We start from the raw sequence: 144,179 nt of genomic DNA, 5'->3' as shown, positions 1-144,179 counted from the left end.
GAGAAACACAGAGAGAGAAACAAGAGAAACACAGAGAGAGAAACAAGAGAAACACAGAGAGAGAAACACAGAGAGAGAAACACAGAGAGAGAAAAAAGAGAAACACAGAGAGAGAAACAGAGAGAGAAACACAGAGAGAGAAACACAGAGAGAGAAACAAGAGAAACACAGAGAGAGAAACAGAGAGAGAAACACAGAGAGAGAAACACAGAGAGAGAAACAAGAGAAACACAGAGAGAGAAACACAGAGAGAGAAACACAGAGAGAGAAACAAGAGAAACACAGAGAGAGAAACAAGAGAAGCACAGAGAGAGAAACATGGAGAGAGAAACAAGAGAAACACAGAGAGAGAAACACAGAGAGAGAAACAAGAGAAACACAGAGAGAAACAAGAGAAACACAGAGAGAGAAACACAGAGAGAGAAACACAGAGAGAGAAACATGGAGAGAGAAACAAGAGAAACATAGAGAGAGAAACATGGAGAGAGAAACAAGAGAAACACAGAGAGAGAAACACAGAGACAGAAACAAGAGAAACACAGAGAGAGAAACACAGAGAGAGAAACAAGAGAAACACAGAGAGAGAAACAAGAGAAACACAGAGAGAGAAACACAAAGAGAGAAACACGGAGAGAGAAACACGGAGAGAGAAACACGGAGAGAGAAACACGGAGAGAGAAACAAGAGAAACACGGAGAGAGAAACACAGAGAGAGAAACACGGAGAGAGAAACACGGAGAGAAAAACACGGAGAGAGAAACACGGAGAGAGAAACACGGAGAGAAAAACACAGAGAGAAAAACACTAAGAGAGAAACAAGAGAAACACGGAGAGAAAAACACGGAGAGAGAAACACAGAGAGAGAAACACGGAGAGAGAAACACGGAGAGAGAAACACGGGAAACACGGAGAGAAAAACACGGAGAGAGAAACACAGAGAGAAACACAGAGAGAGAAACAAGAGAAACATGGAGAAAAAAACACGGGAAACACGGAGAGAAAAACACGGAGAGAGAAACACAGAGAGAAACACAGAGAGAGAAACACAGAGAGAGAAAAACGAGAAACACAGAGAGAGAAACAAGAGAAACACAGAGAGAGAAACACAGAGAGAGAAACACAGAGAGAGAAACACGAGAAACACAGAGAGAGAAACAAGAGAAACACAGTGAGAGAAACACAGAGAGAGAAACACAGAGAGAGAAACACAGAGAGAGAAACAAGAGAAACACAGAGAGAGAAACAGAGAGAGAAACACAGAGAGAGAAACACAGAGAGAGAAACAAGAGAAACACAGAGAGAGAAACAGAGAGAGAAACACAGATAGAGAAACACAGAGAGAGAAACAAGAGAAACACAGAGAGAGAAACACAGAGAGACAAACAAGAGAAACACAGAGAGAGAAACACGGAGAGAAACACAGAGAGAGAAACACAGAGAGAGAAACATGGAGAGAGAAACAAGAGAAACACAGAGAGAGAAACACAGAGAGAGAAACAAGAGAAACACAGAGAGAAACACAGAGAGAGAAACACAGAGAGAGAAACACAGAGAGAGAAACACAGAGAGAGAAACATGGAGAGAGAAACAAAAGAAACACAGAGAGAGAAACGTGGAGAGAGAAACAAGAGAAACACAGAGAGAGAAACACAGAGACAGAAACAAGAGAAACACAGAGAGAGAAACAAGAGAAACACAGAGAGAGAAACACAGAGAGAGAAACAAGAGAAACACAGAGAGAGAAACAAGAGAAACACAGAGAGAGAAACACAGAGAGAGAAACACGGAGAGAGAAACACGGAGAGACAAACACGGAGAGAGAAACAAGAGAAACACGGAGAGAAACACAGAGAGAGAAACACGGAGAGAGAAACACACAGAGAGAAACACGGAGAGAAACACGGAGAGAGAAACAAGAGAAACACGGAGAGAGAAACACAGAGAGAGAAACACGGAGAGAGAAAAACACAGAGAGAAAAACACAGAGAGAAAAACACAGAGAGAGAAACACAGAGATAGAAACACAGAGAGACAAACACGGAGAGAGAAACACAGTGAGAGAAACAAGAAAGAGAAACAAGAGAAACACGGAGAGAAAAACACAGAGAGAGAAACCAGAGAGAGAAACAAGAGAAACACGGAGAGAAAAACACGGAGAGAGAAACACAGAGAGAGAAACACGGAGAGAGAAACACGGGAAACACGGAGAGAAAAACACGGAGAGAGAAACACAGAGAGAAACACCGAGAAACACAGAGAGAGAAACACGGAGAGAGAAACACGAGAAACACAGAGAGAGAAACAAGAGAAACACAGAGAGAGAAACACGGGAAACATGGAGAGAAAAACACGGAGAGAGAAACACAGAGAGAAACACAGAGAGAGAAACACAGAGAGAGAAACACAAGAAACACAGAGAGAGAAACAAGAGAAACACAGAGAGAGAAACAAGAGAAACACAGAGAGAGAAACACAGAGAGAGAAATACGGAGAGAGAAACACGGAGAGAGAAACACGGAGAGAGAAACACGGAGAGAAAAACACGGAGAGAGAAACACGGAGAGAGAAACACGGAAAGAGAAACACGGAGGGAAACACGGAGAGAGAAACACGGAGAGAGAAACACAGAGAGAGAAACACGGAGAGAGAAACACGGAGAGAGAAACATGGGAAACACGGAGAGAAAAACACAGAGAGAGAAACACGGAGAGAGAAACACGGAGAGAAAAACACGGAGAGAGAAAAACGGAGAGAGAAACACGGAAAGAGAAACACGGAGAGAAACACGGAGAGAGAAACACGGAGAGAGTAACACGGAGAGAGAAACACGGAGAGAAAAACACGGAGAGAGAAACAAGAGAAACACGGAGAGAAAAACACGGAGAGAGAAACACAGAGAGAGAAACACGGAGAGAGAAAAACACAGAGAGAAAAACACGGGAAACACGGAGAGAAAAACACAGAGAGAGAAACACAGAGAGAGAAACACAGAGAGAGAAACACGGAGAGAAAAACACGGAGAGAGAAACACGGAGAGAGAAACACGGAGAGAAAAACACGGAGAGAGAAACACGGAGAGAAAAACACAGAGAGAAAAACACAGAGAGAAACAAGAGAAACACGGAGAGAAAAACACGGAGAGAGAAACACAGAGAGAGAAAGACGGAGAGAGAAACACTGAGAGAGAAACACGGGAAACACGGAGAGAAAAACACAGAGAGAGAAACACAGAGAGAAACACAGAGAGAGAAACACAGAGAGAGAAACAAGAGAAACACGGAGAGAAAAATACGGGAAACACGGAGAGAAAAACACGGAGTGAGAAACACAGAGAGAAACACAGAGAGAGAAACACAGAGAGAGAAAAACGAGAAACACAGAGAGAGAAACAAGAGAAACACAGAGAGAGAAACACAGAGAGAGAAACACAGAGAGAGAAACACGAGAAACACAGAGAGAGAAACAAGAGAAACACAGAGAGAGAAACAAGAGAAACACAGAGAGAGAAACAGAGAGAGAAACACAAGAGAGAAAAAAGAGAAACACAGAGAGAGAAACAGAGAGAGAAACACAGAGAGAGAAACACAGAGAGAGAAACAAGAGAAACACAGAGAGAGAAACAGAGAGAGAAACACAAATAGAGAAACACAGAGAGAGAAACAAGAGAAACACAGAGAGAGAAACACAGAGAGAGAAACACAGAGAGAGAAACAAGAGAAACACAGAGAGAGAAACAAGAGAAACACAGAGAGAGAAACATGGAGAGAGAAACAAGAGAAACACAGAGAGAGAAACACAGAGAGAGAAACAAGAGAAACACAGAGAGAAACAAGAGAAACACAGAGAGAGAAACACAGAGAGAGAAACACAGAGAGAGAAACATGGAGAGAGAAACAAGAGAAACACAGAGAGAGAAACATGGAGAGAGAAACAAGAGAAACACAGAGAGAGAAACACAGAGACAGAAACAAGAGAAACACAGAGAGAGAAACACAGAGAGAGAAACAAGAGAAACACAGAGAGAGAAACAAAAGAAACACAGAGAGAGAAACACAAAGAGAGAAACACGGAGAGAGAAACACACAGAGAGAAACACGGAGAGAGAAACACGGAGAGAGAAACAAGAGAAACACGGAGAGAGAAACACAGAGAGAGAAACACGGAGAGAGAAAAACACAGAGAGAGTAACACGGAGAGAGAAACACGGAGAGAGAAACACGGAGAGAGAAACAAGAGAAACACGGAGAGAAAAACACGGAGAGAGAAACACAGAGAGAGAAACACGGAGAGAGAAAAACACAGAGAGAAAAACACGGGAAACACGGAGAGAAAAACACAGAGAGAGAAACACAGAGAGAGAAACACAGAGAGAGAAACACGGAGAGAAAAACACAGAGAGAGAAACACGGAGAGAGAAACACGGAGAGAAAAACACGGAGAGAGAAACACGGAGAGAAAAACACAGAGAGAAAAACACAGAGAGAAACAAGAGAAACACGGAGAGAAAAACACGGAGAGAGAAACACAGAGAGAGAAACACGGAGAGAGAAACACTGAGAGAGAAACACGGGAAACACGGAGAGAAAAACACGGAGAGAGAAACACAGAGAGAAACACAGAGAGAGAAACACAGAGAGAGAAAAACGAGAAACACAGAGAGAGAAACAAGAGAAACACAGAGAGAGAAACACAGAGAGAGAAACACAGAGAGAGAAACACGAGAAACACAGAGAGAGAAACAAGAGAAACACAGAGAGAGAAACAAGAGAAACACAGAGAGAGAAACACAGAGAGAGAAACACAGAGAGAGAAAAAAGAGAAACACAGAGAGAGAAACAGAGAGAGAAACACAGAGAGAGAAACACAGAGAGAGAAACAAGAGAAACACAGAGAGAGAAACAGAGAGAGAAACACAGAGAGAGAAACACAGAGAGAGAAACAAGAGAAACACAGAGAGAGAAACACAGAGAGAGAAACACAGAGAGAGAAACAAGAGAAACACAGAGAGAGAAACAAGAGAAGCACAGAGAGAGAAACATGGAGATAGAAACAAGAGAAACACAGAGAGAGAAACACAGAGAGAGAAACAAGAGAAACACAGAGAGAAACAAGAGAAACACAGAGAGAGAAACACAGAGAGAGAAACACAGAGAGAGAAACATGGAGAGAGAAACAAGAGAAACATAGAGAGAGAAACATGGAGAGAGAAACAAGAGAAACACAGAGAGAGAAACACAGAGACAGAAACAAGAGAAACACAGAGAGAGAAACACAGAGAGAGAAACAAGAGAAACACAGAGAGAGAAACAAGAGAAACACAGAGAGAGAAACACAAAGAGAGAAACACGGAGAGAGAAACACGGAGAGAGAAACACGGAGAGAGAAACACGGAGAGAGAAACAAGAGAAACACGGAGAGAGAAACACAGAGAGAGAAACACGGAGAGAGAAACACGGAGAGAAAAACACGGAGAGAGAAACACGGAGAGAAAAACACAGAGAGAAAAACACTAAGAGAGAAACAAGAGAAACACGGAGAGAAAAACACGGAGAGAGAAACACAGAGAGAGAAACACGGAGAGAGAAACACGGAGAGAGAAACACGGGAAACACGGAGAGAAAAACACGGAGAGAGAAACACAGAGAGAAACACAGAGAGAGAAACAAGAGAAACATGGAGAAAAAAACACGGGAAACACGGAGAGAAAAACACGGAGAGAGAAACACAGAGAGAAACACAGAGAGAGAAACACAGAGAGAGAAAAACGAGAAACACAGAGAGAGAAACAAGAAAAACACAGAGAGAGAAACACAGAGAGAGAAACACAGAGAGAGAAACACGAGAAACACAGAGAGAGAAACAAGAGAAACACAGTGAGAGAAACACAGAGAGAGAAACACAGAGAGAGAAACACAGAGAGAGAAACAAGAGAAACACAGAGAGAGAAACAGAGAGAGAAACACAGAGAGAGAAACACAGAGAGAGAAACAAGAGAAACACAGAGAGAGAAACAGAGAGAGAAACACAGATAGAGAAACACAGAGAGAGAAACAAGAGAAACACAGAGAGAGAAACACAGAGAGACAAACAAGAGAAACACAGAGAGAGAAACACGGAGAGAAACACAGAGAGAGAAACACAGAGAGAGAAACATGGAGAGAGAAACAAGAGAAACACAGAGAGAGAAACACAGAGAGAGAAACAAGAGAAACACAGAGAGAAACACAGAGAGAGAAACACAGAGAGAGAAACACAGAGAGAGAAACACAGAGAGAGAAACATGGAGAGAGAAACAAAAGAAACACAGAGAGAGAAACGTGGAGAGAGAAACAAGAGAAACACAGAGAGAGAAACACAGAGACAGAAACAAGAGAAACACAGAGAGAGAAACAAGAGAAACACAGAGAGAGAAACACAGAGAGAGAAACAAGAGAAACACAGAGAGAGAAACAAGAGAAACACAGAGAGAGAAACACAGAGAGAGAAACACGGAGAGAGAAACACGGAGAGAGAAACACGGAGAGAGAAACAAGAGAAACACGGAGAGAGAAACACAGAGAGAGAAACACGGAGAGAGAAACACACAGAGAGAAACACGGAGAGAAACACGGAGAGAGAAACAAGAGAAACACGGAGAGAGAAACACAGAGAGAGAAACACGGAGAGAGAAAAACACAGAGAGAAAAACACAGAGAGAAAAACACAGAGAGAGAAACACAGAGATAGAAACACAGAGAGACAAACACGGAGAGAGAAACACAGTGAGAGAAACAAGAAAGAGAAACAAGAGAAACACGGAGAGAAAAACACAGAGAGAGAAACCAGAGAGAGAAACAAGAGAAACACGGAGAGAAAAACACGGAGAGAGAAACACAGAGAGAGAAACACGGAGAGAGAAACACGGAGAGAGAAACACGGAGAGAGAAACAAGAGAAACACGGAGAGAGAAACACAGAGAGAGAAACACGGAGAGAGAAACACACAGAGAGAAACACGGAGAGAAACACGGAGAGAGAAACAAGAGAAACACGGAGAGAGAAACACAGAGAGAGAAACACGGAGAGAGAAAAACACAGAGAGAAAAACACAGAGAGAAAAACACAGAGAGAGAAACACAGAGATAGAAACACAGAGAGACAAACACGGAGAGAGAAACACAGTGAGAGAAACAAGAAAGAGAAACAAGAGAAACACGGAGAGAAAAACACAGAGAGAGAAACCAGAGAGAGAAACAAGAGAAACACGGAGAGAAAAACACGGAGAGAGAAACACAGAGAGAGAAACACGGAGAGAGAAACACGGGAAACACGGAGAGAAAAACACGGAGAGAGAAACACAGAGAGAAACACCGAGAAACACAGAGAGAGAAACACGGAGAGAGAAACACGAGAAACACAGAGAGAGAAACAAGAGAAACACAGAGAGAGAAACACGGGAAACATGGAGAGAAAAACACGGAGAGAGAAACGCAGAGAGAAACACAGAGAGAGAAACACAGAGAGAGAAACACAAGAAACACAGAGAGAGAAACAAGATAAACAAAGAGAGAGAAACAAGAGAAACACAGAGAGAGAAACACAGAGAGAGAAACACGGAGAGAGAAACACGGAGAGAGAAACACGGAGAGAGAAACACGGAGAGAAAAACACGGAGAGAGAAACACGGAGAGAGAAACACGGAAAGAGAAACACGGAGGGAAACACGGAGAGAGAAACACGGAGAGAGAAACACAGAGAGAGAAACACGGAGAGAGAAACACGGAGAGAGAAACATGGGAAACACGGAGAGAAAAACACAGAGAGAGAAACACAGAGAGAGAAACACGGAGAGAAAAACACGGAGAGAGAAACACGGAGAGGGAAACACGGAGAGAAAAACACGGAGAGAGAAACACGGAGAGAAAAACACAGAGAGAAAAACACAGAGAGAAACAAGAGAAACACGGAGAGAAAAACACGGAGAGAGAAACACAGAGAGAGAAACACGGAGAGAGAAACACTGAGAGAGAAACACGGGAAACACGGAGAGAAAAACACGGAGAGAGAAACACTGAGAGAGAAACACGGGAAACACGGAGAGAAAAACACGGCCAGAGAAACACAGAGAGAAACACAGAGAGAGAAACACAGAGAGAGAAACAAGAGAAACACGGAGAGAAAAACACGGGAAACACGGAGAGAAAAACACGGAGTGAGATACACAGAGAGAAACACAGAGAGAGAAACACAGAGAGAGAAAAACGAGAAACACAGAGAGAGAAACAAGAGAAACACAGAGAGAGAAACACAGAGAGAGAAACACAGAGAGAGAAACACGAGAAACACAGAGAGAGAAACAAGAGAAACACAGAGAGAGAAACAAGAGAAACACAGAGAGAGAAACACAGAGAGAGAAACACAGAGAGAGAAAAAAGAGAAACACAGAGAGAGAAACAGAGAGAGAAACACAGAGAGAGAAACACAGAGAGAGAAACAAGAGAAACACAGAGAGAGAAACAGAGAGAGAAACACAGAGAGAGAAACACAGAGAGAGAAACAAGAGAAACACAGAGAGAGAAACACAGAGAGAGAAACACAGAGAGAGAAACAAGAGAAACACAGAGAGAGAAACAAGAGAAGCACAGAGAGAGAAACATGGAGAGAGAAACAAGAGAAACACAGAGAGAGAAACACAGAGAGAGAAACAAGAGAAACACAGAGAGAAACAAGAGAAACACAGAGAGAGAAACACAGAGAGAGAAACACAGAGAGAGAAACATGGAGAGAGAAACAAGAGAAACATAGAGAGAGAAACATGGAGAGAGAAACAAGAGAAACACAGAGAGAGAAACACAGAGACAGAAACAAGAGAAACACAGAGAGAGAAACACAGAGAGAGAAACAAGAGAAACACAGAGAGAGAAACAAGAGAAACACAGAGAGAGAAACACAAAGAGAGAAACACGGAGAGAGAAACACGGAGAGAGAAACACGGAGAGAGAAACACGGAGAGAGAAACAAGAGAAACACGGAGAGAGAAACACAGAGAGAGAAACACGGAGAGAGAAACACGGAGAGAAAAACACGGAGAGAGAAACACGGAGAGAAAAACACAGAGAGAAAAACACTAAGAGAGAAACAAGAGAAACACGGAGAGAAAAACACGGAGAGAGAAACACAGAGAGAGAAACACGGAGAGAGAAACACGGAGAGAGAAACACGGGAAACACGGAGAGAAAAACACGGAGAGAGAAACACAGAGAGAAACACAGAGAGAGAAACAAGAGAAACATGGAGAAAAAAACACGGGAAACACGGAGAGAAAAACACGGAGAGAGAAACACAGAGAGAAACACAGAGAGAGAAACACAGAGAGAGAAAAACGAGAAACACAGAGAGAGAAACAAGAGAAACACAGAGAGAGAAACACAGATAGAGAAACACAGAGAGAGAAACACGAGAAACACAGAGAGAGAAACAAGAGAAACACAGTGAGAGAAACACAGAGAGAGAAACACAGAGAGAGAAACACAGAGAGAGAAACAAGAGAAACACAGAGAGAGAAACAGAGAGAGAAACACAGAGAGAGAAACACAGAGAGAGAAACAAGAGAAACACAGAGAGAGAAACAGAGAGAGAAACACAGATAGAGAAACACAGAGAGAGAAACAAGAGAAACACAGAGAGAGAAACACAGAGAGACAAACAAGAGAAACACAGAGAGAGAAACACGGAGAGAAACACAGAGAGAGAAACACAGAGAGAGAAACATGGAGAGAGAAACAAGAGAAACACAGAGAGAGAAACACAGAGAGAGAAACAAGAGAAACACAGAGAGAAACACAGAGAGAGAAACACAGAGAGAGAAACACAGAGAGAGAAACATGGAGAGAGAAACAAAAGAAACACAGAGAGAGAAACGTGGAGAGAGAAACAAGAGAAACACAGAGAGAGAAACACAGAGACAGAAACAAGAGAAACACAGAGAGAGAAACAAGAGAAACACAGAGAGAGAAACACAGAGAGAGAAACAAGAGAAACACAGAGAGAGAAACAAGAGAAACACAGAGAGAGAAACACAGAGAGAGAAACACGGAGAGAGAAACACGGAGAGACAAACACGGAGAGAGAAACAAGAGAAACACGGAGAGAAACACAGAGAGAGAAACACGGAGAGAGAAACACACAGAGAGAAACACGGAGAGAAACACGGAGAGAGAAACAAGAGAAACACGGAGAGAGAAACACAGAGAGAGAAACACGGAGAGAGAAAAACACAGAGAGAAAAACACAGAGAGAAAAACACAGAGAGAGAAACACAGAGATAGAAACACAGAGAGACAAACACGGAGAGAGAAACACAGTGAGAGAAACAAGAAAGAGAAACAAGAGAAACACGGAGAGAAAAACACAGAGAGAGAAACCAGAGAGAGAAACAAGAGAAACACGGAGAGAAAAACACGGAGAGAGAAACACAGAGAGAGAAACACGGAGAGAGAAACACGGGAAACACGGAGAAAAAAACACGGAGAGAGAAACACAGAGAGAAACACCGAGAAACACAGAGAGAGAAACACGGAGAGAGAAACACGAGAAACACAGAGAGAGAAACAAGAGAAACACAGAGAGAGAAACACGGGAAACATGGAGAGAAAAACACGGAGAGAGAAACACAGAGAGAAACACAGAGAGAGAAACACAGAGAGAGAAACACAAGAAACACAGAGAGAGAAACAAGAGAAACACAGAGAGAGAAACAAGAGAAACACAGAGAGAGAAACACAGAGAGAGAAATACGGAGAGAGAAACACGGAGAGAGAAACAAGGAGAGAGAAACACGGAGAGAAAAACACGGAGAGAGAAACACGGAGAGAGAAACACGGAAAGAGAAACACGGAGGGAAACACAGAGAGAAACACGGAGAGAGAAACACAGAGAGAGAAACACGGAGAGAGAAACACGGAGAGAGAAACATGGGAAACACGGAGAGAAAAACACAGAGAGAGAAACACGGAGAGAGAAACACGGAGAGAAAAACACGGAGAGAGAAAAACGGAGAGAGAAACACGGAAAGAGAAACACGGAGAGAAACACGGAGAGAGAAACACGGAGAGAGTAACACGGAGAGAGAAACACGGAGAGAAAAACACGGAGAGAGAAACAAGAGAAACACGGAGAGAAAAACACGGAGAGAGAAACACAGAGAGAGAAACACGGAGAGAGAAAAACACAGAGAGAAAAACACGGGAAACACGGAGAGAAAAACACAGAGAGAGAAACACAGAGAGAGAAACACAGAGAGAGAAACACGGAGAGAAAAACACGGAGAGAGAAACACGGAGAGAGAAACACGGAGAGAAAAACACGGAGAGAGAAACACGGAGAGAAAAACACAGAGAGAAAAACACAGAGAGAAACAAGAGAAACACGGAGAGAAAAACACGGAGAGAGAAACACAGAGAGAGAAAGACGGAGAGAGAAACACTGAGAGAGAAACACGGGAAACACGGAGAGAAAAACACAGAGAGAGAAACACAGAGAGAAACACAGAGAGAGAAACACAGAGAGAGAAACAAGAGAAACACGGAGAGAAAAATACGGGAAACACGGAGAGAAAAACACGGAGTGAGAAACACAGAGAGAAACACAGAGAGAGAAACACAGAGAGAGAAAAACGAGAAACACAGAGAGAGAAACAAGAGAAACACAGAGAGAGAAACACAGAGAGAGAAACACAGAGAGAGAAACACGAGAAACACAGAGAGAGAAACAAGAGAAACACAGAGAGAGAAACAAGAGAAACACAGAGAGAGAAACACAGAGAGAGAAACACAAGAGAGAAAAAAGAGAAACACAGAGAGAGAAACAGAGAGAGAAACACAGAGAGAGAAACACAGAGAGAGAAACAAGAGAAACACAGAGAGAGAAACAGAGAGAGAAACACAAATAGAGAAACACAGAGAGAGAAACAAGAGAAACACAGAGAGAGAAACACAGAGAGAGAAACACAGAGAGAGAAACAAGAGAAACACAGAGAGAGAAACAAGAGAAACACAGAGAGAGAAACATGGAGAGAGAAACAAGAGAAACACAGAGAGAGAAACACAGAGAGAGAAACAAGAGAAACACAGAGAGAAACAAGAGAAACACAGAGAGAGAAACACAGAGAGAGAAACACAGAGAGAGAAACATGGAGAGAGAAACAAGAGAAACACAGAGAGAGAAACATGGAGAGAGAAACAAGAGAAACACAGAGAGAGAAACACAGAGACAGAAACAAGAGAAACACAGAGAGAGAAACACAGAGAGAGAAACAAGAGAAACACAGAGAGAGAAACAAAAGAAACACAGAGAGAGAAACACAAAGAGAGAAACACACAGAGAGAAACACGGAGAGAGAAACACGGAGAGAGAAACAAGAGAAACACGGAGAGAGAAACACAGAGAGAGAAACACGGAGAGAGAAAAACACAGAGAGAGTAACACGGAGAGAGAAACACGGAGAGAGAAACACGGAGAGAGAAACAAGAGAAACACGGAGAGAAAAACACGGAGAGAGAAACACAGAGAGAGAAACACGGAGAGAGAAAAACACAGAGAGAAAAACACGGGAAACACGGAGAGAAAAACACAGAGAGAGAAACACAGAGAGAGAAACACAGAGAGAGAAACACGGAGAGAAAAACACGGAGAGAGAAACACGGAGAGAGAAACACGGAGAGAAAAACACGGAGAGAGAAACACGGAGAGAAAAACACAGAGAGAAAAACACAGAGAGAAACAAGAGAAACACGGAGAGAAAAACACGGAGAGAGAAACACAGAGAGAGAAACACGGAGAGAGAAACACTGAGAGAGAAACACGGGAAACACGGAGAGAAAAACACGGAGAGAGAAACACAGAGAGAAACACAGAGAGAGAAACACAGAGAGAGAAACAAGAGAAACACGGAGAGAAAAATACGGGAAACACGGAGAGAAAAACACGGAGTGAGAAACACAGAGAGAAACACAGAGAGAGAAACACAGAGAGAGAAAAACGAGAAACACAGAGAGAGAAACAAGAGAAACACAGAGAGAGAAACACAGAGAGAGAAACACAGAGAGAGAAACACGAGAAACACAGAGAGAGAAACAAGAGAAACACAGAGAGAGAAACACAGAGAGAGAAACACAGAGAGAGAAAAAAGAGAAACACAGAGAGAGAAACAGAGAGAGAAACACAGAGAGAGAAACACAGAGAGAGAAACAAGAGAAACACAGAGAGAGAAACAGAGAGAGAAACACAAATAGAGAAACACAGAGAGAGAAACAAGAGAAACACAGAGAGAGAAACACAGAGAGAGAAACACAGAGAGAGAAACAAGAGAAACACAGAGAGAGAAACAAGAGAAACACAGAGAGAGAAACATGGAGAGAGAAACAAGAGAAACACAGAGAGAGAAACACAGAGAGAGAAACAAGAGAAACACAGAGAGAAACAAGAGAAACACAGAGAGAGAAACACAGAGAGAGAAACACAGAGAGAGAAACATGGAGAGAGAAACAAGAGAAACACAGAGAGAGAAACATGGAGAGAGAAACAAGAGAAACACAGAGAGAGAAACACAGAGACAGAAACAAGAGAAACACAGAGAGAGAAACACAGAGAGAGAAACAAGAGAAACACAGAGAGAGAAACAAAAGAAACACAGAGAGAGAAACACAAAGAGAGAAACACGGAGAGAGAAACACACAGAGAGAAACACGGAGAGAGAAACACGGAGAGAGAAACAAGAGTAACACGGAGAGAGAAACACAGAGAGAGAAACACGGAGAGAGAAAAACACAGAGAGAAAAACACAGAGAGAGAAACAAGAGAGTGAAACAAGAGAAACACGGAGTGAAAAACACAGAGAGAGAAACACAGAGAGAGAAACAAGAGAAACACGGAGAGAAAAACACGGAGAGAGAAACACAGAGAGAGAAACACAGAGAGACAAACACGGAGAGAGAAACACAGAGAGAGAAACAAGAGAGTGAAACAAGAGAAACACGGAGTGAAAAACACAGAGAGAGAAACACAGAGAGAGAAACAAGAGAAACACGGAGAGAAAAACACGGAGAGAGAAACACAGAGAGAGAAACACGGAGAGAGAAACACGGGAAACATGGAGAGAAAAACACGGAGAGAGAAACACGAGAAACACAGAGAGAGAAACACGGAGAGAGAAACACGGAGAGAGAAACACCGAGAAACACAGAGAGAGAAACACGGAGAGAGAAACACGAGAAACACAGAGAGAAACAAGAGAAACACAGAGAGAGAAACACGGGAAACACGGAGAGAAAAACACGGAGAGACAAACACAGAGAGAAACACAGAGAGAGAAACACAGAGAGAGAAACACAGAGAGAGAAACACAGAGAGAGAAACAAGAGAAACACAGAGAGAGAAACACAGAGAGAGAAACAAGAGAAACACAGAGAGAGAAACACAGAGAGAGAAACACGGAAAGAGAAACACGGAGAGAAAAACACACAGAGAGAAACACGGAGAGAGAAACACGTAGAGAGTAACACGGAGAGAGAAACACGGAGAGAAAAACACGGAGAGAGAAACACGGAGAGAGAAACACGGAGAGAGAAACACGGAGAGAAAAACACGGAGAGAGAAACACGGAGAGAGAAACACGGAGAGAGAAACACGGAAAGAGAAACACGGAGAGAAAAACACAGAGAGAGAAACACGGAGAGAGAAACACGTAGAGAGTAACACGGAGAGAGAAACACGGAGAGAGAAACACGGAGAGAGAAACACAGAGAGAGAAACACGGAGAGAGAAAAACACAGAGAGAAAAACACGGGAAACACGGAGAGAAAAACACAGAGAGAGAAACACGGAGAGAAAAACACATGGAAAAAAACACAGAGAGAGAAACACAGAGAGAGAAACACGGAGAGAAAAACACGGAGAGAGAAACTCGGAGAGAAAAACACAGAGAGAAACACAGAGAGAGAAACACAGAGAGAGAAACACAGAGAGAGAAACACAAGAAGCACAGAGAGAGAAACAAGAGAAACACAGAGAGAGAAACACAGAGAGAGAAACAAGAGAAACACAGAGAGAGAAACACGGAGAGAAACACAGAGAGAGAAACACAGAGAGAGAAACATGGAGATAGAAACAAGAGAAACATGGAGAGAGAAACACGGAGAGAGAAACATGGAGAGAGAAACACAGAGAGAGAAACAAGAGAAACACAGAGAGAAAAACACAGAGAGACAAACACGGAGAGAGAAACACGAGAAACACAGAGAGAGAAACAAGAGAAACACAGAGAGAGAAACACGGGAAACACGGAGAGAAAAACACGGAGAGAGAAACACAGAGAGAAACACAGAGAGAGAAACACAGAGAGAGAAACACAGAGAGAGAAACACAGAGAGAGAAACAAGAGAAACACAGAGAGAGAAACACAGAGAGAGAAACAAGAGAAACACAGAGAGAGAAACACAGAGAGAGAAACACGGAGAGAGAAACACGGAGAGAGAAACACGGAGAGAAAAACACGGAGAGAGAAACACGGAGAGAGAAACACGGAGAGAGAAACACGGAGAGAAAAACACGGAGAGATAAACACGGAGAGAGAAACACGGAGAGAGAAACACGGAAAGAGAAACACGGAGAGAAAAACACACAGAGAGAAACACGGAGAGAGAAACACGTAGAGAGTAACACGGAGAGAGAAACACGGAGAGAGAAACACGGAGAGAGAAACACAGAGAGAGAAACACGGAGAGAGAAAAACACAGAGAGAAAAACACGGGAAACACGGAGAGAAAAACACAGAGAGAGAAACACGGAGAGAAAAACACATGGAGAAAAACACAGAGAGAGAAACACAGAGAGAGAAACACGGAGAGAAAAACACGGAGAGAGAAACTCGGAGAGAAAAACACAGAGAGAAACACAGAGAGAGAAACACAGAGAGAGAAACACAGAGAGAGAAACACAAGAAGCACAGAGAGAGAAACAAGAGAAACACAGAGAGAGAAACACAGAGAGAGAAACAAGAGAAACACAGAGAGAGAAACACGGAGAGAAACACAGAGAGAGAAACACAGAGAGAGAAACATGGAGATAGAAACAAGAGAAACATGGAGAGAGAAACACGGAGAGAGAAACATGGAGAGAGAAACACAGAGAGAGAAACAAGAGAAACACAGAGAGAGAATCACAGAGAGACAAACACGGAGAGAGAAACACAGAGAGAGAAACAAGAGAAACACAGAGAGAGAAACAAGAGAAACACAGAGAGAGAAACACAGAGAGAGAAACAAGAGAAACACAGAGAGAAACAAGAGAAACACAGAGAGAGAAACACAGAGAGAGAAACAAGAGAAACACAGAGAGAGAAACACAGAGAGAGAAACAAGAGAAACACAGAGAGAGAAACACGGAGAGAAACACAGAGAGAGAAACACAGAGAGAGAAACATGGAGATAGAAACAAGAGAAACATGGAGAGAGAAACACGGAGAGAGAAACATGGAGAGAGAAACACAGAGAGAGAAACATGGAGAGAGAAACACAGAGAGAGAAACATGGAGAGAGAAACAGAGAGAGAAATATGGAGAGAGAAACAAGAAAAACACGGAGAGAGAAACAAAGAGAGAGAAACAAGAGAAACACAGAGAGAGAAACAAGAGAAACACAGAGAGAAAAACACGGAGAGAAACACAGAGAGAGAAACACGGAGAGAGAAACATGGAGAGAGAAACAAGAGAAACATGGAGAGAGAAACACGGAGAGAGAAACATGGAGAGAGAAACAAGAGAAACACAGAGAGAAACATGGAGAGAGAAACAGAGAGAGAAACATGGAGAGAGAAACAAGAAAAACACGGAGAGAGAAACACAGAGAGAGAAACAAGAGAAACACAGAGAGAGAAACAAGAGAAACACAGAGAGAAAAACACGGAGAGAAACACAGAGAGAGAAACACGGAGAGAGAAACATGGAGAGAGAAACAAGAGAAACATGGAGAGAGAAACACGGAGAGAGAAACATGGAGAGAGAAACACAGAGAGAGAAACACAGAGAGAGAAACATGGAGAGAGAAACAAGAGAAACAGAGAGAGCAACAGAGAGAGAAACATGGAGAGAGAAACAAGAAAAACACGGAGAGAGAAACATGGAGAGAGAAACACAGAGAGAGAAACAAGAGAAACACAGAGGGAGAAACACAGAGAGAGAAACAAGAGAAACACAGAGAGAGAAACACAGAGAGAGAAACACGGAGAGAGAAACACACAGAGAGAAACACGGAGAGAGAAACACGGAGAGAGAAACACGGAGAGAGAAACAAGAGAAACACGGAGAGAGAAACAGAGAGAGAAACACAGAGAGAGAAAAACACAGAGAGAAAAACACAGAGAGAAAAACACAGAGAGAGAAACACAGAGAGAGAAACACAGAGAGACAAACACGGAGAGAGAAAGACAGAGAGAGAAACAATAGAGAGAAACAAGAGAAACACGGAGAGAAAAACACAGAGAGAGAAACACAGAGAGAGAAACAAGAGAAACACGGAGAGAAAAACACGGAGAGAGAAACACAGAGAGAGAAACACGGAGAGAGAAACACGGAGAGAGAAACACGGAGAGAAAAACACGGAGAGAGAAACACGGAGAGAAAAACACAGAGAGAAAAACACAGAGAGAAACAAGAGAAACACGGAGAGAAAAACAAGGAGAGAGAAACAGAGAGAGAAATATGAAGAGAGAAACAAGAAAAACACGGAGAGAGAAACAAAGAGAGAGAAACAAGAGAAACACAGAGAGAGAAACAAGAGAAACACAGAGAGAAAAACACGGAGAGAAACACAGAGAGAGAAACACGGAGAGAGAAACATGGAGAGAGAAACAAGAGAAACATGGAGAGAGAAACACGGAGAGAGAAACATGGAGAGAGAAACAAGAGAAACACAGAGAGAAACATGGAGAGAGAAACAGAGAGAGAAACATGGAGAGAGAAACAAGAAAAACACGGAGAGAGAAACACAGAGAGAGAAACAAGAGAAACACAGAGAGAGAAACAAGAGAAACACAGAGAGAAAAACACGGAGAGAAACACAGAGAGAGAAACACGGAGAGAGAAACATGGAGAGAGAAACAAGAGAAACATGGAGAGAGAAACACGGAGAGAGAAACATGGAGAGAGAAACACAGAGAGAGAAACACAGAGAGAGAAACATGGAGAGAGAAACAAGAGAAACAGAGAGAGCAACAGAGAGAGAAACATGGAGAGAGAAACAAGAAAAACACGGAGAGAGAAACATGGAGAGAGAAACACAGAGAGAGAAACAAGAGAAACACAGAGAGAGAAACACAGAGAGAGAAACAAGAGAAACACAGAGAGAGAAACAAGAGAAACACAGAGAGAGAAACACAGAGAGAGAAACACGGAGAGAGAAACACACAGAGAGAAACACGGAGAGAGAAACACGGAGAGAGAAACACGGAGAGAGAAACAAGAGAAACACGGAGAGAGAAACAGAGAGAGAAACACGGAGAGAGAAAAACACAGAGAGAAAAACACAGAGAGAAAAACACAGAGAGAGAAACACAGAGAGAGAAACACAGAGAGACAAACACGGAGAGAGAAAGACAGAGAGAGAAACAAGAGAGAAACAAGAGAAACACGGAGAGAAAAACACAGAGAGAGAAACACAGAGAGAGAAACAAGAGAAACACGGAGAGAAAAACATGGAGAGAGAAACACAGAGAGAGAAACACGGAGAGAGAAACACGGAGAGAGAAACACGGAGAGAAAAACACGGAGAGAGAAACACGGAGAGAAAAACACAGAGAGAAAAACACAGAGAGAAACAAGAGAAACACGGAGAGAAAAACACGGAGAGAGAAACACAGAGAGAGAAACACGGAGAGAGAAACACTGAGAGAGAAACACAGGAAACACGGAGAGAAAAACACGGAGAGAGAAACACAGAGAGAAACACAGAGAGAGAAACACAGAGAGAGAAACAAGAGAAACACGGAGAGAAAAACACGGGAAACACGGAGAGAAAAACACGGAGTGAGAAACACAGAGAGAAACACAGAGAGAGAAACACAGAGAGAGAAAAACGAGAAACACAGAGAGAGAAACAAGAGAAACACAGAGAGAGAAACACAGAGAGAGAAACACAGAGAGAGAAACACGAGAAACACAGAGAGAGAAACAAGAGAAACGCAGAGAGAGAAACAAGAGAAACACAGAGAGAGAAACACAGAGAGAGAAACACAGAGAGAGAAAAAAGAGAAACACAGAGAGAGAAACAGAGAGAGAAACACAGAGAGAGAAACACAGAGAGAGAAACAAGAGAAACACAGAGAGAGAAACAAGAGAAACACAGAGAGAGAAACATGGAGAGAGAAACAAGAGAAACAGAGAGAGAGAAACACAGAGAGAGAAACAAGAGAAACACAGAGAGAAACAAGAGAAACACAGAGAGAGAAACACAGAGAGAGAAACACAGAGAGAGAAACATGGAGAGAGAAACAAGAGAAACACAGAGAGAGAAACATGGAGAGAGAAACAAGAGAAACACAGAGAGAGAAACACAGAGACAGAAACAAGAGAAACACAGAGAGAGAAACACAGAGAGAGAAACAAGAGAAACACAGAGAGAGAAACAAGAGAAACACAGAGAGAGAAACACAAAGAGAGAAACACGGAGAGAGAAACAAGAGAAACACGGAGAGAGAAACACAGAGAGAGAAACACGGAGAGAGAAAAACACAGAGAGAGAAAAACACAGAGGGAAAAACACAGAGAGAGAAACACAGAGAGAGAAACACGGAGAGAGAAACACAGAGAGAGAAACAAGAGAGAGAAACAAGAGAAACACGTAGAGAAAAACACAGAGAGAGAAACACAGAGAGAGAAACAAGAGAAACACGGAGAGAAAAACACGGAGAGAGAAACACAGAGAGAGAAACACGGAGAGAGAAACACGGGAAACATGGAGAGAAAAACACGGAGAGAGAAACACGAGAACACAGAGAGAGAAACACAGAGAGAGAAACACAGAGAGAGAAACACAGAGAGAGAAACAAGAGAAACACAGAGAGAGAAACACAGAGACAGAAACAAGAGAAACACAGAGAGAGAAACACAGAGACAGAAACAAGAGAAACACAGAGAGAGAAACACAGAGAGAGAAACAAGAGAAACACAGAGAGAAACACAGTGACAGAAACAAGAGAGAGAAACAAGAGAAACACAGAGAGAGAAACACGAGAAACACAGAGAGAGAAACAAGAGAAACACAGAGAGAGAAACACAGTGAGAGAAACAAGAGAAACACAGAGAGAGAAACACAGAGAGAGAAACAAGAGAAACACAGAGAGAGAAACAAGAGAAACACAGAGAGAGAAACACAGAGAGAGAAACAAGAGAAACACAGAGAGAGAAACACAGAGAGAGAAACAAGAGAAACACAGAGAGAGAAACACAGAGAGAGAATCAAGAGAAAGAAACACAGAGAGAGAAACAAGAGAAATATGGAGAGAGAAACATGGAGAGAGAAACACAGAGAGAGAAACAAGAGAAAGACGGAGAGAGAAACCCAGAGAGAAACAAGAGAAAGACAGAGAGAGAAACATGTAGAGAGAAACACAGAGAGAAAAACAAGAGAAAGACGGAGAGAGAAACATGGAGAGAGAAACATGGAGAGAAACAAGAGAAGCACGGAGAAAGAAACACAGAGAGGAAAACATGGAGAGAGAAAGACAGAGAGAGAAACATGGAGAGAGAAACACAGAGAGAAACAAGAGAAGCATGGAGAGAGAAACACAGAGAGGAAAACACGAAGAGAAACAAATATAAAAATCAGAGAGAGCAACACATAGGGGCCCATTTAGGAATGAGACATAATCCATTTAGCACTCACTCTACGGGGTATGTTCTTCTTGCAGAATTCAACAAATAACATTTTGTTATGTTTTATTGCATATCATATATTTATATACTACACTCCCTTCTTCTAACCCCAGCTCCTCTAAATACATGACAGGGTGTTTGTGTTTCTATGTTTTTATTACTATTATTTTCCTTGTAATGATAAAACTGGCAAACAATCTTTACTGTGTCTTACCTTTGCTTGTTGGCGTGTCCGCTGCCCACTTGCTGACCATCAGTGTCTTCTGAATCACCACACATAAGTGTTACTTGCAGGGGTGAGTTACCAGGAAAAGTTTCCGTAGAGATGGATCTACTGCTTCAATGTGGTAAAGTGTCATAATATGTTTGCGGATAATTTCCAGCACCCCGGCCGCATATGCCTCCTTCCGCCTCGTCGTCCTCATCCAAATACACAGTCCCGCCCCCCCCCCCCCGTTACTCTCCCAAGACACCTCCACTTCTCACCTTGGGACTGTGATGCTGCTCTTGCAGCTTGCTCTCTGTGTGCATCACATGAAGTATTCGCTCTATGTAGATGTTTGCAGACAGTTATTTGGGGTGAGCTTGTCCTTTTCTATGAAGTCTTTTAGTGCGCTAATATGCTTTGCAAGTGTCTCGGGATCTGCGAATGTGGCCATAGCTTTTGCTGCTTGGCATAGCATTGCCTTTAGAAGGTGTCTTATCAGCCAGGGTACTGTAAATGGCCTGTATGTATTCAGGCCCTGATTCAGAGCCGGACGCTATGACAGAGCACTCGCTCTGAATCAGGGCCGTCCCTCTGAATTTAAGAGCGCCCACAGCTATAGTGAGCCGCCAAAATGATGGTTGCGATGGTCAAGACCATCAGGCTTGCAACGAGACCCAAGCCCAAAAGCACTCCCACTGACATCACTTGTGATGTCAGTGGGAACGGCCCCAGACGGTAGGCGTTCCCATGGGAATGCCTCCGTCTGGGCAGCCACGCCCCCGGCACGCCCACCAAAGGGGGCGTGCTGTCACTCACCATCGACAGCACGCCCCCTTTGGTGTGAGACCCATAACGACGGCTTGGCCGTCGTTATTCGGGTCTCGCGTATGCGCACGACGGAGCCGCCTCCGTTGTGCGCATGCACACTTGGCCAACATCGACCCGCTTGCGAGCGCGTCTGAATTAGGCCCTCAGTGTCCCTACACTCACTGCCCTCTTCCAGCACGATGGCCTTGCAGCCAAGATGAGAAAAGCACTGGATGAGGCTGATACCATGTCTGAGTTAGTGCTGTGCAAATTTACCATTAATAACAGGCAATGCTCCTTAGCTAGTCTGGTGATGGAACTAAATAGAAACACTTTGCATCGCTGAACTGTATCCCCAAAACAGCTTAGTTGCATAGCGTTGGAGGACTTGGTTTGCATTATTTAGATATCTTGCAGTGTAGCTGAGGATATTATTATATTTGTACCAAGTTTTCTATTCATGCATTTAAACAATGGTTACTAAAGATCTGAGGATGACGGGAAGCAAGGTCAGATCTTCTTTCTTCATCTACCGAATAGGTGTCTTTATAAATACATTTCTGGGCCAAATGTAGGTAGTTGTTTTAGCGTTACCTTGGGTTCCTGGTCTGCGCTGTTCACATGACTTCTGAGTAGGGGTGTGCACCGGCCACTTTTCGTGTTTTGTGTTTTGGTTTTGGATCTGGATCTTTCTTCGTGTTTTGGATCTGGATTGGTTTTGCCAAAACCACCCTTCCATGTTTTGGGTTCTGGGTTTTGTGTTTTGGATCTGTATTTTTTTTAAAAAAAGCATAAAAACAGCTAAAATCACAGAATTTGTAGGTTTTTCTGCTCCTATGCTATTGTTAACCTCAATAACCTTAATTTCCACTCATTTCCAGTCTATTCTGAACACCTCACCTCACAATAGTGTTTTTATGTCCAAAAGGTTGCACCGAGGTAGCTGGATGACTATGCTAAGCGACACGAGTGGGCGGCACAAACACGTGACCCATCTAGGCGTGATCCTGCAGTGGCAGACAGGATGGCAGTTTGAAAAACTAGGCCCCAAACTGTACATAATGCAAAGAAAAAAAAGAGGTGCAAGATGGAATTGTCTTTGGGCCCTCCCACCCACCCTTATGTTGTATAAACAGGACATGCACACTTTAACAAACCAATCATTTCAGCGCCAGGGTCTGCCACACAACTGTGGCTGAAATGATTGGTTCGTTTGGGCCCCCACAAAACAAGCTGGCAATTAATGTGTCCCTGCACAAACTGGCTCTACGGAGGCAAGATGTCATCCTCATCCTCCTCATCCACCGATTCCTCACCCTCTTCAGTGTGTACATCCTCATCCTCACAAAGTATTAACTCGTCCCCACTTGAATCCACCACCACAGGTCCCTCTGTACGTTCTGGAGGCTGGTCTCCCTGGAAGAGCTGATAATTCATTTTGATGAACATCATCTTCTCCACATTCTGTGGAAGCAACCTCCTACGCCTTTCGCTGACAAGGTTCCCGGCTGCACTAAACACTCTTTCGGAGTACACACTGGAGGGGGGGCAACTCAGGTAAAATAGAGCCAGTTTGTACAGGGGCCTCCAAATTGCCTCTTTTTCCTGCCAGTACAGGTATGGACTGTCTGACATGCCTACTTGGATGCTGTCACCGATGTAATCCTCCACCATTCTGTCAATGGTGACAGTATCATATGCAGTGACAGTAGACATGTCAGAAATTGTTGCCAGGTCCTTCAGTCCGGACCAGATGTCCAAACTTGGTCCTGCCTGCCCTGCATCACCGCCAGCGGGTTGCTTAGGATACCTAAGTTTTTTCCTGGCAGCCCCAGTTGCGGGAGAAAATGAAGAAGGAGCTGTTGACGTGTCACGTTCCGCTTCAGCTGACAGTGTGTTCACCAGCAGGTCTTTGCACCTCTGCAGGCTTGTGTCGGCCGGAAAGAGAGACACCACATAGGCTTTAAACCTAGGATCGAGCACGGTGGCCAAAATGTAGTGGTCTGATTTCAACAGATTGACCACCCTGGAATCCTGGCAAAGCGAATGAAGGGCTTCATCCACAAGTCCCACATGCCGAGCGGAATCGCTCCGTCTTAGCTCCTCCTTCACTTTCTCCAGCTGCTTCTGCAAAAGCCTGATGAGGGGAATGACCTGACTCAAGCTGGCAGTGTCTGAACTGACTTCACGTGTGGCAAGTTCGAAGGGCTGGAGAACCTTGCACAACACGGAAATCATTCTCCACTGCGCTTGAGTCAGGTGCATACCCCCTCCTTTGCCTATGTCATAGGTGGATGTATAGGCTTGAATGGCCTTTTGCTGCTCCTCCATCCTCTGAAGCATATAGAGGGTTGAGTTCCACCGCGTCACAACCTCTTGCTTCAGGTGATGGCGGGGCAGGTTCAAGAGTGTTTGCTGGCACTCCAGTCTTCGGCACACAGTCGCTGAATGGCGAAAGTGGCCAGAAATTTTTCGGGCCACCCAAAGCGTCTCCTGCACGCCCCTGTCGCTTTTCAGAAAATTCTGCACCACCAAGTTTATTGTGTGAGCAAAACATGGGACGTGCTGGAATTTGCCCAGATGTAATGCCCGCACAATATTGGTGGCGTTGTCAGATATCACAAATCCCCAGGAGAGTCTAAGTGGGGTAAGCCACTGGGCGATGATTTCCCTCAGTTTTTCTAAGAGGTTGTCGGCGGTGTGCCTCTTACTGAAACCGGTGATACACAGCGTAGCCTGCCTTGGAAAGAGCTGGCGTTTCTGAGATGCTGCGACTGGTGACGCTGCTGCTGTTGCTGCGTAAGGTGATACATCTACCCAGTGGGCTGTCACAGTCATATAGTCCTTAGTCTGCCCTGTTCCACTTGTCCACATGTCCGTGGTTAAGTGGACATTGGGTACAACGGCATTTTTCAGGACACTGAGGACACTTTTTCTGACGTTTCTGTACAGTCTCGGTATCGCCTGCCTAGTGAAGTGGAATCTAGATGGGATTTGGAACCGGGGACACACTACCTCCATCAATTGTCTAAATCCCACTGCACTAATGGCGGATATCGGATGCACGTCTAATGCCAACATAGCAGTCAAGACCTCAGTTATACGTTTTGCTTCAGGATGACTGCTGTCGTACTTCATCCTCCTCGCTAAGGACTGTTGGAGGGTCAATTGTTTTGTAAAAGTAGTGGTGTTCCTACTTCCTCTCTGGGATGATGAACGACTCCCAGCAGCAGCAACAGCAGCAGCGGCTGCAGGAGGCGTAGCAATGCAGGATCCTCCGGAGGAATCCCCGATAGGAGAGTCAGTCATGCCAGTGACATGGCCTGCAGGACTACTTCCGATCCTGACTAAGGAGGAAATTGACAAGGAGGGAGTTGACGGTGTCTTTTGCAGGCGCTTGGATACAACAGGACAATGGGATTTAGGTGTCCCTGGACTGCTTACGGTCTTAGCCAAAGTTTCTGAACTTGACAGTAACTTATTATGAACGCGCTGCAGGTGCTGTATAAGGGAGGATGTTCCTAGGTGGTTAACGTCCCTACCCCTACTTATTCCACCTTTACATAAGGTACATATGGCAAGACAGTTGTTGTCCGGATTTGGATAGAAATATTGCCAGACCAAAGAGGTGGAATGTTTGGTCTTCTGCCCAGGCATGACCGTGATGGGCTTTTTCATCCCACGGACAACAACTGTCTCCCCCGGAGCCTGATTTAAACAAACCACATCACCATCAGAATCCTCCTCGCCAACTTCCTCAGCGCCAGCTACACCAGTATCCTCATCCTGTTGTACTTCAACAGTGACATCTTCAATTTGCATATCAGCAAGTGGACTGTGGGTGCTCCTTTCAGCACTTGCAGGGGGCGTGCAAATGGTGGAAAGAGCCACCTCTTCCCGTCCAGTGCTGGGAAGGTCAGGCATCGCAACCACCACCACACTTGGACTCTCCTTGGGGATTTGTGATATCTTCTTAGAAAGCACAGTTCTTCACTGTGCTTTTGCAAGCTTAACTCTTTTGATTTTTTTAGTGGGAGGAGGGCTTCCATCGTCATGTGAAGGTGAACCACTAGTCATGAACATACTAGGGATCGACCTTAGCCGTTCCTTGCCACTCCGTGTCGTAAATGGCATATTGGCAAGTTTACGTTTCTCTTCAGCTGATTTAAATGTTTTTTTCAAGGTCATTTTCCTGAACTTTGTCATTTGGGATTGTATGTGCCCTGTATTATTACATTGGGCATCGGCCTTGGCAGACGACGTTGATGGCATGTTATCGTCTATGTCATGACTAGTGGCAGCAGCTTCAGCACTAGGAGGAAGTGGTTCTTGATCTTTCTCTATTTTATTTTTATCGGAGAAAGTTTGGTCCTCCATTTATGTTATATCGATTTGATATATACGTGCGGCTAAACACAGAAAATATTTTTTTATTTTTGCTGGAGAGTAGTGCACTTTGTGGGTTACACCAGCCTTTAAGAAATGAGCCAGCCGGCTCTTTACTTATGGGACACAGGCGCACGCTTGGCGCTGCTCCTTTGTTGATGCACGTGCGGCTACTGCGCACACAATTCACAAACACAGAAAATAATTATTTTTTTGGTTTGGACTGGAGTGTACTTTGGGGGTTACAGCACCCTTTAACGGTCAAGCCAGCCGGCCCTTTACTTATGACACAGGCGCACGCTTGGCACTACTTTGTTGATGCACGTGCGGCTACAGCGCACACAATTCACAAACACAGAAAATAATTTTTTTGGTTTGGAGTGTACTTTGGGGGTTACAGCACCCTTTAACGGTCAAACCAGCCGGCCCTTTACTTATGACACAGGCGCACGCTTGGCACTACTTTGTTGATGCACGTGCGGCTACTGCGCACACAATTCACAAACACAGAAAATATTTTTTTTTTTGGTTTGGACTGGAGTGTACTTTGGGGGTTACAGCACCCTTTAACGGTCAAGCCAGCCGGCCCTTTACTTATGACACAGGCGCACGCTTGGCACTACTTTGTTGATGCACGTGCGGCTACTGCGCACACAATTCACAAACACAGAAAATAATTTTTTTTTTGGTTTGGACTGGAGTGTACTTTGGGGGTTATAGCACCCTTTAACGGTCAAGCCAGCCGGCCCTTTACTTATGGCACAGGCGCACGCTTGGCACTACTTTGTTGATGCACGTGCGGCTACTGTGCACACAATTCACAAACACACAAAAAATATAATTTTTTTAGCACTTGGGGGGAGCACCCCTGATGGACAGAGCACCCCCTGGACAACACTACAGCACCCCTTTAGGACTGGGACACTGCACAGGACTTTGGAGTGGACACAGCCCCTATGGAGAACTGACTGCACAACACAGTCCAGCCAGCCCCTATGGACTTTGAAGTAGTGGACACAGCCCCTATTAACAACAGCAGCACAGCACAACACAGCCAGCCCCTATGGACTTTGAAGTAGTGGACAACAGCAGCACAGCGCAGCACAGCACAGCACAACACTACTCTGCACTACACTACACTACACAGCCCAGCCAGCCCTAACTCCCACCCTCCCTCATCACTGTCCACAGCCGAGTGAGAAAATGGCGCCGACGCGGGTACCTTATATAGGATCCAAAACCTGCGAGACTCGGAAGGCGGGATGATGACGTTTTGCCTCGATTTCAGATCCGAGTCAGGCGGGAAAAGTCGACCCTGACTCGGATCTGCCTCGGATCGGGGGGGCTCGGATTTCAGAAATCCGAACCCGCTCACCCCTACTTCTGAGGGTGTTAAGCTGCTGCGATGGGCGGCCAGTAAGGAATTCACTTGGTATATGATGGTAATGATGATCCTTTTATCCTCAGCACAGTTCCCATTTTGTATTTCCAGCTGGTGAGTATAGTGCAGGCTTTTGTAAATAACAGCTTAATATTGGATCCTTGCATAGCAGGGCTTCCAAAGGCCACAGCAGCATTATTAATGAACATAGGGCCTGATTCAGAGGCGCTCGCAAAAAGCGAGCGTTCGCTCTGAATCAGGGCGGGGGCTTGGTTTTTAAGTTGCAGCCTCTTGGTCGCTCGCATAGCTGTGGGTTACCACCCACAGCTTATGTGAGCGGCCATGATGATGGTCGCGATGGTCAAGACCATCGCGACCATCGGGCTAGCGACGAGACCCTTGTGGTAGGGTCTCGTGGCCGCAAGCCCCAGAGAGCTTTTGGCTCTAACAGAGCCGGAAGCTCTCTCACTGACATCACTGGTGATGTCAGTGAGGCCGCCCACAAACGGCAGGCGTTCGCTTGGGAACGCCTCCATTTGTGAAGCCACCCCCCGGCCACACATACAAAAGGGGTTGAGCTGTCGATCAACATCGACAGCCGCCCCTTTTATAGTGAGTCCCGGAGCAAGCGCTTTTTGCGCTCGTTTCGGGGCTCGCGCACGCGCAGTGCGCACTCGCAGTGCGCATGCCGCACGTGCACACTGACCCACCTTCGACCCGTCTTCGAGTGCACAGCGCTTGCGACTGGGTCTGAATCAGGCCCATAGAAAGAACTCTCTGGGCCCAGGGATGAGTCTCCATATGTGGACATATCAGAGATAACAATTACACCTTCTGAGTGAAGGGCATGGTGGTATAATACATTACAACATCCAGCGTGGAAAATGCAGACAGTGGAGGGGAGTAGCCGTGTACTTGAATAATAGACACAAGCTCCACAATGCCCTGGGAAGGGAGTTCCCGGAGCTATTCAATTCAGCGCACTGTTAAGTCGGAGAATGCCAGTTCTCGTGACTTAACCTGGGTGTCTAGTCGTGAGAACTGGCCTTCTCCGACTACAGTGGCGGCCGCGAGGCTGTTAGCGCTGCGCTAAGCTGGCACTTTTGTCAGATTTCTCCTTGCATCCCGAGGAGGGTGCGAGAAGAAATCCTTTAGTCAGACCAAACATCGTGTTGAATTGAATAGCTCCGGGAGCTGCCTCCCAGGGCTATTCAACATTGCATTGAATCGCGGCCCTTGTCGTGTGAGTCTCAATAATGGCCGACCGCTCCTTTTCCTTTGTGAGGACATCATTGATCATGTTAATCCTACGCACAAGGTTTTCCAATGACATAGCGGCAATGATCTCAGGGTAACACCTTTTTATCACCGGAGAGTAGAGGAGTTTGATACCATGGAGGATCAACTTGGTGTTATCAGTAACCTCCCTAGAGGGCAGCATGGCTGGTAATTTCTTATTACCATCTCCTCCCTCATGCAGCGTTGCATCAGATGAATCATCGTCCATCATGTGTAAATGAAAAACTGCAGATACCAGGGAGGGAAGTGTCTGAAGGGGGTTAGTGTGACCGGCCAAAAGCTTTTATAGTATCCTTACATGAAGATGTTCTGCAGTCTTTACTTAATTTACTTCCATGGACTGAGGAAACTTCATGTTAAAGTGAGTTTTCTACTCCAACATTCTAGGACTCTTAGGGGTATATTTACTAAAGTGAGAGTTTTTAGAAATTAAGATGTTGCCCTTAGCAACCAATCAGATTCTACTTAACATTTAACTAGCACTTTCTAGAAGATAATAGCTAGAATCTGATTGGTTGCTATGGGCAATATCTCCACTTTTAAAATCTCTTAGTTTACTAAATGTACCCCTTAATGTCATTTATGATCAGGGTCGGCGTTTCCATGATTAGGCAGCTTTAGGCAGATGCCTAAGGGCGTCGGGACCTGACAGGTGGCCTGCTGAGGCTGCCTTGGAGAAGGGACATGGTCTTGCCTCTCCCCTGGAAGCCACTCCTGTCAGCTGAGAGACCTGAGAAAACCTGCCTACCCCGGCGGTGGGCGCCTCTCTACACCCGCTTCCAACCCCCAATGACTACACAACCTACTGGGATAAGAGCAGAGAAGACAGTGAGGAACATCAGTGTGTGGAGCCAATAGCTGAGTTCCGGCGCTTCGCTCCCTCCGCCCCACACATGACATCAACCATCAATGCGTCCGAATTTCAAAGCCATCCGGAGAGTTGCAGTTGCCCGTTATCATGGTGAGAGGACTGTGGTTTTGGCATGATTACGTCATACGCTGACTGTGCTCCACCTGTCCTGTCCTCCTGGTCATTTACATACCGCAGCTGGATGTGCACCTTACGCCCAGCCCTGCGCACCGCCCGCTGTCTGCTGATCTATACTTACCTACTCCCTGTCGCTGGTCGGTCCTCTTCTCTAGCAGAATCTTGTCTTCTGAAAATAACAAACCATTTTGCACGGAGCCCACGGACCACTATACTGTATGCACATTATAGCGCTATCCAACTGACAGGGAACCTACGTCGGTTGTTCCACCTTTGTCAAGAGTCTGGCTGCTCTTAGCCAATCAGCGGCCATTGTCATAGTAACATTGAAGTGCCTCATTTTTTAATGCTGAGTGGTTTGGGAGCTGTTGTTATAATTAATTGTGAGGCTGTTGAGGGTCATAAATAGGTCTGTTTATTAAATCTGATTACTACTTACAGTGTTAATTGTCAGGGCTGTTAGGAGGGGGGGAGTGTATTAATGTGAATACTATTATTGTAATGTTGGGGGCAAACAGGTCTATTTATGAAATGTGACTACTAATTTAAAGTTGTGGCTGGTTGAAGAACAATAGGAAGGAGGCCTAATTATAAATGTGGATGCTAATAGATATAACAAGTCGTGGTTGGAGAGCGGGAGGCCTAGTGGCCCTTTTATTAGTAATCGCATTTACACTGTGATTTGGGTGTGATATTAGTGCCCATGATCGCATTGCAGAATGCGATTACATCAACTGAATGTATCAAAGAGCACCCACAGGGACAGGGGTTCCCTGCGATATGCTCCGAGTGCTACTTGGTCACGTTGACGGCACATACACAGCGCCCATTTCCGGGGAGGGTTCCAGGGGAACCCTCTGCCGGCTGAATCCGCGATGTGTAGCTCATAGGCTACAATAGGCTACCACCATCATCAGATGGCGGTAGCTGCAGGGGCCAATCTCTGGAATGCTTCGCATTCCGGAAATTGGTAAATATGGAAGCATTGCATCCCCCATAGAAACTTATGGGGGATGCGGCTGCGTGTGGAAATAGAGGGATCGCAGCCGGATTCGGAGATACCTGCTGCGGTCTCTCCATCATACATCTGGGGGAGACTTAATATTTGCTGTTTTTCTACAGAGGCTGCTACAGATTTACCAAGCTCTGGAATACGAAGCCCTGGTAGCTAATGCATACTTGCCAACATTCCTGGGCAGCAGGAGGGGACCTGCTGCTCTCCTCTTCGGGGGGCGGGGCCAGGCGGTAGACTGCATTAGCCCCCGCCCATTTACATAGACCCCCCCATGATTTGCGGGTCCGTGAGGAGAGGGCGGGGCTAAATGACATGATTTGCTGCATTTAGCCCCACCCCTTCCATACGGACCCGGAAATTCCAGGTAAAATCTCCCCACTCTGCCCACTCCACTAGGAAGTGGGCAGGATGCGGGAGATATGCCTACTCTTCCGTGGGTGCGTGGGGTTACCCGAAAAATCGGGAGCCTCCCACGATTCCCGGGAGAGTAGGCATGTATGAGCTAATGACATATTCAAATGGCGTTAGCTGCTGTAGCTTATGGGTTACACTTCGCACAAGCACCGCCGGAGTCCTCCTAGCAGTGGTGTAAATTCATCCCAGATGCTCGGAGGCAAGTTATAATTTGTTGCCCACCCCCCGTCACAGCCAATGACACTGTAATGTAGAAATTCGCATGCAGACAGGCTATAACAGAAGGAGGCGGCAGATGATTGTTTGACATGGAGCTCTCCACTAGTGTATGGTGGCTTCTCAGGTGCCGGGAAGGGGTGCCATGTATTGGGTAGCCGTGTTGGTATATAATTACAGCCCTAAGTGGGGTGAATATGTTATGGACAATTGAGGAGATGCCCCTTCAGAGCAGGAGCCCAGCGGCAGGCGCCTCCATTGTCTCCCATAGTTCTGCCCCTGCCTCCTAGCCAATGGCCGCCGCACATGATTGGTCAGCAGACTGCACAGTAGCGCTGTGGGGTCCCAAAAGAAGAGAAAAATTATCACATTATACATCGCAGGGATGGGCTCCTGTCCCTGTGTATGTGTATTAGTACATTCAGGCAAAACGTACTTTCTTATTGCCACGAATAGCAACAATAAGAAATTACAATTATCGAGCAGAAAACCTGATAATTGATAAATTGATTGATATATATGTCCCTAAGTATTGATGTGAACTGCAGCAATACCAAACAGTACATATTGCCGGTAACTATTTCTATTGATAAATAGACCCCAACGTTTGGCTAGAGATCATCTGTACGGAAATAGGACTTAACCTTAATATTCAAAATCTGTTTATGCATTCTGCAGATATGTCTTAGATCATTATCAAAAAGTAACTGGCGATGTATTAACTAATATAATTCATATTCCGGCGCATAAGATGACAGTAAAAAGTATTACTTCAACTAAACCAGTTTATAATGATAAAAATCAGTATAGGTAAAAGAAACCAATAGCATGTATCTTGGACATACTGTATTATAGCCACATGTAGGATCATAGACTAAAGAAGTTGTAAATTTAGGACTTAGGGTGTGATTTAGTTGTGAATGTAATTGCAAAGCTGCAAGCAAGCTTGTGAGGCCAGCAAACTGCGACCCTGGCCTCAAGGCTGCCGACAGCTCTGCTGGACTCAGGTACTAGGAGGAGGCGTGGCCAAATGGGGAGGTGTGGCCAGGCGACACTCCCGATGTCTAAATAATGACAACAATACACTCATCTGATAGTTATATCGACGTTTCAGAACTTTGATATGTTCTTTCCTCAGGATATAAAAGTTCTGAAACGTCGACATAACTATCAGATGAGTGTATTGTTGTCATTATTTAGACACCGGGAGTGCCGCCTATTGTGCAACATATCTATTTCCTTTCCCTGCACGGAAAGATAAAAATGATGGCACGGGGTGCAAGTCTCACGAACAGCCATTGGAGTGCCGGCCTATTGCTATATATAGCTCTCTCTCTCTATATATACACACACACACACGGAACATTTAGCTATAATACTAGTACAAAGCTCTAGTATGTGCATATAGATATAATATTAATACACAGCATTAGTACATGTATCTATAATACTAATACACAGTCATAGAAATTGTAATTATTAAATAGTCATAGTACTTGCGGTTTATTTAATATTACAAAGCTGTGTAATACATATATCTACAATAGCAGACAGTGCTTGCCAGGGGAAGCCCCTCCCTTGCTATCACGGCAGCCTGAACCAGCTTAGAGGCCCTATGTGGGGCCTGATTCTGAGTTGCAAGCAATCCACATGCAATGCCGATGTTCCCATAGCTTGAATGATAATTTGCAGCTGCTCATGCACATGCAATATACAGAGTGTATGCTCAAAGGTGTGTTCTGGTCAGACAGTATCAGTAATACAGCAGAAACGGGAATGGCCTTCCTCTGCGGCGTCTGGCAGGTGGCTAGCAGTGCACGGAAAAATGGTCCGTTCAGTGGGCGTGTCAATGCAGGTGGCTGCGTTCACAGCCGCACAGCCGCAAGCATAGGAGGACATGATCAGAAGGAGAAACTGCACCTGTCATAGGGCTGGGGCAAGTTTCAACGGTGCGACCGATGGTGGAGTATAAGGACGCACCAACGGTAATTGTGGCCATCTCGGTCCGTACACATTCGGCAGCACGGACATACATAAGAAGCTTGTAGCAGCATTTGCATAAAGTTGCAGATGGACGACTGCCAATAGGCACTGCTGCCACCGCTTTTGCATGCGACTCAGAATCAAGCCCATAATTCCAAGAATATATACTCACAAGCACATACACTATGCATACCTCCCAACATGACCCTCTCCAGGAGGGACACAATGCTCTGGTCCTGGACTTCCCTGGTAAGAGGCGGGGCTGCAGCGCAGTTCAAAAGTCAAATAGGGGAGTCACACCAACTGTCATTTCACACACTGCCAAACATCACTGGCTGGGACTCACTGGCAGTTGGTGTGACTCCCCTATTTGAATTTTGGACTGTACTCCAGCCCCACCTCTGGAGCCGCCACCAATCATAAATTATCAGGGAATCCCAGGACCAGAGCATTGTGTCCCTCCTGGAGAGGGTCTTGTTGGGAGGTATGCATATTGGCTGTGTTACATGAGCTAAAAGGGCGAGGGATGAAACAAAGGGAGGAAAGGCCCTGCTCGGGAGAGCTTCCGCTCTAAGGGGCTCATTTATCATTCTATATTTGTGGTATATATCCCCGAAAACACCCGTTTTGGGGGGTTAGCCACAATTATTAAGTTTCCCCCGGATGTATGAAGGTATCTCTGATACCTGCTGCAATCCCTCCATTCCAGCTGGCAGCCGCATCCACCATAGGTTTCTATAGGGGATGCAATGCTGCCAGATTTACCAACATCCAGAATGCGATGAAGATGGCGTTAGCAGCTGTAGCCTATGGGCTACACTGCGCATAGTTAGCTGGTGGAGGCAATGGCGGCCGTGCATGTGTAGTCAGCGGGCCTTCCGCATGGTAGGGATTATACATCCAGGCGCTATGATCGCATATTGCAGTGCACTCATGGGCGGTAATGTCATGCACAGATCGCATTGCAAGTGGTTGCATAAAGGAGTGAGGGAGTAGTGGTGATAAGGGGTGGGGGTTGGGCTGAAGCAGTGGTTTGGAACTCTTGAGTGCCTAGGTCAGTGTTGCAGATGCGTTTAAATTATGCGGATAGGCCAGTGTTGGCTAACCTTGACACTCCAGCTGTTGTGGAACTATATATCCCAGCATGCCCTGCCACAGTTTTAGCATGCCCTAATAGCAAAACTGTAGCAGTGCATGCTGGGTTATGTAGTTCCATAACAGCTGAAGTGTCAAGGTTAGCCAACACTGGGATAGGCAGACATGGCAATGCAGAAACAGAATATATTACTCAACATGCACCACCCATCGTAAATCTGGGGAGATACTAAGCCTTGGAGAGAGAGAAAGTGGAGAGTGATAAAGGACCAACCAATCAGCTCCTGCTATTTTTAAAACACACCCTCTACCATGACAGGAGCTGACTGGTTGGTACTTTATCACTCCCCAAGGCTAAAAGTGCCCACACACATACCGACTTTTCATCCAATTTGGCCGATTTTGACGAATCGTGACGACATCATGTAAAAAATGGCCAAATCGTGAGTTTCTACTCTTGATCACGATGCCGATGCGCGTCCCCGCTCGTCGTACCTCGCATCTTCAGATCTGCCGTGCTGTAGGGCAGATTAGCCAATCTGGGATACAATGCACTGGCTGCAAGCAGTGGCGTAACTAGGGCAGGGCGAGCGGGGTGCGTGCCCTGGGCGCCGCCGGCCACGGTACCGGCCCGCCCGCCATAGTTAGCCAGTGTAGCGCCGACCGCAATGAGTGCGGTCAGCGCTACACATTTACACAGGACCGGCGCTAGGCTTCCAGCGCCGGTCCTGTGCTTCACACCTGAGCCCGTTCCCTCCCCCTGAGCGCTTGCCCAATAGCGCTAGGAGGCGGGCTCAGGCTGTGCATAACACACGCATCGCCACCAGCGCTGGCGGCGATGCGTGTGTTAAACAGCAGCCAATAAGAGTCAGATAGACTCTCATTGACTGCTGCAGCACCCACTGCAAGAGCCGGACTTCCGTCCGGCTCCTGCAATGGGTAATGGGACTGACGTCATGATGTCTGTCCCATAATGCTGAGCACGTCAGCCCGGGCGGGAGCGGCGTCGTGAGCAGGAGCAGGGATTCAGGTAAGTATATTTTTATATATATATATATATATATTTTTTTTTTTAACCTATCTGCACAACGGGGGAGGGGGGTGGCTACTACTGGGGGGACTTCTACTGGGGGAGGGGTGGCTACTACTGGGGGCGCCATTGGGAGGACCTCTACTGGGGGCTGCTCTACTGGGGACTACTACTTGGGGGGGAACTACCACTGGGGGCATTATAAAAGGGGCCTACTACTAGAGGCACTGCACTCGGGGGACCACTACAGGGGGCACTGGATAGGGGGGATCACTACAGGGTGCCTGCATAAGGGGACCACTACTGGGAAAACTGCATGGGGGGGGACTACTGCTGGGGGCACTATATAAAGGGCACTGCTTAGGGGGGGGGGACTACTACTGGGGGCACCATATAAAGGACACTGCATAAGGGGATACTGCTACTGGGCGCACTGCATTGTGGGGACTGCTACTGGGGGCACTGCATAAGGGGGAACCACTACTGGGGGTACTGAGTAAGGGAACTAATTGGGGGCTGTATAAGGGGGACCACTACTGGGGATACTGTATAAGGGGCACTACTATGGGCCTGCATAAGAGGGACCACAACTGCATACTGGAGGTACTGTATAAGGGGTACTACTGGGGTTAAGGTGCATATGGATAGGAATGTTCAGTTTGAAAATAAAGGTGTGTCATGTTGACACGCCCCACTTTTGAGTGACCACGCCCATTTTTTTGCCGCGCGCCTTAGACGCACGCACTTCGGGGGGGGGGGGGGGGGGAATTGCTCCCTTTTCAAATTTGCCCTGGGCTCCAAATACCCTAGTTACACCATTGGCTGCAAGATAGATCTTAAGTCAGATTGGACATTTTTAACTCCAAATCGTGACCAAGACTGCCTGGGGAGAGTTCAGGGGAAATCGTGTACATCGACTGATTGGGAGCACCTTAATACTCCATAATATCTTATTTAAAACTGCGATCTACTGTATTATTTCCTTTTTTTAACTACTCCTACAGCTGCTCTCTAGGCCCCTCTTTATGTACATTGAGCACTCCTCCTCCCTGAGCAGCTGCCAAGGTACCGCCATCTTCTCTAGGTACCAGTCACTCACATCCCCATAACCAGAGGAGAGAAGCGTGGGTAGGGCGGGGCTGTCGCCATGGCAACGCTGCAGCACGGCGCGCACCACTGTCACTGGGGCGGAAGTGACGTAGGCAACGCGGAAGTTTTGGAGTGTTTGGTCATGGAGTCAGATGCTTACAAGGTGAGCTCCGGGGCCGGGACACCGGCAGCAGCGGGACCCGGGGGCGTGGGAGCGGTAGCCTGCTGTGCTTTCTACGGGACTCGGTATATAGATTAGCAGTACTTAATCACCTTCTCCATAGAAGGGGCAATGCTTGTAACTGCCGCTAGGTGGGGCTGCCATTATTCATCAGGTGACCTGGTGTCTTGTGATTGCTGCTGGCTTGTGCTGTGTGTGTGTACTGGGGTATAGGGTTGGTAGGTGCCCATATAGCATAGAGTCTGCTGATGACAGCTGCTGCTTTGTATCCATTCCTGGGGGTCCCCTCTTCTGGGCTGCTGCTTCTCAATTCCATGAAATACATTGGGAGTTCCAAAATTGTTTGACCGATCATATGGGATTACTTAATCAGAGGTAGTTTCCCCACAAAACACCCTCAAGATGTTTTTTATTGGAGACTCCACTTAGGCCGGAGATGCTTCTATTAAGGCACCGCCTGCTGCTGTATTTACTGTGAGATCAGATAAGCATTTACATTGTAGGTCTGCTATGGTTTTTTTGTGTTGATGAGACTTTAGTGTTAAACACAAAAATATTTTTTTAATTTTTTTTTAATCTAATTTTGTATCTGTTATTGATAAATATATGCATTAAACCTAATATAACCTCAAAACAATGAATGGATAATTGTTTGACATTCTATCTAGGAATATATGCAAAGTGTTAAGGTGCCCACACACATAGCGACGTGCTCATGATCCGACATCGTGCACTATTTCCCTTGAAAACTCTCCTCGGCAGCTCTGCACATGATTTGGTGTTTGCAGTGTCCAATCTTCATACGGTCTATCCTGCAGCCAGACTTTTCTCAAGTGCATTTGTATCCCAGATTGGCAGATGTGCCCTACGGCACGGCAGATCTGACGATGCGATGTGCGACCAGCGGGGACTCTCATCGTGAGTGGGGACTCACGATTTGGGAATATTTTACATGATCTGTCGTTCCGATGCGCCTTAATCGGCCAGATCAGGTAAAATAATGCTATGTGTGTAGGCACCATTAGTCCATATTGTTTTATTGGCCTAATGAAGCTGGTGATTTATTGATATCCAGCCCTGATTGTAATTCATCCATAATGTCAATGCTGGAAAAAATCTAGATTAAACATAGTATGCTAACTGTGTGTATGTATATGTATATGTGTATATATTTTCCTAAATGAGTATAATGCAGTGTTGGGTATATGCACTCTTCTGAATGTTTAAGGATTGCTACAGGATTCATTTTGTAATAAAATTTGTAATTATTAGATCTATGTAGGGCAATGTGCTCACTCGTTAAAGCACTGGTGACCCATGGGGTGTATATCCCCTATCTGCTATTAGGGAAGAGGGTGTTACAAGAGTATTAGAAAAGGGGGGAATGTGTTTTATCTTCTCCTCTCTGCTTCTGCCTGCCGAAATGGGGGGTGGATTTTGGGTTTAGCGGAGGGGATAAGACGCCTATAAGAGCGCAGTAGTGGGCAAAATGTCGGATGAGTACTTTATAACAGACTGTGACCTTCTAAGGCGATGATGAACTCCACATATACTGGAAGTGAAAGGGGAACACCGAGTTCTTATTTTAGAGCACAGTGCTTTCCATCCAATTCCAGTTAATACTGTTTACGTTGAGGAAGGAGTGGTAGTGTCAGCACTGCACCTCTCTGCTGTGGATGTTTAATGGGAACTAAAGGCAAGATGTGACATGGGAATAAGTAATCATTATATAATCTAACAATATTGGGTGTAGTCCTTCAGGGAGCAGCCTTTATATGTATAGCTGTACTAGACTGCTATACTCCCTCTTATTGTTGTGTTATGGCTTGTAGAGATTTTAGGTACCTCTTGCAGGGAACACCTTTAATTCGTATAGTACTTTATGCTATACATCACTCTCGCTATGCCTAGGAGGCGGTTAGATGTCTTATGGTCCAGTCGGACTTTGTAAAGGTAGTTTATGCACAATGAAAAGAACAGTGGCATCATCATGTCCTGTGGGGTAGATGTATCAAACCCTCGAGGGATAAAATAGAGAAGTTGTCCATGGCAACCAATCAGCTTCTATAGACTGCTAGATCACAGGTAGCTAGCCGCTGATTGGTTGTTAAGGGCAACTTCTCTTTATTTCTCTTGAGGTTTGATACATCTCCCCTTAAGTGTTAAGATCTTACCGGTAAGTCTCAGTGTTGTTTCTCACAGAATACCGGGCCTGGTTCAGCAAGGAACGCAGTTGCTTATAAACACGCAATCGGCCATTGTTGCATACTGTGCATGCATCTCAATGCGCGTGTGCAAACTAACCACTGCGATCGGGACTGTGATCGCAGGCGCTGCGCAGAACCATGGCAGAGTGATTGACAGGAAGTTCCGTTTGTGGGTTGTGATGGGGGGTGGTGCAGTGCGTTGGGATGGTGTTGCAGGGGGCGTGCATAAATTAGCCACTGTGATACCATACGCAGCCTGAGGCCTCATAACGTGCGCTGAAGTAAGCGATTTCTGAGTGAGGTCTGACCTGCCTTAGCTGTGCGTATGGGTGCGATATTACCGATTGTTTCACTATGTTGCCAAAGTATATGGATGCGAGTAAGGGGAAGTGGGTGTCCTTATGTTAGGCTCCGGCGGCAATGCAAACATTAACATATCCCTGCTGATATTAGCAGCTGCGTGCGTATAAGCAGAATAGCGATCCGTAGTGAATCAGGCCCACTGTCGGCTGTGCTGTCCTCTGTGCTAATGTGCCCTCAGACGCCGTGAATGGGCTCCTCCCACAGAGGCGTTCTAGTCTCTGTAAACATCCTGCAGACTGACAGGAGTCAGGGCGAGTAACGTCTGTCTCACAGGCAGTAAGTCCTGCCTAGAACGCCGATAGAACCGGGGAGAGAACAAAAACGGGTGGGGTGAGCACTGATGCCTTTAGTGGACATTACTGCTGGCATGCTATTGGGAAATACTGAATATTGCTGATGTTTTATTGCTTAATCTCTCTCCCTTTTTTTTTTTTCTTCTCTTCAGGTGGTATTTGAAAAACGTGGTGTCTTTTTACATACCAGCGCGAAAAGGCAGAATGATCAGGACTCTATGATCCCGGGAGTTATTCATCTGATTGAAAAGGTAAACACTGTGATGCCTTCTGCCACGTGCAGCCCTCTCATCAGCAACATAATCACACCAGCAGGCACAAGTAGTGCGCACCTGTCTCCTGACATATTCTGTGCTGCAGGCATTCATTGTTAAACAATAAGATGCTTAGATCCCTGTCAATGCCACCTTAAAAATGGTGGGTTATGTCTTAAGTGATTACAGATGAAAAATGGACAATCAGGACTTGGTAAGGCACTAATACCTCCAGCCTTAAATTTGATGGTATTAGGCTTATAAAAAATGCAGTGTCTGGCAGCACCACACGTGTGCGAGCTTATCACACAGGGGCGGAGCTTGGCCCTCATTCCGACACCAGAGGTATAGAGGAAAGAGAAGACGTAGGAGAAATACATTCTTTCTTCAACGGAAAAGTCAGTGCTAGATATAAGAAAGTTTGTCTCCTTCGCTTCTAGGCGTTACATATGCACCCAGTACAGGTTTCAGGTCTAAAGCATCATTAGAACATTTTCTGGATCAACAAGTACCAGAACGGGAGACGGACTGGTGTCAATCATCAGTCTGTTCAAAATGTTGCTGATCCAGACCACCAAGTGTACCCTGAAGAGAGACTTTGAGATAAAATTATATTGGAAGGAGGTATATCATATGTACAGTATGTGCCCCTGCAACGTAGCAGTCACATGGGTTGGGTATGGGATGCCGGCTGTCAGAATCCCGACACTGGCATCACGACAGGTTAGCATACCCACACTTGTTGTTCGGTATGCTAACCCTCCCTCTGTTTGGTGCCAAACCTCCCTCCCTAGTGCCTGAACCTAACCTCCCCCTCCCTGCACCCTAAACCTAACCCTCCTCCTAGTGCCTAACCATAAACCTAACACTCCCTCCACCCGGGTATTTACCTTTAGCATCCCGGTGGTCGTGATGCATTGTGAGAGGCGTTGGGATTCCGGTGCGGTAATATCAGCGCCGACATCACGGCAGCTGGGATACTAACTATCCTCGGTCACATTCCTGAGAACCATAGACACGCCCCAGGCAGTAAAGTCTATCCAATTCCATTCGGTACCATATGTGTCCTGCTCATGAGCATTGTAACCTCCAGTGTGTGCCAAAGAGCATGCTATGTTGTACTTTATATAGATATAGAAAGTAGGTCAGCATCGGATCTATTATCAAGAAAATCCTGCGGAGTCCAAGAGGCCCTAGTTGGATTATAAATGCCTAAAAATCGTAGCTGCCTCCCTGTTAAACCATGGTCTCATCTTATAACTGATTACTGGGGATGTTGTTCTTAGTTACGGTCTGCACTGTGGGCCTGATTCTGAACCGCTCGCAAGCGGGTCGATGGTGCCCAAGTGCGCATGCACACGACGGAGGCGCCTCCGTCGTGCGCATGCGCGGGACCCGAATAACGACGGCCAAGCCGTCGTTATGGGTCTCGCACCAAAGGGGGCGTGCTGTCAACGGTGATTGACAGCACGCCCCCTTTGGTGGGCGTGCTGGGGGCGTGGCTGCCCAGACGGAGGCGTTCCCATGGGAACGCCTACTGTCTGGGGCCGGCCCCACTGACATCACTAGTGATGTCAGTGGGAGTGCTTTTGGCTCTGATAGAGCCAGAAGCACTCCTGGGCTTGCGGCAGCGAGACCCTACCGCAGGGTCTCGTCGCAAGCCCGATGGTCTTGACCATCGCGACCATCTTTTTGGCCGCTCGCTTTAGCTGTGGGTGGTCACCCACAGCTATGCGAGTGGCCAAGAGGCCGCTCCAAAATGAAGGAGGGACGGCCCTGATTCAGAGCGAGCGCTCTGTCAGAACATCCGGCGCTGAATCAGGGCCTGTGTTCTAATACTGGCTACACACTAGGTCGGCGGGTCCCTGCAGCATGAGTACAGGCGATTGGCAGGTCGCCTGTACTCACCAGCAGATGCACTGATATATATTGGCATTATGCTGTGCTGCACAGCCCATGCAATATATCTGTGAAAAATCTGGGCTACACTGCTGCTGGCACAGTCACGATATATCGGCCATTCGATTAAACGGCCGATATATATTGCACAGTGTGTACCAAGCTGAAGAGTTGGGAGTAAAGGAATCGGGCTCCTCGGAGAGCAATTAAGCTGTAAGTCTAGTGACACAGCAGCTTAGTACAGATTGCCACACTGGTATTTTGGTACAGATCGCCTGATCATCAGGACAACGCCATACGGCTGTTATCGGAAGCCAAGAAGTTTCCATGCTTGATGGACTATACATTAAGGTTATATTGAATATAGTTCAAGGGCCATTAGGGAAGTATCTCTGGCTTTACTATCCTTTCAAGGTTACTGTAAACAGGATGGCGCTATGTTCATATTCAGTCTAATAGATGCACTGTTGCAGCGTACTGGAAGGACAAAGGGGGCACAAGGCCATCTCCACTGTCCCAGCTCACATGTATGTCTAGCCATATGAAAGACTATCCTACGGGTGCTGCTTCTGGAGACTGAAGGACAGGGAATTTCCCGATGCTCAAGAAAAGAAATTCTTTTTGAATTGAAATACCATTTTGATATATAATGCGTTTCAGTACATTAGTAACATGGTTACAAAACACAAAGTTGAAACTCGCGCTGGTAAAATCTTGTGCTGCCCTCCAAAGCACGGCACGATGAGGTTCTCACAGTTAGGCTGCTTTATTAGCTTGCTGTAAACAAAACTAAACCTATGATATAAGTATATGACATGAAAAGCATAGAAAGACAAAGCAGTATATGTATAATAAATGCAGGAGGCAAATTAAAGCTAACGTTATCCTGAGGCGATAGCATCTTTAAAATAAATCTTCTTGGAAATGTTAAATATCATTTGCTGGGCATACATTGACAGAAAAATGTGTGTCAGACTGACGGACATTTTATCTGACAGCCTGATAAACCATGATATCATGAGATCTCTCACAGTGCAAAAGGCCACAATATCTGGGTTCCTCCCCTGGAGAGGAGACCTTTCCCTGTTCTTACCATGTAAAGGATCAGGGGTACTGCCCATCGGTCGTTGGCGGCGGCACGTTCACTGCTTGTTGCGGCTGACTTGTAACTTCAAAATATTGGCATGCCCGACCGTTCAGTATTTTCGGATCAGTCAAGCACATACACAGTACAATTATCTGGGCGTCCCGCCGATATTAGGCGGAATTGTATAGTGCAGTGGTTCCCAAACTTTCTTGAATCACGGCACCCTAGAACTTCAGTATTTTGTTTAACTGCACCCCTAGGCCAAAAGCGTTTTATTGAAAGAGATCTGAATAATTATTAAATGAAGTAAATGTTGCTTATCTGTCATCCTCAGGTTCAGTTATATGGTGGTGGACAGGATTGTGCGTGTACACATGTTTTATGATAGGCAAAACCAGAGCTGGTGGTTGCCAATCACACATTGACCATAAATAATTTGATTTGGTCCTGACCACCAACTAGTGGCACTCCTGCAAGTGGCCCGAGGCACCCCAGGGTGCCATGGCACACAGTTTGGGAAGCACTGGTATAGTGTATGCCCAGCAATGACATGAGATAACGCTGAGCAAAATACATAAACTGATTATGTATTACTGACTACTCTGAGCAGAATAGATAAACTAAACTTACACAGCAAAAGAGAAAGTGGCTGGCGTTGGGGGAGGAAGGTCTGATAGAGGAAGTGAGACTCGCATGCCCCAGTAAATTTGCAGAGTCTTTGTATTTATTAACAGCCAGAAGTTTAATTTCTCATTGATTTGCCTAAAGCAATGCATACCTAAAACACAAGGTAGAAAAGGACAGTTACACAGAATAGTGTCCACTCTACTGTAATTTCATGTACTGAATGCAGCTAATGTATACTAAGCTCACCTGGTGTCTCTCTGACTAGCTGGCCAGTCATTTGCATCAGGTTTTCCTTCAGTTAGTCCAGAAAGGCAACTATATATAATTGTACTGAATATTATGCCATAAATATGTGTAGTAATGGCTCCTAGCTATATTTATCCATCTGTTTTTTTTCTTTAGGCTTCGGATGTAGTTCTGCAATGGACCCCTATAGGAGACGATGGTGATACTGCACAGATTCATTACTCTAAGAATGTAAGGGGAATATTATAACACGGGATGTTACTGCCTGTTCATTGCATGCAGCACCTGTAGGGCAGCCCGAAAGGTAGAGCAATGACTTCCACTCTCTGCTTATGGCAGGCCGGGGCTGGCAGTGCCAGGGGGAGGAGACTCCTCCCCCTGGGGCTGCCTGTCCTGTGCGTGACTGGCAGGTGGCGCTTCCAATAGGAAGCCACCTCCAGTCACAGTGTAGCCAGTACAGTCACGGACTGCACTGGCTCACTGAAGTGGCGGATTTTACTGGGGGAGCTGCAGCCTTGCAACAGCATAAACATCGGTACCATCGACGCAATCGGGCAGTCACGCAGCATGTAAGTCAAGTCTGACCAGCTGCAAACACTGCAGCCCTCCTGACACGCCGAGAGCTCTCATACTGCACAGGAGATCGCAATGGCTCATTTATGCACGCCCACCAAATGGCGTATAAACGGTCAGAGACCCCTGTGTTTTTCTAACAGCCCACCCCCCACGTTACCAGCCTCAAATGCTGACTACCTGTCAGACACTTTGCAAGTGGGTCCTCTATGCGTGCGTGATTACAATGCAGTCGCTGCATGTGCACAGTGGTGTTCCCGCATTAGCAAACAGTCACTCGTTGTTCATAAAAATCGCCATTTCGTCTGTCTGAATCAGGCCCTAAGTCTGGATTACCATGTAACGTGGAGAAAATTACCTCCGAGGAACAGAGATGCGAGTAGATGGACCAATCAAAAGCCATCCTGCTCACCCTCATACAGCTCTGGGGTTTGTCTAGGACTGTAAAATGAGAACAAATGACTGCATGGATCAGTCCCCAGGTGATCGAGGAAAGAGTGAGGGGCTTATTGACTTTAGGTGGTCATAGAGCTTTAAGAAAGCTGAGGTGGGTATATATTTTACAAAGAACATTTTCAGATGAACAATGGGCCTGATTCAACAAGGATCCCAGTTGCTAATACGCACGCAATCTGCCCATTGTTGCATTCTGCCAATGCATCGCAGTGTGCGAACCGGCCGCAGACCCACTGCAGAGTGATTGACAGGAAGTGCCGTTTGTGGGTGGTAACGTGGGGTGGTCGGCCGAATGCAGATGTGCAAGTGCGGGATGCAATTAGGATGCAGGCGGGCGCTATCCCGTCCGCCAATACCCTGACACATCCCGATAGGACTAAAGATAGGCGTCAAAATCCCGACACCTATCATTAGCCCCACTACGTAATCCCGACATACCGAAGGTATGTTTTAGCGTCTAGCCACGGGGGAGGGGGGGAGGGTTAGGTGTAGGGACCCCTGGAGGGACTTAGGGTTAGGCACCCCCCGGGAGGATTAGGGTACTTACCTTCAGCTGTTGGGATTTCGACCCGCCGGGCTGACGCTTACAGTATTTGACCTAGCGGCTAAACAGCCGACTGCATTACCTACTGATTCCGCCAGTGCGTTTGCACCCCATTGCAGGGTCGTGCATAAATTATCCATTGCAATCCCATACGCAGGCTGAGGTCTCATAGCGGGTGTGGTTGTTATCAATTCCTGAGTAAGGTCAGGGCTTGTGCAAGTGTGCGTGAGGCTACGATGGTACTCTATTGTACCGATGGTTTCGCTATTCTGCTAAACATAACGGTTGTGTGCAAGGTAAAGTGGGCGTCCTTATTTAGTGCTGAGTTTGTATTGCGATCGCAACGGATTAGCTTGCTATCGCAGTTGAACTGCGTGTGCAGATTGAAACCAAAGGCTTCTGGGTAGATTTATTCATTCTCAAGAGTCTTATGCTTAGATAGTACCTACCCCTTCCTGGTAAACCAGGTACTTCACTCAACACGGGATGGAAATATATGAGAAAAAAGTAGTTTAAAAAAGATTAAAACAATTAGTAAAGAGGTGCATATTTCTTGGTTGAATCGCAAACAAACACAGACTCTGTCCCCCACGTAAAATGACAATTTATTACGACTATATGTACCAGACTAGTACCACAAGAAAGACACCTGCCTGTTCTGAAAATTCGAAATAGAAATCACGTGGGTAAAGTAGAAATTAAATATAGTTAAATTGGAAACTGTAGATCATACCAAGCACGTAACATTTTTTTTTTTTTTAAAGTGAATCGCCCTTCTTTAAAATAGTACTTTGGGGAGGCCATCTACTGTATCACTCAGGCCTAACCATCCGGTGATATGGGAGTCCGAGATACACCTAACACCTATCTGCGAATTGAGTGATCTGCAGATGATGGTTGTTCAATGCACACTGAACAGCTATCACCTGTCATCTGGCTGCGGGGGGGTGTTGGGGGTCGCGCCCCCCGGCCTTCGCAGCAAGTGTACGGGTGGTCGGCTGACACGCGAAGGTGAGACTTCTTCCGCCTCGACTAGCACACCTCCCACCTGCCCTTAGGTGATTATAATTAGTATAGTTCCTTGCTTTGCAGTCTGCACATTGGAATGGGCACAATGATAGGTAAATCCTGGATACATTTATATAATATCAGTATTAGGGATGTTAGTGACCCACCTGATGAGGTCCACCATGACGTAGTAGGTGGGCATACAGCATGTGCTAAGCCTCCCCTCCCTCACTTTGAAATTTGATCAGTTTTGTTCAGGATTGTTCACACCTGGAACTCCGTCATTAACTGCCATATTCCCCCCACAATGTTGCTCCTTGTATGGGTGACTGAAGGCGACCTGTTCGGCAGCTTCTTTTTAGTCCTAAAAATAAGTGACAGTAAATGGAGATCACGGAGTTTAGGATGGGACTTGACACAAATGCTCAAAATTGTCATTTCATGAAAATCATGTCACTACTTAAGATTCAATGTAACTATAAAGGGGCTTTTATGTCATGTATGAGGCAATGTACTTTCTGCAACGTCTACAGTCATCTTTGATAATTATTTAACAGGAATCTCCAGGTAGTGTGGCATGCCAGGCGGAGGAGGAACTGTTTGACCCGGGCTATGAGCCAGACTGGGCTGTCATCAGTACAGTGGGAACTAAAGTTCGCCCCCAAGAGGAGTTGGGTAGGTACTACACTAGGCATGTTTTTTTCTTCATTACAGAAGATGGAAGATGTTCCAGTACTAAAACCATGCTCCTGCTTAATTTGAAGCCATGTATAATATTGACTGTTTAGTGTAAGTAATATATTGTCTTCTTCTAAAGGCCCCCATACATTCGCCGGTCGGAAATGCCGACCAGCGGCCATCGATGTTCCGAGATCCGTCGCAGGATCGGTGAAATTCTACATGTTAAATATCACTGATGTGCCAATCACGATAATTTTTTGATCGTGATCGGCATATCTGTGAAATCCAACTTGTTGGTTTTCACTGATCCTGCGATGCCGGTTTGCAGGAACGCAGCGATCCGTTGCTGATGTATGAGGGCTTTAAGGCAGTGTTTCCTAAATTCATGCCTTAGGGAGTTCTAACCGTGCATGGTTTCCATTTTTCCTAGTTGGTGCACAGGTGTATTCATTACTGGCTGACACATTTTAAAAGATTCACAGATGGAGCTTATTATTTCACTGGTGATTCTGTGAGGAGAGCTGGAAAACATGCACTGTTAGTGCTCCCTGAGGAATGAGTTTGGGAAACACTACATGAGGATTTAAGAACTGTGGCCCTCAATACTGAGTGCACAGGATGTGCAGCGCAAAACGCCGTTTTAGATAATGTGTGCAGTACAAATGGAGGTGCACGCCAAAGCGTAAATATTTATCTCCGAGCACTGCGCAAATGTGTAAATGTCACATGAAAATTCTGACTACCTACCGCTACATAAATGTCTGTTTATACCCCTGCTTGGTTTAGCCTGATCTGTGATCATGGGAGTGTCATTATTACTTGTGGAATTTTGGAGTAACTTGTTTACTTTTAATTACTTTAGGCCAAATGAACCAAGATGATCACCTTCCAAAAGTGCAACTGTAAGGCACAAAATGTGACCTATTAAAATAGAGGATACGATTGATCTCTGCCAGCTCAGAGCTGGTACAGAAGTAAAGTTCTTTTGTGGAGTGTCTGTGGCCATTCCCCCTAACCAAGGCACGACCCTAAAAATGTTCCCTTTCCAATCACACAATTTTATTTAACACAATATAATCTCATATGTCATCTTGCTCCTTAAACCTCTGCTCTTTGCTGGACGTCTACCTTCACTTGTACAAATCAAGCGTATGGCAACAACAGAAAGGATTTTAGGTTGTATTGTGGCTATTTTTTAATTTAAGCAGTTTTTTTTGTGTGTTTTTAATAGTTTTATTTTTAAACACAAGTGTCAGCATATGCTGCAGTGTAGTAATATTTTCCAAATAAGCAATGTATAATGAGAATAAGCCAAATAAATTGAAACAGAGGTTGTATAAAATAATAATCCTTGTAACCAAGTAACCTTTTATACACTCTCTGTCCTAGAACTGACATGGAACAACATGAATCAGTGGTGAGATGACTTCTTAGCAGGCAGGGGCTGGTAGCAGGTGGAGTTGGCATTAGGCCCCACAACTTCAGTCCTGACACTACAGAAATGTGCAAACACCAGGAGATGAGGGAAGTGCTTTATCTACTTCATCCTGGCAGCCATAGACACAGCAGTACCTTCATCTGTCAAATGATGTGGTCCATTAGTGGGGATCATCAAACAATATCAACCTGTACAGCAGAAATACTAGTATAGCCAATGGATGAGAGAGGGCACTTAACATGCCTCAACTTACCATCCTGGTTCCTACACAGTCCCCCATCCTGGCACCTATATACAGTCCCCTCTTTCAGACAGTGTCAATCCTTAGTGTTCACTCTAGCTCCAGCGGCAGGCAGGGCGCCGGAGCTAGAGAAGGCACTTCCATGCGCACTCCCGAAAAAAGAGCATAGCCAATGAAAAGGGGGCGTGTCTATAAGACGCGTCCCCTTTTCGTCACTATTGGGGGCGTGCCCGGCACTTACACTTACTGTCTGTAAGTGCCGGGCAGCCCCCAAGCTCTGCTGACAGGGAGAATAGATGCTGGGCGCACGCGCCCAGGCGTCTATTCTCCGGTGGTGACCGGGTCACCGCATATTTCCCCACCCGCTGGACACTGCGACCTGTGGGTGAAGACGGCACTCGCAGGCTGTGAGGGCAGGGCGCTTTTTGCCCCGCTATAACAGCCTAGCGGGAACGCTCCTTGTAGCTTGTGTTATACCCCTTTCGCACTACAAGCAATAACCACGGGATATTGCACGTGAGCTCACAGCAACCCGGGTTACTGGGCATTGTGAAAGGCCCAGGTTGACATAACCCGGCACTTCAACCCTGGTAACAAACAGAGTTGAAAACGGGTTCAACCCCGCTCGTGAAGCAGTGTGAACAGATAACCCTGGTCGATGCGACCCGGGTCCCGTACACCGCATAGGAGATGATCTCCTCTCCATGCGCCGGCTCAGCACGTGATGGCGCTGACTTCACCCAGCAATAAGCCGGGTCGGGCCACCAGTCTGAAAGGGGTCTCAGCCAGTTCGCACCCGGGATGGACCTGTGTGGGCACATGTCAAGATGCCTCCAGTTTAAAACCTGTGTTTTGAAAATCTATAAACTCCTCGCAGATAAGGATTGGCAGTGCTAGTAGTAAAGGCTTCATCCACATTACCGTTTTTGACATGATCAATCCATCTAATGAAGTGTCACATACACAAGAGAGAATAGTGTCTTGACTGTTATTAATGATAGAATGTTGCACTTTCAATGTAAAATGTAATTAAACACAAATAACATACACATGAAATACAAGCATCTCTTATTTTCTCCTTTGAATGAAATGGGAATCTTCTCTCCTGCAGTTGTATGAAAAGTTATTAAGTTATGCGGATAGTATAGGTGCAACATTAATGATGTAAGTACTAAAGCTGTACTTATAGGCTGGATGTGTGTTGTCCTGCTTTAGGGGTCCGTATGCAATCCGCTAATAAGCGCTTGATAGTGTTACTGATAGTTATCATTGCGGATTGTTACTCCAGCACCTGCACGGGATACACCCACCAAAGTTGTTTGCTGATGCATCCACATCTAATTGCACCGCTGTTGTGTGAACTTTTAGTATAGTCCCCTGACCACCCACATTACAGGCGTAGGCCTGATTCAGAGTTTGCAAACCCGATGGTGTACGTACAACTCCGATGTTTGTTGATCGGCGAGTGTGCTGGAACTGCACTGCACATGTGGCAATCTGTGTCTGTGACGATGGTCACAGCACCCCCGCTGGGGACGGGGAAGGGGCAGCAATGGGGAGCGTCGCTGGCCCTGGAATCGTGAGTTTCAGGTCCATCCTTTAGTAACCCAAGGGTTACCCAGATGGTCGATGTTTACACAAGTGTTCCGATGGCTACGTCCTCGGATTACCGGAGCCGGCAGGAGGCATTTATATACACATGGTTTCGCAGTACCATCGCAGTTGCTATTGCGTAGGGTACAACTCTGAATCAGGCCCATAATCGCTAAAAAAAAAAAGTTATATACAGACCTATCCACATGTGCTTTCGGTGTTGGTGTGCAATACAGGGATGCATGTCTCATGCAAATATGTTGGCACATACGTCTAGCACCTTATGAGCCCCACATGAGGAGGTGATGTGTATATACAGTCGCTGGAGAAGGAGTGTGCTCGTGATTGACAGATGTATCTCTTCTTAGGTTGACATTCTTGAAACTCGTCTGCTTTAGTACCCGACACGTTTCGCTTAGATGATAGCTCAAATGTATCTTGAAGTTCCTGTAGTGACATACAGCAGTGAAGTGAAAGCCCGGTGTGCCGATCACAGGGAGGAGTGTGACTGTGAGAACATGGAGTACAAGCGGTATGCAGTCGGGAAGCCGGCGGACTTAATCCCGACAGCCGGCTTCCCGACTGCTTAATCCCGGCGAGGGTTAAATGACGGGCCTCTAAATCTAGACGCCTGTCATTTTACCGATGCTGGGAGACCGGCGCTCGGCATCCCGATCGAAGGGACGCCGAGCACGGATAGCGGCGGGTTTAGGTTTAGGGTTCCTGTGGGGGACTTAGGGTTAGGCACCCCCCTGGGAGGTTAGGGTTGGGCTAGGGGAAGGGGGGTTAGGTTTAGGCACCCCTGGGGGGGACATGGTTAGGCACTCCTCTGGGGGTCTTAGGTTTAGGCGGTGGGGAAGGGGGGGGTTAGATTCATATACTTAGAGGGGGGATTAGGGATAAGCACTGGGGGGGAAGGTTAGGGTTAGGCACCCCTAAGGGAGGGTTAGGGTTAGAGGTAGAATTAGGTTAGAGAATACTTACCTTGGACGATCAGGATTTCCTCCTCTGCCGGGATTCCAACCGCCGGGCATGGGTCCGGCAGTAAATCATACCGATTCCGTACAAGTAGCCCTGAGAAAAGCAATGTATGCAAACACCTTGGTAAAAAAGTGCTAAAGATGGTATCACGTCTTTTACCTGGCTGCATTCCTATACACAAGGCGTAGCCCGGCTGTTTGCCAGATAGTGATTGTAGTGCAACACAAATAGATTTTCCAAGCAAGTATAGTTTTAAAATAATAATAATAAAAAAAAAGATGTTTCACTATATTGTGCTGTATAAAAACGCCATAGTTGAACTTCACGTGTTGAATGGGATCCCATTCGCTAGAGGAAAATGGGAGATATCACGTAAGATCATGTCAGTGTCTGGTCACTTATAAATGACACCTTTCCTCCTACAGCTGCTAAGTCCGGTAATCGTGAGAAGTGGGCTTTTTCCCTGCGCCTGTCTGACCTCAAGTCTATCCGCAAAAGCAAACCTGGCCTGAGCTGGTCCTATCTCATATTCATTAACAAAGAAGGAGTCTCCTTCCAAGCTCTGCATTTTCATCAGGGTGGAACAAAAGCTCTGCTGAAAGCGCTCCGTAAATACGTCATCCTGGCACCGTGAGTACTGCGAGTATTTTCTGCTTATTATATTGTAGATCTGAGCGCTGGATGATATTGTGTTATACACCAGTCTGTGAAATATGGCCACCTGCTAGAGCAGGGATTCCCAACCACGGTCCTCAAGGCACATTAACAGTCCAGGTTTTAAGGATAGCCATACTTGAATACAGGTATCCTAATTTAGTACCTAATTTTGATTTAACAATCTGTGCTCAGCCATGGATATCACTAAAACGTGCACTGTTGGTGTGCCTTGAGGACCGTGGTTGGGAATCACTGTGCTAGAGTGCCTAGTGTCCTAGTGTCCCCCTGTCTATTAACTACATCCCTCTAGCTACAGATAGATCCAGACTGTAACACCTTAAGTAATAAGGATTCTTGTAGTTCTTTGCTATATTATATGTATCCAGTCATATGTAGGTGAAATGTGAGTGTGTGTTGTACAATTTCTGTCACATTAAATTATATGTGGATTTATGCTTAGGGCAACATTTCAGCCAAGCCCAGGGTCTGATTCAGAGATGGACAGTACCGGCCAGCTCAAATGCAAATGCTGCCGTTGGTGTCTGTAGGAAATAGACACTTCCTTGCTGCATCTGCCATCCTAGGTGCTTCCGTAGATGCTGCCTCGGGTCACCATGGCAACTGTCGGTCGCAATGGTTGCTCCTTTGGTCAGGCTGCATAAGCCTCAATGTGCACAACTCAATGTGCACTTACGCAGACCCTGGCCTCATCTTACCAGGAAAACAGGAATGAGAGAGATTGCAGGACCCATTCTGCACATGCGCGGTACGGATCCTTCGCTTGCGCAGACCCCAAAATATTGGAGATGTACACAAACCATCGGGTTTGCATACATCTCTGAGTCAGGCTCCCAGTACATGCCAGCATTTGCATTGACAATGTTTTCTACTTGACTCTAAATTGTTTGAGAAGTCCATGTTTGAAAACCATCCATACCGAAATGGAGCCGAGTGGCTATTAAATGGTTAATAGATGTTCTTGTTCCGAAAGAAGCATTGAGTGGCCCTACTTGTTTTCATATTCATTATTTATTAGGTTCCTCTTATCGTAACGAAGTGCTATAGTTTCACTTACAGTCTTGTAATACAGCTAGTGCCGGAACCTGCAGGCTGCTGACAAATGCCGAAACACGGCTATTAGTGCAGCCTGGGTATTGCTAAATTGTTAATGGCGTACGGTCAACCTGGAATTCCTCATTCAGTAATCTGTTGGAATAGTTTCCTTCTGATTTTAATATTAATTCTTCAAGATAAGGATTTTATTGACACATTGAACACGAAAAGGGCTGATGCCCTCTAGTTGAATGTACTTTTGTTTGGGGTGAGCATGCCGTGAAACTGAGCGCACGCAATTGCAGCCGTTGCAGAGTCATGCGCGTTTCTGTTGCATCTCTGTTTGCGAATGAGGTGTAACTGGGCTGTAATGGGACGTGCAGATGGTTATGCAGAGCTGGATGTAAGTGTGAGTTTGCATTAGTGTAGGCTGACGAGTAGCAAACCAAGGGGTCTATGTACTAAGCAGTGAAAAGTGATAAGGTGCCAGCCAATCAGCTTCCAACTGTCATTTCTACTTCAGGGTCCATAGGGTATCCACAGGATACCTTGGGTATAGGTGATTACGTCAGGCACGGACACCACAGAGTTAAATTTTCAGCCTCCCAGGATGCACCAGGGTCCCTCTCCTATACCCCACCCCCAAGCCAAGGCAATTCAGTTTCGTGGGTGTCCGGCCAGAGGTAGGATCACACAGGGGGCTGTAATAGCCCCAGAAGATTTCTTCAGAATGCAGCTGTGGCTGCACAAGATGAGCCTTACAGCATGGACAGTCAGTACTGACGTCCATGCTGTCGCTCCTACACCCCGCCGGTACCAGAACGCCGGTACCGATCCGGGGATGCTGGTAGGTAGCTGGGGTCACAGCTAGCGGTGACCCCGGCTACCTGGACTGTGGGCGGATGTACGGGGGACAAGGTAAGTGGCGGGGTCCCGCGGTGGGGACCCGCCGGTAACACAGTCCTTTTTGGTCCCCAGGCAGGGGGCTCCCTGGGGACTGGCTGCGCGTGGGGCCAGGTACTGATCCTGCGCCTTCCACTAGACCACCAGGGACAGCAGACCGCAGCATGTGCGGTACAGCGCGGCGTCCCAGGGGTTAATAGCAGGCCAGGGGAGAACGCCTTCCCTGTCTCACAACCGGCTTCTCCCCCGCTGCACAGTGCCATTCCACAGCGGTCTGAGCGGGCTGTGTCAGCGCTCCTCCCCCGGGCCCGCCTCCTCTCTGCTCCTCGGTGGCCATTTTCTCTCTGCATGTACTGGGGATGGCAAACAGTGCTGGAAGCTGATACAGGTGCCATTGCGGTCCGGGTCCCCCGCATACTTCTCCTTCAATTAAGGTCAGTGTATGCAGCACTGTTTCCTACCAGGCTCTGGTCTGTGTAGTTGATCGCAGTGCTTGTAATGCTGGATGTCATCTTTGCATTGTATGTGACTTAAATGCTAGCACTGTTTGCCTGTACTTTCATTTCTGACTGTCAGCCATTTTCCTATCCCTGTTCTTCTTCTGCTACAGCCCTTGCGGTGCGGTGTTGCAGGGTGTTTATTACCTCACAGTAAACGTGGTTTTTCTGTGTGGGAGGTCACATACGCTCCATTCACACTCCTCATGTAGGAAAGTGAACGAGGATATCCTCTTCCAGCTATAATGTAGTGATATAATGTGCAGTTAGCGGAGGGATATGTAGACGCTGAGGGTTTATGGAGGGCATGTTGTATTATATATCACGCACCATTTCTGTCACTGTGCCTGCACAAAAAGGGACCGCCCTCGGCTGGCTAAGATGCTTCCAGCCCTTGGTGGCAACGCTCCCTGTGTTTCCCCATAGGGGTTATCGCAGCGAGTGGTGGTCTCATCACATGCAGGGGTCCCTGGGCAGTTGATGGTACACCAGTGTATCCTGTTTTTCACCCCCCCCAGGTCTCGCAGGAGCCTGTGTGGGTGAATTTATTGTTCAAATGGTATAGCACCTGATGGACTTCTTACAGGGGGAGTCACCATTTCGGCCTTCTAAACGGCCTTTCGGGTCTCAGATGGGTAAGGATCATGACGTCTGATGACGGTGACATTATTGACTTTTTCAGACACGAGCCCCTTAGTGCAGAGGAGGCGTAGTCTGGGTCTAAAGTTTATATACCTGGCCTTATACGGGCAGTCCGTGCGGCTTTGGTTATTACATATCCCCCGTGGCTAAATCCAAATATGCCTTCTTTAAGGATAAGGGTGTTGCCACTGTAATTCCTCTGTCTGGTCAGGTGGATCATTTAGAGGAGGCGTGGAAAATCCGGGTGATCGGGTCCAACCTCAAAACCGGTTGACCTTTTGCATACCCCTTTGCGGATAATTACTTTTCCGAATGGGAGTTACCTTTACGGGTAGATTCTCATGTTACACGCCTAGTGAGGAGTGCTACGTTGCCCACGCCCTCCAGGTCCTCCTTGAAGGAGGTTACAGATTGCAAGGTGCAAATATATCTAAAATCCAATTATTCCCTTGCTGGAGGGGCTTCCAGGCCGCCTATGGCCGTGTGCTGGGGGGTCAGAGCCATGGAGCGCTGGGTAGGTAACTGGATCTCTGCACACTGACTCTCCAGCAGAGCAGGTGATTAGTGGCAAATTCTCAGAGACTTAGCCACGTTCATAATGAGGCAGTCTTACATATAGCCTGCTCCTTTCCAGAATCTCCTCGGCAGCAGTAGCGGTTCGCCGCTCCCTGTGGTTGCGCTCTTGGAAAGTGGACGCAGATTCCATTTTTTTAATGCTTTGCCTTTTACGGGACAGGTCCTGTTTGGCCCTCATCTGGACACAATTGTGGCCCCGCAGGCAGCAGCTACGTCTGCGTGTCTGCCATTGGCTACAGTCCCAGCAGGGTCTCGGGCTTCGTCTTTTCGTCCCTGTGAGGCCAGGGTAAGTCTACAATACAGCTTTCCAAGACAGTCAGTAGCCAGGAAATCTTCTCAGCCATAAGAACAGGCTTGGAGTACAAGACGTCCTACTCCCAAGTTGGACTATAAGCCTTCAGCCTCACGGGACGGGCCTCCTCTCGGGGGACCCCAGAGTTGGAGGCCGGCTTCTCCAGTTCGCCCAATGCTGGTGTCTGACCACCACGGACACTGGGGTAAGAGAAGTATTTTCATGAAGGTATGTCCTCTCCTCCCAGTAAAGGCCTCCCAGCCAGTTTTCGTTACAGGTCTTCTGTCAATTCAAGACAAGGCCCTGTAATTTTTGAGGGTGTTACACTCTATGCTCCAGGCAGGAGTTATAGTACCTATTCCGTTGCCCCAAAGGGGAACGGGGTATTACTCCATCCTCTTTCTGGTACAGAAACCCAATGGGTCTTACCAGGACATCCTCAACCTCAAATCCTTCAACAAATTCTTAAGGGTTCCTCGGTTCAGGAGGGGGACCCTGCATTCCATCATTCAATGGAGTCTGGGAATTTTGTGGTGGTGTTGGATATATTCAGGGTGACTACCTGAATATCCCTATTTTCTTAGCACACCAGTGTTTTCCTCAGGTTTGCAGTGGTCGATAAGCATTTCCAGTTTCTGGCACTGCCCCTTGGTCTGGCCTCCGCCCATCACGATTTACCAGGGTCATGGCAGTTATGGCAGCCCACCTGCGGATGCAGGGGTCCGCTTGTTACCCTATCCGGGTGACCTCCTGTTGTTACCAGTGTCTCCAGAGATACTTCAGTGCCATCTGCAACGGACAATATCTGTGTTGCTACGTTATGGCTGACTAATAAACTGGGAATGGTCCTCTCTGATTCCTCACAGAGGATGCTCCATATCCCAACATCTGAGGATCTTTGTGATTGAGGAAAAGATCTCTGCATTACGCAGTTGCCTGTAGAGTCGCCGAGTGTCTATTCACTCGGCAATGTGGTTCCTGGATTCCAGGGTGTCACTGGTCGACATGGTGGAGAGTACCCAGTTTCACTCTGAACCTCTTAAAAAAAAAAAAAAAAAAAAAATTGATCCTCTCCGGATGGGATGGGTTGCCCCATAGGATAAAGTCAATAGTGCTTTTCCCGGAGGTCTGTCTCTCTCTGGCCTGGTGGCTGCGGAAAGCTCACCTAAACAAGGGGCACCCCCTTTGGGATTGCGGACAGGGTCCTTCTGACGAAGGACGCCAGTATCCGTGGCTGGGAAGCAGTGACGGGTTCACACTTGTTCCAGGGCAGGTGGACAGCAGCAGATTATGTGCTTCCCATAAACATCTGAGAACTCTGAGCAGTATTCAAGGTTCTCCAGCATGCAGGACAGGTCCTCCACGGAAATACCGTGCAGGTACAGTCTGACAACGCCATCATGATGGCTTATGTAAACCACCTAGGAGGTTCCCGAAGTCAGGCGAAACTAACAGTGGTGTCCCGAATTCTGGCTTGGGTGGAAGGCTATATCCCTGCCATCATCGGCAGTGTTCATTCAGGACTCCTCACATGGAAAGCAGGCTTTCTTACCCGTCAAGACGTGCATTCAGGGAAACGTCCGCTTCATCCGGAAGTGTTCAATCTTCTGGTGAACAAGTGAAGCCTTTCGGAGATGAGACTCTTCTGTTAGACGTATGTAGGTCCAGTGGACCTTCCAAGTTGTATACCTCGTCCCTCCATTATCCCTTCTTCCTCCAGTAATAGCAGGAAGAAGGCACGCTCCTGCTGATAGCTCCAGCGTGGGCCAAACGGCCCTATTACTCAGATCTTCGGAGCCTCTCAGTTAACACTCCGAAGCTGTTGCCTCTACGCCCGGACCTGTTGTCTCAGGATCCTGGCTGATACCCAGACCTGGGTTGTCTGTCCTTGACGGTGTGGTGGTGGAGACTGCCCTCTTAAGGTCTAGGGGTTTTCCAGCTCTATAGTTAACAGTGGCTCTGTCCATGCTAAGAGCTCGGAAGCTTTTATCTGCAAGAATTTACCATCAGGTATGGCATACTTTCTTTCAGTTGTGTCACCCTAGAGGCTATGCTCCTCGGGTATTCCGGATATCCAGAGTGTTGGCTTTCCTACAGGTGGGCTTAGATAACGGTCTTCGCCTTGCTTACCTGAGGGTGCAGGTTTCTGCCCTGTTAGTATGGTTTCATCGTAGGATTGCTACTCTTCCTGGGGTCCGCACCTTTGTGCAAGGTGTACGTTATATTCAGCATCCCTTTGTTCCACAGGTGGCTCTTTGAGATTTGGCTGTGGTCCTTAGGGCTCTCCGAGGACCGCCATTTGATCCACTGGGCTCAATGGATTTCAAATGACTTACGGCTAGGACTGTATTCCTTCTGGCCATTGATTTGGCCAGTAGGATCGCAGAATGGGGGGCTCTGTCATGTAGACCTCCCTTTTTCTCATCTTTCCTAGGAACAGGGCAGTGCATCGCACTTGCACTGGTTTTTTACCTACAGTGGTGTCTAGTTTCCTCATCAATGAGGAAATTATAGTACCGGACTTTACTTCCCCAGTCCTGTCTGCTGGTGTGGCCTCCTTGGATGTGGTACGGGCTCTACGAATTTAAGTTGATCGTACCAGTCCATTTAGGAAATCAGACTCTCGGTTTTGTCCTTTCTGGTTTCCATAAAAAGGGTTGGCCTGCCACTACGCTAACTTTGACAGGATGGATTCACAGGTCTTCCTGTTCCATCCTCTATTAAAGCTCTTCCACTAGGTCTGTGGGTCCTTTGTGGGCAGCTCGACGTGGCGCCTCAGCGGTGATTGGCAGCCACGTGGTTATCTGTCCATATCTTTGTAAGGTTGATACCTTCGCCTCTCAGGATGCTTCCTTCGGGCGGCGGATTCTCCTTACAGCACAAGAGCGTCCCCACCCTTAAAGGATACTGCTTTGGGACATCCCCAAGGTATCCTGTGGATACCCTATGGACCCTGAAGTAGAAAATATGAGATATGGTAAGAACTTACCCTTGTTATCTCTATTTCTACGAAGTCCATAGGGTTCCACAGGACTCCCGCCCTGTCGCACCTGTACTGCAGATGGGCTTTGATCTGGTCACGGGTTTCTCCGTCTCCTTCTGGTGAGAATGTGATTCTTGTGTGTTCCAGACTTTCTTCTCTCTCTTTGTTCTCCTCCTCCGGCCTATGGCTTGTTACGAAACTGAATTGCCTTGGCTTGGGGGTGGGGTATAGGAGAGGGACCCTGGTGCATCCTGGGAGGCTGAAAATTTAACTCTGTGGTGTCCGTGCCTGACGTCATCACCTATACCCCAAGGTATCCTGTGGAACCCTATGGACTTCGTAGAAATAGAGATAACAAGGGTAAGTTCTTACCATATCTCATATTTTTTCAAACACAGCCTGTGAGATGACAGTTGGGAGCTGATTGGCTGGCACCTTATCACTTATCACTTTTCACTCTGTCTCTTATCACTGCTTAGTACATAGACCCCCAAATGTCTGAGCGCAGCACAAGAGCCGTACAATGCTGCCTATGGACACGCACCCATATGATATCATCACAGGACTGTCAGCATAAGTAACCTTATTCCCTATATGCCAGTGCAGTATTTTCCATATGGTTAATGACCTGAATTAGGATACCATTAAGAAAGAATAAATCATTCTACTATACAGTCTTAAGGAACGTACACACGGTCAGATTTATCAGATGTGTCAGATGAACGATTTGATGAACGATTTTTGACCATTAAAACGACTGAAATCGTCCAAAACTGACCGCAAACACATCAGATGTCAGATATCGTTATCTGACCATCGGGAACGCGCATCGTTCATCGTTCAGACATGTCAGATTTTCCTTCAGATATGAACGATTGAATGATTTTTTTAAATCGTTTTCGTTCAGATCTGAAGAAAAATCTGACCGTGTGTATGCACCATAAATACGATTGTAACATTTTGTACTTACAAATATTATTATTAGCTGTTTTATGTAAAACAGATTCATTACTGGGGGACGGTGGTTCTTTCAAAACAATCTCTGTGGGTTTTGGTGTATGAGAAATGGAGAAGGATAGTCCATGGATGGGGAGGAGATCTGTTAATGGTTCATAAGGAGAGTAGAGGGACGTATGGGATAATGTGAGAGAGGACCTGGCAGTACGACATTAACCGCTGGCTGTAACGGGCAAATATCTGTTTGTTATGTTGTACATTTCCAGATTAGAGATTCTTTTTGTTACCTTATGGGAGGCCGCTGACCCCTTCTTGCTTATATGTACCTAACCAAAGCATAGGCATGGATTAGGCAACCTGTGGCACTCCGGCTGCTGTAGAACTAAACACCCCAGCATGCCCTGCTACAGTTTTGCTGTTAAGGCATGCTAGCGCTGTGGTAACCCATGCTGGGATGTGCAGTTCTACAGCAGCTGGAGTGCCGGAGGTTGCCTACCTCTGGCATAGTCAAACACAAGTAATGTATGAGGCGGTGACACAGCCGTCCCTCTCATTGTTTGCTAATGGAGTAAATGGATCCCACCACACATCAGTCACGGTAGAGTACAGCGGCCATGTCTTCTGCTACGCTCTCATAAGGGACAGGCGATTGTGTAGTACAGACTGGTGGAAGCCAATTGCATATATGGGGGCTGACTCAGCTGAATGCATTTGCTGCCACGTGTCTGCCTGGCTGCGGATGTCTGCTGACTACATGATAGTAAATCGAGAATCCGCCTTTGTATAGTGAAAATCCGTGAGACCGCATGTGGAAGCCTATTCACTCCAGTGAAACAGAAGAGTTCCCTGTAATCACATGGTTGCCGTCCAGAAACGCCCATTTCACGGGCACTGTGGTCCATCAAGCGACGGATCAATCCGTACGCAATAGTGATCTCCCATCTGTGATCGGCTACTGGCACACGCCGAAGCCAATGCTTTCCTTTGGCGCATGCGCAGTATCCTGAAATCTGCGATTTGCATTTGACTCAGAATCAGACCCGTCACTGGCAGGGGTTGGGGGTACATTTGTGACACATCTGCCTGGGCAGTATTATGGTACAGTGGAAGATTCTGCAAGGTAAGGCTCGGGTACACTTTGGGGAGAGGAATGGAAGTAGTAGGATAGTGAAAGGTTAGAGAATAACGGTGAGTGAAGAGTTAAGAAGTGAGGAAATGAGGGTCCTTGGTTTGGTATGTGCTGGAAAGACAGACTAAGGTGGAATCGATGACCGTAGATAAGAAAGGGTTATTGTATTGTCACCCAGTTTATGACAGTGTAAACGCTTGTCCGGTGTTACCGCTGCTCGTCTGCGTTGTGACGTTTCTGCAAAATCTAATATTTGAGAAGCAGTAACCAAGCAGTGACTTTTACCAAGCAGTAACTTGAAGCATTTCTTAGACATGGGAGTGCGGTTACCCGGAAAAGAAGAAAGATGTTAATCTAATTGTACAGAAACGTCCTTACATTGAAAACAATCTTAAACACTGTTTTTGCTGTTTGTATCTCCAGCTCCCCGAAGGACTCTCGCCTGTTCCTGGTCTATCCGCATGACTCCCATGCTCTGTCCCACTCGTTCGATGAGCTGCAGCTGTTTGACGACTGCTCCTCTGACTTGGTGTCTGTAAGTCTCATACTCACATCTTTATTACCTTCACATTTTCTCCCTGAAACACTGCACATATATCACAGGGATGTAGTTTATATCCCTGTCGGTGGGGATGCCGGCTCTCGTAATGCCAGCGCCGGTATCCCGACACCAGAAAGAATCCCGGCCCCAGCATCCCAACCGCCGGCATCCAAATGTTTAGTATCGGTGTAAGGGGAGGGATAGGGTCCGTGGGAGAGGCAGCGGGAAGGGGGGATAGGGTTAGGATACTTACTGACAGGTGTCATTTCTGCATTGTATGTGACTTTATGCTAGCGCTGTCTGTATTTCTACTCATTCTGTCAGACAATATAACTATACCTTTTCTTTTTCGGAGCCCTTTTAATACAAGTGTTGTCAGGGTGGTTATTTTACCTCACATTTAAATATATATATATTTATTGTGTGGTTTTGTCACACTTCCCTCATTGCTATGTCTGTAAGTGGGCATTATGTGCAATATTCTGCTCCAGTCCTGCTGTCATGCAAATCATGTGCTGCAGGACTGGGTGAGGGGGACAGTCTCAGAGGGATTATGTGTGAGGTGTTATAATCCTCCAGGCCCTTCTGTAGTCCCAGTCACTTTGCAGGAGCCTCCATGGGCGTGCTTTGCTCAGGCATTGACAACCATGGTGGGGCGGTGGGCTGCACCCCCTGTGTTTCCCCAGATGGGGTTCACACAGCTGGCGATTATGCCCTCACAAGGCCTGCCTTTACAGATTTCACCCACGCAGGTTGTCTGTGCCTCCTCCATGGGTAGATATGCTGTCTAATACTGTGCAGACCCTGGCAGATACCTCTGTTACCCTCCAGGCTATGCTGCAGGGGGATATACACCTTAGACCGGCCAAAAGGCCTATGCCGTCATCCCAATCTACACAATATGATGACCCTGATACCGGGGAGATGATAGAGGAAGATGACGCTGAGCCCTCTCAGGGTGAGGAGGAGTTATTTTCCAGCTCTGATATGTGCTGTCCGTTCGGCCCTAGTTATAGAGGAGGACGAACCACCAGCTCCCCGGTCAAACATGCACTGTTCAAGGAAATACTGCAGAAGTAGTCCTTATCTGATCAGCTAGTGGAGCACATGGAAGTGGCGTGGAAATCACCTGGGAAGCGATTTCAGCCTCAAAGACGCCTGGCTTATGCCTATCCTTTTCCTGAGGAACATTGCACTAAATGGGAATCACCCCCTGTGGTGGACACTCATGTGACGCGCTTAATCAAAAGTGCTACTCTGCCTCTGCCTATGCGGTGACCTGCGTGTGCATGCAGCCTTCTGCCTCCGGTCTCTGGGGACAGACCGGAGGCGCTAGCAGTGGCGAAGGGCTCCCCCTCTCTGGAGGATTACCCCGCGGGTCCACTAGACCAACAGGAATACATTGCGGGAGCCGGCATCCCGTGGGTTAATTGCTAGCCAGGGGAAGCAGCCTTCCCTGTCTAGCGGCTCCTCCCCTCAGCTCAGCGTGCCTTTCCGCTCGGGTCTGGTGACGCTGAGCTGCATTCCTGCTGTGGCCACTCCTCCTCTGAGGTCTCCGGCGGCCATCTTCCCTGGCAGCATCGCAGATCTCTCAGGCAGCGTGCGGACCGGTCCTCCTATGTACCTCTCCCCTGCGTGGACAGCATACACAGCACTATAGCTCTCCCAGACACTGAATCTGGGCAGGTTGATTGTAGTGACAATGTGCAGTGAGTATTAACTTTCTGCATTGTATGTGACTTTTGCTAGTGCTGACTGTCTGTGCTTTATTTCTACTTACTGTCAGTCTATACCTATCCCTTTCCTTCTCCTACGGCCCTGGCAGGTGTGTGTGGGAAGGGCTTTTCTTGAGTATCTCTCTTATATAATTTCATGCACTTGTGACGTCGGTCACATACAGTTGTCTGCAACACGGTGCCATATCTTTGGGCTTGTGTGCTGCATGCTTGTGGGTGCGCCAGGAGTAAATCACTGAACTTCCATATTGTGTTGATAGATAATAAATATATGCTGGCTGTGTGTGTGTTATATATATAATATTATATATATATGTATGTGTGTGCGTAATATATATATATATATATATATATATATATAACAAACAAACTTAATGGCTGGCACTCCACTTCTAGCATTGGAAATGCCCTGGTGCCCCCCACAGTGTTCCCTAAGGAATAAAAGTCTATTCTGACTGAAACATCGAAAAGGATTGACACAGGTGTTAGTGTATTCTTTTCTTTGCAAGACACGTGAGTGCAGCCATTTATCTTTATTTGTGTGTGTGTGTGTGTGTGTATATATATATATATATATATATGTATGTATATATATATATATATATATATATATATATATATATATATATATTCTCATGTCTGACGAGGAAGTTGAGCGCTCCGCGGCTCCCAGTCTGTTCTCCTGCAAGCGCTGCGTTGCAGGTGTTAATCAGGAGGATTTATCACAGGATGGGCTGTGCGGTGCCAGCAGTTACCTGGTCCCTCTAACCCCCCCAATTTCGGGACAGGACCCTCCTTGGGCGGTGATTTCTCAGGTGCTGGCTTCCATCGTGGACCGTCTGGCGGTCCCGACTGCCCTCCCCCCTAGGGGATTACCCCAACCAGCCATCCCCCCTTCTCAGGGTATACCGCATCTTTTGCAGTCTCCCCCTGGGCTTCAAGCTGTTAGTCCATATGCGTGGTTACCTAGGTATATTCCGTCCCCTCCATTGACACATCAGTCCGTCATTCCCTTTCAGGGTCTACCTCAGGCGGGTCAACCACCATGGGTGGATGTGTTCTCCAGTTCAGTCCAGAACTTGGCGGCCTCGTCTTCAGCCTTTTAAACTATGCTATGAACTGATAGGCCTCAGAAGGCGTCTAAACACCCTGTTATGTCATCCCTGTCTGCGCAAGTATCAGACTTTGAGGCGTCCTCGGATGATGGGGAATTGCCTGAGGACTCTGACTCGGATTCCCCGCTCCGGGAGGTGGAAACAGGTCATTGCAAAAAGAGGGAAACCCCGCCTGCGGTGGATTCTCATGTTACTCGCTTAATCAAGAGCGCTACCTTGCCTTTGCCGTCCATTTCATCCCTAAAGGATTCCACAGATAGGAAAGTGGAGACTTGTTTAAAATTGATTTATTCTCTCTCAAGGGCGGTAGCCCGTCCGTCCATGGCCATCTCTTGGGTGGCTAAAGCCATTGAGAGCTGGGCCAATGTACTGGAAGATACTTTTCCTGAGGATGCTCCGGAAATGCAGAGAGCTTTAGTGGGACAGATGAGGGATGCCGCTTTCTATATTGGAGAGGCGTCTTTGGATGCCAGTCTTCTGACTTCCCGAGTATCGGCTGCAGCGTTGTCTGCTCGCCAGTCTTTGTGGCTGCGTTCTTGGAGAGCGGATGCGGATTCCAAGAAAGGCCTGGAGGCTTTACCCTTTAATGGGGAGATATTATTTGGCCCAGACCTGGACAAAATTGTGGATGGCTAAGTCTAAGTCAGTTTTTCTACCTTCGGCAGCTGCACCTTCTAAGGCTAGGACCTCTGCGTTTCGGTCCTTTCGTTCTCAGGGAAAGTCCAAGGGACAGTCCTTCCCGAGGCAGTCGGCGACCAAGGCTGCCCCTAAACCTAAGAAGCAAGAGTGGAGTGCTAGAAGCCCCACTTCCAAGCCGGAGGATAAACCTGCCTGATGGGGGATCCCAGAGTGGGAGGCCGACTTCTTCAATTCGCCCAGTGCTGGTACAACACCACCACGGATGCCTGGGTTCGAGTAGTGCTCTCTCAGGGGTACGCCCTCTCCTTTCGTCACAGACCTCCCCATCAGTTCTTCTGCACAAGTCTTTCTCAGGACAAGACCAAGGTCTTGAAGATTCAGGAAGCAAGGGGTCATTGTTCCTGTTCCGCCTTCTCAACGTGGGACGGGTTACTATTCTACTCTGTTTCTGGTGCAGAAACCCAATGGATCTCATCGGCCTATCCTCAATTGAAAGTCGCTGAACAAGTTGCTCAGAGTACCTAAATTCAGGATGGAGACTTTGCTTTCCATCATTCTGGCTATGGAACCTGGGGATTACATGGTCTCCTTGGACATCCAGGACGCCTACCTTCATGTTCCTATAGAGCCTTCACACCAGCGGTATCTGAGGTTTGCTATATGACAACCCCACTACCAGTTTAAGGCTCTGCCCTTTTGGCCTCTCCAAGGGTATTCACCGAAATTATGGCAGTCATGGCCGCCCATCTTTGGAGCCAGGGTATTATATTATTATTATTATTATTATTATCCTTTTATTTATATGGCGCCACAAAGGTTCCGCAGCGCCTTACACAGTACATAAATGAGCACACAAGAAAAACGGTTAATAGTAATATAAGACAATACAGGACAAGGACATGTTTTATAAACAAAGCTGCATAGCACAAGAAGCAGGACATGAGCAATCAGGTGTTAGGTGCCGTTGTGGGGAGTTAGGAGTAAATGATACTATAAGTAGGGGGAGGAGAAGCACGTGAGGGAAGAGGGCCCTGCTCGTGAGAGCTTACTATCTGCCGTATCTGGACGACCTCCTATTGCTGGCAAGCTCTCCGGAGGTACTTCTACAACATCCACACCTGACGATCGCTTGTCTGCAAGCGCATGGGTGGCTGATAAACTGGAAAAAGTCCTCCCTGATTCCTTCACAACGGATGGTTAATTTTGGAGCCCTGCTGGGATTCTCATCAGCAAAGGATCTTTCTGACTCCAGAGAAGATTTCTTCCTTACAACTGCGGGTGCGCAGTTGCCTGAAGAGTTGCCGAGTGTCGTTCACTCGGCAATGAGGGTTCTGGGGTGCATGGTGTCGGCATTCGACATGGTGGAGTATACCCAGTTTCATTCCAGGCCCCTGCAGGGGCTGATTCTATCCAAATGGAACGGGTTACCACACCGGATCAGGACTCATATGCTGGTGTTGTCTCCGGAGGTGCGCCTGTCGCTTGCTTGGTGGCTTCAGGCATCACATCTCAACAAGGGTCGCCCCTTTTGGATCCCGGACTGGGTTCTGCTCACGACAGATGCCAGTCTCCGGGGTTGGGGTCCAGTGACAGGTCCACTCTCACTTCAGGGCCTTTGGACTGCGGAAGAAGCGGTTCTCCCATCAACATTCTGGAACTTCGGGCCGTATATAGGGCCTTCCAGTTGTCTTCGAGGAAGAGCCGTGCAACTTCAATCCGACAATGCCACCATGGCGGCGTACATCAACCATCAAGGGGGGACTCGCAGTCGAGCAGCGATGTCGGAGGTGTCTTGGTTTTGAGTGCCAGCTTCCGGCCATCTCGGCAGTCTTCATTCCAGGAGTCCTCAATTGGGAGGCGGACTTCCTCAGCCGTCCCGAATGCATTCCGGGGAGTGGTCGCTTCTCCCAGAGGTATTTCAACTACTCGTGGACAGGTGGGGACTGCCGGAGGTGGATCTCATAGCCTCCCGTCACAATCACAAGCTGCCCGTGTACAGGTCCAGGACAAGAGATGCCGGCGCAAGCCTGATGGACGCGCTGTCAGTGAAATGGACATTTCAGCTGGCGTATCTATTCCCTTCGATATCCCTGCTGACTCGAGTTCTTCGGAAATTCAAACCGGACAGAGGCACGCTTCTGCTGGTGGCTCCGGCTTGGCCCAGACGTCCTTGGTACTCCGATCTTCAGAGCCTCTCCATCGACGCTCCGTTCCCTCTTCCTCAACTTCGGGACCTGTTGTCTCAGGGGCCCTGCCTTTACCGGGATCTGGGTCATCTGTCTTTGATGGTGTGGTTCTTGAGACATCCGTCTTAAGGTCCTGGGGTTTTTCAAGTTCAGTCATCAGCACAATGCTACAGGCGCGCAAGCCTGCTTCAGCCAGGATTTACCACAGAGTGTGGCATACTTATTTTCAGTGGTGTGAGTCCAGAAACTACGATCCTCAGGCGTTTCGTGTTTCTAGGGTTTTGGCATTCCTTCAGTCTGGTTTGGACCTAGGCTTACGCCTAGCTTCTTTGAAGGTTCATGTGTCTGCACTATCTGTGTGGTTCCAGCTTAGGGTAGCTACTCTGCCTGATGTCCGCACCTTTTTCCAGGGTGTTCTCAGGATTCAGCTTCCCTTTTGTTCCCCCAGTGGCTCCTTGGGATTTGGCGGTGGTACTTCGGGCGCTACCGGGTCCTCCATTTGAGCCTCTTGAGTCGGTGGAACTCAAGTGGTTGACGGTTAGAACTGCTTTTCTCCTGGCGATTGCTTTGGCCAGGAGGGTGTCAGAATTGGGGCGCTTTCCTGTCGTCCTCCTTTTCTGATTTTTCACCAGGCCAGGGCGGTGATTCGCACTCGTCCGGGGTTTCTACCTAAAGTGGTTTCTAAGTTCCACATTAATCAGGAAATTGTTGTACCAGCCTTTCAGTCGTCTGACCTCTCGGCTGGTGAGGCTTCTTTGGATGTCGTCCATGCTCTCAAAGTTTATGTGGACCAGACTAGTTCCATTCGGAAGTCTGATTCCTTGTTCGGTCTCTTTGGTTTTCACAAGAGGGGTTGGCCTGCTGGCAAACAAACTTTGGCCCGTTGGCTTCGTTTGGTTATTTGTGAGGCTTATGAGCAGAAGGGTTTGCCTGTTCCGGTCTCTGTTAAGGCTCATTCTACTCGGTCTGTGGGTCCCTCGTGGGCTGCTAGCCATGGCGCCTCGGCTGTTCAGCTGTGTAAGGCAGCCACGTGGTCTTCCATTCAGACCTTTCTGAGGTTCTATGCTTTTGACACCTGCGCCTCTCAGGATGCATCCTTCGGGCGCCGGATTCTCCTTTCAGCAGAGGAGCGTTCCCAACCCTTAGTTGAACTGCTTTGGGACATCCCCAAGGTCAACCCTGTGGACCCCTTATGGACCCTGAAGTAGAAAACAAGAGATATGGTAAGAGCTTACCTTTGTTTTCTGTTTCTGCAAAGTCCATAGGGCGCCCGCCCTGACGCTCCTGGCTTCATATGGGCTATGTGGCTAGTCACCAGTTTTCCATCTCCCTTTCTGTGAGTATGGTTCTTGTGTGTTCCAGTCTTCCTTCTCCCTGTTTTTCCTCCTCCAGCCTTGGCTACTTGCCAACTGAGGTGCCTGTGGCTCGTGGGTGGAGTATGGCATCCTGGGAGCAGCAAAAGCTTTAAGTGCGTGGTGCCCGTGGATCCAGATCCAGCTATACCCTCCAAGGTCAACCCTGTGGACCCTATGGACTTCGTAGAAACAGAGATAACAAAGGTAAGTTCTTACCATATCTCTTGTTTTTCGTTCTGGCCATAGCTTCTACCATAAGAGTGTCGGACTTGGGGGCACTTTCTTGTCGGTACCCATTTCTGATATTTTACCAGGACAGGGCGGTGCTTCAGACTCGCCCTGGGTTCCTTCCTAAGGTGGTTTCCAGTTTCCACATCAATGGGGAAATTGTTGTGCCAGCCTTGTCTCTGGACCTCTCAGCGGGTGAGGCCTCCTTGGATGTGGTGCGGACCCTCAAACTCTATGTGGACCGTACAAGTTCCCTTCGGAAGTCAGACTCCTTGTTTGTCCTTTACGGATTTCACAAGAAGGGATGGTCAGCCAATAAACAGACTTTGGCTAGATGGCTGCGTATGACAATCTTTGAGGCTTACACTCAGGAGGGCCTTCCTGTTCCGGCCTTTGTTACCGCTCATTCTACTCGGTCTGTCGGTCCCTCGTGGGCAGCTCGCTGTGGCACCTCAGCTGTTCAGCTTTGTAAGGCGTCCACGTTTTCTTCTGTCCAGACCTTTTTGAGGTTCTATGCATTTGATACCTTTGCCTCTCAGGATGCTTCCTTTGGGCGGCGGATTCTCCTTTCAGCACAGGAGCGTCCCCACCCTTAAAAGGACTGCTTTGGGACATCCCCAGGGTCTCCCTGTGGAGCCTATGGACTCTGAAGAAGAAAATGAGAGATATGGTAAGAACTTACCCTTGTTATCTGTTTCTTCGAAGTCCATAGGGTCCACAGGGCACCCACCCTGACGCACCTGGCTTCAGATGGGCTTTGCTCTGGTCACTGGTTTTCCGTCTCCTTCTATGTGAGAATGTGGTTCTTGTGTGTTCCAGACTTTCTTCTTTCTCTTTTATCCTCCTCTGGCCATTGGCTTGTTACGACCTGAGGTGCCTCTGGCCCAGGGGCGGGGTATAAGTAGAGGCCCGCCCAAACAGCACGCTGTATTGAATAGCTTCGGGAGCTCCCTCCCGTCGCTATTCAGCATCGCACTGAATTGAATTCCCGCCAATGAGATGCAAAAGATGAGCTTATCGTTTTACTTAATATGAGCTGCCGGAATACCGTCACCATACAACGGTATGGCTGTGTATGCAGAGACAGTAGAGAAACATTATTTTCTCTATGGAAACTGTGGTCATAATTCTTGAAAAATGATGCAAGTGTGAAATTGCACTGAATCTAGCGCATTTGACACTTACTACTTATTATACATACATACTGTCGGGGGCGTATCTATAATGGGTGCAGGGTGTGCAGGGAAAACGGGCCCCTGGGTCCAGGGGGGCCCTGCACCGCACACCCTGCACCCATAATAATACTTACCTCTCCGGAGTCCCACGTCGGCGCGGGGGTCTGGCACAGTGAAATGACTGGAAAATGCCCACGGCGGCCATTTTCCCGTCGTTTGCGCATGCGCAGAACAGGGAAAATGGCCGCCGCGGCCATTTTCCCGGTTACCTGTGCATACACTATAGACTCTGGGCACACTCTAGTGCCAAGAGTCTCTAACTCTGGCGCTTGCCCCTGCATACTGTATACTACTTATTATACATATCCCTCTTGGTCCTTAAACCTCCAATAAATAAAAGTTTTACAGCCTTTTCAGGTCTGTCCACACTGAACCACAGTATACAGCAAAACCAGCGTGGAGGGTCAGCACAAAGTAATACAGTAGATTATGCTTCATTTCATGCCTTTGATTTGACTAATGTAAATAGTAAGGAATAAAAATATTATTGTTATAGGACTTTACCTGTATTCTTGTATGTATGCTTGCAGAGATCACATTTCAGTACTATTTGCCATAAATGGTCTTCTTCTTTGCTCAGTGTTCCTCACAAGTTCTCGCCGAGGGGAAAGCGAGAACTGTGATGTCATTGGGGGTGTGGCATAATGTACTAGGAGGCAAGGCCAGGTTCACAAAGGATAGAAAATAAAACCAAATAGGCAAAAGGGATTGCATAAAACGGCCTAGGAATTAAACCTGTTTATTGGTAATGCCCCTTCTTCCAGGGCACAGGATCAGAAATGATGGACTGTTTCAATGATGGCTGTTCCCAAAACTTCACTGAAGTTATTTGATGTGTCCAAGACGACATCTAGTAATCTGCACCGCCCACCTGTAAATCCCACAAAGTATCATGTATTTGAGCTGTGCCAGATTTCACAATTGCACAGGCTTTAAGCTTGTCATATTTTACATATAGTCATCATGTCCTGTTCATTTGCAATCAACAAGGCTGTATGTATCTTTGCCCCTTATAGTATATACAGTACCTATGAAATGTAGAAAGATGCCTAATGCACATGGTCAATCTCTGAAGAAGGTATTTGAGCCCTACCTGGTTAATTATATATTTTTTTTTAGCTAAACCATAGATGTGATTGGACCCAAAAGGCAAACCTAGCAATGCTTGTATGAAGTATAAAAATGACCCATGTTTTCATATCTCAGAGATTTTTCCAGGATCCCTACTCCGCAACCTTTGGGGGTTTCTCCAAAGTCACCAACTTTTTCCGTGGAGCCCTGCGACCCCACGAGGGCCATCACCAGAGACCCTTATCGGAAATGGCGGTTGGATTGGAGGACGAACCAGGTTTTGAGGTGATCACATGTGTAAGTATTCTTGCCCTGGATTTATTCTCTCTATAATATATAGCTTTTTTTTTTTTTTTCTTTAGCCACTGGGGTTTTTCATAGGATATTGAGTGAGGTCGGGTAAATTAAAGGGCTTTTTGTAATTACATCTGCTTACCCTGGAGTTCAGTCTGTTAAGTGATATGGAGAGTCTAGAGTGTTATTGTGGGTTTCTGACAACAACAAAAAATCTATTGCAGCAAGTTGAGTTGGGTGAGCGCCCAATCATACAGCGCCAAGCACCTGTCAGCGAGCAGGAATGGGAATCCTACATTGATTCTGAAGGTCGAGTGATAGATGTGGAAGGCGTGAAGAAGAGGATATTTTCTGGGGTGAGTGTGGCTGAGGGATTTAGGTCTTCACACTGCAGTATTCACTGCAGACAATGCTCTAAACCATCTGCTGCGTTCATGCAGTTCCTCCTCTGCTCACAAGATGGAGCTGTTTTACAACAGAGAGATGGTGAGAACTCACTGCAGATATAGAACACTGGGATTTATTGAATAAAATACATCTTGTTTACTTGCTTTTAGGGCTTGTGTCCAGTGCTTCGAAAAGACGTCTGGAAATACCTCCTCGGTTATTATCCCTGGGATAGCACAGAAGAAGAGAGAAAAGCTTTAGTTAGGAGAAAAACGTAAGCAAGTCTGCAGATTGCATGGTGTCTGTGAGACCCCTTGTGGTCTGTGTAGCTACTGCAGTGTTTAAACGGTCAATGTGAACCCGTGCCTGCAATCATCTCTTTGCCCTCAGTCTCTTGGAATAAAACTGTCGGTGCCATATGAACATGTACTGTATACTATAATAGAGCACATTTTCTGGGTTTATTATACAGATTGATCATCATTAGTTTTTCAGATTTGAGCGTGAATCTTTCTCCAACAAAACCCCAAAATAAACAACCTATGCACTACCTGTGGTGCACATGTCAAAGCAATGGCACTCCTCCACCTTCAGTCCCCTGCTATCCAGCAGGTGTCCTATGGTTCTTTCCGCTCCTGAAGATTGCCTCTAACTACAGCTGGAGTGCGGAACCCAACACAGCAAGCAGCAGCTTAATGCGCAGTATGTCCGTGACTTAGAGATTGCAGTTCAAGCCACGTACATGGGGGGCAGGTTGTCAAATTGTAGTTTAAACGCCAGTTAGCTGAGCTGGCTTCCGCACACTAGCTGCACTGAGACACAACCATGGGGAGAGGAAAGAACCACAGGACGTTGGCTGGCTCACAGCACAGGATCTGCTGAGTATTCTGTTATATTATGTGCTGCTCACGAGCAGACCATCGTTTTTGGTTTGTGTTTTGTTTTTTTTTCAATATAGAGAACATATTTAAGGTATTTACCCAATAGGTATATTTAAATATATAGCTAATGCAGGAATATAGAAAACTTGTATCGCTTTCATAGAAACAACTAGAATTAGCCCTTTTACCCCCAAAGCTAAACCCTTGTCTTGTGTGGTCTTTATACCACTACTCTGATTTAATATGTAATCGTCCTCCTTCTCCGTAACACACTGCAAAACAAATCACTGTCACACAGCTCTCTTCTGGGGGATTTAGGGTTAACACTCTCTCCCACACGTAAACTGTAACAGCACCAAGCAAGCAGGGCCATAGCATGGGCTCGATGCCATCTCCATGGGGCACTGTGCAACACATGTTCCAGTGTTTGTCTTGCTGATTCCAGGGACGAATATTTCCGTATGAAGCTACAGTGGAAATCTGTGAGTGAAGATCAGGAGAAGAGGAATTCTCTGCTGAGGGGTTACCGCAGTTTGATAGGTCAGTGTAACATGACTGATTTTATGCTTGCTTACTGCAGGATGATCCAGAAACCCCCCAGTCTGGTAGTAGCTTTACTCGAACACAGGTGGTGAGAGCATGCTTTACATAATGTATACAAACGTATTCACCTGGCAGAACGACAGTACAAGCTGTATGATGTTCTCTTAGGGCATCCCGGGAGCAGATAAATAGACAGCAAGTGACAGCACACGCTACGGTTGTCAATCAGTTTTAAGTGTAAATGTGCTCATGCACAGAGGTTGCTGAGTGTACTAACCAGAATCGCCAGGCCAGCCAGATCCTGGCATGCACCTCTAGTGCTGTCATTCGTCAGAGGCGCCAGTCCGACCATTGTGAATCTGAAGTGACATCACCACACGGTGGGACACACTCGAAACTCTGCCTTAAATCTGCCCACGGCTCTTACTGCTAGTGAAAATAAAGGCCTATCGGTATCCTAAGCAAGGGAAGGACCTTATTGTATCTCAACTTACAAGACACTGTGACTTCCTATGCTGCTTCCCACATAGAGTATAACAAGTCTATTCAAATAATAGTATCTCAATGCACCTAGATAAGCATTAACTGCTTTCCTGCACTTCTCTGTATCAGTGAGAAGAAGCTGCTGAGTTACTGGCCCTGAATCACCATACACAGTCTGTTCTTTACAACCTACTGTAAGTCTACATAGTCTTGGAGGTAGATAAGCCTATTGGATTTACTGTGCCTGATAAGGGCATGAATGGTTCCATGTGTATGGAGAGAATACGGAGAATATTAGTTCTAATGCAGTGTCGGGATGAGCATCTTCCCAATGAAGGACGTGTACACTCTCCGGATTTACTAGTCCCAGCAAGGAAGAGAGGAGATAGATGATCAACCCATATGCTCTTATAGCGCTGACGAGGAAATACAGACAAAAATAGGGGCACTTTCCACAACCTATGTATGGTCAAAGGCTACAACTGCTAGAGGACTGATGTACCAAAATCCAGTCCCACTCCACCTGCTCGCATAAAAGCACCATACTCGAGGTACACCAGTAACTTGGCCTGATCTCAGATAGCTGGCGTGTGCACCCTTTGGTATGGGCACCGTGGTATTGAATCACCCTGGTTCATTTGGGAGTTCCTGAGGAATGTTTAGCATGATCCCTCTGCCGCAATCGTGGCATTGTCCCTGGCAGTACTAACTACCTGGAATTAAACACACTAGAGACCAGAACTTGTATCTCTGAGTGCTGGTGCAATCACTGTTGGGATGGCCAGTAAGATAGCAGAGGCCCACTGAACCGGATGTATATGTGAAGCCTTTGTTTAATGCACATCGGGATGTAGTTAATAGACCAGCGGACTAAATGCCGCCGGTCTATATCCCGACACCAGAAGACCGGCAAGGGACAGAACATAGGTGTCGAAATACCGACGCCTATCTTCATCCCGACGCCGGAGTGCCGAAGGACGCCGGACCGAACTAGGTGAGTCTGGCCGTCCCTAGCACTTAGCCGCAGGGGGGGGGGGGGGGGGGGTGGATAGGTTTAGGCACCCCCCCCCCCCAGGAAGGGTTAGGTTAGGGGACGGGGAGGTTAGGTTTAGGGTGCGAGGGAGGGGGGGTTAGGTTTAGGCACCCCTGTTGCTGACTTAGGGCTAGGCACCACGACGGGAGTTTAGGGTTAAGCACCCCTAAGGGAGGGTTAGGGGGGGAGAGGGGAGGGTTAGGTGACTTACCTGCCGATTTCGGGATTTCCTCCTGTCGGGCTGACGCTGTCGGGATTTGAACCGGCTGCTATACAGCCGCTGGCATTTCAGTCCCATTCCTGCACATTAACAGATGCTAAGGACCTTAATGTCTTGTTAATAGCTACCAATCTGGTCATATATGTCACCCATAGGCTGTTCTGAGCATAGAACCATAAACTGATAACCGGTGCTTCTGAAACTATTGGCGGCTTTGACCAATAGTTTTAAAATGGCAATAGGAATAAATTCTAAACAAGCTCTGGTTTAGCATTACAGCCTCTTTAAAACTATCAAAGCCACCGATGATCAGTGGCTTAGACAAAGCGAGCCTTAATCAGTCTATCCACTGGTCTCTATTACTTCAAACTCAGAGACTATATACAGCCAATACAGTGTATTGTATAAATGTGACTGTATTGTATATATACATTGTCTCTTGATGGTCACACCGTCTATCTTGTCTCAGTGGGCACTATAATCAGGAGTGTTATGCTGAGCTCCATAAGATCCTGGAGCTTGGAACATTTGGGACGTGGCTGTGACTGCACAGTGTTACAGCATAAGGACACGAGACCGGATGTGCATAAGCCTCAACACTGCGTGATAAGGCATGGACCCTTGTGGTCCCTTCTCTGCTTGTTGGGTTACAGTTTAAAATTCGAGCATTAATTGGACTGTAATAAAGGTGCAAGATTGGTGACTAATGGGTGTGTGTTTGTCTATACAATATTATAATGAAAAGTTACTTTTGTGTTAATGGCAAAACCTTTACTATGTCTTTTGACTGCAGAAAGGGACGTCAGTCGTACTGACCGGAACAACAAGTTCTATGAGGGAAATGACAACCCAGGATTGGTTCTTCTCAATGATGCATTGATGACTTACTGCATGTTTAACTTTGATTTAGGTATGTACCTTTTTGTCCTTTTATCCTTGACTTCACATAGGAACTTCTCATCTGGGTTTTTTGGAAGTGTATTACACAGTCCAGTTAGAGATGGGGCTATACACTGAATGGACATTGGGGAAGGGGAGGGGGGGGGGCTTGTTGTGACATCTAGGTAACCAATTCCAGGAATAGCAGCTCATCTTCACCAAAGGTGCTACTGATTACTTGGTTGGTGATCGCTACTTCTGATTGGCCACTGTAATACATTGCTGTGATCTCTGGGTGAGAAAGTCCCACATATACTCTTGCACAGTAACACATTGAATTGATTTGAGTCCGTTTGCCTTGATTAGGGTATGTACAAGGAATGAGCGACCTCCTCTCTCCCATCCTATACGTCACACAGAATGAGGTGGATGCTTTCTGGTGCTTTACTGGATTCATGGAGATGGTGGTAAGTCCAGTGAGGCCTGCAGTGGGTCAGTGGGACACGTGCTCCGGCTTTGTACCTCATTCTGTCCATGCTTTGTACATGTACCCACAGAGCAGCTGATATTGGTGACGATATGTATTATCACTACCGGCCTTACCTGAGTGTCATTAGATGCAGCAATATGAGCTGCTGGCTGTGGGAAAATAGGACATTTAAAACAGACAGAGGTTAATATGTATTTCGAATGTTTCTTTTTTTGGGGGGTGTTCAACTAGCGGTGATCGCCATTCCGACTGTTTTTCTGTCATCCCGCAACATTGCAGATCTTCCCTTACACCAAATAGAGGTAGCAGGACAATCTGGGATTTAGTCTATGGTATAGAGTGGTGATGCATCATGACCGCACATTGCCACTGATTGAATGTGACCCACAGTTTTTTAAACTTCAGCCCAAGTACTCTTTACTAGGTGATTGTCGAGTGTTCTAAAAAGGGTAATTATTAGATCAAGTCAATTGGGCAACTGAACAAATCTCTTATTTATTGGGGGTCAACTGACCTATAAATCCAAGAAGACAATATCACACAAACTTAGAAATGTGCTAATAAAATGCTCAAAAATGCAGATTATATAGCTATCTCCGTTTTGGAAACACTTAGGGCTCAATCCAATTAGCCGCAACGATCTCACAGGGCTCGGAGCGGGCCGCGAGGGGTGCGAGATGCGGCGGCAATGGCACCTCTCACCTTTCGTACACAATTGGATTGACCCCTTAGATGACCCCTTAGATGGAAGAAAGGCTTCATGACTCTTTTGCCCCAACTCTGCCCTTATAATAGTTCTGGGGGCTTATAATAGCCCCCAGAACTATTTCTTCTCGTTTCTTAAATACGGCTTATAATAGCCTGCCAGGTACAGACTCTGGAGAGATTCCGACGAGTCTGCCAGTATTTTTAAAGCGGCAATAATTTAAAAAGGCAAAGCCAGATTGTTTTTGCCTTTTTAAATGATTGCCGCTTTAAAAAAGCCTGATGAATCTATATGCCATGTGTAATTGTAACTCAGAATACAGCCATATAAGTCTACAGACGCATTTTAAGTACAGCTGTGTCCACTGTTGCCGCAGTCACGCCAAACCTCCAAAATTCTGTATACGAAGTGCTACCATGCCAAGTTCCGTTGTGCTTCATTTACAGTCTCTGTTGCATATAAAAGTGTTGCATATGAAATGAATCGGTGCAGTCACCTGGTGCGTCAAGGCACGCCTTCAGGTGAAAATGACGCTCGGCGCCAGCAGTCTTGCATGGGACCTTTCGGCTCACTCACGCCAAGCATCTCGCCCTGCATGACGTATTGAGGCGAGGTGTATGAATATACAGATGAGTCCTCAAAGTCACATTTTTATATTGAACTCTGCCTTGTATCGCCCTGCGCCCAGCTGGGTAAGCCGTCTATAGCTGGATGAATGATAAAGTGACAAATACCTGGTTGGAAATGGTAAACTATAATGCCAACGTCCCAAATTTTGCATCCAAATAGTAGGTTGTCAGCGATTTCCTCTAATATCTATGTGTCATATCCCCAATACAGCAGCCAGATCTCTTGGGGATAACATTTGCATCTGGCCATGTAAAAGAACCTTAGATGGGACATCATCTCAACACCAAATGATCTGGATACATAGTAAAGGCTGAAGGATCACTGGGCACCACCACCTAGTAGCATATGGTGTCATCTTTCCACCTCTCTACTATGACAAAGTAGGTTAGAAGCTCTGCCTGCAAGTGCCCCAGTGCAATCTCCTGTGTTTTGCACAGTCCTGGACTTAGACATAGATTATTGTAAACTGATCCTCCCCTGGGTGATCCTTCCTTTCTATCACTACCTTTGGCAGTAAGGAAGGTGTGATGTTGACAAAAAAAATACTTTGATTCATCATGTTAAAAAGACATTGTATACCAGCTCATTGAGGAAATCCTAAAGACCGATCCTGTTGATGATTTGATAAACTCTACTATACTGTTTTTGAAACCACTATTAAATGTAAAAAGATGAGATTTTGTTGTAGTTCATTTAAATCCTTTTCTCGTAGTCCATTGGGGAACACTTGAATCACCATGGTGCATAGAAGCATAGGCTCCTCCACTTTTATACCTCAAGTTGCTGGCTGGAAGCTTTAGTTTTTTTTTTTTTTTACCTAAGCCTCAGAGGAGGGCAGGCCGGGGGTACGGAGCGAGAGGTAGTGGAGAAAAACAACGTTTTGTATCGAGAACAAAAAGTTGAACAAGGAGAGAACATGATCAAGAACAGAAACAAAAGAGCGTAAAGAAAAGGGTCTCCAGTGTACCCCCGATGAACTACTAGAAAAGGATTTCTCAGATCATCCATGGGGAGACACTGGAATCACCATAGGGAGTTACTGAGTTGTCCCTAAGGCAGGATCTGCCCAGAAGTTGTGATGCCATGGCACCTTGTGTTCAAAACTGGAAAATTGACATGAAACAGTATTACATCTGTATAATTTGGGTACAGTGTTCACTGAAGACCAGGTGGCAGCCCAGTGCTACTGTTCAGGAGTAACCTCACGCTGTGTCACTCTGGAGGCTGCCAGCAATCTGGAGGAATGCACCTTCACATGATCAGGAATAGACAGTCCTGTCCCAAGGTATGCCTGGCGAATTAGCAAATTAATCTACCTGGCAATTGGCATCCAAACCAATATGGCATCAACCCTGTGCAAGTTTTTGGTCCTCTGGATCTAGATTCTCAATGCCCTGACTACACCCACATAGTGAAGGGATCCCTCTTCTTCTGAAGATGCAATCCAGTCTAAAGCTGGAATCCCATAGAAAAAAAACATTTGGTTATAAGGAAAGCCCTGTCGTCATGGAAGAGGAGGAAAAAAGATCCAACAAGCTCTGAAACCCCCCTAGCTGAGGAGACAAACGAATAGGAGGCCAAATTTCCTGGCAAGGAACTTCAATGTCATGAAATCCAACATTTCAATAGAAAGGTTCTGCAATGCCATCAGCACCAGCTTGAGGTGCCAAGGAACAATTTGGGCAGGATGTACATGCATCACTCCCTGTAAAATCAGCCTTCAAAGAGGAGAGTTTATACCCTTATCCAGTCAAAGATGATGTAGGAAATCCCTTCACTTCACATTAGACCATAGGTTCTCAAACTCTGTCCTCAGGACCCCAAACAGTGCATGTTTTCCAGGTGTCCTCACAGAATCACAGGTGAAATAATTAGCTCCATCTGTGGATCTTTTAAAATGTGTCAGTGAGTAATGAGTACACCTGTGCACCTGTGTGGGGTCCTGAGGACCGAGTTTGAGAACCTCTGCATTAGACTATTTAAATCCAGTTCTAAAGAGAATGAGAGTTTTTACTGCGCTCTCCCTTAGTTGTTTTGTGTGTAGTGAGTAATAATAATTTGTATAATGCTGCCGGCAAGGGGTTGGGTCTCTTTCCAAAGACACAGGGATTTACTATAGAGAAATGTTGTCATTTTGCTGGCGCAAATATAGAGATAATATGCCTCTTGATGGATGTAAAATGAAGTATGCCACTTGTTCTCTGTCTATTAGGTGTAATAGAGGAATTTAATAAGTGAGGAGTATGCTGCGGCTGAGTGAAACAGCTACAATAAGACGAAAGTAGAATTAAATAATAGCTGAAATAATAAAAATAAGAAGGCAGTCCCTTTACTAAATTAAAATTCCCATGCAGCCACTAGGGTATAGAGGGAGGGAGGGAAGATTCTAAGCTTTTGCCAGTAAATGTAAAGTGCCTATCTGCTGCATCACACTCTATGTACCCCATGGTAATCCCAGAGCCCCCCTTAGGATGAACTGTTATATAAGTAATTGTTTCTGTATTGGGTTGTTCCGTGAGCTATGGCTGAAAGAAAAAGAATCTCCAATCACACTCCTTTATACAAGAGATGGGGGGATTTATTCCATGCGGTATCCTGTGTGAACGACGAGACATGTTTAATATTTCGCTGACGGCTGCTGTAACCAATCAAAGTGCTCAGTGTTTACAGCGGGCGGCTGTGATCGATGCATTGATTTGTTTCTCCTGCATTACAGCATCATAACTTTGAGGAAAGCCAGGAGAGCATGAAGAAACAGCTGGCCCAGCTCAACCTCCTCCTGCGCGTTCTGGACCCCCTGCTCTGCGATTTCCTTGGTATTTTAGATTTTTGTTTGCTTTTAGATCTGTTCTGATATAGGTATTTTGTGCACCTCCTAGTTCTGTACAATAGTGAAAGGGAACAGTCTTCCCTACTTCATTTATTAATGAAACAAATATATATATATATATATATATATATATATATATAAAAAATCTAGAGAGAGATATAGATATAGAGATGTATCTATCTCTCTCTTTGGTAGACGAGGAAGATGCACTGCAACAACAGACTAAGTAGTGAAGATACTAGCTATAGTGAATGGTTTCCTAAATTGTATATTCTAAAATAAAAAGAAGTAAATACAACCATGGCCAAAAGTTTTGAGCATGACACAAGTATAGGTTATCACAAAGTTTGCTGCTTCAGTGTTTTTAGACCTTTGTGTCAGAGGTTACTATGGTATACTGAGGTATAATTATAAGCATTTCATAAGTGTCAAAGGTTTTTATTGACAATTACATTAAGTTTATGCAGAGTCTCAATATTTGCAGTGTTGACCCTTCTTTTTCAAGACCTCTGCAATTCACCCTGGCATGCTGTCATTCAACTTCTGGGCCACATACTGACTGATGGCCACCCATTCTTGCCTAATCAATGCTTGGAGTTTGTCAGAATTGGTGGGTTTTTGTTTGTCCACCTTCCTCTTGATCACAAGTTCTCAATGGGATTAAGGTCTGGGGAGTTTCCTGGCCATGGACCCAAAATGTCAGTGTTTTGTTCCCCGAGCCACTTATCACTTTTGCCTTATGGCAAGGTGCTCCATCATGCTGGAAAAGGCATTGTTCATCACCAAACTGTTCTTGGATGGTTGGGAGAAGTTGCTCTTGCCGGATTTTTTGCTACCATTCTTTATTCATGGCTGTGTTCGTAAGCAAAATTGTGAGTGAGCCCACTCCCTTGGCTGAGAAGCAACCCCACACATGAATGGTCTCAGGATGGCTTACTGTTGGCATGACACAGGACGAAGACTTTTAGTTAGATGTTAGTTAGATGTTTCCTAGTAGGGTGCATCTGGTGCAGCAGATTTTCGGATTGCAGGGATTTACGCAAATCCATGAGGTCAGTTTACTAAAGTGAGAGTTTTCAGAAGTGGAGATGTTGCCCATAGCAACCAATCAGACTCTACTTAACATTTAACTAGCACCTTTTAGAATATAATATCTAGAATCTGATTGGTTGCTATGGGCAACATCTCCACTTCTAAAAATCTGCACTTTAGTAAATTTACCCCCATGAAACGCCCAGCACAGACCTCCATGTCCTATAACCGATTGGGTTAGAACTCGACAGTGCGAACATCTTTATCCCTTTAAAGGGTTTTAATAACCATAGGCCTGTCTGTGTTCTAATAGGTTGTTCTAGTAGAGACCCAACTGGGTTTCTACTTATGCTAGGTCCTTGGCTTAGGGAATGCTATATATATTGTTCATTGAGAAGAGAAAAGAACTCTTTATATATCACCTGGGGGTATATCATATAGCATAGAACATCATATGCACTTGTGTGACAGGGGCTCACTTTATGTGACTCTCAGCCTCCTCATACCTTATTTCTGGGTTCCCTGCTTTCTCCATGTAACTACCAGGTATGTGTTTGTCTCCATACTGGTCAGCTCAGACACTTCTTCTGGAGCAGTTCCTAACCTGGTCAGTGACAGCTATAGCAAAATAAAAGTGAATAGATCTTTGTTATTGGCTTTAATATGTTTCATTCCACACTATAGTTTTGCTGCCCATTTACTTCATGAATCATGTGGAGAAAATGAGCAGATCATTTCCTGCCCTATAGACCTTTAGTGGGTTGGAAACATCCTGACTCACAAGGGCTTATGTAATAATAGCTGTAAAGTGCAGTGATGTTGCTTTGGGTGGGGCAACGTAAAATCGTTTGGACGCCTCTGCGCTCCCCCCCCCCCCCCCCCCCCACCTCCTTCCCTCTCTCTTACCTGTAATGGCGGCTGCTGACGGTCAGGGGCTGTGTTTTAAAGCAATAGGCTGCACAGCCACTTCACTGCATGGAGGAGGAGGTGTAATTTGCGGTGTTCTAACTCGCCCCCCCCACAAAAATATTTGTATTGGGGGGGAGGGGGGGGGGGCAAGCGTCCCACTTGCCAAACCCCCAACCCCTGACGCTCATGCCGGTAACCAATCATATTTTAAAGGTACAATGTATTAGAATACATGTGGTATTTGATAGGATACCATGAAAGAATTACCCAACATATAACATGCCTGCTGCTGCTTCTCTTGTTGTACTGCTATTTTGAATGACCTACTCCTATTACAGATAAAAGAAAGATCCCTTTTTCTAAACTTTTTTTCCCCCTTAGATTCCAAAGAATCTGGGAATCTAAGTTGCTGCTTCCGATGGCTGCTCATCTGGTTTAAACGGGAGTTTTCCTTTAATGATATACTACTTCTGTGGGAGGTGAGCAACAATAATTAGACTGAAGTTATTTTTCCCTTAACAGCTACAGATCTGTACGGCATTCCCGCTATACCGAGTTCAGTATTTAGTCCCCTCACACTGGGAGCAGCCATTTTCTGGGCCGAGTCACTATACGTGCAAATGCAACCAATCTGTTCACTAGGAACTTGTGGCACAGTGCTCTGATAGGCTGAATATCATTGCGGCTCATAACATTTCTGCCTCCACTATGCTCACTGAAAGTCCTAGTACAACAACAGGAATGCATCTGCCCTAAATTCCCCATATCAGGGGAAACCTACTACTAATAATGCATGAAATAATACTTGTCCACCTGGCGTGGCTGTATACAGTGTGTGGCTTTCTCTGCAAGCTACTGTCTCAGCCATGATAAAGTCCATTGTACTGGGTCGACCTTATACTTTTTATTATTTATTATCCATTAATAGGTGCCACGCGGGTCTGCAGAGCCAAAGTGCACACAAAAGTACAATACAAACATAACAGGACAAAAATTAGCATATACATGTCTGTCAGTAGCTACAAATCTATGCAAAAATAGTCGCTAACTACAAAATCAGCACTTGATAGTCCTATGCCCCAGTTGATACTAACTGTAAGGGGAAAGAGATGATTTTGTTGGTAATAAAATAGGACAAATACACAAGGGAGAAGGGTCCTGCTCATGAGAGTTTACAATATATAGGGGAGGGGGTGACACAGGTGAGAGACCGTGAGCAGGGACAAAGGAGGAGAGCTAGGAGTCTATCATAAAGAAATCGGTCTGAGAGCCGGTTTGAGTCATTGTAGAGAGTCAGAGTGGGTGTGAGATCCAGGCTGGGGAGCAGCACTCTAAAGGGGGGGTATCCACTAGACGATAAAGTTGAACGATAATGATAAAATCGTTTGATAATCGTTCAAACATCGTTTGCAAATCGTGCAGTAATTATTTCTAACGATGTACGATACGCGCTCCCGCTGGTCGTTTGATCGTCTCCTCCATCGACTGAACATGCAGGTCAATTTCACTTGATTGCTTACACATCGTTTACACATCGTTCAAGCTGAACGATCAAACGATGAACCACTCTCTGCCCACTATAGCTGAAAGCTCTCAATCACAGATTGAAGCAACATAGTTTATCGTTAGAACTTTTACAAATCTTTTGCAAATTGTTCAGAGTGGAAGATCAAATTTCAAGGGAAAATCGTTAAGAGGTTGGACAGGGATAAAATCGTCTAGTGGATGCCCCCCATAAGGAAGGATAACTGGAAGCTTGCAGTGCCAGGTGTAACCATGCTTCTGAAGTATTCTTTACAATGCATGTATATTGCAAATCAAAAGCTGTATCGAATCTTAAGGAGAAAACATCCGTAGACGTACATGAGGTCTCGTGTCTGCTGAAGGCCCCTATCACTACGGTTTTGTTAAATCACCTACTTGAAGCATTTAGGTTGTAACTAGATGAAGGGCTTGGATTGATTATTGATTAGTATTAGAACTCCTGGTCTCTGGTGCTGTCGGCATCCGCAGGTTATTGTTAAACGAATAATTCCCTTTTGCTGTGCTGTGAGTATGGCTGTTGTACAGCTTCAAGCTGCCCACATATCAGATGCTCGGTGTGAAAATCTACAGACAGCATCTATGATGCCAGATTTCATCCTGAAATATGTGCTATAATAAACCGGCAGAGAAATGTTCTGCTTTATGTATCCCAATCCAGGTGCTGTGGACCGGGCTTCCCTGCCCCAACTTCCACCTGCTCGTCGGATGCGGCATTTTTGACTTGGAGCGGGAGGCACTAATGAACTCGGACTATGGCTTCAATGAGATCCTTAAAGTAAGTTTTTAAATTTGACCTCTGAAATGTAACCAATAAATATTTTACTAGGAGCCAGAGTTGTCTTATGTCATCGATTTGATCGTCTTCATATCCTTAACTCATAAGGAACTGGTGGGTTGGGTGCTGGATCCTGACAGGGTTAGAATGCCGACACCTGTCGGTAAGTATCCTAACACTGCCCCTAATCCTCCATCCCACACCCTAAACATGACCCTCCCCCCTAGTGCCCAGCCATAGCCCTTCCCCTAGTGCCTAATTTTAACCCTACACCTAGTGCCTAACCCTCCCCATAAACCCACTACTTACCGTCGGCATCGTGGTATAGATGGGAACTTTGTGCAAGTGTGTAGCGGTAACTACTTCGGGAGGTAGTTGAAATCCCGGCTGTTGGGATCCTGGCGCCAGGATTCTGACTCTTGTCGGGATTCCAGCGCCGACATTGTGAGCACCACATCCCACCTGCTGGGATTTCAACTACCTCCTGAACTAGTTGCCGCTACACATTTGCACAAAGTTCCCATCAATACGACTCCTTACACTTGTCCTGATGAAGTGTGTCCAGGGTCTACACACAAACAGCACCTGGTTCCAAGATGGACAAAGATGCAGCATCAGTCACAGGTCCTTCGATTAATCGCCCTTTTGAGTAACTCTGTGGTGGCGCAGAATGGGTGCGGGAACTCACTGGAGCCATGTTTTCTATGTACGGGATCGCAGTCTCCGACACGCTACGAAACGCAGTTTTGTGAGCAGTATTCATGATGAAGCTGTCCATTCGTGCCCCGTGATATAGTGATGTCACTGAGGCATGAGGCGCTGCACACACAATGGGCCAACTCATCTTTGTTTTAATCCGTTACTGAACATCGCTTGGGAAATCTGGCGCACCTCTCATTGCCTCATTCAGTTCAATGGAAAATGTAGTATAATGTGATTGGTGCCAGGTTATCTAAATGCCTGAATAAAGTCTACTCCATCTGTGTTTCTGTGAACTTAAACGCCCTGGGGAGCGTATGAGAAGTTGGATGTTGGTGTTTTAACAGTTTTTTTTTCCTTGGTAAATTATTGCTCCATAAGATTAGTAAATTCTCTGGAAGGTATGTAGTCTGTATTCCGGCACCAGGATCCCGACCACTGACATCCCGTGTTAGGGGTTGGGGTTATGGTTAGGCTGCAGGGGATAGTTAGGGTTAGGCTGCAGGAAAGGTGGGGGAGGGTTAGGGTTACTTACCAAATTCTGTCGTGATTCCATACCATACCCCTCTGGGACCTAGGACTCCCATGTAACCTTATTCTCACACAACAGCCATGTTTTGTTTCCCTCATTGGATGTGTGTAATATATCTTATTTCCCTAGAAGTAATATTCTTGAAGAACTTTAACGTATAGGGCAAGATTTAGTTACTTAGCTTGTACTGTGAGCGTCCGTATGCTCTATAAAATTTGGAAGACTATTACTATTTTTAGATTATTTCAACCCAAAACTGAAGATTTAGAAGAGTCAAAATATAATATCTGTTCTGCCAATCTAATGGGTTCCGCGATGCGTAAAAAGTATCCTTTCTCCTACTTGGGCAGTGAACTTCTCTTTCCTATGAATGGGGGAAATTTACGGGGGAGGGGCCTTGACAACCTGGTAGGGTTGTCAAGGTTGCTTTTAGTGTTCGGCGCAAAAATACTTATTTTAGTTACTAAATAACATTTAGTTAACCTATTCCTAAAGGTGGCTGTACACTGTGCTGTAATCTGCCCAATCAGCCAAATATCGGCTGATCTGGGCAATAATTGCACAACATGTGGCCGCAACTGAGCGCAACTTCCCAGTTTGATTGGCCCCAGCGTCTTAGTTGAGATGGACATGCCGAGACACCATAGGGTTGCTTATAGGTCCGATGCTGCGACCAATATTCCCGATGTTGCGTCTTTTGTATGTAAGCGTCTCTGTACACACCTTCAGTTTACCCATTGCAGTGTTCTTACAACTATCATAAGGAGCCATTGATTTAACAAAATAATATAGCTGCATCTATACAATTACATTGTTCTGTTTTCTGGTTATACCTTTATTTAAATTTGTGTCTACTTCAATACTATTCCCCATCCCCACACCTTATTTATGTGTTGTCTCTGCCCCCGTTCAGCACATTAACGAGCTGACCATGAAGATGAGTGTGGAGGACATTCTGTGTCAGGCCGAGGCTCTGAATCAGCAGCTGGCACACTGTCAGGTGAGTGCCGGGGTTATTGCTGCTTGCACCGCAGTACTGTCAGTGCTTCACAACCTCTCCCGTTGCCTCCCATTCACCAAGGCAGCCTTGCATTGAATTAGTTCTGGCTTTGTAGTATTTGCGGTTGTAATAAGTGAGGAGACGGCAATGCAGTCTCTGCTATATTGTACTATAGAAAGATATAGATGTTGATTTTAAAGAACAGCTGCCTCAGTGTGACTCAATCTGCTTTTCATTACGTTCTAAAAGGTTTCTCTACACCGATCACCTTTTATTCATACTGGAAATATTCTGTACACAAGAGAGTTTGGTGGGGTATTATAAAATCTCCAGCGCTGATCACCTTGGGACAGTATGTATGCAGCTGCTCAATATCTCCCAGTTTACATGCAGGGTATAGCCGTGACTTGCCAGGGATATCTTGTATGTGCTAGGCTCAGTGTAGTTATGGTCATTATGTTCTAGCCTATGCCGGTAGGCGTTGATACAGTGATAAATGCTGAGATCAGCCTGACCACGGGCACAATCCTTTGTGATAGGCACTTATTCTAGACCAAGGGTATTCAATATGGGGCCCGCCAGCTAATGCGGAACTACACATCCCAGCATGCTCTGCTACAGTGTTCCACAGCAGCTGGGGGGGGGGGCGCACGCTTAATACCCCTGTTCTAGACTGATCAGTGACTGCTGGTATTTCCAGTGTATATTCTGCAGATTGTGTGGCAAAAGGTGTTTGGGTGCCCCGTATTTAACCAGACTAATTGGCAGAGCACGTCGAAGTATGGTTATTGTGCTCCTGCATTGAATTGCCTTTATACGCCCTTGTTAGCCTACTTTATGCCACCATAACAAGGAAATGAAATATCCTTGAAGTTAATGCATCGTTAGCAAGGACATTGTAATGGAAAGTGCAGTGTAGTGAGATTTATCCTAAACATAGATCCCGGCTACGCACCTTGGTATCTGATAAAGCAGCGTGCAGTATTTCACCTCTCCTGTCATTTTATGGAGTAATTGGAGATTCCAGTTTTTTTTCATATGTGAATATTTAATGAAGCGTTTGGTTATTGTGTGAAAAGCATATTATATATGTATGTTCATAGTGTCACTCTTCATTCGCAGGAATTGCCTCTCAATATTAAAGAGCTCCTTGGCATGGCGGATGTGAAAAGTCCAGCTCCCAGCACGGACACAGCCAGCCCTCCACAGCCCCTGTCCCCGAGCCAGATCCACGAGTTAGACCTCACCGACAGTGTATCTGCCAGTCAGCCTGATAGTAGTATAGAGATACTGCCCACCGAGGACACGACAACCTCACAGAGCCTGTCTCCTTGACCAGACTAATGCCAGCCTACCCTTGCGTCTGTGCCCATTAATACATCCAATCAGTGTGCACTTACAGACCCGATTGTAAGACTTCATTCCTAGATGGTTCCACACAGACATGTGATCCTGTACTCCGTCCCATCTCATTCACTAAATAACCTTTATGCAGAACTGAAAGCTACCGCAATACAACCACTTACCAAGTATGTATTTCCTGCTGGTATGAAGGAATTAATCTGCAACCCCCCCTCCCCCATCTGACAATTTGGGGTGTACAACCAGGTACATGGTGTTTTAGAACAGTTTCCACACCCGCATTACAATACTTTTAAAGTCTGTTTCCTTCTACCAATAGATAATTTAATTGTTCAAGCCGGTTTCTATAACGACGGACGAGAGCTGGGCTAATGAGTGCGTACCATTGGTTCAGTCCTAGGTCATCTGTCTCTGTGCCACCCTGTGCTTTTGGACTCGTGTGACTGATGGCACATCCATGTAAGGGATGGAAGACCAGGCTGGCTCTTGGTGCTGCTTTACATCATGTCTAAGTGAGCTATAGGCCAGAGAAGAATAAGAGAATACTGACAAGTTTAAGAAATAGTAAGTCTTGTAAGATGGCTTCACGCTTCATAATAACTTATTTCCTACATTCATTTTTTTGTGGATATATTTATAAAATACTAAATGACGAACAGTAACAAGAATATTCCAGATACTCATCGCATATCTTTCAGTGAAATGAGGGGGGAGTGATAGGTAGAGGTGTACAACTCCTGTTATCAGGATTAAAGTTGCGTTGTTAACAAAATGTCTTTATACATTCGATAATGGAGTGTTATGACCCTCCCATTGTCTACAGTAGCGGTGGCTCTTTTGAGAATGGAATATACAGAGTTCTTATGAATCTCGATTTAAACTACTGAATGGCTCCCACCACTGTGTGTAGGTAAAGGGGTTTTATGTTCTTTCCAGCAATCACTGCCCTCACCAGTAAAGGAGGATGACCCTAAAACAACATGCTCCAATATCCGCTCATTGAAATGTTAGTGCAGTCCCATGTCGTTGAGTTTGATTGTCAAATCTTGCCTTACATAACCACAAGAAGTTAATTAGAAATCATCTGCTGACTTTGTAAAAATAAGGCCACCGATTCGGACTGTGGATAGATTGATAAGTTGCACCTGGCCTTTGTATGTATAAAGAACTGTTCAGTCATTTATTGGATTCATTGCAAGCTCCTCCCTGGAAGTCTGTGTTGGGGGTGGGAGGAGGAGTGACTGAATTGTCTGGAGCACCGTAATTCCCAGGAGAGAGGTCATTCAGCCGAACGAATGCTCGCTTGCTGCTAACAAAACATGGAGGAGATTTGGCCAATGGACGTTGGGTGAGGAAATGAGCAGTGTAGTCTCACGAGAGGGTTTACAGTTATTGAGCTTTGCACTTTTTATACATATATATCTTTTTATGTGTATTATAGCTGTTTGTATTTGTATTCTGTATTTAATATATATATATATATATATATATATATATTTCCATAGATTGGTGTATGTCAGCAGGGAGGTCCCTGTAGAAGACTCTATTGACACTAATTTAATTTGCTGCACCATTTTATTTTGGACAATGGAAAACTGCCTAGTAAGGGGGTGGGGATCATTACATTATCTGTACTGCTTTTCCCGCTCGCTACAGTATATGCCAAATTTCTTCACCTTGTGAGTTCTGAAATAAAGTTCCAGCTATGAATACCCTTATCTACTGACACATAACCGTTTATTTGGCACCTTGTCTTCGGATAGATGGCCTCCTTCCTAAAAATGCATTAAAACGAAATGGTTTTTAACGAACATTTTATTTCTGTGTTTTAATATGGACCAGTGTGTTTGTTTGCTTTGAGTCGATCTCCGCAATGGAATCGGTGTTGTCACTTTGGGAAAGCTCCGATCTGTCACAAGTGAGTGTCTGTACGATACTGTTGTAGGTAATGTAGAGCCCCGAAGAGAGTTGGGGTAATGTTTATAAGATGCCAGCGCAAACTGTTACCAATTAAGCCCCTGGAAAAGGCACATCTGCATTGAGTAGCGGTCATTTTGTTCACCGTTCCCACACCTGTGTGGACGCTAGAGGTATACATGGTGAAAAGGGATCAAGGGAGACTTAAGGAAAAAGCTGCTGATGTCCAGTAGTCGGGCAAAGGAGTTTTGCAGCCACCTACCTCCAAACCGCAAGATGTCCCTTTTAAATTCTAGCGCCCATTTTGTAGGCTGAATAGCATTATTAAGGTTCTGTTGGTCGCATTGTGCTGCATATCCATTTGCCAGTTTCCCTTGACCTCATTGGTCCGCGGTGAATAGATAGGCTGCATTCTAATGATGAGTGGTTCAGCCCACAAAATGGCTGTCTCCATCATTTGTATGGGACTAGTGCGCACTGTAGAGCTGAGCACCCATCTTCCACACATGGCTGAGATGGACATGATGTAGCCTGAGGCGTTTCCTATGAGGTACTTTTTCCTCGTGTGGTGATTGGCTGCATTCTTAAGCCTGGATTTAAAACATTAGCAAATTGTATTCACTATTTGGGTGGCTGCTGCCATTTGATCCATTTTATGTCATTTTTATTTTTTTTAATGTATTTTTCCTTTTTGTTCAGCTCAAGGTGTTAGCTGTAACTGAACTACATGTCCCATGATGCCTGTAGCTGATTGAGCATCACAGGAGAATAAATTGGAAGCCACTTCAGCATTAATAGTCACTTGGCCCACTCCTTAGCTGTTAAATTGCCTTGCTATAATTAGAGCTGTGGGTGTACATCTTATGTCTTCAATGCCATGGGAATATTACAAGTCTGTATTATTTTACACCCATTGTGTTGTAGTAACGTCGCAGCAGCCCTCCTTTCAGTGTTCACAGACTGGCGCACACGTGCTATTCTGCATGGTACTTTTAATGAGTATGAACAGCATTTTTTTCATGTTATGCCAGATAAGGAATTCATTGGTTTAATTTAAGTCACAAATTCTAATTATAGCATGTTCCCTGGCACCAGATGTGATATTCCATCTGGTTACTTATCTTCAATATATTTATTTGTTCTGTACAGTACTTCATAGAACGTGGAAGGGCAGTGATGTATAATCTAGCTATACCCAGCAATGGAAAGATACTCTCTTTATACCACTCAATATACTAAAGTCTAAATTAGCACCTGTTCTCCATCATTTGGACCCTTTTGTGAGGATTAGGATGTAGTTAAATGCAGAATAGTACATATTATTTTAACATAGTGAGTTTGGCTGGAGACTCCCATGTATAGTATACAGTATAGCTCTGTGAGTTTTTTTTTTTTTTTTATATTTTTATTTTTCTCTTCTATCTTTTGGGGTGTCAAAAGGGCTACAGTATAAAGGTCACCGTTAAAAGGTCCGCATGGTGATTAGGTCAACCATCATTATGTAGGGTGTATTTAGGTTGACAGGGTTAAATAGTCGACGATCAAAAGGTCGACATTTAGCATGTTGACACCTTTTTTTAAAATTTTAGCCTAACCCTAAAAAAAATCATGAAAAAAAAGTGTTGTCATTTTAGTGTTGACCTGTTAAATGTCGACCCTTTTGACTGTCAACCATTTAACCTTGTCTACCTAAATACAGGCCTACACAATGATGGTCAACCTAATGATTATGTTGACCTTTAAACTGTCGACCAATTGACCAGTATCTGCCTATGGGTATTTTTTTATTTTTTTTATTTGAAATCTCATATATACTTTACTCCCAGGGATGATACTGTAACTTCATGAGTGAAATTTAAAGAACTGCAGAGCAATGCCCGGATCTAACTACCCCTTGACGAACACAAATTGAAATATTTTTGGGAAGCACAGGAGCCAGAATTCTCTCCAAAATTGTCCCTGGGTGTAATTTCATACAAGAGCCTTCGTATTCCCCATTACTTACTGCCGATTCACAGAAAGCCCTTTACCAACAGTGGTAAAACAAGGTTACAGCTGGAAAAATGTGTGTGATGATCTGAACGTTATGTCAGAAAAATGCTTAAAGTTTTATTTATATGGAAACCGTCGGTTTGTAATGAACCTTTTTATGCTTGCATAGGTGTGGTATACAAAGGGTAGGTATTATCTGCTCCATGCTAGCATCACTCCAGTATGCATCGGATACTTTAATCCACATTTTGTTGCCTTTGCTCTTTGAATTTACATTTATTTATTACCAATTATTTATACATAGCACACACATTCCGCAGCACTTTACAGAGAATATTCAGTCCCTACCCCCTGTGGAGCTTACCTGGAGGAAACCCATGCCAGCATAGGGAGAATATACAAACTGCACACAGGGCCATGGTGGGAATCAAACACAAGACCTCAGTGCTGTGAGGCAGTAATGCTACCATGACACCATCCATACTGCGTAACTTGCATTCGGAAAATCGGCACCCACGGCACAGCCCAGGACACTCGGGTGTCTAATGCTGGGTACGCAGAGCGATTGGCTGTCAGAGCAGACTATTTGTAAGCTATACATTCACTTACCAATCAGCCGCTCCATATGACTACCCAGACATCACAACTGGGCAGGCATTTAAATTTGCCTACCTAGTTGTGATGTCCGTATCGACAGTCCCTGAAGCCAGTGTACAGGCAGTCGGTCGTACACACAACCAGAAGTACCCATATATTGGCAAAATCTATCCACATCGGCTGTGCTGCAGATATATAGGGAGTACACACCTGCCGATGAACTTGTGATATATCGTTCGTTAATCGAACGGTATATCGATAAGTGTGTACCCAGCATTAGAACTAGAAAACCTGTAGGATTTAACACGTGCTGTACTTTTCAAGACTTAAGCGGCCCCCACTTCTTAGTAACATGTCACTATGGAAGAGTTTGGTGCCTACAGGCCACTGCAACTGTTGGGTTGAAAATGTAGAAATCCTTAACCATTTTGTGCTCTCTCACACTTCTTATCTGTCATGATTCCATTAATATGCCTAATATTAGCCCTAGAAATGGCTTCTCCTATGAGATACTGTATAATTGGATTTGTGTTTTAAGCCTTCAAGCTCAAATATTCCTATACTAGTGATAGCCATGAGCTGGTATGGTGCACGGTATTTCCGCAGACAGCGTGAGGATTCAGTGGATGGTGGAGACATTGGCATGGAATTGTGGCTCACCATGCTTCATTTTTAATTTTTTTTCTCTTTTACAAAATGGTTGCCTCCAATGTGAAAGTGGTTTCCTCAGTAATGCTAATAGTTCCTTGTGAATGAATAGGATACAGTCTCATAATTAACATGCCATGCAATGGCTGCCAACAATCGGGCGGGTGTAGAGTTGAAAGTTTGCAGGGCACATCTTGCATGAATTCACACTGCGCCTACTCCAAAAATGGACGCAATAAGTTTGATTAATGCAGTGTCGTACGCATTTTCTTCTTTTCTATACACTTCTGACTGAGGAGTTGGAACTTGATGTAATGGGGTGTGCTCACGGAGGCAAAGGCCAGGTAAGGTGTGTTCATGCAAATGTGGGGTATGAAGCCCTGGACAGTTTTGAGGCGTGCAAAATATACTGTACGCCTGAGTATAGGATAATGCAAGTGCACACTGATGATGGTGTGATTAGTAGTAAACCAGGTCTGCAGACAGATTTGGAGGCATCTCGAGATACCTCAAAGGAATGCGGTTAACTTACCGCCAGCCATTGGAATCCCGACCTGGTACTAAAGATAGGCGTCTATATCCCAATACCTAGCTTTAGCCAAAAGCCAAAATCCCGACAGCCGGGATCTCGAGCGAAGGGAAGCAGGGACTGTTAGCCGCAGGGGGGGAGGGGTTAGTTTTAGGTACCCCCGAGGGGACTTAGGGTTAGGCACACCCCCTCCCCCCTTCCCTGTGAGGGTTAGGCTAGGGGAAGGGTGGGCTAGGCACCCTCCCCCGGGAGGGTTAGGTTCAGGGTGCGGGAAGGGAGGATTAGGGTTAGGCACCACTAAGGGAGGCTTTGGGAAGGGGGGGGGGGGGAGAGCGCGAAGGGTTAGGGTATTTACCAGCCTCAGTCAGGATCTCTACTGTTCGGGCTTCTGGCGTCGGTATTCTGTCCGACGGGAACACATGCGGCAGCATTCCATACCGATTCCACGTCAAACTCTACAGTCTTATGTATGCATTCTGTCTTTGTACACTTCAGCAGTGTATATCCAGAGGTGCCGAGAGGGGGGAAGACAGGTAGTAATTACCTGGGCTTGTTTAAGAGGCCTGAGCCAGCTCTTCACCAAGGAGAAGAATGTCGTCCTCCTTTTGTGCGTATATTCGTTTAACTTTTTTCTCTGGCTGAGCGTTGACATGCCTTCCCCAACACCCAGGCCCATCACTGCTCTTTACGGCCCTGTGCACGCCTGATATACTGTATTATTGTTGTCATTCAAAAAAAAGTTTGCACTGACCCATACATGACCTCACTATTATCCCACTTATGTGTACAAAATGTTGTGCTCTACCACAAGTATTTAGTGAGGTACAAGAGGGGTGCACTACTGTGACCCTAGTTACACAATGATGATGGTAGTTCAGGGTACCCACCAGCAGGGGCGCTTGTTTATTCTTTTAAAATAAAAAAGGTTCTCTACAAATAGTCCTGGTGATCCCACCACAACAGTTCCTGGATGTGACCTCCTCACTCAGGGCGGAGTTGGCATTCGTTGGTCCTAAATGATCTCGGCCATGCTGTGTAGGTGCCGGCAAGAGGTTCTGCTGTCAGTGTGATCGATCCTAACTTACTGCTCTACTGCCAGCAGCGAAGAGAAAGCAAAGAAGTCTTTTTTTTCTGGTGTATTATCTGGATCTGAACTTATTTAGAGTACATTGCTTCAGAAGAATGGCGAGTGGCCAAAAATGTAAAATTATTGAAGGTACATTAATATTTCTTGAGGAAATAAGTTATAAAGCTGCTTCCCTCCTTGTCTAGTTAGTACTACCTTAGGCACTTATTTTAATTAAAATATTGGTGTGAGCAGTCCTTAAGGCTAACGTCTATGACCCTAATCTCGTGATCACACAGAGCCAATCAAAAATCTGTTTTGAACCCTGTCATACTTCCTACAGTTTGATGTCACAGAAAGTTTCCAATGAGCACATGGACATGCTCCTGCCAGAGGATTTAGTCGGCATTCTGACCGTCAGAATCACGGCTCCTGAATCCCTACCACTGATATATACCGACTGTGAGTGGCAAGATTAGGCACTAGGGGAAGGGTTAGGCTGTGAGAAAGGTGAGTTAGAGGGAGGGTTAGGGTAAGGGTTACTTACAAAGTTTAGTTGGTACTCTGATTGTCTGCATCATGAATGCCGGGATTCCGTACCCAAACCCCTGCAACTATTACTGTATAAGGCTGCACTAATAAATTATATGTTTATTTCTAAATGTGTCCACACACTAGACAACTCTTAAAAGATGCAATGTGGTCAGCGATTTCCCTTGAACTCCCCCGGCAACTCCCCCTGCACTCCCAGAGACACGATATCTTGCATAAACTGTCCAATCTGACAAACTATCTTACCAACGACCTTAATCTCGTAGGCAAGATCTGAAGATGCAATGTACGACCTGCGGGTTCAGGCATCGTGATTGAGAGTGGACACTCGCGATTTGGACATATTTTACACGATTTGACATTCCGATGCGTCGAAATCGTGTAAAATACCATATAGTGTGCACGCACCTTGAGTTTTCAGGTTAGTTATGTTTCCTATGCCTGCAGGTGTATGGCCGGACCACTTTAATGCAATCTTTACAGTGCGATAATGATGTACAGATGGGCAGCGAGCCCCATCATTACTGCATTAGCACTGCGTGCCAGAGGGACCGCTTTCTTGTCCATAAGAGTGATAATGTAGTGTTCTGTTTGCACAGTTCTTCTGGTGCTGTGTGTATACTGCAGAATCACTGCAGATGTTCCCTGTCCTACATAAATATATACTTTTTAAAATGAAATTTGCACAACATGCTGTGTAATCAGGACACACACAGCCCTGGAGACTGGACTCAGGGTAAGAGCGTATTCACTGATTAAAGGGGGGAAAAAAAAAAGATCTTTACATTTTCTGCAACTCTGTATAATTGGTGCTCACTGCAGCATGTGAGAGGCATTCTGTCACTGACACACAGCCTGTGGGTATTTCCATAGCTGGTTATTTCTGCTAATGTGGGTTAGAGGGTTTAAATGCTGGCGGCAAGGGTTGTTCCTTGTCGTCATTATAACCCATATCAATCTCTATTCACTGACCAATCACCTTTCTTCACAGATCCTGGGTCAAATGGACTGATGACTGCTTGTTCTAACATCAGTAAATCGGTATCCAGCGACTTATCGACATTCAGAAGATTCTGAATGTCGACCTGGTTAAAATGTCGTCACGTTCAGAGAGTCGACATTTACCATGTTGACACCAAAATGTCAACATGTTTTTTTTTGTTGATTGTTAAGGTTAGGCGAACATCAAAAAAAACGTCTACATTTGGTGTCGACATTTTAACCATATCGTCCTTAATACATGTCTACATATTGGTTGTTGACCTAATGACCATGTGGACATTCTATATTCAGAATCTGTCAACATTCTGGAGTTGACATTCAGGATGCCAACCTTCTGAATGTCAAAAAGTCATACCACATCCAGTAAGGCTAATGAATAATCCTGTTTTAAGGAAATCTGCAGTAAATCCTGTGAGAGCAAGAACCTACATAGCTTGTGCGTTAGTGATAGGTTGGTGATGGCTGACTCGGGTGCTGAAGCAATTGGCGTACATTTCTGGAATAATTTGATCTCTAATTAGTTACCTGGTTGACTTGGTGGTACCGTAACAGTCCAACGCAAGGCCTAATCCCCATCCCCAGTGACTGGTTCTCAGGTCACCTCTGGGCAATGATGCAGAAAACAGGGCTGCTCTGCTAGTGGTTTCAGTGGTGGTATCACACTTCCTCTGGTAAACTCCAGCCCAGCCAATCAGAGCTCATACCAAGCTATGCAACCTTAGTGCTATAGCTTATTGCGGTGCAATTGCATCCTAATAGTCTATGAATGGAGCTGCCACTTGCGAAATGGCACTGGTGGGCGGCAGCAGGGGTCTGTATCCCTGGCTGGTTATAGGTGTAGGCTGGCATAGCACTGTGCAAAGTGTTTTGAAGTTCTCATAATTTCATGGATTCAGAATTGGAGAATCGTTTGACAAGTGCATATAATTATTTGTAGGTAGGTGTGTGTTGTGGAGGTTAGATTGTTGGTGGGGGCAATGTTAATGCTGCACATGTAGTGCTACTTACTGTGCTATCATCCACAGTACAAAAAAAAATTTAATGTATTTAATGCAGTTCAGCCCACATCCTGGTTACACCAGGTAATTAGATGGCCTCTTGGTTATGTTTTTTTTTTTTTTTTTTTAATGGGACCTTCTGCTGGTGAAAGTAGGTAGGAGCTGCCATATTGTGTGTCTTCATCAAATCACATTAAGCCTCCCAAATTGGACAGTGTAGAGAGTGGATGTCATTGTGAATAGTAATCGAGACATTATGAAGCTAAAAATATGTCTAAAATGAACAAATAAAACAGTGATTTTGTACACACCTCTCAGTACATCTTTATCATGTTGATACGGAAATTGTATGCTTCCGGTTTTCCAAACAGTTCTGAATATTTGGGATAAAAATTAGGTTCAGTGAGCTTAATACTCTGGTAGATTAGGATTTGGGAGACTTTCTCACCTGTAGAAGTTTCATAGATGGATCACACTGTAGAAAACTTTTACATGTTGACAGATTTGGTGCTGGGATTCCGCATAGTCTATGCCACTATATGCTGCTCTGTTACCGCAAGCAGAAGGAAGAGTGTACTGACCAAGGCTAATATCACTATATTGTCCCTCAGGATGAACTAGTTACAATGTGAAGATGATCAGTGATCAGACTGATAAAGTATATGTGGCACAATTGAAGATATACTAATGCCAATAGGCAGTGCTGCATTGTTAACCCCTTTTCTATGCCAAGGAGTCAAGCAACTTGCAAATTTGTAGCATTTGCACCATTCCCCTTCTGCCACAAGGTGGCGTCACAATTCAAATGAATGGATGTGGTCATGGCAAGAGTATTTTCATTTGTAACTAGAATTAAGTGTCTGCACCAGATAAATTCTGATGTATACTGGGTGAATGAGGTGTATAAAAAAAAATAAATCTAATTATTCCAGCAAAGTCTGTCTGGTCTATTGACAATGGTCATTGTTAGAGAGAGGCTAATCGCTGCCTCCAATCGCCTGAGCTGTGCCCCCAGCATTGATCATTGTAAGTGACATCATCTGACGGTATAACACAGGATGATGCAGACTAGTGTGTTTGTTTTGTAGAGAATTAGTATTATAGGGAGGAAAGACCTAATTGATGAATACTCCATATTTAACAAGACCCCCTGCCGGCAAAAGCATGGATAAGCCGAAGTACATTTGTCTCCTCCTGTCCTTCTATTTCTGTCGCCATCTCAAGATGACAGCAGAGGACCCTTCCAGAAAAAAAAAAATATTATTGAAAAAAAGAATTAAAAAAATTACTTACATTTTTACATTATTAAAATAAAACAAAATTTTCTTACAAAAAAATATATTAAAACTATGGTACCCCCCAGACACATTTTTTTCTTTCAAAAATTAATTTGCTAACATTTTATAGATTTTACATTTTGGGGTGAATCTTGTACTGTAAGCCCGAAGACAGGTTTACAGTGTAGTGCGCATGTGTGAATTGGCAAAACCGAGTCAGGCACGTGCAGGCCGCTGAAGCATTAAAGGTCTTGCACCGCCAGGAACCCGAATATCGCTCAGCAGCCCCCACGAGCCTCCATTGGTAAATTGCAATGATAGAAGATGTAAGGTCGCTGCAAATTGAGATACAGACCGCTTAAACCAGTGGTTCCCAACCACAGTCCTCAAGGCACACTAATACCCCTTTTACACCAGAGCAAAAACCTGGGTTTTTGCTGGGTCTACCCGGGTCGCAGCTCAGTGTAAAAGGGTCCCTGAAAAATAACCTGGGTCAACTGACCCTGAAATCCAACCCAGGTAGCTACCAGGGTTGGACCCAGGATGGACCCAGGTAATGGTGCAGTGTAAACAGTGCAACCCAGGTTATCTGACCTGGATCATGCCTAAAATGAGCGGATTGGTGGTTGTGGAGCATTCACCTCCCACTTTTTATGACCTCACAGGTTTAGCAGGGCAGACCTGAGTTCAGTGTGAACAGGGCTGACCTGGGAGTAACCCAGATCAAAGGTGCAGTGTAAATGGGTCTGACCTGGGTCTGACCAGGGTTGGAACCATGTCCAAAAACCCAGGTCGGACCTGGGTTTTTGGTGGAAAAGAGGTATTACAGTCCAGGTTTCAAGGATAGCCATACTTGAGCACAGCTGTCTTAATTAGTACCTTAGTTATTTTGATTTAACCATCTGTGCTCTAGCATGAGCTATCACTAAAACCTGGACTATTGGTGTGCCTTGAGGACCGAGGTTGGGAAACACTAATACCTCTTTTCCACCAAAAACCCAGGTCCGACCTGGGTTTTTGGACATTGTTCCAACCCTGGTCAGACCCAGGTCAGACCCATTTACACTGCACCTTTGATCTGGGTTACTCCCAGGTCAGCCCTGTTCACACTGAACTCAGGTCTGCCCTGCTAAACCTGTGAGGTCATAAAAAGTGGGAGGTGAATGCTCCATAACCACCAATCCTCTCATTTTAGGCATGATCCAGGTCAGATAACCTGGGTTGCACCGTTTACACTGCACCATTACCTGGGTCCATCCTGGGTCCAACCCTGGTAGCTACCTGGGTTGGATTGCAGGGTCACTTGACCCAGGTTATTTTTCAGAGACCCTTTTACACTTAGCTGCGACCCGGGTTTTTGCTCTGGTGTAAAAGGGGTATAAGTAAGCTCCTATGGGACAGGGACTGATTGAGAATGATTAAGTATTCTCTGTAAAGTTCTGCATATTATGGTGTTGATTTACAAATGAACAACAAGCAAGCACAAATCTATCAATTATAACTATTTGAAGAAAACAAATAAAACATGCACAATGATGTCTCAGAGGGGCATATTTATTAATTATCGGGTTCTAGACCCAAATTTAAATTTCATATCGCCGTTTATAGCAGCAATATGTCATTAAGGGTCATGGCAATGTATTAGAAACCACCCGCAGGGAAAGGTTCTCTGAAAGGAACACGTCCCTGCGCTATATAAGGAGGGATGTGATGGTTAATTAAGGGCTAGGAATACTATTTATTTCATCTCACGATGGCATTAACTCAGCAAAAGTGTAACAGCATGATTTCAGTTTTTAACCACTTAACTAACAAATTTGTTTTCTAAAAACTGCTCAGAAATTGTCGACTGAATTAAGTTAAGAACATCTGTTTAAAACTTAACCAACACTATTTTCTAAAAAAAAAATATTTAAAAAATAAAATAAACCCCTCATCCCATTAAAAGTAGCACCAGTAAAGCATCCTGAGACCATTCATGTGTGGGGTTGCTTCTCGGCCAAGGGAGTGGGCTCACTCACAATTTTGCTTAAGAACACAGCCATGAATAAAGAATGGTACCAAAACATCCTCCAAGAGCAACTTCTCCCAACCATCCAAGAACAATTTGGTGATGAACAATGCCTTGTCCAGCATGATGGAGCACCTTGCCATAAGGCAAAACTGATAACTAAGTGGCTCGGGGAACAAAACATTGACATTTTGGGTCCATGGCCAGGAAACTCCCCAGACCTTAATCCCATTGAGAACTTGTGGTCAATCCTCAAGAGGAGGGTGGACAAATAAAAACCCACAAATTCTGGCAAACTCCAAGCACTGAGTAGGAAAGAATGGGCGGCCATCAGTCAGTATGTGGCCCAGAAGTTGATTGACAGCATGCCAGGGCGAATTGCATAGGTCTTGAAAAAGAAGGGTCAACACTGCAAATATTGACTCTTTGCATAAACTTAATGTAATTGTCAATTAATGTAATTGTCAATTGTCAATAAAAGCCTTTGACACTGATGAAATACTTGTAAGTGTACTTCAGTATACCATAGTAACATCTGACACAAAGGTCTAAAAACACTGAAGCAGCAAACTTTGTGAAAACCAATACTTGTGTCATTCTCAAAACTTTTGGCCATGGCTGTAGTATGTGTGTGTATGTATATGTATATATATATATATATATATATATATATATACACACACACACACACATACACACCTCTATGTCTGTCTATTTCACTGTACACATGGCCCGATCACTGTGGTATGCCTCCTCTGCATTACTTATCCGAGATGCGTTGTCAAACGCAGCATCAAATAATCTGCGTAACATCGGCCAGCTAAGGTGACCCATGGGGTCCCGCAGTCGGCAGCCGCAGTTGAGAGGAAAAAACCAGGAAATCTCTGTCAGCTGACGGAGATCCTGGCTTCTTCCTTCCCCCCCACAACGGAGGCGACACGTTGCTGCCAGTCTGCTGCCAGTCTGTGAGCAGGATCGCATACCCGTTCTGCACATGCGCAGAACGGGTCATGCACCTGATTCCCGAACTGCTGAATCAGTCTCCCAGTCCATTATATCCAGTTCCTAAATCTGGCAAACAAGTCTCTCACACCATCTTGCACACCAGTCTGGTTTTACCACTGAGACTTGTTCTTACAGCGTCAGGGCCTGATACAGCAAGGAACGCACGGATGCAGACGGATGCAATCGACCACTGTGAGAATATGCTAATGAATGCATACGCATGGCAATCGCAGCAGAATAAGCAGACGCCCAGCACTACATAATACCACCCACTTCCCTTTACTTGCGTCCTCTATACCTGGCAAGACAGCGGTAACATTGAGAACCATCGGACCCATACGCACAACAGTGGTTGACCTAACCAACCCGCAGACATAGCAAGACTTCCTATGTGCATCTAGACCTCAGGCTGCGTCCGCCACCGCAAGGGCTTAATTATGCACACCTCTGAAATGCCATCCAAATGCACAGGCACTCCTGTGCTTGCCAGACCACTCCCCCCTCACACCTCACCACCCAGAAACGGCACTTCCTGTCCATCACTGTGCTCCCGGTCTGCATGGCCTCTGCAAACGCAGTTCCCATTGCAATAGCTAGTTTGCGCACTGCGATGTATGCGCAATGCAAAATAATGGACCGATTGCGTGCGTTCCTTCAGTTCATCAACATCGGTCCCAACCGATCAAGTTCATCTATTCATCAATTCATCTATTCATCAACATCGCTCCCAACCAATCAAGTTCATCAATTCATCAACATCGGTTCCAAACCGATCAAGTTCATGAATTCATCTAAGCCAGCTCTCAATCCAGCATCATCGGCCTCAATCCGATTCTGCCCATTCCTTCAGTATTATATATTCAGTTCCATTCCGACCTGCTGTTCAATAAAGACATTCTATTCCTGTCCTCGCCTTTGGGCCCATCATCCACTGCCGTATCTCTACCCCCTCACATCAATGCATGAGGAAGTCCTGACTCAAGCCACCTAACTTCCTTCACGCCACTCTAATCTCTTCAGCCTCCCATGCCTGTTCCAACCCTCAGGCGTGACAACCACTCAATACCTAAAGCCAAGAACTGTGGCTCGTGTTGCGGTTGGGCTGAACAGACCGCAAAGAGCGAACGGTTCATTTAAATAGCCAGCCCCTTTTTCTGAACGAGCGAGCGCAAATGGCGTCCGGCTCTGAATCAGGCCCTCCGTCCCTTAAACTTCAACCTAAATTATGCACCTGAATATAAAACGGCTAATGAAGACATTGACACATGACAGTAGGATGTTAAAGAAAAAACAATAACATAACGACAGAAAAAATAAAGATAAAACAATGGCAAGTTCTTATGTTCATAAACCAACCTCCCCTCCCCTCCCCTAAACAAACAGCAACAAAAAATGTTCCCTCCATCCGCAGTGAAAGTTTGTATCAGTGAGTAATAGTATAAAATCAAAATAGTCTGCGGGCCCACATAGAAGGATTATTCGCCCTGCCACCCAGATCCTGCGATGGAACCAGCCTTCCCTTGATGACTGATGACAGTGCTGCCAGGCAGCAGCCTCTCTTTTCCAGTTGTTCCTCTACTTGTTCTATGTCAGAACACTTTATCTGTGTTTGTAATACAAGATTGATGCAGCTCAAGACAAGTCAATAATCGCAGAGTACAGTTGTTTCTTTTGATGGAGAGAGTATTTGTTTTCCTGGACATGGTAACAAACCACTTGCCCACTGGCTTGGCATGTGTGGGCACCACATTGGCATAAGCCTTCCAGTAGCCTTTAGACTCCTACACTCAACTTGCTGGATAGCAGCTTGGTTATGACTTTCCTGAAATCTCCCCATTGGGGTCTTTAAAATAATTTTCCAGGTTTGGGGGGAAGGGGAGGAGAGAATGGTATGATACGAGTACATTAAAAAATTGTGGTTTGTCCCTTCGCTGATATCCTCACTTTCTTCAGTGAAGACGAGCCCCACTACTTACATGTCCCTGGGAGCCTCTCTCTTACAGATTCTATAAATTTATTAGACAGCCAGCAAATCCAACACGAAGGTAGAAATATCTGGTGACTCCTGATTGGCTGGCCACAGCAATCATCCAATCAGAAGTTGTCTGGTATGTCTACCGTGTGTAATATGCTTTTTCCCTTCAGTTGTCACAAATTATTCCAGTCCAGCAATGGTCCCCAGTCAGTACTGAGAGCCTGTAGCATTACGCCAGGTACCCCGGAACAATGGCTAAATACAGAACTCTGCAGACAGACCTATAAGTGTCACAGTAGAAATTAGTCCTATAACTAGAATATTTTCACACCAATGTATAGCTAACCTATAAATAGAGGGTTAGGGTCTCATAGTGCAAATATTACCGGCTGGGTCATGCATCTTGTTTCTTTGCAGCTAAATGCCTTACATTACATTAAGCACAGCAGCCCCATTTCCAGGGACAATACTAATGATACATCTGGGTTGTCGGACTCTGATTTGACTGCACTGCTTTTGAAAGTTTTTGAAAAACATTATGACCTTCTAGGGATATTGGTAAAGAACGAGCACAGGGGAACTGAGAGAAGAGGCACTTATTAGGTGTAAGGTTAGACCCCCAGTGCTGTAATCTGTTCTACTTAATTTGTTTTGGATACATAGAGAGGACCACAAATGGCTGTCATTCTTAATGTAAATCAACCGGACAGAATGATGGTATCTAGAACACAGACTGGTAAGCTGCTTCTGATTGCCATTAAACATTGTCATTCTGGGGACCGGTATACACAGGGGAGACAAAGCTGATGAGCAATGTACAGTATACTGGAAAGTCCATCTCCCTGACCTGCAGAACCTATTTCCCTGATCAGTATACATGGCACAGCCAATTCCCCTGACTAGTATACATGGGAGAACCCATTTTCCTGAGTAGTATGCATGGCAGAGCCCATCCTGGGGACAAGTACTTGCTTTGGAATTATTGTTTAGAGGAGGAAATAAGCTAAAATCCTCTACACCACAGGAGTGCAGTTGCCAGGAGTAAATTTTATGTAGAAGTTGTATGTGAATGTTTGCAGCTATACGTAGGTGGGATGTAATAGCCTACAGCCAACCTGGTTTTGCCTTTTAAATGACTGCAACTTACATTTACCCAATAAACTTTCTTATCTGATACTGCTTAACAATAAACAACCTGACAACCTACAGTATACTCAGCAGCCACTTTATTAGGTGTACCCTGAGGTGCTGGAAGCGTTTCATTGAGACTCTAGTCCATGATGACATAATGGCAACACACAGTTGCTGCAGATCTATCATTTGCACATGCTGCGGATCTCCCCATCTACAATGCCCAGAGGTGCTGTGCTGGAGTGTGACATGGTGACTGCGGAGGCTATGGCAGTGCCCACTCATTGGTCAGGATGCACTAATGTCAAACTACGTTTTCGGGGGTTTGACCCCATTTCTCATATGCACCAAGCTCCAGAATGCGATACATTGCGGGGCTTGGATGCGGTGGGCATTGCCATCTTTAGATGGCGTTGCCCAATAGAAGCCTATGAGCTTCTGTTCATGGCACTCCCCTGGGAGGGATCCAATCAGAGCAGAAGAACGCCAGAAGGACTTCTGGGTCATAGACCTGGAAGTCCCTCTGTCGCAAAGGACAGACAGTTCTTACCAAGCATTTTTCTTCATGCATACCGGCGTAATTATCGCCAGCATGCATGCGATGAGTGTCGGGATGCATCCCGCCCATTGTTATGTTCATGGAACCAGCTTATATATATGTCACATGGAGCTTTATCCAATTAAAAGAAGGGTAAACTTTGGCCATAAATAGATACACATAGGACATAGGTGTATTTATAATGGGTGTAGGGTGTACCGTGCACCCAAACAATATAGTATACTTACATTGCTCCGGCAAGCAGGGGTCCCTCCTCCTTCACAGCGCCATCTTCCCAGTGACATCTTCCGGAAGTCACAGCACCAGAGCCTTTGCTCTCTTGTGCGAATGTGCCAACTTCCCGAATACCACTGTGAAGATGGCGCCGCAGAGGAGGAGTGACCCGCTTGCTGCAGCGAGGTAAGATACAGGACTTGTGAGGAGACCGCTGCTCAGAGGAGGGGATCTGCTGCACAGAGACTCCCTCAAGCGTTAATACCAGAGCTGGCTCGAGGCATGTTCGTCCAGTGCAGTCAACAGGGGCGCCACCCCATAGAGGGCACATCACTCCAAGCCATTCCCGATTTAAGTGGGACAGTCCCGTTTTACGGGCACTGCCCCGCTGTTCCACCCGCAGGACGAAGTGTGCCGTGGGAGGCGGTGCCAGCTCCGGAGAAGAGGAATGGCGCTCGGCATCCATTCAGTGCAGGAAGAGGGCTGGGGGCAGCCCAGCTACTGACGTAGTACTGGGCTCGCCTCCAGCATGACGTTAACAGGAGGCGTGCCATACGGGCATGCCCCCAAATAATGTCATTTTAAGGGGGCGTGGTCTATGGTAATTAGACCACACCTCCACTTTCAAAGCCGCGCGAGTAAGGTGTGATGAATACCTGTCCTGCACAGGGCGCGGCTTCCCCTGGAGCCGTCCCTGGTTAATGCGCCCCTGACACAGAAGCTGACCCTGAGCTGGGAGCAAAGCGAAAAAGACCTCAGTAAAACCATGCAGCACTGCAGGTGGGGAAGATGTAAAATGTGCAGAGGGATTTATATGTGGGAGGGGTGTGTCCAAACTCAAATCTAAATTGCCCGGAAATGCCTAATAGCCTGGAAAATGGCCACCACGGCCAAGCTGACTAGAATCCAGGGACAAGAGAGGGAAAAGTTTGTTTTCCTCTGTTGATAGAACTTTACGTTTAAAGGGGTGCCGCAGTACTGAGTACGCGGCTAAGTCGCAGGTTTGCGCATAGCAAAGATGCACTTTTGTGTACGCAGTTAAAGTCATTATACGGTTGTGTGGTAGTCGCATTATTGTGTATGCGGCTGGTCGCACAATAGCGTATACGCACTTCCGGTTCTGCTGCCACGTGTTTTAACAAAGCCGTTGAGGTTTACTTTTTTTTTTCCCAATTGTTACCAATATCTGGGTTAACGTTTATTTTTCTGCGCAGGAAAAAAGTGTGTAACAGTGAATATTTGTTGAACAAAGTTAAGGGTACCGTATGACCTTTAAGGGCTAGGTGCAAGGGTTAGTCTAGCCGCTCGGTAAGTAGCTTTACCGTTCTATACACAGTAGCAGGTGTACATGTTGTCTTTGTTGTAGAGAGGTGCGTGAGAGTAGCTGACATATAAACTCTCATAGGTGTGGAAGTTGCCTTACTAAATCTTATCCAGGTGTGTGGGCGCCGCCGACTTAAATCGTCCACAGGTAAGTGAAAGTATCTTCACCAGTTTAAATCTTTATTGAAAAGCGTAGGAGTTGTCTCAGAATGGGAGCCACGCAAACAGTAGAGATGTTAGACAATGATGTGCTGCTAATGGAGGGGCCGATCGGATCGGCCCCTCGTATCATGCATACTAAGTACGGTACTTATGCAATAAGGTATTGTGATTTATGGTGTAATATGACGAGGAAGAGTGTTAGACCATTTCCCAGAATTGGTAGTTTTGATAAAAATGTGTTAGACAATGTCCGGGATCACATCAGTTTGATGCGCTCCCGAGAGAAAAAGGTTAAATATTTTGAATGTTTAAAACCGTGGCAGCATGAAGGGGATGCGTGGCTTAAAAATGTTCAAACGACGCAAACTAGCGTCGTGAGCACATTGCCAGAAAATACATCCACGGCGCTAAATTGCAATACGGGCGAGCCGCAAAATGGCGCGCCCGTGCAGCAAGGTAGCGTTGTGGAGAGTATTGCCAGCAGTTCACGCTCACCTCCCCCACCTTATGTGGATGGAGGTGCAAGTACAGTTACCAAAATACCCATAAAAATGTAACAAGCAACTTGTACCCTCTCTTAAGCAACTATAAAGAAAATGTTCATGATGCGGATGATGAGCCTATTGTAATGTCTGCCATTTCCCATGCTGTGCAGATGATAGATGCTGCATCACCACAATCATGAGTGGTGCCGCCATCTCCATCGGTAACAGCAAGGGAAGTGTTAATGCCCTCTGCACCCGTAGAGGAAGTTGTTCATACCATACGTAGCAGCAGTAGACTAAACCCCCAGCCAGGTAATCAGGTCAAAGGTAGGAGCGCTACCGGTCTACATCCCATTTGGACAATAACTGTTCCAAATGGAAATGCAGATGCAAACGGTATAGTGCCCACGAGGGAAGTAGTAATGCATTGTCCTTGGACAAGAGCAGAACTAAATTCCATCATAAATGATTTCCCCGATCCCAAAAAGGAATTAGCCAAATGTCAAAGATTTTTGAGAAATTTGGGTAGTTCACATGAACCCACTAATAAAGATTGGCGTGTGGGGTTAAGGGCCTGTCTGCCATGCAATACCGACGTGACAAAATTTATCACGAATTGTGTATTGGATGGTGACGTTCCCTTAACAGACCAAGTAAACCAAGGTAACATTTCCCGCATTGTAACTCAATTGGGTATATATTTTCCAGTAGTAGTTAACTGGAACAAAATTTTCACCATTAAGCAGAAGGAGAGTGAAACTGCAGAAGATTATTGCGATCGGGCTCTGCAGGCTATCACCCAGTACACTGGGATAGAGGATATTAAAGATAGCACTCACCACCGGGGAATGATAGTCACAGTACTTGTGGACGGTCTGAAAGAGAGTCTAAAAACTCGGGTTCAGACCTCACAGCCTGGCTGGCGGGGACTCACAATAGATACCCTCATAGAAACCGCCATTGAGCACGATAAAAACATCTCCAAGAAGAGAGAAGCCCAGAGCGAAAAACTAATGGCTGTCAGTATACAAGCTCTGGAGGGAATGACGGTAACATCACAGCCAACAGACACACTTGCACACACACTCACTTCTGAACAAGTATGTTCTCTCACTAACCCCACGCAACAACAAACACAACTCTATCCCACTAACCCGATGCAACCACAGGTCCCAGGCTACCCACCAACTTCTTATCCCCCACAATACCCTTACCCTCCCTATCCTTACCCATATCCACCACCTTTACCCTCTGCGCAAACCTCACAACACCACATGTCTTCACCCGATACACGAACATGTTTTAACTGTAAACAAACAGGACACTTAAGTAGAAACTGTACAGTAAAAAGAGTAGGGATCCCACATCAGGGAAGATTTGGATATCCCCATAAGGGATATGCACAGAGGCCAGCAAATGTTCAGCAGACACCAGCTCCAATTGTAGCCATAAATGCTTTATTGGAGAATGGTAGCCAACGCTAGGGGTCAGGTCATACCTGTAGTCTACAGATAGTCAGGTTAACGGGAAGTACTAGGGAAGAACCGATCAAGATGGTTGATGTGGCTGGTACTGAATATCCTTTTCTTGTAGACACAGGGGCGACCAGGTCAGTGATAAAATCTCCCGTTAATTTGCAGGTGACCAGTGAGACAGTACCAACAATGGGTGTAACAGGTAAAGTGGAACATTATCCTTTAACAAAGTCCACAGAGGTTACTATTGGGCCGTTGCATACCAGGCATTCTTTTTTCCTGGCTGCTGCGGCTCCTACTAACCTACTGGGCAGAGACTTGTTATGTAAGATGGGATGTGTTATATATTGCATGGTGTATTTTTGGATATCCCAGAGAGAGTTGCATACGAGGTGCGGGATATATTGAACACTCCCCAAATGATAATGTATCACTCTACAAGTTTAAATGAAAATCCATCTCAGATAAATGAAATGTTGTCCCTAATTCCAGATTCCCTTTGGACTAAAGATGGACAGGACACTGGATTAATGGCAAACGTAAGCCCAGTAATGATAAATTTGAAAAGCGGAAGGCAAGCTCCAAAAATTCCCTGGTACCCACTAAACAGGAGGTAGAATTAGGGGTTTTTCCAATAATTGAGCGATTATTGCAACAGGGAATTTTAGTTCGTACAGCTAGTGTAGCCAACAGTCCCATTTTCCCGGTGAAGAAGAGTGGTGGGAGGGGTTATAGGCTGGTACAATACCTTAGAGGTGTTAATAAGGTAGTAGAGAGCCAATTCCCTGTAGTGCCAAATCCAGCTGTCATTTTGATGCAGAACCCACCAAATGCAACCCATTTCACTGTCATTGACCTCTGTTCTGCTTTCTTCTCTGTGCCTCTCCATCCTGACTATCAGTATCTATTCGCATTTACATACAGAAGTTTACAATACACATGGACACGGTTACCCCAAGGTTTCATAGACAGCCCCAGTATCTTCTCCCAGGCATTGCACGACTGTTTACAATCTTTTCAACCTGCCAATGGATCTGTTCTAATTCAATATGTGGACGATTTATTGCTATGTTCTGACTCGTTTATGTCATGTTTGAATGATACTAAACTTTTGTTACTTCATCTCTCACAAACAGGACACAAGGTGGCTAAGGACAAACTACAGCCGTGCCAATCCAGAGTAAAATATTTGGGACACTGCCTAACCCAGGGGTTACGACACCTTACAACAGATAAAATCCAGGCCATACAAAACATGACACTGCCGCAGAATCAACAGCAAATTCGTACCTTCTTGGGAATGTGTGGATATTGTAGAATGTGGATACCAGGTTTTTCTATTTTGGCCTTGCCTTTACAAGAATTAGTCTCTTCTTCAAAACATAATCGTGTCATACACACAGAGGAATCAGAGCAGGCTTTCCTAAATCTTAAGGATAGTCTGACGAAAGCTCCTGCATTGGGAATACCCGATTATGAAAAACCTTTTGATTTGTATTGTACGGAAGCCAATGGTTGTGCTGCAGGTGTCCTTACACAAAAACATGGTGATGCCAGTAGGCCCGTAGCATACTACAGTGCCCAATTGGACACTGTGGCATGATCACTTCCCACCTGTTTGAGAAGTGTAGCAGGTACCGCTCTATTGGTGAGTAAAAGTGAGGATGTAGTATTGGGCCATGATATGATTGTCTACACTCCCCATGCTGTATCTGCTCTGTTGAACTCAGTACGCTGAATCCAGCAACATACCTACCATATGTACAACATGATGTACAAATGGTGGAAGGAGAGGAGTTGCTGGCGGGAGGTGAGTTCGGCAGACATAATGATATGCACGATTGTATGACATATCTGAATCAGACCTTGACTGCTAGACCTGACATACATGACACACCTTTAGAGAATGTGGATGTAACTCTTTATACGGATGGGAGTTGTCATAGACAAACAGACACAGGTGAATTATGTACAGTTTATGCTGTTGTAAATGACACAGACATCATAGAAGCTAAACCTCTTGGTCCTCCTCACTCAGCCCAGGTGGCAGAGTTAGTAGCACTGACTAGACCATGTGAACTGGCAGCAGGCAAATCTGCTAACATTTACACCGACTCGAGGTATGCGTTCGGGGTGGTGCACGATTTTGGGGCTCTATGGCATCTGAGAAATTTTATGACAGCAGCAGGCACACCAGTTGCACATTCCCGACACATAAAACATCTTTTAGAAGCAATCCAACTGCCCAAAGCGGTGGCAGTAATTAAATGCAAAGCCCATACGTGTGAGGATGACCCGGTGTCACTGGGCAACAACAGAGCTGATGAAGCTGCAAAATGGGCAGCAGGGTTAAAAATGTTTTCTCCAACTGAAACAATTATGTCATTTCAAACAATCGATATGCTGAAATTAATTGAGATGCAAAATTTGTGTTCAATTCAGGAAAAATCCATTTGAAAGTCCAAGGGATGTGGGCAAGAGTCCTCTGGGCTCTGGAGGGATGGACATGGTAAGCCAATAGCCCCCAAGGCATATTACCCCAGCCTGGCTGAGGCAGCACACGGCCTGACTCATCTGGGTAAACAGGGTATGTGCAAGTTGGTGAGGGCATACTGGTGCGCACCAGGTTTTTCTTCACAAGCAGAAAAGATAGCAATGTCCTGTCTGACCTGCTTGAGAAAGAACATAGGGAAAGCGATCCCTACCGAACTGTCCCACATTCCACCGACTGATGGACCTTTCCAGGTGATACAAATTGATTTAATCCAATTACCACCCTGCAGGAACCTTAAGTATGTATTAGTGTGCACAGACGTATTTTCTAACTGGGTTGAGGCCTACCCAGTGGCCACTAATACTGCTGCATTCACTGCCAAGAAAATAGTTCAGGAATTTGTATGCATGTACGGTATCCCTAAAATAATCGAGAGTGATAGGGGTACCCATTTCACAGGTGATGTTTTTCAAAATATGTGTAAGCTGATGGGTATTAATAGCCGACTTCATACCCCCTACCGACCGCAAGCCAGTGCCAAGGTAGAGAGGATGAACGGGACTATTAAAAATAAGCTAAGTAAAATCATGGCAGAGACTGGACTAGGATGGCCAGAAGTGTTACCTTTGGTCCTACATAGCATAAAGACCACTCCTAGACCTCCGCTGAATCTGTCCCCATTTGAAATATTGTTCGGTAGACAACCTCATTTGATTATAAGTCCACAGGAAGACCTGAAGGGTAACAACGAGGTAACTGTAAAGTATCTTATATCAATGAGTAAGCAGTTAAAGCAACAGCAGCAGAAACTGAAATTGTTGTCTAATGATATGCCTGAAACTAACTGTCATGATGTTGAACCAGGAGAATATGTAATGATCAGAAATTTCTTGCGTTCAGGTTGTTTGACTGATCGGTGGGAGGGTCCATACCAGGTGCTGCTGACGAGTACTACATCTTAGAAGGTGGCCGAGAGAGATACCTGGGTCCATTCCACTCACTGCTAAAAGGTCAATCAACCAGTGGAGAAACAAGTCGGAGACAAAGCTGATAGCATGGACCTGTCAATCGCGAGCTTGTTCCGGGAGGATTGAACAGGTTGTAGTGAGATACCTGAACTGAGAGAAATTTGCAGATCTTGTTGTGACAATGGACAGGCCTGCTGTGTTCATTTTCATATTCTCTTTTAGATTGTTCACCATCCTGGTCAGTTCGTGGGATATCCAGTGTCTGTGATGGGGACCGTTTGAGGAAACGGGAGCTGATGGCAGTGCTGATGGAGTGGAGTCAGGAGGAGTGCAATGCCAATCAGGGGAGTGTCTGACCAATCTTAGTACTGTTATTGTTAAGAGAGCTGTCATTCCAGATACTCGTGGAAGGTGTGGAGGTTTATCGTCTGAAGATTCCTGTATTTGTGAGCTTTGTGGGTCCCTAGTTGATGAGAACTGTATCCAACGGTGCCACCCTAAATATAATCCGTACTGGGGTGGGTATCCTCTAGAGGATTAACATAGCATGGTAGGCAAAGTGTTAAATCAAACTGATTGCAGGGTGTGTTCACATGTGCCACAGGGACAGCATAACGTAGGGTTGGTGCCATTTCCGTTGAATATCACGGAAGTTTTAGAATTGCAAAAAGGGAAAACATTGGATGGAAGATTTCTCTCATCCAAACCACCTCATTTCAAACTCCATCAATTTCAAGTAGATAGATCACTTTTGTGCTTAAACATAACCAACCCCAATAGACCCGGGAGTTGGGAAGTGACGGGGAATAATCAGATGATGACCTTCTCACAAAGAGCTGATAATAAATCCATAAACCATGATCTGTTACGCTCCATTAAGTCTGGTGAGAAACATTTTAGGTATCGGTATACATTGAGTTCCACCAAAGAAATTATTGGTAAGGTGCCAAATGGTTATTGTGCTAAAATAATACAGCCAGAAACTTGCATGTACCAGATGGAAGAACCAGAAATAGGATTGTTTGCAAGGGAAATGTGCTTAATGATAATGATGCATACCATTCCTTATGTTCTCCCTGATAATGTATATTTCATCTGTGGAAGAAAAGCGTATAAATGGCTCTCCCCGAGTTCCGAAGGTTTATGTTACCTGGGAAGAGTAGTCCCAGAAGTTATGACCCTCACACATGTTGAAATGCTGGGTATACATATAAAACACACCGTCACCATATCTTCACACACAATATGAACACAGAGGCAAAAGAAATATGGTACCTGGTAACGTACATAAAGCCACTCAGTTAATCAGTGAGACAACTGGATTTCAAGTTCTATTCGCATTGGATCCCACCAGGATCGCTCGGGGTACATTAAATTTTAGATATATCCAGGAACTTGCTAAATTGATAGATAATATCACCAAGATGTACGATGACACATTCAGGTATACAGGGAGAGAATTGCAAGCATACAAGAAAGAATTAGTGCAACACAGTCTAGTGCTGAACTATCTAACTGCTGTTACTGGAGGGTATTGCGTAACATTAGCCACCCAATTTGGAGTAAAATGTTGCACCTATGTCACCAATAATACCAGCGACCCCAAGGAGGTGATAGACCGAAAGATGGATGAAATTCTGCAGCTAAAATGGGAGTTTCGTAAGAACCATAACGCTTCAGTGGCTGAAGTAGGGGAGAAAATAGAAGGATGGGTTTCATGGCTGAACCAAGTGAAATGGTTCTCAGGTCTAGGGGAATGGGTCCAGGAAGTGATCGCCAGCATAGGCAAATTCTTAATCCTTATACTGATTGTCATCATAATAATTGGCATATGCGTCCGGTGTGTTCCTATTGTGTTGAAGTGTGGAAAATGTAAAAACAGAGTAAAAGGTACGAATGAAACTATGATGGTGGTCAGTAATGACAATATGTATACTGAGGTAAATATAGAACTGCATTACAACCCTGAACTAGGAAATACTATCGTTTGATGTATTATATTTAGACATGCATAGAATGTATTATTGAAATGTTATTTATAGAACACCTCAGATAATGTAAAGTCTCAATTCCCCTTCAAGACTGCTTTTATAAGACTGGTGCATTCCCACACCTTTCACATGATCTTCCAAGATCCGCAGTGTGCGTATAATAGTAGTTTTATGTCCCCACCCAGAGACACATTATTGATGGATTAAGAACCACCTTGTGCCATCCCATAATAACACTAAATAATATGTAAATGTAAGCCTAAATTAATTTCTAATAGCAGATTGTGATAGCATGGTGTTTGCTATCAAAGGGTGGACTGTCGAAGCTGAATAATTGGCTGAGACAAGTTCAGTTTAAAATGTAATCGCGACGACGCCATCTTGCGACTGGCCGCAAGACGCCATCTTGAAAATGAGATCGCAAGACGCCATTTTGCGAATGGCCGCCTAAGCGCCATTTTAGATAAACTCACATTTTAGTACATGTGGCGATAATGCTATTAGCACCATGCGATTGCATCTTGCACCATTTCTCATACACACATTAATACGCACAATTGCGCTGTTAACTAGTCACATATTAGTGAATGCATAGGACTTTGTTTGAAACCGCTGTTTTATTAGCTTTATGCGCACGCATCTGCCCCAAATTAACTAGTGTCCTTATATCAAACCCCGAATACTCACACATTGCATATTAACACATAAGGTTTAATAAGCTTTAAAGTATATGATTTAAGTTGGTTCAGTTAGTTTAAATGCTGAGAAACAAAGATATTTGATAACTAAGGTTTTATACATGCTAAACAAGTCATGTTTGGTTTCGTACTGATGCATACTCTTTTTACAGTATTCCGGTGCTATCGGTGGGAGATCGCATCATGCATTCTCGAGTTATGGATCGCAGAGCCTACAAGCAACAAAATGTATATTTCATGAACAACTGTTAGGATGTTGCAGGGGGCGGGAAGGGAAAGATCCCCAGCTGTTAGAGGCAGGGAGAGTCTATTTGAACCAGCCTGTTAAATGCTCTGTAACAGATGCTTCTCCCCTGGGAACCAATGACATCAGCAACAAACTTCTCTATTGTCCTGTCTATTCTGGGGGGGTATAAATATGTGTGCTCAAACGCTGGGTTCTTAGTCTTCATGCTGAATGCTGAATGATGAGGGGTCTCTTGCTGATGCCTATCTCTGGGTCCGGAAGCGCTGCGTATGTATACTGTACTTGGGTCTGAATAATTTCTTTTGCGCCTAAATTGTGTCTGGATCAATTGCGTGTAACTGTCTGAACTTTTACTTGAATAACACTTGTGCTTTGGAACCACAGATTCCAGGTCTAAGTCTTTATTTACTGTATGACTGCGTACGCAAATTAGCATCATCCTTAGAGGTTTATAGGAAGGGTTTTAGAAGGTACAGCCAGGGTTATATAGAGATTCTGATCCAGTATCGTTAACGCTGACCCATCGCAGAGTGATTGACAGGAAGTGACCATTTGGGGGTGGTGACGGTGGGGTGGTAGGAGAAATGTAGGTGTGCCTGAGCATTAAAAGGCCATTACAGGGGCGTGCACTGTGATGCCATATGTAGCTTGTGTACTCACTGCGTGCGACAGGGTTAACAAATTCTGAGTAAGGTCAAACCTGTTGTAATTGTGCATGAGGGGCCGATGTTTCTTGTTGGTACCGATGATTTTGCAGACTTGCAAAGTATTACGGATGCGAGTAAGGGGAAGTGGGCGTCCTTATGTTGGGCTGCGACGGCATTGCATATTTTCGCAGTGGGTCTGCGTGCGTAATCGCAGCTGCGATCGGATTCGTAATGAATCATTATGTTTCAGTTGCAAGTTGAGATGGGCTGAATTGCATATGAGTCTGGATCACCCTTATTTGCATATGCTTGTTTTCAGACCAATCACAGCTTTGCAACGGCCCCTGGGTGTACAGTATAGCTAATGTCCTGTAAGTTTATTCTTACATGTTTTATCCTATGCTGTAAGGACTAGTGTTTTATATTGTGATATCATGCACCAAACTGAAGTGAATATAAAATAAAACATATTAATTACATTTTCAGTATTCAGATAACAGCACTAATTCGCAAGAAGAGAAATCGCATGTACAAAATTACATGAAAATAACCTCAAAGGCAATTAGCAGCCCAAAACGCAGAGTGATTCAATGTTCTGAAAATAGTTTTCCCGAAAGAAAGGATTGTTACTATAATGTTCCACAGTCTGACAGAGGTACATTACTCACCACTTGTGCGACATAGCTGCATTTAAAGGGACAAGTCCATATGGCTGTGTGACGTGCTCAGCATCTCTATCTATAAACTTTCAAAGTCAGACTCTAATTCCAGAGGGGATTCAGCAGCCATACAGGTCCTGATTTTCGAGGTGCGCGCCAATGCATTTGCGGTTGCGGATTGTTTCGGAATCGCAGCAGTAGTAATATGCAAATGCTAGATCCAGCCTCCCCCTAATGCACTAATGTGACCCGGATAGTGCAAGCCCTGAGACGCCCACTTTCAATGCCCGCTGATTGTGCAAAACCACCGGTGGACTTGGATACTACACCATCGGCGCACCAGCGTGTTCACCATTGACACAACAACTTATCGAATGTCTTATACTGAACTTCATTCATGTACGCCAATGGTTTTCCACCACCTGCTCAACTGGGAACGATCCCGTACACAACAGCAGACTCCGCGTACACGCAGTGGTGCGCATGCACTGCAGAGGTTTCCAGGACATTTTACGCATGTGCAGTAGCAAATCACTCATTGCGCAAACAGCCACACTGCGTCCACCTCTAAATCAGACCCACAGACCCAGCATGGTTCCAGAATAAACATATTGTAGGGGTGTTCCCTGCTTTCAGACCAGATGAATTAAATGTTCCAAAGAGTAGAGAAGTTGCCCCTAGCAACCAATAGATAACCGAGGTTCGGATAGATCAGAGGGCACATAAACCCCTAGGCAGGATGCGTGGTGTTAATAAAGTTAGGTAGGGGAGTGTTAGTGTTTTATGGTCAGGTTGACATTAGGATAGGATTGGTGGAGTGTTGTGTAAGGGGTGTGGTTAATAGGAGTGTGGGTAGGTCTGTAAGGTTATACCGCCTCTTTTGAATCTGATCTCCCACCCTCCCTCCCCCTTTTTTCCTCTTGTGTCGGCTTTATTTCAAGGGCGGGAAAGAACGTCAGTATCTATAAAGCGTCCACCTTGCTGCAGTATGAGCGGTGCGCCCCCTTCAATGCATTGGTTAGGCTGATTTTACCCTACTGGGGTCAGCGGCACCTCTCGTCGGAGAGGGCTAAAATAGTGCATTGGGATGGGGCTGGATACTGTTTCCCTAGCCAGAGAGGGATATGGGCCCTTGCAAGTTTTATATCACTATTACACTTGAATTGGGATAGTGGCCCGTTCAGTGAGTGTTTTACATCCTTGCGTAAGTCAAGTGGGGCATCAGGTTACTGGCCGTTCTTTCTTATGCCACCATACTCTGCTTGTAAAATAAATAAAGCTGACCATAAATTTTTGATCGCATTTATACTTGGTCTGTCTCTTTATATTAGTTAAGTTGGTTAAATAACTTTGTGGTTGCACACATTATCTGACGATAGGGAGTTTAGAGCTTTTAGCTAGCATGTATCAAGTACTTTCTATAAAATGATAGGTAGAAGCTGACTGGTTGCTATTTGCAACTTCTTCACTTGTCCATTTCTCCACTCTTTTGAAGGTGGCAAAGATAAAAGTTTTATTTTATTATTATTATTATTATTATTATTATTATTATTATTATTATTATTATTATTATCCTTTATTTATATGGTGTCACAAGGAGTCTGCAGCGCCTTACATAGTACATAAACTGGAACAGTATGAACAAAACAAGAAAGAAGTGACTTACAGTACAGAACATTGCAGGACATGGACATGGTATAAACATTACTGCAGCAGCTGTCATAATGCCCAAATACACAGCAGGGCAGCAGAACCCAAGGGATAGCTGCCATTGTAAGCAGTGGGGAGGAGCTGATGGTATAAGGGAGGGAAGGAAAAGCACATGAGGGAAGTGGGCTCCGCTCTAGAGAGCTTACAGTCTAATGGGAAATGGCAGACATTATATTATGTGTCCATGCTGCACATCAGCAGGAACCTTGAGATATCACCGAGTGGCGTCACTAGAGGGTTGCCAACTGTGCCAGGGGTCACCCTCCGAAAAGGCTCCCCTTCACTGAGGAGCCCGCAGCGCAGGGAGAGCCCTAGAACGGCATCTCCTGGCATGCCCCCAGAGTGATGAAACCGGTGGTGGTGTGCCGTGAGGCCATGCCCCCTCCCAGCGTGGTCTCGTCCCCTTTTCTGGCGCACACAGGGGGCATACTTGTCGCACTGGATGTCACTGACCCCAGTGCTGCCACTGACACCACCCAACTTTCAGACTTATGGGAAAAGACTGTCCCAATTGGGAAGGCAGCACAGAACCCTCACAGCAGGACTGTTCGGAGGTCTGACTAAGCTACTTATGGCTGCATGACCACTGGCCAATCGTGAGTCAGAACCCTTACAGCCATGTTTGATCCTGGTCAGCCAATGAACTTCAAAAAACATATCCTTAAAGCAAATGAGGATTATTTCCACTATGCTTTTGCAAAAATGTTCAGTAATCCCTATAACCACAATTTACCCTGTTTATTTCAATGTAAAATAACTGAGAGTTGCTAAATACCGTGCTTTCTCCCTAGTTTAATTGCAATACTGATAGCAAGAGATAAAACAATGCCACCTCAAGGCTACATTATTTCGAGAAACGGCTCTGTTTGGCATTACCAGAACAAAACTTTTACTGATTCATCTTTAGCAAATACACCAGTCTTATCCAACAAGGCAAGAGAAAAAACTAAATATTTAAGAGTAATTTTCAGTATGCTGTCCCTTATAATGGACGCAGTGGCATTACACGCAGTGTGTTGGATACTGTAAGCATGTTGACAGTGCAGTGTAAGTACATTTTCCCTATACAACCCCCTCCAGGCATTAGGTGGGATCAATACGGCACCATTAATTAGTTATGGGATGTTGGGGAAGCAAAGTGCTTGGCTTTTACGTACTAGTAGCGTAGGTTTTTGCTGATCCATCTTTATCTATCTTTTAAGCTATTTATCTTTTCTCTGTGTTTTCTGGTTATTCAGTCTTTCAATGTACCTTCTGCTGCATTCTGTGTCTATATTCCCTTACGATCCATGCCAATAACACACCGTGGATGCTGCTTGCAATGCATCGCAGTAAATGTCACTCTCATGTAATCTATTGCTATGCGACCCAGAGGGACAACGTGGAACTATGGGGGTGGAAATTCATGAGCAGGCACCGTCTTCCTGTAAATTAGAAAACGAAATGTGGATGGGAAGATAAAAACGCTGCTTGATGATCAGCTAATGTCAAGATTTGTGCTGGCGGTTAGCACTTAGGAAATGACCCGAAACTGCTGCTATAGTAATTACAAAAATGTGGCTAATGTTGACGTTATCCACTTAAATGGACACAAATTCTGACGGTTCTTGGTCATTAGGGTAAGTTACAAATGGCCTGCATATGGGTTTATAATAACAGACTTTTGGCGAGATGTACTAAGCATCTCATCCGCGATGCGGTACATCCCGCCTCTCATCGGGTACATACCGCGGTTGATCACTGCGGTATGTACTTAGAATGCTCTCCCTATAAGAGCTGTCCTTTGCGATACCCCCAGATAGAGGAACTTCCGGATTTAAGACCCAGACGTCCCTGTGGCGTCCTTCTGTGCATGTGCAGAAGGACGCGCGCCACGGGGGGAGATGGGAGGGATCCGATTGGATCCCTCTCAGGGGAGGAGTCCCGAAAAGAAGCCCATAGGCTTCTATTAGGTAACACCACCTGAAGATGGCGTTACCCACCGGGATGAAGCACCGGAATGCATCACATTCCAGTGCTTAGTACATATGGAAAATGCAGTAAAACCACTGAAAACTGCATTTTCGGGGGTTCAACTGCATTTTGCACTGTAGTACATCCCGCCCATTATGAGAAAATAAAGAGACTGATGAAGAGCTGAACACAGGTATGTTTGCAGAGCATATTTTGTGCGTTTCCCCAGTGCGCATGCTCTAGTACCATGTCTAGGCAATGGGCTATGCAGAGTAATAAGCATCTTAGGTGCATCTTCACTTGCAACTGAAGGGACATATGTGGGCATTATTGGCGCGTATTGGCAAACTTCAGAGAGGGTGTGTTGCTGGGATGGCCCTCTCCGGGTTAACCATCAATGGTGCCATCAGTGGTTAACATTGATGGCGTTGAAACATGGACAGGCAATCACCCATTGAACATCACTGCTCTTTTACTCACTGGACCAATCACAGGAGCGAGCTCTGTGTCTCAATGCCAGGGGAGAAGAAAGAAAAAAAAAATGTCACTGGGCTCTCATTGAATCTCCGTATGGATGGCAAAACCATCGGCCATCGGTGGCAAAACCATCGGCCATCGGTGGAAAACCAATGATGGTTGTCAACCATCAATGGCCATCCCTGGTGTGTGGACGGATTTGTGGGGTGTGCAGAGTTATTTCTGTTTCCAGATTATCTTTTTTTTTAGCAAGGATAGAGCTGATGCTAGTTCACACTAATGATGATGTTGACTATGTGGCCAAGTGTTTGGATAGGGTTGGTCTGGCCACAGACATGCATACAACTCTCCATACAGTACAGGGCAATATACAAAATGACCATGCCCATATTTACGATGCTACTGCCATGTATGTTAGGGCCCAAAGCTCTATCCCATATTCAAATTGTGGTCTCTTACGGGCAAAGGTACAATTATGTAGTAATATAGAGTTGCCATCAAAGTGTTGCCTTTGCAATGAGAAGTTTCAGTCTCACGCTATGGGTGCAGGCTATTGCATTTCAGGCATTCGCAAGATTCCGGGGAGTCTACCCAGTTTTGAAGTGCCAATCATTTAGAAGGCGAATCCAGGTTGGTCTTAAACTATTTTCACCTCCAACATTTGATATATCTGAAGACTGGGTAATATCAGGTCATTGTCTCACACTACAGGGCAGCATGGAACACACTTCTACTAACATAGTAAGCAAAGTATTGCCTTGGTGGCTAGGCAAGGTTTAGGGGCTTTATTAACAAACAATGTCGAGACAGTCTAGATGGGGACTGCAGACTGAAGAGTGGATTCCTGCAGTCAATATTCCACTTTATAAGTGACAGCCAGTACTATGAGCCAATTAGAGTGCTGGGGAACATATCTACACTGGTTACGACAGCAACCCAAAACTATCCTTGCAATGAACGTGCATAGCAGGTAGGTATTGATTACTAAAACCGGGGTTGGGTAGAAGAGATGTTTGCTACCCATTAGCCACTCGATATTATCTCTATTATATTTCAGCTTCCAGATATTGAGTTTGGCATTAGGTTGGGGTCTGTATTGCAAAGTAGGTGTTATAATGGGATCTGCGCCTTTTAGTGGAGATAGAAATAGGCTATTGACAACTTTTCGCCCTCTAGGAGAACACTGTCACAGGGAGGACCTACGGTGTGCCTCTTGTGCGCATGCTTCCTAATCATTTATGATTATTTGTGTGAAATTAAAATTATATTTCCAACTATACTAAAGGGTTACTTGTAGATGTTCTAACATCTCATGCCTCCCGCTGCCATCATTGAGACTCGCATTTATAGGGAGTTTACTGTATTAATTAAACAGTAATTTATAATCAATGTTCATTTTAAGTGTAGCTCAAGAGCAGCTTGTTAAGCATTAAGCTATACTTGTTTGTTCATACTGTAAATACCGAAAGAATCAGGTTTCATTTACAGCATGTTTAGGGGTAATGAGGGATGGGATATCTCTGCCATTGTGAAGTAGAAAAGTTCTTGCCACATACCCTACAAACCCTCTGGCAAGATATTCAGCTTCCATAAAACCCCAGCATCAAATTCTGCCCAACTAAGGGGTTTATTTACTAAAACCCGGTGCTTCCGATCGTGTTTACGCAATGCTTTTACTAGCTGTGTTTTTGGCCCAACCAAAACCTCTGCAACATACACTTCTTACCCCAAACAAAACCTCTGTGCTGTACTGTAATCTGCCCCAACCAAAATTTCTGTAAAGTAATCTGCCCAAACTGAATCCTCTGTACGATAATCTGCCCCAAATGCTGTAAAACCTCTCGGCCTGATTCAGAGATGTACATAAAGCCAATATTTACGCAGTTGACCGATTATCGGTAAACTACGATTGGGTCTAAGTTGCACTGAGCATGCGTTAAGGTACATTACTGTCATAGCTCACAGTGAATTTTTACCCGCAGTGTGATTGACCGCCAGGGACCATTTGTGGGAGTGGCGGCACAGAGGCAGGCATGTTGCGACTGTTTTTGGGGCGCATCACACCGTGTCTATGATACCGTACGCAAAGAAAATGGCTCTGGTGTCTCAGTACACACGGCCATTCTGCGCAACCATAGGGTTACTCAGGAGGTCGTCTTTGTATGCAGCCGCCTGGATTGGTGATGCCGTCTGTGGGCTTCTCAATACATATCCTGGTGGCTGCCACATTTGCACATTTTAGCACAGCCGCTGCGTACAAAGATGCGGCACCATTGGTGTACATCTTTGAATTAGGTCCGCTGTATGGTAATCATCTAACCCAACCAAAACCTCTGTGCGGTAATCTGACCAAACTAAAACCTCTGTACGGTAATCTGCTCTAACCCATCCTTTGTAATGTAATCTGCGAAACCAAGAGCTTTGCAAAATGATGTACCCCAGCTACACACGCTTTAAAGTAATCTGCCTCAACTAACACTGCTGCTAGGTAAAGCTCTTGGTACCTCGTTGTGATGTTGAACTAGAGATGTGCGCCGAGCCCCGTGTTTTTGTTTTGGATCTGGATTGGTTTTGCCAAAACCTCACCTTCGTGTTTTGTTTTGGATCTGGATTTTTTCTTAAAAAATCATAAAAACAGCTAGAATCACATAAAATTGGCCTGTTTTTGTTCCTACAGTATTATTAACCTCAATAACCTTTATTTCCACTCGTTTCCAATCAATTTTGACCACCTCACAGCTCACTACATTGTTTTCATCCAGTTTAGGCCCAAAATTTGCACCAAGCTAGCTGGCTGACTAAGCTATGCGGCAACAGTGAGCAGCCAATAAATGTGTCAGTTCAACTTCCTACATGGCACATCAAGAAACAAATGTTTTTATTATTCAAGAGAGTTGAAGTATGTATGTAGTTGAAGGCAGGGACAGGAAGATGAAAGGTTTGGTAGTAAATTTAATTACATTTTTTTATTCTGAAGTAAATTTATGAGTGAGAAGGGGAGGAGGCATTTAAAAAAAAATTTACTCATTCACATCAGTCCTTGCCCCCAGAAGAATCCTTGAGCGCCATGCCTGCTGCTGGGAGTGGTTTTTCTCATCCCAGAAAGGGACCAGGAAGACTTCTCGCAGTGCTTTGTACATGAAAAAGCATTTCCCGAGGGACGTGGCCTGACAGCCATCACGACTGGATGTGTCTCTCAGCAGCTCCCATGTGGCGTCTGAAATACCTGCTCCCTGAGCCACGGTGAGGGATATACTGGGCACAAGACTACTCGTATTCATCTCTGCCGCCCCTTCTGCATACCCAGGGACCAAAGTTATGGAGCCGGGCTATATTGATTACCCTCCCGCGGGTTGCGGCCTGGTCCCTACCCTGAAGCCGTGGGCCTCAATTTCCACGCCGGCACCCGGCGGAGGCACCTCAATGTGGCGAAAACGGTGATCACCCACCTGCCGTGACACTGAACCCTGCTCTGCCGCGCTGCTGTCCTCAGAGGAGAATAGGAACTGCCTGATGGCGCCGCGGGGATCCACTGCCCGGAAGCACAGACGCCTGTGGTAAGGGTGGCTTGCAACTCCGAGTTGTGTATAGGGACTTCCCCTCCACTCTCTACCCTGCTGCAAACCACTAAAATATAAACACCTCCCTGGAGCTCCTTCTATAAGGGACTTTGTTGTGACATTCCAGCGGATCTCCCCCTCAGCAGGTACTCCCTGTGGGGTTCCCTGACCTGTGCCCTCAGAGCGGAACCGTACCAGCCCCATTTTACTATAATTGGTGGCCCCTGATGCTGCGGCCTACTGTGGAGACGGAAACTGTGGGCTCAGGTAGAGCTCCTTACCCGGCGTATTTCAGAGAGCTCTTTCTGGGGTCCTGATACTCGGGGCTTCACTACTCTGGTTCCCTCCATTGCTGACACCCCTCTATGTGCCCCCATCGACACTTACCTTATCACAGGGGACGTTTTTCAGCTGCTGATGGGGCCTGTGTCCTCCTGCCTTCAGTGACAGACACCATCTTGCTCTCTGACTCCCAGCTGCTATTACAGAGTCAGGCGACACCAGGTTATCTCTCCCTACACTCATCCTCTATGGAAGAAGAAGATTTCAGCCAAAGGAACTGGAGTTAAAGGTTATCCCAAGAGGAGACCATCTTCTGCATATTACAACATATGAGCAACTGTTACACTATCTCCTCCCCCCTGCTGGCTTTTTCTACTATACCTCCATACATTGTTCTTGTATGCCCTGCATTCCCTGCCCTGCTACTTCTGAATGGGGAGATGAGATGCCTCTCTGCTGGGTTCTATTTAATGCCCATTGATTGGGCTTGCTGCTGACATGACATCGACTTAAAAAGTGGGAGGCACATATAGAAACCGTTCACCTGATTTGGATGTAATTACCCTCAAATTAAATCTGAAAGTCTGCAGTTAAAGCACATCTTGTTTGTTTCATTTCAAAGCCATTGTGGTGGTGAATAGAGGCCAAAATATGAAAATGCTGTCAATGGCCCAATATTTATGCACCTGACTGTATATAATTTCTTACCCTCCTGACCCACTTCTTCAGCTCTTCCAAGGGGAAAGATAAAAAACGTGATTCCAACCTTCAAATCCTACTCCATCCGGCTCTAGTCCTACACCACACTCTTCTCAGCACTCACCGTCTTCTGATGTGCACTCTCAAATGGAGGACAGTGCTTCCCTGGACTCAGCCACGGAGGCTAGTGATATCAGCCAAGTTTTACAGCTGCTGAAATCTATGCCTACTAAACAAGACTTTGAGCAGTTAGACCACAGTCTCATGGGCCACTATACGCACGGAACTTAATACCATCAAAACTGATATATCCCATCTGGGCACTCGGTTATCTTCCCTGGAAGAATTCACAGACGCCTCAGTGATATCTCATAATGCTCTCCGTGAAGCCGTGATCCGGCAGGCGACTGAATTTAAACATCTACAAAGCCATTTGGAAGACCTGGATAATAGAGGGAGGAGAAATAACCTGCGGCTTAGAGGTATCTCCGAAGATATCCCTTCACAGGGGCTCATAGACTTCCTCACCAAAATTTTTAACAAGGTCCTCGAGCAAGATTCAAACTCCTCCATCATGTTTGACTGAGCACATCGTGCTCTCCGGCCGAGAGGTTCTTCTACAGACCATCCTAGGGACGTGATTTGCTGCCTACATTATTATGCTCAGAAAGAAGACATCCTTCGCAAGGTACGCTGTCTAGATGAAATTGATATTGATGGCCAGCGGATACAAATCTTTCAGGATCTCTCTTGGGCCACTCTCCAAAACCGCAGAGCCTTACAGCCTCTTACGGCGAAGCTAAGGAAATTAGGCATCAAATATAGATGGGGCTTCCCATTTAGCTTACAGGTCACCCACAATGGCAAAAAGTCTGTCCTCGAGGAACCTAGTGACTTACCTATCTTTTGCTCCGACATGGTTTTCCCATTGATAGCCTTACCCGACTAGCGGGATCACCTTCTATACTCTAAACCTCCGACTCTCACCACGGGTGAGAATAATTGGCAGCTTGTTGACAGAGGCATAAAATCTCCCAGGAACCAGTGAGATATTCCGAACTCTGCACCGCCCTGATAGAGACTCATTTTGTTCTTTGCCCTCTATCTGCATTGTTCACTATATATTGCATCTATTTTTTAATTTTTTTTCTTATTCTATCTCTATACGAAGAAAAATTGTTTGTTAGATGCCCTGTGATGCTGTAATTTTTGTGTAATGGCTTTTTTCCTGAGCCATAAATTATAGATTTTCTTTATTATTGACCCCTCAGCTCAGACTCCCTTATTTCAATAGGTGGTTTTTTTATCTTCTCTTTTCATAGGAGGTGTTTTTTCACTATAATGTTCTACTGATTTTGCTGGTTGTCATTGTCACTAATCCCCAGTGCCCCCTGACCCGCCTATGTCTTTCCTTGGTCTTGGAATTGAGTATCATGTCCATACCTCCAGGAATCGGATTTCCTTTTTTCGCACTCTTTTTTATCTGTTTGTCACATTAAGTATGTTTACTGTCTATTATGTTCCCCTTCCCCCTTCCTTCCCTCGTGTTTCTATCTCTTTCCCCTATCCCATTTTAACACTGTTCATATTTATGATGGCAGTTGATAAATGAGCAACGACTATACAAGTAGTATCCATTAATGCTAAAGGCTTAAATATACCCGAGAAACGCTCTAGAGCTCTCCGAGATTTATATGCTGCAAGGTCGGACGTGGCCTTTATACAGGAAACACATGTTAAAAGTGGTACTGCTCCCCTGCTTAGGGACCGTAACTTCCCTGACTTTCTACAGCAATAATACTAAAGGTAAATTGTTAGGGGTTGCCATTTTGTTTACCAGGAGGCTCCCATTCCAAGATCTGGAAAGATTTAGTCTAGATGAGGGTAGGGCTCTTTTAATCAAATGCAAATCATATGGTCAAGCGTATACGTTTGTTAATTTCTATGTCCCTAACCCGAACCAACCATCCTTCATTGACAGGATGTTAGATAAGGTGGACTCTTTGGCGGAAGGTATTCTTGTGGTGGGAGGAGATATAAATTGGACTGTACAGCCGGAACTCGATGTCTTTAGCACTTCTGCCAGATGTTCCTCTAAATTTCACTGTAAGGTAAGATGCACCCTGCATGAACACCAGTTGGTTGACAAGTGGAGGCTCCAGAATCCAGATGTTAGGGACTACACTTTTTACTCTACTCCATATAACATTTATTCAAGACTAGACTACTTTTTCTTGTCCCATAGATTCCTCCATTTACTTAGGCATACTTCCATAGGCTCCATGACATGCTCCTATTTTTATAACGTTGTCAGCCTCCTATCCCTATACCTAGCAGTGTACGTGGCGACGAAATTAATCTCTCCTTACTGATACCCATTGTAAGTCACAGGTGGCCGAAACCATTAGTGATTATTTTTCCCTCAATGAAAGCACAGAGGTTTCGGAATCACAGTGTGGGAAGCCCACAAATGTGTTTTGAGAGGCAAACTAGTCCAATTGGGTTCCATGCTAAAAAGAGAAAAAGAAGGTCAGAAACTTCTCCTTCTACAGAAACTTAAGGACTTATAAACCTCTCATAAGTCAGCCCCGTCCGACACAGTGTTAGCAGATTTAAAGGAGACAAGAGCTGCTCTGAACAAACTGCTCTCTGATGGAATAAAACGCGATTTTAGGCTATGTAGGAACTGCTTTTTCATCGGGGCAATAAACTCGGCAAATATTTAGCAAGGGCTCTTCGTACGCCACTTTCTATATCCAGACGATTAAAGACTCCTCTGGTAAAGATCATACTCTTACCCAAGATATTGCGACAACTTTTCACTCATATTATTCCAAACTATATAACCTTTCTGATCCCCAAACTCCTGAGGAGTCTGCCTCCTTCCGAGATGTAGTGGCCCAGTATCTCCAGGAGTCCGATTTCCCTAAGTTATCTTCAGCTGACCAGTCTTGGCTTGATACTCCATTCACCCTAACAGAATTAAAAGAGGCCCTTAAGTTTACCCCCTCTGGTAAAATCCCAGGCCCTGATGGCTTCACAGTTTTTTGCTACAAAACATTTGGCGAAATGTTGCTCCCCAAAATGCTTGTGGCCTTTAATGAAATCTCCACAGATAAATGTTTTTCAGCCCAGTCCTTAGAAGCACATATTGCAGTTATTCATAAAGAGGGCAAGAACCCTGCTTAGTGCCCCAGTTAACGCCCAATCTCATTCCTTAATGTAGATGTGAAGTTATTTGCCAAACTGATTGCCAACAGACTTAAAACACTGCTCCCTACGCTCATTCATTCTGATCAGGTGGTATTCGTACCAGGCCGAGAGGCTCGTGATAACACCACCAAGATCATTGACCTCATGCACTTGGCTTCCAGCAGCTCTATCCCGTTAGTACTACTTTCCACCGACGCTGAGAAAGCCTTCGATAGGATGAATTGACTTTTTATGCAAGGATTACTGACTCACCTGGGCCTAGGCCCCACTTGTTTTCAGAGGATAATGGCATTATATCATTACCCCACTGCTCGCATTAAAATTAACGGTTCTCTGTCGGAGCCAGTATTACTTAACAATGGCAAACGTCAGGGATGCCCTTTTTCCGCCCTTATCTTCATACTTTGTATGGAGGCTTTAGCTCGCACTATACGATACAACCCCGATCTCTCAGGCTTTATAGTTGGTAACAAAGATTTATTGGCGATGTTATCGAATCCAGTTACTTCGATTCCCAACCTCATGGCTGAATACAATAGATTTTGCCTACTATGAAATTTTAAGGGAATTACTCGAAATCTGTGGCTGTTAATCTGTCGACGCCTCCCCATTCTGTTTCAATGCTGAAACAGTCCTTTGATTTTGCTTGGCATCTGTCTACTTTAAAATATCTGGGGGTGGTTCTAAATACTGATCTATCCCATCTCTTTATAGATAACTTTTCCCCTCTACTCCGAAATTTTAGACTAGAACTTGGGACATGGTGACGTAAACATTTTTCATGGTTCGAAGAATCAGTATAGTGAATATTCTCCTGAGGGTGCTCTATTTGTTACAGGCTCTTCCCATTCATATTCCAAAACAGTGGTTTCTTAGCCTTAATAGACTGGTGAGAGATTTTGTGTGGAGAGGACGGAGACCCTGTTTTAAACATGACATTCTGTTTCGACAAAAGCATTTAGGAGGGTTTCGACTCCCCCACTTTCCTACATACTATGACGCCATCATGCTTGGTAGGATACTTGACTGGTTTAGATTTGAGGACAACAAGCAGTGGGTTATCTTGTAAAATAATTCCCTCCCAATTTCTATATCGGCATATCCTTGGTTATCCTAAATTTCCAATATATCTCATCCCACTATTGGCCCTACATAGACACAGTGGAATAAGCTACGGAGACAGCCTTGGCTCTCCTCCTTGTTCTCGCCTCTGACCCCACTGTTTGAAAACCCTGATTTTCCTCCACGTTTATTAACAGCTAGTTTTAGTGTGTGGTTACAGTTGGGAGTGACGCATGTTGGCCAGCTGGTGGGAAGTACAGGTGTATTGCCCTTTTGTGAATTACAGATGGCATGGTCCTTGCCAAGCTCTGAGGTTTGGCGTTACCTACAGTTAAAATATTTTGCCCAGTGCAGAGACCTACGAGTGGCTAGTGGCAGATCTTTAACCGCTTTTGAGGACATGTGTCTGGCGTCTACCCGTCCGACACACTTTCTCTCCAAAGGCTATAAACGCCTGATTGAGAACTCTTTCTCAACCCTGCCCAAATTCACGGGAGATTGGGAACGTGAATTGCAACTTCAATTAAATCCGAAGGACTGGCAAAAGATTTTTCTTACTACCTTCTCATGTTCCGTTATTTACTCAGTAATAGAAATCCAATTCAAGTTCTTGTTCCGTTGGTATCGATGTCCCCTGACCTTGGTGAAAATGTTCCCCAACATGTCTAACAGCTGTTGGAGATGTAGTCAAGAGATAGGTTCTCCACTACATATATGGTGGGACTGTTCAATTTTAAGACCCACCATCGCTGCTAAGCCCCGCCCCCCGCAATCGCAGACCCCCGCGACCCCCCCCCTCCCTTCATTACACTTACCTGCATCCTCCTGGCCTCCGGTGATCTTCTCCGGGCTTCCCGATAAGGTGATCTCCCATACTGCACTGGGGCCCGATCACCTGATGACTGGGCAGCAGTGCACTGTGGGAGACCAGCTGACCGGAGAGGAGCCATCACCGGAGGCCCGATCACCGGTCCCTGGATTCAGGTAAGTAAAAAAAAAAAATTTTTCCATTTTTTTTTTCTTTTTTTTACAGCAATCAGCTTGCGGTCTGTTTAGACCACATAGCTGATTACTGGTACCGGCTCCCAGCTCTGCTCTCCCCGTTAGAGCAGAGTGGGAGCCCGGTAACCGGGGAGACCCTGGATAACGCCACCTCCAGGTGGCGTTATTATCACAGGGCTTTCCCCGATATTTTTTTACAATTTATTTTTAGTAACTTTGGTCGGATCACATTTCCCATTACAATTATGGGAAATGCGATCTGCTTTACTAAAAATAAGTGATACTTAGGGGTGCCCCCTTCAGACCCGGAGCCCGGCGGCAGGCACCTCCATTGTCTCCCATAGTTCTGCCCCTGCCTGTTCACTGGAGGTCATTTGCTCCACCCACCATACATGAATGGTTTGATAGATTGGATCTCTATATGACCATGGATGATCTCCTATTGGGGGTGGAAAGAAATTAAGAATTTAGTGCTGTTTGGGGCCCATGGCTTGACTTAAGTCCTCTGCAACCTTTGCCACGATGTGCAATTAATTATAAGACACGACGCTATATGCTGCTAGTATTTTTACTATATGAGGTATTTGTTACTATATTACCCTCCCTCCCCCCACCCTTCCCTCTCCCTTCCCTCTCCCTTCCCTCTCCCTTCCCTCTCCCTTCTTCCCCGCCTTTGTGTTGTCTAATATTTTATGTTTAGATTTTTATTTTTATTTCTGTTGAGCTATTTTTCATTGTATTGTTATATTCATTTCATATATTTCTGTATGTTTATGAGGTTATTTTGATTGTACGATTTCTGGTGATTTGTAATGTGCTCTTTTTTTTCTGTGTTGTACTAAATATAATAAACGTATATTGGAAAAAAAAAGCATTTCCCAACCTTTACAGGGACATTAAAAAAACATAGGGGTCTATTTACTAAGCAATGTTAGGAGACAGAGAGGGGTATTCAATATGAAACGTAAACTTCGCCGTCAAAGTTTTTGCCGCACATCGGAGCTTTTTCCGGCGAAAAAGCATCGCGCGCGCTCCCTCTTAGCCCCGTATTCAATATGAAATCGTCGAAAACGGGACCCGGCAATACTTGGATCGGCGAAAACAAATGGGAATTTTTTGGAAATAATTGTAGGACCCCCCTAAAGATGTCCAGAGCTCAGGGATCACTATGGGTACCCCTGTTTTTGCCTGCAGAAGAAAGTCGGGGTTTTTAAATAGCCGCAGCAGGTGTTTTTTTCTCGACTTTGAAGAAGTGATGCAGAAGAGCATTTAGCTTTTTTTTTTCATTTTTAAAAGTGGTCCCATCAAATTTGGGGTACATGAAAATGGGTACTAGCATATTTTTAAGTCCCTAAAGTTATTTTTTAAAAATTCTGCAAAAATGCACCTGCCGCTACTTTGCGCAATGAAAAAAACACCTGCCACATACTTGGGGACCCCACCAGAAATAATTTCGTTAGTTTGGCATTTTTTTTACCTATTTTTTTTTTTAAACCCAATTTTTTTTTTTGTTAGGGTGTCCCGATTTTTTTTTTATTTTTTTTATTTTTTTTGGAACATTTCATTTTAAGGGGACATTCCCAAAAGTACAGGGTATTTTTTATTAGCCTACACCCCCAAACCCCTATTCTGCATTTTTTTCACTTGCTATAGTGATTTGAAAAATTATCCCTGTTTTTTTAAAAATGACCCTTGACCTCATTTAAGGAAGAAAACAGGAATTTTTGGGAAATATGCCTGGGACCCCCCTAATGTTTTCCGAAAAGGGGATCACTATGGGTACCCCCGTTTTTGCCTGCAAAAGAAAGTCGGGTTCTTAAATATACATCTGCCAGGTCAGCTCCCAACTGTAATTTTTCAAACACAGCCTGTGATGGCAGTTAGGAGCTGATTGGCTGGTACCTTATCACTTTTCACTCTATCTCTTAACACTGCTTAGTAAATAGACCCCATAGTTAGTTAGTGGCCACCAAACTGCCACTTAACCAGCACAAAGATATTAATTTACTAAAGTGAAAATTTTTAGAAGTGCGTTTTAGAAGGGATATTGCCCATAGCAACCAATCATATTCTACTTAACATCACTTTCTAGAAGATAATAGCTAGAATCTGATTATTTTCTATAACTCACTTCTAAAAACTCTCACTTTAGTAAATTAAATTTACCCCTTAAGGTCTTACGTTGTGTCTTGAGAATCCTGCGCCAACTTCTGCTGCTAGGAGTGGATTTTCATCCCAGAAGGGGACCAGGAAGACTGCTTTCCAAAACATTTGACTGTAAAATAATCCTTTGCAAAGCTTCCACATTGAACATTTCCCAACCTGTACAGGGACATAAAAAAAAACATAGTTAGTTAGTGGCCTCAAAGTGCCACTTAACCAGCACAGATATGTGGACAAGCGTAAGATCTATGATTTAAGTCAGGGGTAGCCAACCCTGGTCCTCGAGAACTACCAACAGTACATGTTTTCCAGGTCTCCTCACAGAATCACAACTGTAATAATTAAATCCACCTCTGGATCTTTTCAAATGTGATACTGAGTAATGAAAACACCTGTGCACCTGCTAGGTGGTCTAAAAAACGTAAACTGTTAGTAGCTCTCGAGGACCGAGGTTGGCTACCCCTGATATAATGCCTTACACTGTGTCTTTCTTGAACATTCTGCGCCTGCTTTTGCAGCTAGGAGTGGATTTTCATCCCAGAAGGGGACCAGGAAGAGTGTTTTCCAAAAACAATTGACTGTAAAATAATCCTTTGCAAACCTTCCGAAAAAGCATATCCCAACCTGTACAGGGACATAAAAAAAACATAGTTAGTTGCCTTCAGTTCAAACTGCCATTGTACCCACTGTCCACTTAACCGGAGCAGATATTGTGGACAAGTGGAACAGAGTAGCAAATGCAACATTTAAGATTGAAGGTTTAAGTCTTACGTTGTGTCTTGAGCGCCATGCCTGCTGCTGGGAGTGAATTTTCATCCCAAAAGGGATAAAGACATTGGCCCTCATTCAGAGCCACTCGTTAACAGCAGTACGCTCGTTGCGTTCCGATGTTGAGAAACAGCGCATGCGTCGGTGTAACACTGCGCATGTGCGTACGGCAAATAGCGAGCATTTTTTCACTCGTTCGGCAAATTGCGAACAGGAAGTGACATGTCAAATGTGATTGACAGAACAGGCCGTTTTTGGGCGTTGACGGGGATGGAGATGGAAAAACGCAGGCGTGGCGAGGCGTTTTTGGGGCGTACATAAATTAGCTCATGCGAACGCCCAATGTGTTCGTACCAACTCATACGTCACTGGCTGATCCTCTTTCTGTTCAAACTGCTCGCACAGCTTGGGGTCTGGATTACTCGACCACAATGGCGATGGCCTTGTCCTTTGGCCCGGGCCTCCTCGATGTTTCATCGATTTATCATGGCTTGTCAGATAAGCAGTCAACTTTGTATTGGAAACCAGCTTGTAATGTTTTTTTTTTTTTGTCTTTGGAATAGCACAAAACCGTACGCAGCTGAAAATCTCGGCTGCTAATTTCAGGATTACACAATCAATTAGCCTTTTTTTGTAGGAATGTATTTTACAATTTTGTTAGTGTTTTTGGATATTGTAACAATATTGTAATCATGTTTGTGTGTATTGTAACCTTTTGCATTGGGCAGGAGTTTTTTTTTTTTTTTTGCCAAAGTGTTCCTTAAAGTAACATTTTGTTTTAACCCTTGATATTTTTGAACTCCAAAGCTAAGATTTCATTTTTTCCTTGTGGGACAGGATTAACTACAAACCAATTTGAAATTAATGTCACAATACAGTTGAGAACAATTTGTAGGTTTTATTTTCAAAACACATTTTAAAAAAAATCATGTGCATTTTCATGTACAATTTTGGGGTCATTGTTACCCACTAATCTTTTGTACATTTTTTTTTTAGAAATTATATTTTTGGTTCAAAAAAGACAAAAATTAAAAAAACAATTCACAAGAAAGGAGAGGGAAGTTTTGGCCAGAAAGGAATATGGGGCAAGCACAGAAGGAGTGTGGGCAAAGTAGCCAGTGCTGTCATCATTTCTTTCCCCGTTTGGCTGGGGTAGGGTGGGCGCCAGACCGGCTCCGGGATGTCCTCTGGCTGGCCTGTCCAGAGGCAGATGTTGTGGCCTCTGGACTAGGCACAGGGCTAGGCACATTTGGAGGAATGGCTGTTGTTGTGCCAGAGGTGGAGGATCCTGATGTTCCGGCAGGAAGGGAGGTCGGCTCCACCATGTGCTGGCGAACGAGCTGCTCCAGGGCATTGGCGATTCGTATGTTGGCCCTGGTATTTTCAGCCAGGGCCTGACCAATGGTCACGTTGGCCGCAGCATTTACTCCAGGGCCTCAGCCACCCGTAGCAGACTGGCGTCCATCCTCTGCAGAATCTCCGTATGAGAATCCGATTTAAAATTGAGTTCTGTGAGGAGTGCCACTGTCTGCGAGGGGGATTGCCCAGGACTGGCTTCTGCAGGGTCCTCAGCCGGATGTACTGGTTCCTCCCCTGCAGAGCCAGCAGAAATTCTGAGGCCAAGGCTCCCCTCTGGAGCAGACTCATCCGCCTGTGTCTCTGTGAGAAAAAAGAGAAAAGAGGAACATTACAATCTACATATTGTCACATTAACATTTCAGAGTTGGTTACAGCACAACATTTACCTGGGACAACATGAGGAGCCGCAAAGTCTGGCATGTCCGTATCCATGTTGGACACGCCAAACACCTCCACATCCTGCACACACCTGTGCCAGCTCTTCCAAATCATTAAACTCCAATGACACAGGGGTGGGACCCCCACCTGTCCCCCTTGCATGCCTGGCCCTGTCAGCCATTTTTTGCTTTAGGCGATATTTGAAGTCTTGCCATCTGTGGGTGAAAAAGTAGGCATTATTCCTGCATTCTTTGACCCTGTTTTTTTTGGGTGGTCAAGTTTTTACTTACCGCCGTTTGACATCCCGGGCTAGACGGACATAATCACCCACCCTATTGACAGCACTGGCTATCTCCTCCCACATTCTCCACTTCTGGCTTGCACCCATATTCCTGTCTGCCTGTGGTAGGATGTCCACACACTTCTGAACCAAAACCTCCATCTCCTTTCTTGTGAATTGTGGCTGCCTTTTCTTTTTCCCAGCTTTGCCCGGAATACTGGGCCCAGCAGCCTCTTCCATGTCATCCTCAACACCTATTTTCAATAAAATTGTAAAATTTTAGCTGCCCAACTTTCACTATATTCTGCATCAAAATAAACCTTGATTAGAAATGCCAGAAATACTTACCGGCCGCCTCTTGGCCATTGTTTGGCTGGTCTGTAGCCATTTCTCATTACCAAACAAGAAATACACCAGACCGTTTTTTTTTGGTCGTGACGTATTTATACATGCGTCCTTATTATTCGTCCGCATCATTGATTGTGCGTTCCTATGATCCGTCCTTAATTTGAGCGAGAAAAGAAATACTATTTATGGCTTTGGCCGACTCGAGTCAAGATGGCGGGTGTTGTTTGTTGGAGGTTACGTTGGTCGGAGTGGATTGTTGGCGGGAATTGTATTTGGCGCTGTTTGGAGATTTTTTCAGTGCGTTTTTTTTTGGTTTATCTTTCCGTTCGCTTTTTTTGGTGTGGTTCTTTTAGTTGTAGTGTATTTTTTTGGTAAGTTTTTTACCGTCTTCCTTTTGTAAAATTTGGCTATCCTTTTTTTTTGGGGGGTACTAAAAATTTTAGATTTTTCACCTTTTGTAGGTTTCTTTTGGCTCTGCCCCAACGACCTTTTTGTTGACTTCTATATCCTGTATTGGTAAGTTTGGATTTTCACTTGTTTGTTAAATCTTCATGTCTTTTTTTACGCATCTTTTGTGGACATTACTGTTTTTTTCTTTGTTTTTGTGGATCATAAATGTGCGAACTAATTAGCGCATTTTTGTCGGCTTATTTTCTCTAGTTAAATTGCGAACTAATTAGCGCATTTTTGTCGGTTTATTTTCTATAGTTAAATTGCAAACTAATTAGCGCATTTTTGTCGGCTTATTTTCTCTAGTTAAATTGCAAACTAATTAGCGCATTTTTGTCGGCTTATTTTCTCTAGTTAAATTGGGTGATATTTACCGTTCACAATCTGGGTTGTTGTTTGGGGCCCAAATTGTGGAAGTCTGCGCAATGTCGGTTTGCTCTTTGGAGAAATGTGTGTTTATCCCCTTTTATGTTTTGTCTTTAACAAAATTATGAATCCTAAATGGACAACACAAAATTTGTCCTTGTTCTGGTTTTTTTTTTTTGAAATCATGACAATACCCCGGCATGTAAGCATCATTGGATTGTATCGTAAAGATAAGTATTTTTCGAACTTTTTTGTGGGCCAAAAACCTTAACTTCAATTCTTGCCATTTCAGGTTGATCTTGGTCGGACTGTTGTGGCCATGCTTCCGGAAGCCGACCAACCTCAATCTCGTCCCATGCGTAGGCATCGTAGGCGTGCAAGGCCCCAGATATATAGAACACGTGTCACCCTTTTTGGAATGCCCGATGATGAGGTGTTAAGGCGCTACCATCTTCCTCCCCCAATCATCATAGACACTCTCTCATTAATAGAGAGTGATCTTGAGCAGCAAATTGACAGTCCTACAGCAATACCACCACTTAAGCAATTTATGGCGGTGTTACATTTCTGTGCCTCAGGATCCTTTCAAACCACGGTGGGAATAGTAGCGGGAATCTCCCAATCCTCCTTTTCAAGGATCCTGAGGGCAGTGATGGAGGCCCTTTTCAAGCACCTCCATCATTTTATTCAAATGCCTTTAGATATGGGTGCCCTTAGTGTGGCCAAGGCCAATTTTTACCAAATAGCTGGCTTCCCACACATCATAGGGGTTGTGGATGGTACTCACATACCACTTCAGCCTCCAGCACGGCTGGAGGCCATTTTTAGGAACCGAAAACACTATCACTCACTGAATGTAATGGTGGTATGTGATGCCTCCCTCCAGATCCTGTCCCTGAATGCAAAATTACCCGGGAGTGCACATGACTCATTCGTCATCCGGCAATCAGGGATATGGCAAAAATTAAACAACCTACAAGCTGGTGATGCATGGCTTCTGGGTAAGTGGAGACCTTTAGTACATACCAATGCAAAGCTTGATATACAGTGTTCCTGATGTTGTCACTTCTTTTTCACAGGAGACAGTGGTTACCCTTGCACGCCCTGGCTGCTCACTCCTTATTTGGCTCCCACACCAGGCCCACAAAGTATTCCCTTTTAAAAGGCCGATTCAGATGCCTCCACCGCTCTGGTGGCGAGCTCATGTATTTGCCGGATATGGTTTTGAAAATTGTGGTCCTGTGTGGGATATTTGACAACATCGCCATAAGGAGTGGTGTCCCAATGCAGCCTAGAGGATGCCTTGCCTGAGGATGACCCTACCGAGATTGGTCGGAGGTCTGTATGTGGGGGGGCCATACGCGATGATGTGGTGGCCAGATTCTTTAGGTAATTATTGGCACAAAATAAGTTATTTGACACAATGTGGAAAGGATTTTTTTTTACAAGCAAATTAATTGTTTTTTTATTTCCCATCTTGTGTTTTATTTCATAATCTTTTGGAATGAAACGATGACTACTTCCTGCTCCCAAAAAATGACTTCATGGGGCCACATTGGATATATAATCTGGACCCAATTTGGAAACGCAACATTTGTGGAATCATGTTGGCATGCTCATTCCTCAACCGGTTCTTGATTTTTAGTTTATTTTTTATTATGGTGTTTGCTGGTTTGTCCATTTTGTAATCACTGTGTGTATTGTTTGTGAACCAACACTTTGTGTTTTTTTATTGTGGTGAATACATTTTTGGTTTGTGTGAATCCAAGCAATTTTTTCAAACATTGCAAGCAAGTGTAAGCAGGTTCACCCCAGGAAAATTTGCTTAATGGCTAATCCTGTAATGTGTCAATTTGCTCAGTATTTAACTATGCTTTGGGGGTAAAAACCAACACCAAAAGGTAATATGTAGAATCACTATGCTTTGGAATCTCGGCCTATGCAGGTTTACCTCAAATTATGAACATGGAAATTTAAAAAAACCACAAAAAAACAGCTGGTAGCTCTCAAAACCTATTGTTAGTGTTAGCTGTTTCATGTGCCTGCTTTAAAAAAACATCATAACACAATCTTAGTGACATTAGTTTCAAATACTTGCTGCAAGAGTCTACTTATGTCAGCTTAAACAATCTAATATTTTCAGACAAGGAATGAGACTGTATTCAAAATTTAACTTTTTATTGTCGAACAAAAATGTTTGGGGAAAAAAAAAAATTATGGCCGCAGGATCCCCGCCATCCTATCCAGGACCACCAGCAGGCTGATCACGTGCCCCCGCATAAGTTGGACGCACCCGGCTAGGTCCGCCAAACGCCTCTAGTCCTCTGTGGGTTAGAAAATTGTGGTGCTTACTAAAATGAATCTATAATTTAGGAATCTCAAAAAATACTCAAGCAAAATAGACTGCGCAAAAATTGGCAATAGTGTTGCAAAAACCACATAAAAAAAACAACCTTGAACTATAAAAACATGTACAAACTAAAAACCATAAAAAAATAGCAACCGTCAACCAGAGATACAAGTTTGACAGTTTTGACATGTGGGATATGTGTATGGGGAAATCAGCTGTGAAATGTAAATACAAACAGATATATAACCCAACTTTTAAAAAATAAAAAAAAGGAAAAGGCACAGACAAAGGATTAGATCAACACATTTTCCTTAACAAAAAAGGATAAAAGGGAAACATACCGTTGTGAATGACGGCTGGCCCCAAAACCACTCCATTGTCCTCCTCGGAGGTGGTCACATTTCCCAAGGAGGTGGGAGGGGTTATCACAGATTCGGGAGATGGGGTGGTCAAGACAGGGGTGGGTTGAGGGGAGGGGGAATTGGGATGGAGGGGAAATTGCAAAGAGGGATGGGCGACAGGGTCTGGGCAGGCTGGTGAGGAGGGGGAATGTTGGGAATTTTGGGGAGAGGAGGTTTGGCTGGGGGTTGGGGAGAGAGGACGAGAGCGCCATCTTTGGCGGCGATGACGCCGTAGTCTTCGCTCGGCCCCTAAATGATGGAAAACAAATTGAGGTTAGTTTAGAACATCACCTTGCTAAACGCTAATTGATTAACCCAAAAAAAGGAAAACATGCACACGCAGATATGAGTGCAAAGAATAAACAGGCCAAACAAGAAAACATGCACACGCAGATATGAGTGCAAAGAATAAACAGGCCAAACAAGAAAACATGCACACGCAGATATGAGTGCAAAGAATAAACAGGCCAAACAAGAAAACATGCACACGCAGATAGGGCCACAAAGATAACCAGGAAAACCAAAAAAAACGTAACTTACTTTCCGCTATACGCATGCGAAAGCATGCCAGCAAGCGGGGCGTCCGCCGTTGAAGGTCGGACCACCTGCGCTCCAGCTGGCCGATCTGTCGGCGTGAGCCGAAGGAATAGGCGGCACGCTTTTCCCGATTGGTGATGGGGGGAGGCTGGCTGGTGATACGCCTGTCCATCACCTCTGTAAGAACCAGAAGCTCTCGCTTGGTGAATGCAGAGGCTCTCATGATGGCAATGGTGTATTTTTAATAAAACAGTTTTAATAAAGACCAGAAAATAATTTTGATTGGCTAATGTATTTGGGAAATTAACAGGAACCATTCTATTGGTTAGTGTATGAGTCATGTGTTCGACAGGCCCAAAAATCTATTGTGAGTTATGATAGGCTTGATGCAGTGACATGCGTAAGCTAATTTAAATAAAGAAATGAACCCAGTAAAATATGCGTGGGTAAAAACAGGGAAAACAAATGGATAATTGGCTCAAACATGTATTTTGGCAAAAGAAAGCCATGTTTAAACCGTACGTATTCTGCGGGTAAACACAAACACGGACAAGAGTAAAGTTTATTGAAATACCAAAAAAAAAAAAAAAAAACACATGTGAAGAGCAATTAAACAAATTGATATATTGATTAGCATGATACGATTGAAGGAGGTAGGCAGAATGAACGAGCAGGTAATCGGAATCTGACAGGCCCACTTCCGGTTTGTACTTGTGCGTGCGTTCCCTGCAAGCCACATTGGGGATGTACGCTCGCTATTTGGCTCGCTCGTTAGCTAGAGGAGGGGTCGGTAGACTTTGGGGAGGAAGTTTAGCTGCGTTCGAAATTACGTGCGAGCGCTTAAATTAACATATTTCGGCACGTACGCCGAACGTACGAACGGCCACTTGCGTCCGGGTCTGAATGAGGGCCATTGTTTTTTCTTCCCAAAGGACACAGATCTGAAGAGATGTAAATAACTACTGACAGGAAAAAGAGGCAATTTGGAGGCCATTACACAAAACTGCCTTTGCTTTACTTGAGCCAGCCAGCCCCTATGCACAACAGCCAGCCAGCCCCTATGGACTACAGCCAGCCAGCCCCTATGGACAGGACAACAGCCAGCCCCTATATGGTATTGACTGGACAACAGCCAGCCAATCCCTATGGACAACAGCCAGCCAGCCCCACAATTATTATGCACAACAGCAGCGCAGCACAGCTCCCAGCACAACCTCATAGGTCACAATTATGCGACAGCAGCGCAGAACAGCTCCCAGCTCCCTCCCTCTTCGCTCTCCACAGTCGGAATGAAAAATGGCGGCGATCGCGGGACCTTTATACAATCCAAAACCCGCGAGAATCCGACAGTGGGCTGATGACGTTTTGCCTCGTTTTGAGATCCAAGTCAGGCGGGAAAACCCGAGCCGACTCGGATCTGACTCTTATCTGCTAAGTTCGGGTGGGTTCAGTTCTCAGGGAACCGAACCCGCTCATCTCTATCTATAACCAAACCTAAAATAATCAAACCCAACCAAATACAATGCAAAGCGGTCTACCGATAACCAATCGTTACATGAACCAAACCGAAATACATTTATAACATTGCTCTAGCAATATTTACCGGGAGATTAGGCAAGTATGACTTCATTATTGATGGCTCTTTAATTCAGTAAAATGTGTCACGCAACTTTCCAATTGCACTGCTATGTATGTATATGTACCCCAGATCTGATTGTCTTAATTGTTAATTATTGAAATCTCACATATCTATTACTTGTTATTGCATTATTGACTATGCAATACCTTATTGTCTTATATTCATTTTGTCTGAATGTAATGCCTCAATATTATTTCTGTATTTGATGTGAAATGCAGATGCAGTTATTATAAATGCATTAGCCTAGAATCTTTCTGCCCCTTTCCATCGGCAGCGTGCTCGGTTGTGCGGCTACGGTGACGGCAGCCTGTGCGGATCCTGCTCACAGGAATCACTTATCTCTATGAGAATCGCACAGTCTGTAGCCACTGCAGGAGCCGGACCTGAGTGCTGCTGCTTATAGTATGTTATGTTCTGGGCGCAACATAATATAAATGCTGGGTACAGGTTGAGTGTCATTGTTTATATCTAAGCACTTACTTGGTGGCCACAGTTATTCAGCAAACCTTGGTCCTGCTCACTGGCTTCTAAAGGTGCCCATACACAGTGCAATATAGCAGCTGATCCGACGGATTGGTACGATATTGGTGCTATATCGTACCGTGTATGGGCATGATATTGGACAGAGGGCCTGATTCAGAGCCGCTCGCTCTGAATCAGGGCCGGGCTTCTTTTTTTTTTGGAGCGGCTTCTTGGTCATGGAGCGGCCATGATGATGGTCGCGATGGTCAAGACCATCGCGACCATCGGGCTTGTGACTAGACCCTTTTGGTAGGGTCTCGTTCATCGCAAGCCCCAGAGAGCTTTCGGTTCTAACAGAGCCGGAAGCTCTCCACTGACATCACTCGTGATGTCAGTGGGGCCGCCCCCAAACGGCAACCGTTCCCTCGGGAATGACTCCGTTTGGGCAGCCACCCGCCCCCGGTCCGCCCACCAAAGGGGGCGAGCTGTCACTCAATATCGACAGCTCGCCCCTTTGGTGCGAGACCCGGAGCGACGGATTGCCCGTCGCTAGCTGGGTCTCGCGCATGCGCACGACGGAGCCAGTTCCGTTGTGCGCATGCGCTGTGGGACACCATCGACCCGGTTGCGAGCGCTCAGCGCTTGCGACCGGGTCTGAATCAGGCCCAGGGGCCTGAATGAGGGCATCGTTTTTTTTTTTCAAAGCCGGGCTCCTGGCCTCTCGCTAAGCTGTGGGTGACCACCCACAGCTTTAGCGAGTGGCCAGGTGATGGTCGCGATGGTCTTGACCATCGCGGCTTGCGACGAGACCCTTGTGGTAGGGTCTCGTCTGCCGCAAGCCCCAGTGAGCTTTCGGCTCTAACAGAGCCGGAAGCTCACTACTGACATCACTCGTGATGTCAGTAGGGCCGCCCCCAAATGGCAGGCGTTCCTTTGAGAACGCCTCCATTTGGCCAGCGACCCCCCCGCCCGCCTACAAAACAGGGCGAGCTGTCAGTCAACATCGACAGCCGCCCCGTTTGTAGTGAGCCCCGGAGCGAGAGAATTTGTCTCGCTCCGGGGCTTGCGCATGCGCAGTGCCCCACCATCGACCCGCTTGCGAACGCATAGCGCTTGCGAGCGGGTCTGAATGAGGGCCAAAGCGCGCTCCCGTGGGGTCATACATCGCACCTCCAGATCTTACTGCAGGTTCATTTGATCTGGGGATGCGATGTACGATCCCATGCAGCACTATGCGGGTGTGGGAGGGGGTTTGCCAGCTTATCGGGCGGCCGGCCACCTGTTCACACCGTGTGTGGGGACCACTCGATATGTCGACCGTCGGATCCCCCGTCGTGTTGCAAGGTGCATATCGCACCGTGTATGGGCGGCATTAGATTCCTGCGTCTGACTTCTGATTTGGATTGATCATCGGTTTCATCTCCAGCATGTAGGGAAAATTTTCTACACGTACCTTTTTTCTTCTCCCTACAGTCTCAGCGCCAGACCCGCTCGCTAGATGCGTTCGCACGCACCCAGCATATGCAAATCCGGCCAACCCACAGCAAGGCAGTCGATCGCACGGCAAGGCATAAGCACACCCACTAT

General features: G+C 45.4%; 1 protein-coding gene across 3 annotated transcripts; it reads left to right on the top strand.

Annotated features, from left to right (window-relative positions):
* Positions 1–36,853: 36,853 nt before the first annotated feature.
* Positions 36,854–90,323, top strand: TBC1D17 (TBC1 domain family member 17). 3 transcript variants are annotated; one of them, XM_088462574.1, is made up of 17 exons: positions 36,854–36,978; positions 40,012–40,110; positions 44,129–44,203; positions 47,111–47,228; positions 51,913–52,117; positions 61,600–61,711; positions 71,430–71,579; positions 71,801–71,932; positions 72,134–72,237; positions 73,290–73,384; positions 75,917–76,033; positions 76,369–76,469; positions 80,545–80,644; positions 82,981–83,078; positions 84,803–84,919; positions 87,064–87,150; positions 88,273–90,323. In XM_088462574.1, the coding sequence occupies exons 1-17, from the start codon at positions 36,874–36,876 to the stop codon at positions 88,483–88,485; spliced, it is 2,028 nt and encodes a 675-aa protein (XP_088318700.1). In that variant the 5' UTR covers positions 36,854–36,873; the 3' UTR covers positions 88,486–90,323. The 3 variants fall into 3 exon arrangements, with proteins under 3 accessions (XP_088318700.1, XP_088318699.1, XP_088318701.1); XM_088462573.1 differs by having other exon boundaries at positions 71,418–71,579; XM_088462575.1 differs by lacking the exon at positions 36,854–36,978 and adding an exon at positions 37,233–37,371 and having other exon boundaries at positions 71,418–71,579.
* Positions 90,324–144,179: the final 53,856 nt, after the last annotated feature.

Source organism: Taudactylus pleione, unplaced genomic scaffold, assembly GCF_031769625.1.
Source record: "Taudactylus pleione unplaced genomic scaffold, aTauple2 ptg000051l, whole genome shotgun sequence".
Taxonomy (NCBI): domain Eukaryota; kingdom Metazoa; phylum Chordata; class Amphibia; order Anura; family Myobatrachidae; genus Taudactylus; species Taudactylus pleione.
This window is presented reverse-complemented; position numbering and strand designations above follow the sequence as displayed.

Excerpts from the sequence above, each read along its gene's own strand:
- TBC1D17 (XM_088462573.1), top strand. The coding sequence starts at position 36,874 with ATGGCAACGCTGCAGCACGGCGCGCACCACTGTCACTGGGGCGGAAGT. Across the intron at positions 47,229-51,912 it reads TCGCCCCCAAGAGGAGTTGG|CTGCTAAGTCCGGTAATCGT; the intron begins GTAGGTACTACA and ends TTCCTCCTACAG. Across the intron at positions 76,034-76,368 it reads CATGTTTAACTTTGATTTAG|GGTATGTACAAGGAATGAGC; the intron begins GTATGTACCTTT and ends TGCCTTGATTAG.